The sequence below is a fragment of the Moschus berezovskii genome, chromosome 8, assembly GCF_049115385.1.
Source record: "Moschus berezovskii isolate FMDL1 chromosome 8, NW_MosBer_1.0, whole genome shotgun sequence".
Classification (NCBI taxonomy): domain Eukaryota; kingdom Metazoa; phylum Chordata; class Mammalia; order Artiodactyla; family Moschidae; genus Moschus; species Moschus berezovskii.
The window spans coordinates 106267375-106401994 of NC_142467.1; the positions used below are offsets into that span (position 1 = coordinate 106267375).

The 134620-nt window shown below is 52.5% G+C and overlaps 11 protein-coding genes across 27 annotated transcripts; 5 read left to right on the plus strand and 6 right to left on the minus strand.

The window, feature by feature from the left end:
- Nucleotides 1–2686: 2686 nt before the first annotated feature.
- On the plus strand, nucleotides 2687–8476 carry BABAM1 (BRISC and BRCA1 A complex member 1). 6 transcript variants are annotated; one of them, XM_055430469.2, is made up of 10 exons: nucleotides 2687–2820; nucleotides 3200–3296; nucleotides 3673–4024; nucleotides 4622–4680; nucleotides 5245–5365; nucleotides 5449–5527; nucleotides 5809–5833; nucleotides 6769–6898; nucleotides 7081–7167; nucleotides 8127–8476. In XM_055430469.2, exons 3-10 carry the CDS (start codon nucleotides 3731–3733, stop codon nucleotides 8328–8330), a joined length of 999 nt encoding a protein of 332 aa, XP_055286444.1. In that variant the 5' UTR covers nucleotides 2687–2820; nucleotides 3200–3296; nucleotides 3673–3730; the 3' UTR covers nucleotides 8331–8476. The 6 variants fall into 6 exon arrangements, with proteins under 6 accessions (XP_055286444.1, XP_055286447.1, XP_055286448.1 ...); XM_055430472.2 differs by having other exon boundaries at nucleotides 3718–4024; XM_055430470.2 differs by having other exon boundaries at nucleotides 2723–2820; nucleotides 3206–3296.
- A 176-nt stretch (nucleotides 8477–8652) lies between these two features.
- Nucleotides 8653–15478, plus strand: ANKLE1 (ankyrin repeat and LEM domain containing 1). Of its 2 annotated transcripts, none has more exons than XM_055430467.2 (9): nucleotides 8653–9885; nucleotides 9967–10119; nucleotides 10531–10636; nucleotides 10750–10894; nucleotides 11128–11865; nucleotides 12000–12177; nucleotides 12898–13057; nucleotides 13158–13287; nucleotides 13536–15478. In XM_055430467.2, exons 1-9 carry the CDS (start codon nucleotides 9653–9655, stop codon nucleotides 13694–13696), a joined length of 2004 nt encoding a protein of 667 aa, XP_055286442.2. In that variant the 5' UTR covers nucleotides 8653–9652; the 3' UTR covers nucleotides 13697–15478. The 2 variants fall into 2 exon arrangements, with proteins under 2 accessions (XP_055286442.2, XP_088695284.1); XM_088839158.1 differs by having other exon boundaries at nucleotides 12968–13057; nucleotides 13536–13669.
- Nucleotides 15479–16228: 750 nt separating this feature from the next.
- On the minus strand, nucleotides 16229–23290 carry ABHD8 (abhydrolase domain containing 8). The gene is made up of 5 exons (XM_055430468.2): nucleotides 23076–23290; nucleotides 21123–21870; nucleotides 18781–18951; nucleotides 18420–18636; nucleotides 16229–16920 (listed from the first exon to the last, which is right to left on the minus strand). Exons 2-5 carry the CDS (start codon nucleotides 21860–21862, stop codon nucleotides 16750–16752), a joined length of 1299 nt encoding a protein of 432 aa, XP_055286443.1. The 5' UTR covers nucleotides 21863–21870; nucleotides 23076–23290; the 3' UTR covers nucleotides 16229–16749.
- On the plus strand, nucleotides 23043–26058 carry MRPL34 (mitochondrial ribosomal protein L34). 2 transcript variants are annotated; one of them, XM_088839159.1, is made up of 2 exons: nucleotides 23043–23146; nucleotides 25409–26058. In XM_088839159.1, exons 1-2 carry the CDS (start codon nucleotides 23043–23045, stop codon nucleotides 25623–25625), a joined length of 321 nt encoding a protein of 106 aa, XP_088695285.1. In that variant the 3' UTR covers nucleotides 25626–26058. The 2 variants fall into 2 exon arrangements, with proteins under 2 accessions (XP_088695285.1, XP_055285580.1); XM_055429605.2 differs by lacking the exon at nucleotides 23043–23146 and adding an exon at nucleotides 24961–25169.
- Nucleotides 26059–27254: 1196 nt separating this feature from the next.
- Nucleotides 27255–35070, plus strand: DDA1 (DET1 and DDB1 associated 1). The gene is made up of 5 exons (XM_055429622.2): nucleotides 27255–27406; nucleotides 32208–32288; nucleotides 32519–32570; nucleotides 33335–33396; nucleotides 34371–35070. Exons 1-5 carry the CDS (start codon nucleotides 27404–27406, stop codon nucleotides 34479–34481), a joined length of 309 nt encoding a protein of 102 aa, XP_055285597.1. The 5' UTR covers nucleotides 27255–27403; the 3' UTR covers nucleotides 34482–35070.
- A 2087-nt stretch (nucleotides 35071–37157) lies between these two features.
- On the minus strand, nucleotides 37158–47885 carry ANO8 (anoctamin 8). 5 transcript variants are annotated; one of them, XM_055429617.2, is made up of 19 exons: nucleotides 47580–47885; nucleotides 46702–46812; nucleotides 46465–46597; nucleotides 46158–46296; nucleotides 45981–46077; nucleotides 45218–45334; nucleotides 45002–45129; nucleotides 44743–44904; nucleotides 44135–44287; nucleotides 43904–44030; nucleotides 43725–43780; nucleotides 43392–43466; nucleotides 43060–43191; nucleotides 41847–42662; nucleotides 41199–41390; nucleotides 40959–41090; nucleotides 40764–40874; nucleotides 38542–39301; nucleotides 37158–37709 (listed from the first exon to the last, which is right to left on the minus strand). In XM_055429617.2, the coding sequence occupies exons 1-19, from the start codon at nucleotides 47683–47685 to the stop codon at nucleotides 37330–37332; spliced, it is 3927 nt and encodes a 1308-aa protein (XP_055285592.2). In that variant the 5' UTR covers nucleotides 47686–47885; the 3' UTR covers nucleotides 37158–37329. The 5 variants fall into 5 exon arrangements, with proteins under 5 accessions (XP_055285592.2, XP_055285593.2, XP_055285594.2 ...); XM_055429618.2 differs by having other exon boundaries at nucleotides 38542–39211; nucleotides 47580–47883; XM_055429619.2 differs by lacking the exon at nucleotides 43060–43191 and having other exon boundaries at nucleotides 47580–47883.
- Nucleotides 47886–51300: 3415 nt separating this feature from the next.
- On the plus strand, nucleotides 51301–54716 carry GTPBP3 (GTP binding protein 3, mitochondrial). 2 transcript variants are annotated; one of them, XM_055430879.2, is made up of 9 exons: nucleotides 51301–51487; nucleotides 51789–52042; nucleotides 52153–52239; nucleotides 52328–52530; nucleotides 52704–52776; nucleotides 52870–53013; nucleotides 53215–53380; nucleotides 53607–53885; nucleotides 54062–54716. In XM_055430879.2, exons 1-9 carry the CDS (start codon nucleotides 51435–51437, stop codon nucleotides 54282–54284), a joined length of 1482 nt encoding a protein of 493 aa, XP_055286854.2. In that variant the 5' UTR covers nucleotides 51301–51434; the 3' UTR covers nucleotides 54285–54716. The 2 variants fall into 2 exon arrangements, with proteins under 2 accessions (XP_055286854.2, XP_088695287.1); XM_088839161.1 differs by having other exon boundaries at nucleotides 53607–53833; nucleotides 54062–54237.
- A 5507-nt stretch (nucleotides 54717–60223) lies between these two features.
- PLVAP (plasmalemma vesicle associated protein) lies at nucleotides 60224–76936 on the minus strand. Its single transcript, XM_055430656.2, has 6 exons — nucleotides 76482–76936; nucleotides 68975–69071; nucleotides 68143–68855; nucleotides 66154–66214; nucleotides 65938–66019; nucleotides 60224–60865 (listed from the first exon to the last, which is right to left on the minus strand). Exons 1-6 carry the CDS (start codon nucleotides 76848–76850, stop codon nucleotides 60859–60861), a joined length of 1329 nt encoding a protein of 442 aa, XP_055286631.1. The 5' UTR covers nucleotides 76851–76936; the 3' UTR covers nucleotides 60224–60858.
- A 6271-nt stretch (nucleotides 76937–83207) lies between these two features.
- On the minus strand, nucleotides 83208–87560 carry CCDC194 (coiled-coil domain containing 194). The gene is made up of 4 exons (XM_055430004.2): nucleotides 87174–87560; nucleotides 85596–85692; nucleotides 85097–85229; nucleotides 83208–84656 (listed from the first exon to the last, which is right to left on the minus strand). Exons 1-4 carry the CDS (start codon nucleotides 87501–87503, stop codon nucleotides 84506–84508), a joined length of 711 nt encoding a protein of 236 aa, XP_055285979.1. The 5' UTR covers nucleotides 87504–87560; the 3' UTR covers nucleotides 83208–84505.
- Nucleotides 87561–91260: 3700 nt separating this feature from the next.
- BST2 (bone marrow stromal cell antigen 2) lies at nucleotides 91261–94386 on the minus strand. Of its 4 annotated transcripts, none has more exons than XM_088838410.1 (6): nucleotides 94344–94386; nucleotides 93662–93938; nucleotides 92679–92733; nucleotides 92367–92427; nucleotides 91972–92090; nucleotides 91261–91586 (listed from the first exon to the last, which is right to left on the minus strand). In XM_088838410.1, the coding sequence occupies exons 2-5, from the start codon at nucleotides 93926–93928 to the stop codon at nucleotides 91991–91993; spliced, it is 483 nt and encodes a 160-aa protein (XP_088694536.1). In that variant the 5' UTR covers nucleotides 93929–93938; nucleotides 94344–94386; the 3' UTR covers nucleotides 91261–91586; nucleotides 91972–91990. The 4 variants fall into 4 exon arrangements, with proteins under 4 accessions (XP_088694536.1, XP_055286925.2, XP_055286927.2 ...); XM_055430950.2 differs by having other exon boundaries at nucleotides 94315–94373; XM_055430952.2 differs by lacking the exon at nucleotides 94344–94386 and adding an exon at nucleotides 94067–94121.
- Nucleotides 94387–98923: 4537 nt separating this feature from the next.
- Nucleotides 98924–103454, minus strand: LOC148777181 (bone marrow stromal antigen 2-like). Of its 2 annotated transcripts, XM_088839163.1 has the most exons (5): nucleotides 102524–103454; nucleotides 101726–101780; nucleotides 101397–101448; nucleotides 101021–101136; nucleotides 98924–100791 (listed from the first exon to the last, which is right to left on the minus strand). In XM_088839163.1, the coding sequence occupies exons 1-4, from the start codon at nucleotides 102809–102811 to the stop codon at nucleotides 101040–101042; spliced, it is 492 nt and encodes a 163-aa protein (XP_088695289.1). In that variant the 5' UTR covers nucleotides 102812–103454; the 3' UTR covers nucleotides 98924–100791; nucleotides 101021–101039. The 2 variants fall into 2 exon arrangements, with proteins under 2 accessions (XP_088695289.1, XP_088695288.1); XM_088839162.1 differs by having other exon boundaries at nucleotides 98924–101136; nucleotides 102524–103450.
- Between the last annotated feature and the right edge of the window lie 31166 nt (nucleotides 103455–134620).

A 134620-nucleotide genomic window follows, 5' to 3' on the forward strand; every position in this document is an offset into this window, starting at 1 on the left:
AAATAAATTTTTTTGAAGTATAGCTGATTTACAATGTTGTGTTAGTTTCAGGTATGCAGCAAAGTGTTTTTTATTTTTATTCTTTTCTTTTAGAATATTACAAATTCTTTTTTATTCTTTCTCAGGTTCTTTCCATTGTAGGGTCACAAGACTGAATATCATTCCCTGTGCCTTATGTAGGTCCTCGTTGTTCACTGTATATAGTGTGTACCTGTTAATCTCAAACTCCTAATTTATCTATCCCCCGCTTCCCCTTTGGTAACTACAAATTCTCTTTCTTATGTCTGTGAGTCTATTTCTGTTTTGTAAATAAGACCATTTGTATCATTTTCCCCCAAATTTAACTGCACATCTTGTATTTCATTTTTAAATAATTTTTATTTATTTATTTATGGCTATGCTGGGTCTTCATTGCTGCGTCAACTGTTTCCTCGGGTTGTGGTGAGCGGGGATACTCTCTGTTTGGGGTGCGTGGGCTTCTCATTGCCGAGGCTTCTCTTGTTGCAGAGCAGTTTTGAGGCACACAGGCTTCAGCAGTTGCAGCACATGAGCTCAGTAGATGTGGCTCCTGGGCTCCAGACCACAGGCTCAGTAGCTGTGGAGCATGGGCTCAGTTGCTCCATGGCATGTCGTTCTTCCTGTACCAGAGATCGAACCAATGTCCCCTGCATTGACAGGCAAATTCTTTACCACTGAGCCATGAGGGAAGCCTTGTATCATTTTTTAAGATTCCACATATAAGCGATATCCCTGGAGAAGGACATGGCAACCCACTCCAGTATTCTTGTCTGGAGAATCCCATGGACAGAGGAGCCTGGCAGGCTACAGTCCATGGGGTCACAAAGAGTCAGACACGACTGAGCGACTAAACAGCAGTATAAGTGATATTATATGTTTGTCTCTGTCTGGCTTGCTTCATGTAGTATGATAATCTCTAGGTCCATCTATGCTGCTGCAAATTTCATTCTGTTTTGTGGCTCAGTAATTACATATATGTGCTTAGTCACTCAGTCGTGTCTGACTCTTTGTGACCCCTTGGACTGTAGCCCGGCAGGCTCCTCTGTCCATGGGGATTCTCCAGGCAAGAACACTGGAGTGGGTTGCCATGCCCTCCTCATATACATACATATACACACATGTATATATATATACACACACACCAGAGTCATGGAAATTTTAACAACAAATTTGCATATGGCCAGGCACCATCAGAGAACTGAATCATAAAGCACCCTCCTTGTTCCCTACTGGCTCTCTGACAGCCCCATCTTTGCTTCCTCTGTTTCTCCTCCATAAATGCTGAATTCCTCAGATCCCAGATGATTCCTACATCCTGCTCATTTTTCCTGCATCCACCTCTAAAGGGCCTCTTCCTCATCTCCATCCATAGTCAGAGCTCAAGCCTTTCCTCCCCAAAGTGGATGCCAGCCCAGCTCCCTCCCAGGACTCCCACACCTCCGCTCCCATCCCCACCCAGGACCCAGAGACAGAGATCTCACTGTTCACCTCCCTGGCTCAAACACCCTCCATGGCTCCCCATTGCACTTGGGAAACATTTCCTGCTCTTCAGCCTGGCATTCAAAGTCTTTAATAAAATTATGCCTGCGGGTGGCACCAGTGTGTACTCCCGTCTCGAGCCACAATAACCTCTTCCATGAACAGCTGAAGCTTCTTAATTCCCTCACACCCTGGTGCCTTTGACTATGCCTTAACGTTTGCCTGAAACACGCCTTCCTTCCTCGTGCATTTGATGTAAACTGTGCATAGCCTGGGGTAGTCTGAACGTTTCCGGTTCCTCTGACAGACTCTACGAGGCTGAATCTTCCTGCCTCCGTGCCCCCAAAGGTCGTAGCGAGAGAAATTGGCAATTTTCTGACTTGAGGGTGAACATAATTCTCACTCTTAGCCTCTGCTCCAGTCACAGTAGCCGATGAGACACTTTCACAGCTCCAAAGCTCTTCAAAACCTACAGACCTTTGCCCAGGCGGCTCCTTCTGCCTGGAATGACCTTACCACTCTTGTTTTTTCAGCAAATTCTCCATCCTTCAGGGTTCATTTTACATAGCCCCTTCGGGCTCGCTTTGAACCGGAGCTTACTTGATGTGGGCAGGCTTAACAGATTTTAACTAGAAACTGAAGCTCAGTTCTTAGGTGGTTATAGAGCTGAGGGGAGAAGTGTGCATGAAGAAAGGAAGGATGGCTTGAAATAGTTCTGGCTTGGTATTTTTTAAATTTATGCAAGTATCTGTAAAATAAGGAGCTGATTTAAATAATTGGGCGGGGCCTTGGGTTCTGGACCACGCCCACCTAGCCACAAAATCCCCTCACTGAGGTTCGGTCAAGTCCATCAATCACCAATCAGCCCCTCCTCTTCTAAATCCCGCCCAATTCAGCTCCAGTTTGCTTAATCACACGGTAAACTAGGTCTTCTCCATTTTTCTGAGCCGTTCCCATTGTAAGTCCTACTCCACTCCGCCTCGATTCAGCCTATCACGTTAGAAGGGCTGACCACCGTAATCCGAATCGGCCAGAAACATAAAAGCTCCGCCTTGTCTCACTTTAGCCAATCGCATTTCAGATCCCGCCCCACTCGACTCCCACTCCAGCCTATCACCATCCAAACCCCGCCTTCCAGCACAGTCTCAGCCTATCAGCTTCCAAGGGTCTCCAGCCTCGTCCCATTCATCTCTCCGCTCGGCTTTCGGCCGCTGAACTACAGTTCCCAGTAGGTGTGGCGGCCGCGCTGCACTACTTCCGGCTGCTAAAGATGGCGGCTTCCGAGCGGGTCAGCGGATGAGTAGGAAGGAGGCTCAGGCAACGGTGAGCAGGAGTTGGGTGGTGAAAGCGTGCGGGGTCCGTCCTTAGAGGCCCAACTTCCTTAGCTCCAGAAATTCAGCCCCTCACTTGCTCTGCGGCTTCGGCCTTCATCTCTAGTTTCTCCTGCAGTCTAGCCTCCATCGCTCTTGCTGCAGCTGTGCTTTCCTTAGAGATTATGGGGGCTGCAAGGCGCGCAGAGATCATCCCCGGCAGCCCTCACCCATTGCCCAGACAGCCAAGCTGTTCCACTGGCGCCCCGCTTTTCCGCAAAGGAATTGTAACACCCAGATCTCCTCTCCAGTGTGCAGACACCGCCTAAGCAGTCACTACGGAGGGGAGAACCCTAGAAGTTTGTATCCTTTATTCACCAAGACATTTTCAGTTTCAGGTGACAGAACCCCCAGCTCAGTCTGGCTTAAGCAAGAAAGGGAATTTAGGCATAGCTGGATCCGGGCGCTGAGAAGTCTTTCATTTTCTGGGTGAGCATCACTTCAGGCAAGCTCTCTTTCCCCTCTTGGAAGCAAGAGAGGCTCCTAGCAGCTTTGGACTTGTAACCTCCCAGTACTGCAATTCAGAACTGCCCCTCCCTGGCGTGTTCTGGGTCATGTCCTCATCTCTGAGCCATTCACAGTGGCCAGATGAGCACCCTAGCCAAAAGGGGCAGAGAAGGGGTTAGCTCTACGAAAAAAAAAAAAAAAGAGGAGACTATTATCTCAAGTCAGAGTGGATTCTGGGTTGATAAGTGTAAAAGGCACCCATCCTACAGAAGGAAACTGAATCCCTGAGCAGAGTGACTCTTATTGTCAGTAAGCGACTTATGACCTGTTCTGCCCAGTAACCAAATGCTTTTAAAAGCACTAAGGAAAGGATCCTGGCTTCCCTCATCCCTGCTGCATCCAGCCACTCCGGAGCCATGGAGGTGGCGGAGCCCAGCTGTCCCACGGAAGAGGAGGAAGAAGAGGAGGAGGAAGAGGAGCAGTCCACTGAGCCCAGGCCCCGCACTCGCTCCAACCCTGAGGGGGCTGAGGACCGGGCGCTGGGGGCCCAGACCAGTGTGGGCAGCCGCAGTGAGGGTGAGGGCGAGGCGGCCAGTGCTGACGACGGGACCGCCAACCCTCCAGGAGCCGGTCCCAAGCCGTGGCAGGTGCCTCCACCAGCCCCAGAGGTCCAGGTGCGGACCCCAAGGGTCAACTGTCCAGAGAAAGTGGTAAGTGAGAGGCACGGCCTGTGGCTTTGAGATGTTAGGGAACCTTGGGTTAAATGTCATTCTTTAGGATTCACTCTGGAAAACAGTCCCTTTCTATTAGTGTCCTAGGGAAGCTGGGCTTCCCAAGAGGCTCAGTGGTAAAGAACCCCCTGCCAGTGCAGGAGACGCTGGTTCAATCCATGGGTCAGGAAGATCCCCTGGAGAAGGGCATGGCAACTCACTCCAGTGTTCTTACATGGAGAATCCGATGGACAGAGGAGCCTGGAGGGCTACAGTCCATGGAGTCGTAAAGAGCTGGACACAACTGAAGTGGATTCAGTAGCCCTGTGGCATGTGGGATCTTAGTTCCTTGACCAGGGGTCAGACCTTTGTCTGCTGCATTGGAAGGCAGATTCTTAACCACTGGACCCCCAGGGAAGTCCCTCAGCTGCTTCCTAGAGTGGATGGCTTGGCTGGGAACGGGGGGGGGTCATCATATAGCCTTCTGCTGTAGGGCTGCTTGAAGTGGGCCAGCAGAGTGGCATGCGGGCCTGCAGTGACATCTAGCTGCCAGGTACTGCTGGTCACAGCTCTCACTAGCCTCCAAATTTGTTGCAGATCATCTGCCTGGACCTGTCAGAGGAAATGGCGCTGTCAAAGCTTGAGTCATTCAATGGGTGAGAGGGGTTATTTGGGGGCTGGAGTTTGCCACCATGGCTGGGAGGAGCCCAGCCCCCAAAATGCAGGGTTGTCTCTCTGAGACTAACTCCTGGGTCCTGCAGGGATTGAAGAGTAGCTGTGATAACTGGTAATGTTACAGCTGCAGCCCATTGGGATTCTGTTCTCAGCAATTGAGAGCTGTCACACTCCACCCATGTCACAGCCATGACTCGGAAACTCCGAGAAGCAAAGTGAATTGCCCAAGGCCTCCTGGCAAATGGGCAGAGCCAGATTCAGAGTGAGGCCTGGCTGACTCCAAAGTCCTGGCCTTTGAGCAGCTGAGTCTCGTTGGGGTCAGGCAGCAGGGCCTGAGCACAAGTCTTCCTCCCCTCCCCTGGCATTCCTGATGACCCATGACTGAGCCAAGGTGGGGTGCCTCCTCTGGATCAGGCTGACCAGAGGGACCCATTCAGTGAGGGCAAGAGCTGGAGAGCGTCAGCTGGGCTGGGTTTGCGGCTGGGCTCTACCGCCTGCCCGGCTGCATGACCTGAATCTCAATCACCGCCTCGCTCTCACCCCAGCTCCAAAACCAACGCCCTCAATGTCTCCCAGAAAATGATCGAGATGTTCGTGCGGACAAAACACAAAATTGACAAGAGCCACGAATTTGCACTGGTGGTGGTGAATGATGACACTGCCTGGGTGAGGCTGGGGGGCAAGACTGGTTCCGCTGGGGTCCCCCAGGGGTGAGCGAGCACCTCGCTGAGTTTCAGTCTTCCCTGCAGCTGTCTGGCCTGACCTCGGACCCCCGTGAACTCTGCAGCTGCCTCTACGACCTGGAAACAGCTTCCTGTTCCACCTTCAGTATCCTTTCCATGCAGGGAGGAGAATGGCCCCAGTCCTGAGGGAAAGGGGGGCTTTGAGTCACTAAGGGCCTTCAGGTCATCTGATGCCAGCCCCCTAGTTTATGATTTGTGCTGAGGGAGAACAAGCTCAGAGAGGGCACGCGACTGGAACAGGGTCACACAGCGTGTCTCCTGGCAACAGGCTCAGAGGCACCTGTACTCTCCCAGCCTGTGGAGGAGGGAAACCACCGACCTCTGTCTACCCATGCACTGCTCTGCTCTCCTTAGCATTCCCACCAGATCTGGAAGGCCTCTTCAGCCTCATGTAAGTCCCCCAAGGGGAAATTATTACTCACCTTTGAAGAGAAGAACCCCTTCTGGGTAAAAGCTCCAAACAGCCCAGAAATAGTCCTTTCGGGAGGCCGAAAGGCTTCCTTTCTCACCCTTTCCCCCGGAACAATTCCTCACTTACCTGTCTGAGAGCATTTTTGCAAAAGAGGTTCTTTTTCACATCTTGCCCTCTGTGTTACTTTCTTGTTTTCTTCCTTCAAGTTTATTTATTTATGTCTTCATTTTTGGCTGTGCTGGGTCTTGGCTTTCTCGAGCTGCAGTGAGCGGGCTTCTCATTGCGGTGGCTTCTCTTGTTCCAAAGCACAGGCCCCAGGTGCACGGTCTTTGGTAGTTGCAACACGTGGGCACAGTAGTTGCAACCTGTGGGCTCTGGAACACGGGCTCTGTAGTTGGGGCACTTGAGTATAGTTGCTCTGTGGCAAGTGGGATCTTCCTGGACCAGGGATCCAGCCAGTGTCCCTTGTAATGCAAGGCAGATTCTTAACATCTAGACCACCAAGGAAGTTCCTCTGGGTTATATTCTGACAGCCCAGTGGTCCGCCACTACTTTGTTTTAACTGCAGGGCAGCAAACTTTTTCTTTAAAGGGCCAGATAGGAAACATTTTTGGCTTTGTGGGCCACATGGTCACTGCTGTGGTGATCAGACTCTGCCGTTGTAATCCGAGCAAGCTCTGGCTTTGGGGGTCAGCAAAACCTCTGATGGAGCAGGAGAGGTCAGGCAGAAAGGGGAAGCTGGGGAGGTGCCGGGGCAGAGGGAGCAGCATGGGGAAAGGCTGAGAGGCAACAGTGAACTTGGGGGGGGCCAGGTGGGACCTCACATACCCAGTGAGGAGCTGGACTCTCCTGGGGGGACGAGAAGGGTGGGCCACCAGGGCGTGCTCTGACCATCCCCGCTTCCTGCTGCACAGCCAGCAGAAGACTGAGCTGCCAGTCACGGAGAACGTGCAGACGATCCCGCCACCGTATGTGGTCCGAACCATCCTGGTCTATAGCCGTCCACCCTGCCAGCCCCAGTTCTCCCTGACAGAGCCCATGAAGGTGAGTGAGACCCGGGAGAAGGAAGGATGCCTGCAGCCAGCACAATGGTGGTTAGATCCTAGGAGGGACTTCCTGACCACAGGTGCTGGGGTACCTAGAATCAAGTTCCCAGAATCTAGAGATCTGTGGTCATGGGACCATGGGGTGACCCTAGTCCCAAAGGCTACCTTTTTTCCCTGCAGAAAATGTTTCAGTGCCCGTATTTCTTCTTTGATGTTGTTTACATCCATAACGGCGCTGACGAGAAGGAGGAGGAAATGAGCTGGAAGGTGAGTGTGGCAGCCACCGTGAGTGTGGGTGGCAGGTGGATGTACATGGGAGGTCTCCGAACCCACCTGCCGCAGTCCTAAGGGAAAGGAGGCCCTTTGCACTAAGGGCCTTCAGGGCATCTGCTGCTAACCCCCTAGATTATGATTTGTGCTGAGGAAAAGCAGGCTCAGAGAGGGCAAGAAACCAGGCCAGGGTCACACAGCATGTCTCAGGCACAGTGGTACCTGGCAATAGGCTCAGAGGCACCTGTACTCTTATGGGGTCGGGAGGAGGGAAGCCACCTGCCCCTGCCCACTCATGCACTGCTCTGCCATTAGCCTTCTCCTTACCATTTCTGGCCCTTCTAGATCATGGTCAGTCAGATTCCAACATTTCCCACTTGTCTGCAGTGAACTAATGGGGCTGTTGGGACAGTGGCCCAGGAGCATGTAGGGTCCTATCCACCTCATCCCCAACATCCCCTGCTTCTCTCTCTTCCTGGTTTTTCTGTCTCTTTGCCCTCTGCCTGGAGCATGCTTCCCTCCCTGCCTCGCCAGGCTCTGATGGTCCTTTACATTCCAGCCCTGAACTAGCTGTGACATCTCCAGTTGGCCGCTTATCTCTATGAGCCTCACTTGACACAACCGTGAGCAGAGGGGGTTGAGCCCAGCTCCTACTTATATGTCAGTACCCAAACTGGAAGACCCTACTCTGAGAAGCCTTCCCTGCTCCTCTGGGTAGATCAGTGTCAGGGGGCTGGGTGTCATGTGCTTCTCCAGACTAGGGGCTCCAGCTCTGAGACCTCTTGAGGTGGGTGGGTGGCAGGACATGTTTGCTGAATGTGGGAATAGTTTCTGCCTGGAAAACTCCTCTTTACCCTTCAGAACCCATCCCTGCGGCCCCTCCTGGGAGGCCCTCCAAGACAGGGAGGGCTTGTCAGCAGAACATCTGCATGAACAGCCCTTCCTTGGCCCCACAGGACATGTTTGCCTTCATGGGAAGCCTGGATACCAAGGGTACCAGTTATAAGTACGAAGTGGCGCTGGCTGGGCCAGCCCTTGAGCTTCACAACTGTATGGCGAAGCTGCTGGCTCATCCACTGCAGCGGCCTTGCCAAAGCCATGCCTCATACAGCCTGCTGGAGGAGGACGATGAAGCCACTGAGGCTGAGGCCACTGTCTGAACCATCCCTGTACATCCAACCTTCTTGTACAATGAAACCCTTGGCATTGAACACTAGTTCTCAGACTGGGCTCCTTGGGACCCCCAGAGGGGGTTCTTGGAAGTATCTGAGGCACCTGGGCAGCCCTGAAGGAACCCTAAGATTCCAGGAAGCATCCCAGGGACTCTAGACACCCAGTCCCCGTGTTCCCCAGCCCACGTCCCACTCCCAAGTTTTCAGTTGTAATTTTTGTTGTGCTTTGTGTGTTTTGTCATCAGAATAAAAATCTGAGACTCCCTAACCCAAGTCCACCGTTCATTGAAATCTTTTCGGTTGCAGGTGACAGAAAACCCACCCACTGAACTGAAAGGAGCGTGGCTAGCTTCTTGTAGATGAGAAGCTAAGATGCAGCTTCAGGCTTGGCTGTATCCAGGTGCTCTGACCTTGCTTTGGGGAGAGCTGAAACACCCTGCATGGTTGGTTTTCAGTGTGCCGTGCTTTCCTCCCAACCTGTAGAAAGGGGTAATATGGCTGACCACTCTGCAAATCCCAACCCAGGTGAAGTGAGGGCTCTCACGGCACCCGCTATGACAGGTCTTGCTTGGTCAGTCATGGACCAGACCTGTGGAATGCTCTCATTGGCCAGGCCTCGCTCAAGCCTCTCTGGGAAGAGAGGTTTATAGTTCCATCAGGAAATAGTGTGGGTGCTCCCCAGAGGAAGGGAAACAGATACAACACGTCCATCAACTTTATCTTCCTGGATAGTGAGCAGTTGTGAAAAAAAAAAAAAATCTTACCAGCTAGATTTTATCAGTTTCATATAAAACGAAAATAGCTTTATCAAGAAGCAGCTTTATTTTCCCGGGAGCATTTACTGGGCACCTGTGTGCCAGGCCCCTCTTTCAACTTAACACCAGCCTGGAAGGGATTATTCTCCCATTCTGCATATAGGAAAGCTAACACCCTAAGAAGCCCAGGGCTCCAAAGTAGTGGACTTCAGACTCCACAGGGCTGAAAACGGGCGACGCAGAGCCTCCGCAGGCGGTAGCTATTAATTGAAACCTTACATACTGTCAGGGCTGCATGCGCCTCGGCAGAGGGTTCCGGAAGACTCAGTGCCCTGTGGGCACCACCGGGTCCCGGGGATCGTAGCTCCACCCCCTTCAACAGGGTGTTTTCTTGTTTACACCCTTTTGAGAGATAAGGGCACACATGGCGACCTCCACCCTCCCGGGCCCTTATCAGAGGCCCCAAACATTATTTGGCCCTGAGCAAACATCACTTGGCCCTGGGCACTACTTGGTGTCGCGGGCTCGGACCAGCACTAAAGCTCCCGACCCTCGATGTGGGCGACAATGCGGCGCCGGTCAGCCTGGCTGGGGTCGCTGCACTGCACCAAGGCGCGGAGAAGGGAGCCGAGGGGCGGAGCGGCGCGTGCGCACAAGGGCGCCGCGGGAAGTTGGAAACCCACAGGCGGCGCGACCAGGTGGCTGCCCCAAGGGGACAGCCGGGGCATGGGCCCGACTGTAGGTTTGGCGTGGCGGCTGCGGACGGCGCTGCAGGAGGAGGAGTTGCGGTGAGGGCAGGGCCTGGGGTGGGGGGGCAGGGGTGGGGTAGGGGGCGAGTGCCACGGTCCACTCTGACCCTCTATCCCTAGGACTGTGGAGGAGTTGCTGCGCCGTGGTGCCGACCCCAATCTGGTACTCGAGGATGGCGCGGCGGCCATGCACCTGGCGGCCAGAGCCCAGCACCTGCGGAGTCTGTGTTGCCTCGAGGCCCTGCTGCGCCGAGGCGGGGACCCCAACGCTCGGTGAGGCCGGGTGTGGGCTCAGAGCAGGTCTTCCGTGAACGAGAGCTGTCTCCCGAGTACGAGGACCAGACCTGGGAGTCCTGAAGAGGGCGTCCAAGGATGCGGACTCAATCCCCGGGGGCGGAGCTTAGGGGATCTGGGGAGGGATCTTGAGGGTCCAAGGGCAGAGGCAGGGTACCAGACCCAGGGTAGCGGATGAGATTGCGCCGGGATCAAAATGGGAATCATAGTTTCAGATCCGGCGGTAAAAGCTCTAGAGTCAGAGAGCAGAGGTTTGGGTCCCAGCCCGAGGGCGCAGGTTCGAAGGGTGGCATCTCAGGCTGGAGGGCGGAGATGGAGGCCTGATAGCCAGGGCTCCCGGACCCGGAGATGGAGATGCTTCACTGACCCCCTCCTCCGCTCATGCCCTAGATCGGCCGAGGCATTGACACCACTGCATGTGGCCGCTGCTTGGGGCTGTCGCCGGGGCCTGGAGCTGCTGCTGAGCCAGGGAGCGGACCCGGCGCTCCGCGACCAGGTGGGGGGCCCCACTGCAGTCGGTAGCAAGGCAAACCCGGAGGGAGGGAAAGAGGAAGGAAGGAGGAAGAGCGGGAGGGAAGAGGGCGCCCCCTACTGACTGCACCCCTGCAGGACGGATTCCTGCCTCTGGACCTGGCGGAGCAGCAGGGGCACCAGAACTGTGCCCGTGTGCTTCGGGAGCTGGAGACTCGGACCAGGACCCCAACCCGGACCTGGAAAAGCTCCCGGAATCCAGAACCCGAGCCAGAGCCTGGAGGTGAGTGGTATCTGGGCGGCTGGGAGTGGTTAGCCTCTGACATAACTTTGCAGATCTCTGTGTCTAATGCCCAGGGTTTCACCACCAGGGTCTCTGGTTCGTCTCTCTGCCTCTGACTCGCTCCTTCCTCTTTGTGATTGCAGCCGCCTGTTTCTGTCCGATCTGACGTTGATCTTTGTCTCTCACTTCCTCCTCCCCTCCTTTCTGACTCTCCCTCTTACCCCCTGCTCCAGGCCCAGGCCCTTGTGAAGAGGGGCTGGATACCAGCCCCTCCGGTCCTCCTAATGTGATGCTGAACTCTACAACACTGGGCACAGGTGACGGCAAGGACGTGAACCTGGAGGCTGGCCCTGGACCCCCCGGCCTGCTTGCCCACCCTGAGACTGTTGATACAGATGGGGGATTGGAGATCCCCCTGGGGCGCTGGGACTGCAGCTCGGTGACCTCCTTTGTCACCGCTGTTGAGGCCTCAGTAGCTGAGGACCTAACCGGCCACACCTCCCCCTGGGCTGGTGTCCGACTCTCCCAGAGGGTGCCAAGATCTTTGGGTACCCTACAGCTGGCGCATCAACCCCTCATGGAGGACAGGGAGGCAGAACTAAATGCCCATCTGCAGGCCCTGACTCTGACCTTGCCGGATGATTCCCCCTCCCCCAAGTTCTTCCCAGACAGGAGCCCAACCCACAGTCCCCCTTGGGAACAGCTGCCTGGACCTTCTGACACCCACATCCCAAGAGAGGACCAGCTATCACCCGACAGTGATTTGGCTGTCCTCTGGCTGACAGAGGATGAGGCAAGCGCCACAGGGGGCAGGGACCCCAGCGCCTCTGCTCAGTGTCCACCGGACTCTACCATGTCTGACCTGGAGCTGCTGCAAGGGCTCCGGGCACTTGGCAAGAGCCCAGGTCCCATCACATCCTTCACCCGGCCACACTACCTCCGACGGCTGAAAGAAGCCCAGGCTGATCTTAGTGAGTATCCAGAGTTCAAGGAGTCTCTGGGAATCTTCCAAGATCCCTTGGCTCTGAGTGCAGAGCCTGCTTCTCCCTTCGTCTCTGGGAACCACCCTTTCCTTTGTCTTTCTTGACCCAGTTTCCTTTCCCAGGCCCAGACTTTTCAGGGCGCAGCCCAGAGCTGGCCGAAGCCCTGCGGACAGGCCGTATTCCAGATGCTCAAGCCGATGAAGATGCACTTGCCCAGCAGTTCGAGCGGCCAGACCCCACCAGACGGTGGCGGGAGGGGGTCGTGAAGTCCAGCTTCACATATCTGCTCCTGGACCCCAGGTACTTGGAGCAGGAATGACTCAGAAGTGGGAGCTGGAAAATTCTGAGATTGGGTCTTACCGGCTCTGTGTCTTTTTTTTTTTTTTTTTTAATTTATTTTTGGCTACACTGGGTCTTCTTTGCTGCAGGCGGGCTTTCTCTAGTTGTGACAAGCCAGGGCTACTCTCCATTGCAGCGTGCGGGCCTTTCATGGCAGTGGATTCTCTTCTTGTAGAGCACAGGCTCTAGGCACAAGGGCTTCAGTAGTTGAAGCGTGCAGGCTCAATAGTTGGGGCGTGTGGGCTCTAGGGCATGCAGCTTCAGTAGTTGGGGCACACAAGCTCAGTAATTGTGGCTCACAGGCCCTAGAGCTTGTAGGCTTCAGTAGCTGTGGTCCCCAGGATTAGTTGCTCTGCAGCATGTGGAATCTTCCCAGACCAGGAATCAAACCCGTGTCCACGTCCCCTGCACTGGCAGGTAGATTCTTATCTGCTGTATTACCAGGGAAGTCCTGCTGTGTGTCTTTAGGAAGGGAACTGGCCCTCTATGGTCATCAGGTTCTTTATCAATAAAAAGCAATTGGATCCACTTCAAGCTGCTGAGTGTCCTTGGGGATCAGCTACCCACCCTGCCTTTTATGAAACGGGTCACTGGACATGGGTTCAGTTTGCTCTGCCTTAAGGACTATCTCTGGGGCAACACTCGTCACTTTTCCCTCTCTGAGCCATCTACTTCATCTAGGAAGACTCAGGACCTGCCAGCCCGAGCCTTCTCACTGACCCTGGCTGAATGCCTTCGGATTTTTGTCCAGGCCATCTTCTACGTGGGCAAGGGAACACGGGCCCGGCCGGACGTTCACCTCTGGGAGGCCCTTAACCACCGAAGACGGCCAGGAAAACAGGTATGAGGATGAGTAGCAGGTCTGTGGCAGCGGTGGCCCAGCTAGGGGCAGGCAGAGGGAACTGTGGGCAAACCTCTGACCCTGCCCTGGCTCCCTGCAGGCCTGTCCCAAGGTACACCGGATCTTGGACATTTGGGCCACTGGTCGTGGCATTGTTTCCCTGCATTGCTTCCAGCATGTGGTCCCTGCAGAGGCTTACACTCGAGAAGCATGTCTTGTGGATGCTCTAGGTAGGTGCCTGGCTTGTGGGGTAGGGATGGGGTCACATGAAGGGCACTTGATCTACTGATTCCCTCACCCCTTCCCCATCACAGCTGTCCATTCAGCCAATGAGCAATTATTGAGCACCAACTATATACCTGCATGTACACATATTTTACTCCATTGGTTTATCCCTGCTTGAGGGCAATACCCAGTGGGTTCCCTGGCACAAACTTCTGCCAGCGGTTCCCGGAGGCTGCCTTCTTAATCTCCCCAGGAATCCAGATGCTGACTAACCAGAAGCAAGGACACTACTATGGAGTGGTGGCTGACTGGCCCCCCACCCGGCGCCGCCGCTTGGGGGTACATCTGCTGCACCGTGCCCTCCTTGTCTTCCTGGCTGAGGGTGAACGAGAGCTACGGCCCCAGGACATCTAGGCTTGTGCCTGAGCACTAGGGAATTGGCCATTTAACCTAAGTAGAGATCAGAGTGTTTGAATGTTTCAGCTGCCCCTGCATTGAGAGCAGCCCCCCTCCCGCCCCCTGCCATCTCCAGCTCCAGAAGGCTGATAAGGGAGCAGCAAGACAGATCTTTCTTACAGATGGAACTGCTGGATAGGTAGTGAGCTCCCTGTTATGGGAGGAGAATAAGGGGATGTAGGAGGAGAATGAGTAGACCAGAAGGTTCTTTGGAACATGGTGCTTTGAAACATGTCAGTGCTTTGGCAGTTTGGTCCTATCTGAGTAAACAAGTGACCATTTTTATCTCCCTGATACAGAGGACCTACAGTATAGGTTGTGCTGGGGGTTTCTGAGCTACATGCAGGGAATCTGCCCAGCTCAAGAGTCAAGTTTTACTGCTTCCCAGCTGTGGGACCTCAGACCAGTAATTTCTCTGAGCTTCAATTTCCTAAGTTGTACACAATGAGGAAAGTGCAAAATTCTACCTCAGGGGGTCATTGAGGGAATCAGATTAAACCGTCATGGGGTAAAGTGTTTGGCTCTGAGCCCTACTGACCCAGAGATGACCTTGCAGCCCAGGTGGAAAGTTTCTGGTGGAACGGCGTTGAGGGGGCAAGGAGGATATTCCTAAGGGGTGTGTTGTGTGTTGAGGGGTGGGTAGAGCTGGAGATTCATTGGAAGGACTGATGTTGAAGCTGAAACTCCAATACTTTGGCCACCTGATGCAAAGAACTGACTCATCGGAAAAGACCCTGATATTGGGAAAGATTGAGGGCAGGAGGAGAAGGAGACGACAGAGGATGAGATGGTTGGATGGCATCACTGACTCTATGGACTTGAGTTTGAGCAAGCTTCTGGGAGTTGGTGATAGACAGGGAAGCCTGGCGTGCTGCAGTCCATGGGGTCACAAAGAGCTGGACACGACTGAGTGACTGAACTGAACTGAACTGAGAACTGGAGACGTCGTCGCGGTGTGGGTGTGAGACACCAGCCCTCCTTGGGATCGCTGTGTGACTGGAACCTCCTGGCGTTGCTTCTCTGAACCTGCGTCTTCCATTATAAAATGAGATTAACCTCCACTTTACACAAAGAGCTTCAGTAAATGCAAAGCTCCTATCCTTGGGAGGTGTTGGCCAGATCATTTAAATTTTCCAGAAGTGATCCGCTGCCTCACTGGGTTCATCACCTGCCTGTCATTGTGGCTCTGCCAACCAGGCCCTGCAGGGGGGCGGGGTAAGCATCTATCTGCCTCCTGGCCTCCACTGCTGAACCCATGGCTACTCTGGCTGTTGTAATAATTGAGTCCCTTCCTCTGGCATGAGCCTGGGCTCTACTTTTTCAACTGAGCTGATGACATCTCTCTCTGAGTGCCCCTTTCCTCATGTGTAATAATTAAAACAGCATGTCATGTCCCAAGAAAACACAGAAAGAATCCAAAGACATCCCTCCCCACCCTTCCCCCAAAAAAAGTTCCAGAAGAGATGGAATTTGTCTAACACAGTGTATCCCGACCTTGGCCCTACTGACTTTGAGGCCAAGTTTCTCCTTGCACTGGGGGCTGTCCTGTGTTCTGTAGGGTGTCAGGCAGCGTTTCTGGGATCAACACACAAGATGCCAGGAACATCTCCCCCCAAGTTGTGGTCATCAGACACGTCTCCAGAATTTACCAACTGACAACAGTGCCCCTGTAAAGACTCCAGTTTAAACTAAAGGTGAGCTTGCAAACCAGGGGGGAAAGGATCAAAGGTGCAGCGACTGAGGTGACAAATCTCTACTCCCACCACCCACACAAATGACAGGTGAGCCTAGATATACATACATTATTAGAATAAAATACAGGGATTTCCCTGGTGGTCCAGTGGCTAAGACTGCACCCTCCCAATGCAGGGGGCCTGGGTTCCATCCCTGGTCAAGGAACTAGATCCCACATGCCTCAACTCAGACCCAGTGTAGCCAAATAAATAAATCAATTTAAAAAAATAAAATATAGATGGCCATGGAGCAGAGAAATCTGGATTTAAAAAATAGATTCAAAATAAAAATCATCTTTGTGACAAAAGCAACCCCAAACCAAGTTATAAGATGAAATGGGACAGTAAAGAAGTACTAACTTGCTGTGTGGTGTGGGGTCAAGAGGATGCAATGAACCCAGGGGTATCAGGCACTCAGTACAGTGCTTTGCATACAGCTGACACTCCGTTATGGCTACACTAATCAGATGCAATGGCCGCTGAGCCTTATCTAAACTTTAGCATCAACCTCAGTTGGTTCTCCTTCTCCTCTCCAGGGACGGGGAGCTCACCGCTTACCGTCTTCTGCTCCGGGAATGCTGCCCAAGCAGGCTATGTGTTTTGAGAAGGGAGGTAAACTCGGAAAACAAGCCTGGACCACCTCCACCCTCAAGTCTTTGTGGGTCAGCCCTGAAGGGGAGGTACCTGAGTCAATTCAGTCTACACTTGGGGAAACTGAGGCTCAGGGTGGCCCTATGCTGTGGTCTGGAGGCTCAGATTGTCACTTCTTTTTATTGAGTTACAATAAGAGATGTGCAGGTTCGGTGGCTCCAGCCCCCTACCAAGCCCTCCCCACTTGGGCAACAATAGCTCCCAGCGCCAAGGAATGGGGGGTCAGGGGGTCTCGGGCATGGTGGCGGGGATCCCGAGAGTCCCCGTGAGGCTCATGGGTCCTAGGATCAAGCACGGCGGACACGGAAGACAGCGGGGTGGCGGCCTGCCTCGGCCCTGGCATTGTGGGGGAGGGGGCTTCTGTACAAGGTCACCCTCCGCGGGGGTCGCTGCTGTGGCCCCGAAACACCGATGGGCCCCACAGGACTAGCAGAGAGCGGTGTGTCCACTAGGCTCCCACGAATGCCGTGTCTCAGACCCAGCCGGCCAGGGGGCGTCTCCCTGACCTGACCCCGCCCACTGGAGCGAATGGCCCGCCCACCTGGTCCGCGCTGCAGACCCCAAGCCGGTTCGGGACTCTTCCTCCCGCTCTTCGGCTCACTAAGCGATACCCGGCCAGCTCAGTGGCTACTTCTTTTCCTCTGGGGACGCAGGCAGGGGCTCGGGCAGGGCCTTGGGCGAGGGCTCGGGCTCCCAGAGCAGGAATTCGTGGAGCAGCGTGTTGACGGTCTCCGGACACTCCAGCATCACCATGTGACTGCCTTCATCGATGAGCTTCAGGAAGGCCAGGAGCAGGATCTGCAGAAGAGGCGGGCTCAGAGAGGCTAGAGCCAGGACCCGGGAGCTCAGGGCCACTCAACCCCTATGTATGTATGGCCTGCAGCATCAGGAAGTCCTTCTCGGCAATCTACCCTGTATTCCTTCATTTCCATACAAGGGGGAGCTAGAGCATGGCTTGTCACCCTCCACTTGTGTTAAGTTGCTTCAGTCTTGTCTGACTCTTTGCTACTCTATGGCCTATAGCCCACCAGGCTCCTCTGTTCATGGGATTCTCCAGGCAAGAACACTGAAACAGGTTGCCATATCCTCCTCCAAGGGATCTTCCTGACCCAGGGATCCAACTGGTGTCTCTTAAGTCTCATGGCAGGCAAGTTCTTTACCACTCGTACCGCCTATAAAGCTTGGCCTGTCACCCTGCTGGGGCCTAATTCGGTATACATTCATTCTGCCTTTCTTAAGTGCCTACAATATGTCCAGAGCAGGGTTTTTCAACTTGAGCACGCATGGCATTTGGGGCGGGATCATTCTCTGGGATGGGGACTATAGGATGTTGAACAGCATCCCTGGCTTCAGTCCACTAGATGCCAGTGGTAGCATCCCACTCCCCCACCACAGTGTGACAAAAATCTCTTCAGGGAATTCCCTGGTGGTCCAGTGGTTAGGACTCTGCATTCTCACTACTGAGGGCTCAGGTTCAGTCCCTGATTGGGGAACTAATATCCCACAAGTTGCACAGCACGGTCAAAAATAAAATTTAAAATAATAATAAAATTAAAATAAAATCAGACATTGCAAAATATCTCTAGGGAGCAAAGTCTCCTCAGTGAGAAATCACTGAGAGTGACAGATGGACAGAGTCTCTCATGCTAAGGTCGGGCTTCTCAATCTCCACAGGACAGACACTTGGCGTTGGGTCATCTTCTATAGTGGGGCTGTCTTGCTCACTGGAGGTAATTGAACAGCATCCCCGGCCTCCACCCACCAGGTTCCAGAAGCACCTCCCTCGCCAACAGTCATGACATGTCTGCAGACATTTTCAAATGTCCCCTGTGGGGCAGAATCATCCCTGGTTAAGAACCGATGGTGCAGCGCTATTCTAAGCACTAACGATCCCAAGACCCTTTCTGGGGAATCTAAAGACCCCCACTCGCCCTCTTGCAGGATTATGTTGCCCATCACAAATCCCAACTGTGAAGAGTGTCTTTTTTTTTGGGGGGGGCCATACCACATGGCATGTGGGATTCTAGTTCCCCAGTGAAGGATCGAACCCGTGCTCCCTGCAGTGGAAGGGTGATGTGCTAACCACTGGACCATCAGGGAGGTCTGGCGAAGAGTGCCTTTTAGCGGGCAGAGGGGACAGCACATAATCCGACCCCCTGTCCCAGGCAGCCCCACTTTCTGGATTCCACCTTTGACCCTCAATCTAAGCTCTGACGTCCCTGGGGCTGGAGCACAAGGCAGAGTCCCCCTGGGCTGTGCAGGGGGGTTTGAGGGGTGTGGCGACTGGGATGCCATACCTCAGCCATGCGCTGGTCTTCCTCCACTGGCACAAACTTGTCGTGCATGCCGTGGACGAGCAGAACCGGCACGGTGAGCTCAGCGTGGTAGACCTCGTCGCCCTCGGGCCAGTACTGGCCGCTCATCATGGCCCGAAGCACAAAGGAAGACACGTTGAACGCGTTGCCCTCCTTCAGCAGCTGCTTTTCTTTGGCCCCTTGGCGGGCAAAGCCGGCCCTGGGGGTGGGGGTGGGTGGGGAGCACCGCTGGAGCCCTCAGGCCATCGCAGCCACCAGCGGTGCTCCCCATGCCAGCCCCAGCTATATAGCCTCCCCCCCCATCCAACTCGGGGAGATGTCGGGGCAGGGCCGGGTCACTCACTTGAGGAAACTCCAAGCCAGACAGGGTGACAGACAGTGCAGAACGCACGTGGGCATGTTGAAGATGGAGCAGAAGCTGGGCTCCAGGGCCGTGGGCCCTCCGCCGTTGATCATGATCACCTTGTGCACCAGGTCTGGGTACTCGTGCGCCAGGAACGTGCAGAAGGAGACACTGCCCGCCGGCGGATGGTGGGGAGGGTCAAAAGGCAATGGTCAGCAGGACACAAGCAGTGAGAGGGTGAATGCCCTCCCCTCACCCAGAGGCGGGTCCTTGAAGACCAAGATTCTTCCCGTGGAGTCCATGAGCACCAAATGGGGGTGAGGGATGGGAGGGGCAACCCAAATGCCCTGAAATTGTGAGATTCTGTGTGTGTGTTGAAGGCGGATTTTTTTTTCTTTTGGAGAAAGGATCCAAATACAGAACTTTTATCAGATCCTCAAAGTCATCATAACCCCCAAAGAGGTAAGAATTACTTATTGTCAAGTGCTGGGAAAGCTATTTGATTAAACAAAACCTTTGGCTTCTCAGAGAACGTCACTGTTTCCAGTGTATCTCTTCCCTTTAAATCTGTCTGCAATGCAGGAGACCCCGGTTTAATTCCTGGGTCAGAAAGATCGGCTGGAGAAGGGATAGGCTACCCACTCTAGTACTCTTGGGCTTCCCTTGTGGCTCAGCTGGTAAAGAATCCGCCTGCAATGCAGGAGACCTGGGTGCGATCCCTGAGTTGGGAAGATCCCCTGGAGAAGGGAAAGGCTACCCACTCCAGTGTTATGAACTGGAGAATTCCATGGACTGGATAGTCCATTGGATCACTAAAAGTCGGACACAACTGAATGACTTTCATTTTCACTTCACCTTCTCTTTAAGGATCTCCTCTTACTGGCCTCTGGGTTTGTCACATCTGCCTGCTTTATGCAAGGTGGAAGGGTACCAGTACCACTCCTCATTACCCCGAAAGCAGGGTTTAGGCAAATGACGGCCTGAGGACTAGCTACTTGTTTCCCTTATTAAACTTCACTTTAAAATTCTGAAAATGCATAAAATAGCTTATAAATAAAGATTTATCGGAGCAAAGCCACACCCAAACAATTGTAAGTTTGTTTACAATTATGTCTGCTTTCCTTCTACAACAGTAGGCTTGTGAAGTTTCAACAGAGACCAACCATAAGGCCTGCAAACCTAAAGTATTTACTCTTCGGCCCTTTGAGAAAAAGGTTTCCAACTCCTGCTAAAAAGAGGAACAGGACACAAGCAGGAGTCAATGGACCTGACTGTGCCAGTGACTCGCTGTGTGTCCTTGGGCAAACTCCTTAACCCCTCTGAGACATCATCTCCACATCTGTGACACAGAAACTGTGCTGACCTCATAGGATTGTTATGGGGTCACAAGAGTTTCCACACATGGGTGCTCATTTAATGGAGCAATCATTATTGTAAGCACCCACTTTGGGGTATGTTTTCATATAAACAAATAGGAGCTATGCTACTTCCTAGTCTGGCTTTCCTTTCTTTTAGGTGACATTTCTTTTTCTTGTCTAATTGCATGTGCTACAACTGCGAAAGCAATGGCTCTCAGCCTGGCTGGCTGATCAAACCCTGCCTTTCATCCTGGGTAAAGGACAGCATGGCACCACTTGGCAGTGACCAAGACCCAGAGTCTTCCATGGCGTGGGCTCTCAGCTAAATGCCAAGGTGCTGTTATCCATCACCCCTTTAAGGAAGAGTACATGCATGTTAAGTCATGTCTGATTCTTTGCACCCCTGTGGACTGTAGCCCTCCAGGCTCCTCTGTCTAGGAGGATTCTCCAGGCAAGAATACTGGAGTGGGTTGCCATGCCCTCATCCAGGGGATCTTCCCAAGCCTGGGATTGAACCTGAGTCTCTTACATCTCTTGCATTGGCAGCCAGGTTCTTTACCACTAGTGCCACCTGGGAAGCCCTTAAGGGAGAGTGAATTAAAGTAAACTGTACCCTTGTAAGCAAAAATTATGAGATTCCACTTCGTCTTTGCTTAGAGCCCTTGGGGTCTCCAGAGCAACCAATTCTTGAATTTAATAGAAGACAGTGGTTTTCAGCTAGGGGTGATTCTGCCCACCCGAGGACCTTGGCACTATCTACAGGCATTTTTAATTGTCACAATCATCACTAGACCATCGTGCTAGTTCAGGGATTGAGACACTGCTTTACAACAATGTGAAACAACAGTATTGGTGGCAGGAGTCCATGTGTTGTTGTAGACGTTTGTGGGATTTTTCAAAAAGGGAAATCAATATTTTGTGAGTGGGTGTGGTTCCTGCCAATCCCCACCCCTCACCCTCATCCCCACAGCAGCATTGGCTCACCCATAGGAATGCCCAATGAGCACGTTGCGCTTCTTGGCATAGCGCTTGAAGATGGCACGCATGTCCTCCGCCAGTGCATAGAAGGTGTAGGCGGCGGCCACTTGGGGCGCTGAACTGGCCCCGTGGCCGGCCAGGTCAGGCGCCACCACCTCGTACCCCAGGCGCACAAAGAAGTCCAGCTGTTCCTTCCAGATGGCCAGGGAACCGCCGACACCGTGGATGAAAAAGAGCACCACATCAGCCTGGGCGCCCTTACAGCTGGTGATGCGCTTCTCACAGTCAATGTGGATGGTCCGCTTGGGGCGTCGGGCTCGCCGCCGCCGTCCACCACTGCCGCTCCCAGCACTGCCTGGGACCGAACGGCCATCGCTGCCTGCTGGGTCCGCCAGCTCTACCTCAAGCGCGGCTGGTGGCTCCCCGGAGCCATTCTGCCCGTGCAGGAGGTCAGCTCGTGGTGCCCGGCCCAGGTTCTCCACCAGTAACCGCCCATTGCGGTACACGGTGATTCTGCGCTGGCAACGGACCAAGCCGGACTGGTCCCCCTGGGCGGCGTCCGACAGTGGTGGAGGTGGGGTCGGGGCCCGAGCGGGTCCCGCATGCTTCACCCGCAGCACGCGGCCAGGTTTGACCTCCACAAATGTGTAGCCATCGCTGGACTCCACGCTCTCCAGTGGCCCTACTGCATTGGGTGGCGCGCCCAGCAGGCAGCAAAAGATCCCATCGGTCACGCCGGTCAGCATGGTGTGTCCTGTGAGTGGCGGTGACAGCCAGGTCAGAGGCTGTCTGAATAGGAAGCCCTTCATGCCCACACTACCCACTCTACACCTGCGGTGGGTGAGCTGCACTGGGAGGGGTGGTCAGAACCAGGCACGGACTGAGATGTTTTGTCTGGTCAGTGCCTGTGTGGTGGTCAGCCAGCCCCGTGGGTCAGCCTAGTCTACCTCAAACAGAAAGCTGTGGCTATGGCTGATGCCAAAAGGCATCCATGGGGAAGGTGGTAGAATTGGGGGTTGGGGGGCTTCCTGGAGGAGGGGACATTGTGCCAATGTGACCCATCCCTGAGGACCCTCCAGCTCAGGTTTATAACTTACGCCTTCCTAAATCTGTTCATTTGTCCTTCATTCACTCATGCACTCTTTTGTTAACTCACTTTCACTAAACCAGCATAACCTGAAGGCTCCAGAGATATCTTAAAAATATGCAGATCCAAACAATGAGCCCCATCCCAGGCCTCTAAACAGTGGTTTCTGAAAGTTGAGGTCCTGGGAGAGGAGTTTCAGGACTGAGCTCCAGAAGGCCTTACCCAGCTCCCCAAGATCATGGGTGCAAAGGGTCCGTTTCACAGACCATCAAGCCGAGGCCCAGACACTCTGGGAAGAAGCTGCTCTGGCCCCACTGGTCGGTACCCTGGGTTCTAGGGACCGTGATACACAGCCTCCAGTGGTGGAGGTGAGGATGGAGCCCTGGCTGGGGGCCTCCATGCCTCCATCCCCGCTCCCTGGGCCACCACCCCCCCCGCCGTGGCCATGGCAACTGCAGGCAGTTACATAACTCGAGGGGGATACCCGTGCAGCGCACCCCCATTGTTTAGGCCCTGGTGATGGGACCAACCACTCCCCGTCTCTATCCCGGGCTCTGCGGAGATAATGAACACCGAAAATCCAGCCTGCGATAGCCCATACTTGCTGGTAGAGGGGGAGTAGGCCGCGCCCCCCGCCTCTGACGGGGTTCCAGCCCAGGATTGCGGAGGGGGGCGCAAATGCGCCATGCCAGCCCCCCTCCACAGAGCCAGGCCCTCAGCCCCTGGGTGCCGGTCAGCCCTGTGGCGGGATCGAGGCCGCTGGGGCACCGCGGCTTTCTAAGAGCCCGAGGGCGGGCTTTGTGGACACCCCCTCCAAAGTGAAAGATCCAGGGACCTCAATGTCCCTTTCCCACGGCCCTCTCCCTGCTCACCTCATCGAGGGCCCTGGGACCCGGGGCAGGGCAGAGGGGTCCCGGGCAGAGAAGTCAGCGTCCACCTGCAGGCGCCGTTTACATGGTGGCGCGGGGTCTGGCCGGGCACGTCTAAGCGGGCAGGCACGGGCCCAGGGCGGTCAGCGCGGGGACATCCCGCTACCTCCGAGCAAGCCGGCCCTTTAAGCGTCTCCCCGGGCGGGACCGTGAGCCGACTGACTGGAGTCTCAGCCAATCGCAGTTGCGTAGTGACCTGGCCTAGTTAGACTACCAATCAGACTCGGAAACTCCGGGATTAGGGCGGGCTCTTGGGGCAACGGCCCCGCCCCCCTTAGGGGGTTTACAGAGGTGGAAGGAGAGATTGGGCCTCTTCCAAGACCGAGAATGGGTCAGAACCTGAGGACTTCCGGGGCCCTGGGTGGTAGCAACCGGAGCCCTCCTCGCTGCAAAGAGAATTTCCTCGGCTATCCTCAGCCTCCGTACTGGCCTGTCTCCTCTAACCGTCGTCCCAATGCCCCTTTCTCTGAGCTCACCTTTCTTTTCTACAATCTCGCAGATCTTTGCAATTTGCAAAGGAAATTGAAAAGGCGAGGAAACAGGCTCATAAAGGGCACAAAGTCACAAAGTAAGCTGGGGGAGCAGAGATGGGACTTGGAACTACGGCTGTGTAACTCCAAGTCCTGCAAATAGTTATTCTTTAAACCATTAAACAGGTATCTTGGAGCTATTAGGAACTGGTTTCACAGATAGGCCATTTTAACTGTTTGGTCAATTTAACTGGTGACTCTGGTCCCAGCTGGAGCCAGAGAGCCCACAATTCAAATCCAGCTTCTGCCGTTTGCTGATATATGACCTTGGGCAAATCCCTTCCCTGAGACTCCATTTATTTCTTTATGAAATTAATTCCCTCTCCCGTATGAGTTTGCTAGGCAGGTGAAACAGCGAGGAAAGTGCTCCATACATTATTGATGTTATTATTGTACTGCTGTCGTACTGTAATGGTTTGCTAAATGATGGTGCAGGTAGGATGGGCTTCAGATGACAAGGGGTTAACCACCTCCTTGGAACCCACTCCTATCCCCTGGAATTTGCTGCCAGAGCTGGATTAGGTCCTGCCACCCACTCTTGCCTACTCAGGGTGCTTCTGGGAGACTACAGTTTTATTCATTCGGAAAAAAAATTGCCCGCCCCCTCCCCAAGGTGGGTGATACTACGGGGCAGGGCGGAGCGTTGGACCAGAGGGAGGGACTGGAGTCGGGGAAAGGAGAGTATCTGAAGAGGATTTTTAAAAGATGAGCAGGAGAGCACAGAGCAAAGGAGGGAGGGTGTGTGTGTATGTCGAAGGCAGGCTTCAAATGCTTGCCAAATATTTTCCCTGGGGTAATGGAGCGCCATAGAGGGTACGTAAGAAGGGAAAGAGCTCAGGTACGAATATTAGAAAAATAGAGACTGAACGGGGGTACCACCAAGGGCAAGCCAGGAATCCTTGAGTTCTGCAGACTGAGAAATTGAATGACCATCCCAAGGACATCCGGCCAGCTCCAACTCAGACCTCCTGGGCTCGCCGCCAAGGGGCGGAGACTTGGCTGAGGCTAAAGGAAAGCTGCCAGCCAGCTGTGCGCCATCTGCCTTGCTCCGGCTGGGGGTGGGAGATTGAACCAGCCGTTTCCTGAAGCTGCCACCAGCTGCGCCACCGTCGCCCCCGGGCACCCTCTGCAGGTCTACAAGAGAAGGAACTACAACTCCCAGCAGACCCAGGGAAATAATATTTTGTAGGCACGCGCATGCGGAGAAGGCGCCGTTCCGCCTGCCGCCTGCTGGTCCAGAGGAAGAACTACACTCTCCCGCGGGCACGGACGCTCACGCCAGAGGTGCGGTGCGTCTACGGAGAACTACAATGCCCAAGGAAATGTGGGCTCCTCTGTAGAAGAAACTACATTTCCCAGAAGCCCTCGTTCCGCAGCGGCGGAGCCTATAGGCTGCGGAATAGCTGGAAACTGACGGCGTGCGGCGGCTGAACATGGCTTTCTCGGTCGGATCGCTGGGTTGCCTGTTGGGCCCCGTCAGTAGGTCAGCAGGGCTGCTGGGTGGCAGGTGAGTCTTCATGGGGACAGCTTCTCAAATCTGGGAGTAAGAGCGGCGTCTAGGGCTGCCTCCAGGTGTTTACCAATCGGATGACCTTCCAGTGCCTTGCGAACTCCTCGAGTACCTACCTTTTCCTTCCAGGCTCCCTCCAGGCATTGATCTGGAAGCCGAAGCTTGGAAAGGTTGAGCTCCACGCGGAAGTCACACAGCGCCCTCTCTGACCTTTCTCTCCGTGTCTGCTCCCGCAGGTGGCTCCAGGGTCCCCGGGCCTGGCTGGGGCTCCCCGACACCTGGAGACTCCCCGCCATGCAGCAGACCAGGGGCAGGACGCGTGGGAACGAGTATCAGCCAAGTAACATCAAACGCAAGAATAAGCATGGTTGGGTCCGGCGCTTGAGCACGCCAAACGGCGTCCAGGTCATTCTTCGCCGCATGCACAAGGGTCGAAAATCGTTGAGCCATTGAGGAGCGCGACATGGCGGCTGTATCTCCCCATTAAAGCATTTCCCTCGCTTAGCCTGCGGCTGTTTTTGTGGAGAGCTGAGGAGCAAAGAGTCGGACACGACAGAGCGGCTGAACTGAACTGGGGAGCAGGGACTACTGGGACGGACATGAATCCTCTAGGTTTCTGGAAGAGGGAATGGGAAGTCAGACTTTGCCAGAGTGCCTTTTTACGCTGTTGAATTAGGAAGACTTTGGAGCAATAGTCCACAGATGGTACAGTGACCACTTTTGTAACCCAGTACACAGCTGGATTCACAACTCTCCTGTGAGGCAGATCTAAATATTACAGAATGCACCTCTAAAATAAGGTTCCGTTAATATATATTAACAAAACTTTTCACAGCTTTTTTTAAAAAGTCAACAATTCCAACTCCAATAAATATTCAAATTTTCACTTGTCTTATGTCATAATTCTCACAAGTTCTAGGAAGGCTTGTGAGCGGTGGAAGGGATTTGAACCCTCCACCTGCCCCTTGGGGATGGGCGCTGTGATCTGGAGCAAGACCTTATTTCTCTGACGTTCTTTTGGTTCCTGTAAAAAGGGACTTCCCTGGCAGTCCGAGTGGTTAAGATTCTCCACTTTTCCAACTGCACGGGGCAGGTTCAATCCTGTATGCTGCGTGGCGCGGCCAAAAATAAAGTAGATTCATCCTTAAAATGAGGCTCATTTCTCCTTTGCTGTGTTGTCGGTGGTGGTTTAGTCGCTAAGTCATGTCTGACTCTTTGCAATCCCATGGACTATAGCCTGCCAGCTCCTCTGTCCATGGGATTTTCCAGGCAAGAATACTGGAGTGGGTTGTCATTTCCTTCTCCGTGTTATTGGAGTAATAATATTCCGTAACTTATTGAGTACTTCCTCAAAAAGCCCTTGTATCCAGGCTGTCAGGCTGGGGGTGGGGTTTTGTGGGGCTTATTCATACCCAGGCGATTTGGACCCAGTGCACAGCGGAGTCAGGGCTGGGGGGACGATCGTGAGGATTGTAGGAGCCCAGAGGCGGCACTGGACTTTGCCTTGGGAAGAAGGCAGTAAGACAAGGCTTCTTCGAGAAGGTGGTCCTAAAGGAGAGATTGGACGAGTCAGGATAAAAGGTGGACGAAGAGGCCCAGAATTTCGGAGCAAGGAGGCGGGACTAGATCTTTGGGCTACTGGGGAGCCACGGGAAATGTTTCAGAGAGAGTCTATTCCGTCAGTTCAAAGATAGTCAAACGACTAGTGTGGGGGAAGTTTAGATATGCTAAAACCATAAAGGTTGGAACCCTGGGGAGGAGGCTGGGAGTGTTACGGCGGGTGCCCATCCTTCCAGGGCTGCTGTGAAAACCCCATGAACCACCATATGAAAAAGCGTAGCAAATGTTAGCGGCGGGACCTCCGGGTGTTGCGGACTACAAATCCCAAGGGGCTTTGGGGACCCGGCCTCCACCCATTTCCGATTTCACCGCTCACAGCTTGCAAGTCTCGGGCGGGGTTTTGCTCTCTCAACGTAACTTGACCACGAAAGAGGAGGCGTGACGACCAATGGGCGCGTGGTTTAGCCGGATCTGGCCAATGGGGATGCTCAAAGACCGCGCAGCTTGGAGGCGGAGCCAGAGGGCAGACCAATGACGGAAGGGCGGTCGCACCATCAGATTAGGCTGCGCAGTGGCTGGAAGTTACTGTGCGGCGGCGGCTAAGAAGGCGGCTGTGGTGGCGGTGGCGGCGGCAGAGGCGGTGGCTGAGGCGGTGACGGAGGAAACAGAAGATGGTGAGAGTGGCCGGCAGGGCCGTATTCCCCCTCCGTTCGACAAAATGGCGCCGCGGGCCCACCCACTTCCAGTAATCCCCGAGGCCCCTCACCGCCCTACCCGGCCCCCTCGGGCTGGGCCCCGCCCCTCCAGCTGACCTGTGACTTTCGATCCCCCCGCGGACCCTGCTGTGAGCTTCCTGCTGACCCCACCCTGGCTCCATCTTCGACCCCTGACTTTTTTAGGCTTCCAGGCCCTGACAACTCATTCATTTCCGGGTCGCGGGTCCCCCGGAAATCGCCTGGTGGATGGGGATGGGGTCCCCCAGACCCCCGAACTCAGGCCTAGTACTCCGCGCCCCGGGCCTGGGCCTTTTCAGTTCTGGAGGGTTTGGGAGGCCGGCCTGAGCGTCGGGGCGGGGAGGGGGCTCGACCTAGTGACATGCGGGACTTTGTCGCCGAAGCAAGTGCGACATCGCGAACTGCCCTGGCCCCTCAGAGCCCTAACCCCACCTCCGACATTCCGGCCCCGACCAGCTGGAAGAGGGAGCAACTTTATCTCTCCAATCACCAGGCCCTTTCCCTGCTCAATGGGGGTAGCAATAGTCCAGACCTCATCGGGTTGTGATAATTTAGGGAACTGACGTCTTAAAGGGCTTGGGATAGTAAACGCTCAGCAGATAAGCTGGGTGACTCGGGGATGGTGACTTTCTCTCCCAGCTGTCTCCTCATCTTGAAGTGGGGATGATGCCAGCGTGTTGTTGGGAGGTCAAAATCCCCCTTGGGCCACTCAGTCACCCTGGAGTTTGTGTCTGGTGGATCTGTGGGGTTCAGTCTTTTCACCTGTGAAGTGGGACCCAGCCTTAGAGTTAGGCTGAAGTCCCCTCCATTCCCCCCACTATTTGGCATCCCCAGGGCTGACAGAGGTGGTGGAAGCTTTTGTCAGGGCAAATCAAATAGCACTGTCCCTGGACTCAGAGTCCCAGCCCACAAGGTGTAGTCCTTAGGATGTCGTGGGGGATGGGCAAAAAAAGACTTCTTGTCAGGAAGAGTATGCAAAAGTGGTAAGTTGGTTCCTAGCAGGTGGGTCCCCAGTCCTGGGCGTTGTCTTTGATTGCTCGCTGCATCCTTATTGCCTGTGTTCCGTCCCTAGGAGGGTTCTGTTGGCTCAGCCTCCAGAACGAATTCTGAATCTGTCCGTTGCTCCCCACCCTGGTCCAGGCATTGCCACCTCCCGCCTGGACACCTGCTCCAGCCTCCTACCTGGTCTCCTTGCCTCCATCCTGCCCCATTGGCAGTCTGTAATGCACCAAGAACCAGAGGGCACTTTTAAAGATGTCAATCAGATAATGCCACCATCTCGCTTAGAAAACATTCCGGGGGCTTCCTGTTGTCACCCCAATGAAACCCACCTCCCTCCTCAGCCTCCAAAGTACCCCCTGCCTGTCTCTGTGACCTCATCTGTACCCACTTCACTCCTCTCCCCGTGAGCTCCAGCCACTGTGGCCTTGTTTTCACATCTTCACGTTCCAAGTCCCTGCCACCCCAGGGGCTTTGAACCTGTTACTCCTTCTGCCTGGAATGTTCTTCCTCCAGGGAATATCATCTGCCAGAGGGCCCCTTCCTGCCTGCAGGAGACCCCCATGTCTCTCTTTTCTGCATACCATTTCTTTTCCTCATCTTGCTTTGGTTGGGCAGGCTGCCCATACAGGGACTGGCACACAGATACTCAGTGAGTGTTTGCTGAAGCAGTGGACAGCTTCTGGGCCCAGCTGTAGCTGGGACTTGTCTGGCCGAGGTGGGGCTTTCTCCCTGTGTCTGAGGCTTCATCTTCCTGCTCAGCTAACAGGAGACGCAGGCCAGGCCCTGTCTGCATTAACTTATTCAGCCCAGACGCACTGCTGCTCATAATGGTCAGTTGACGCCGCCACCTCAGGGCCGTTCTGGGTGAAGCTATTTCTCCATGTTGTCTTACTGGAGCTGAGAAGAACCCTGGTTCACAGCAGGGACAGCCAGGCTGGGAGTTCACCCACCCCAGGTTACACAGCCAGGGAGAGGCCCGTCCAGCATTCAATGCAGGCCTGGGGCTCCAGAGCCTCTCACCACTCTGCCACCCGGCCCCATGTGAGCCCTGTCAGGGGCCACCCTGCCCTCTGCCTCAGGGAGGGGACAGTCCGTGAAGGAGCTGGCTGTGTAAACAGATGGTCTCGTTGGGGTGGGTGTAAGCATGGCTCCCAAGGTGTGGGGAGAGGAAGAGGGAGGGGTTTGGAGCTGGCTGGAGAGGTTGGTGGGTGTGTCACATGTGGAGAACGGAGGGGCATTGTTGGAGGGTGCCTGAGGCTGGGGAGGGGTGTGGCAGCAGGCTGGCATGGGCCAAGGCCCGCCATCGTTGTGGAGGGGGACCCGCCTGCATCACTGAGTCTGGGCTGTCCCTCCCCCGACCAGCTGGCCTCCCCACCCCTCCTGCTCTCGGGGCCTCATGTGGCACCTCATGGCGCCCTGTCTTCGTGCCCACTCGGCTTTCACCACACGCTCTTTGATCCACACCCGTGTCCCCACGGGCTGGTGCTCCCCGGGGCCGGGGGTAGGACTGCTGTGGCTCTCTGCAGTGCCCTAGTGCCTGGCGTGGGCCCTACCACGTGGCTGGGTCCTGAGAAAAGCCTGCCAGATGGATAAAGCAGATCCCATGGTCTGGAACTGAGCTGAGGCAGGGGTCCTGGGACAGGGGAGGCAGGGGTGAGGGGCTCTGCGCCGACTTCTGGGAGTAGGTCACTCCGATATGAGGGCCGCCTCCTGGGTGGGAGCGGGAGGCCCATCCTGCTGCCATCTTGCCTAGGCCCAGCAGAGGGAGAGATTGGTCCCAGGAGGTGAAAACCCCTGTTCCTGCCTGCCCCACAGTGGGGTGGGGGATCCCCCGAACAGCGGCTTCCCCAAGGGCGCAGCCCCCAGGGGTCAGGCGTGGCAGTGGAGTACCCAAGGGAAGGTTCACATGGCCTGCAGACCCTGAGCCTCGGCTTTTAGGCGGGGAAGTGGGGGCACTGGCGTCATGGGAGCAGGAGCTTTAGCTCCAAGACTGGACAAACCTGGATTCAGCCAGCTTCCTGTTTCCCTTTGGGGCTGGGGGACCTCTGACGAGTGTCACATGAGCTTTCTGCCTCAGTTTCCTTAACTGTACTGGGGGTGCCTCCAGCCTGGGGGGCCCTGGTCCTCCCCTGCGGTGCCCCTCCAGGCCTGATGGCAGTGTTGCTCTCCTGCTCTGCTGGGACGTCAGTTGCTGCCCCAGGCTCTCAGCTGTCCATTCCTCCTCACGGCTCTTGTGCCTCAGTTTTCTGAGGCGGACACAGCTCCCGTTGGCCTTTGTTCCTCACATCTTGTGGCCAGAGACCTGACCCCCACCCAGAGTCAGGGTCTCCCCCTTCCAGAGCACCCAGCTGGTGCCAGCATGCCAGGGAAAAGGACTTTCCATGAGTCAGGGCCATGGATGAATGCTGTTGCTGGCTCCCTGGCACCTTGCAGACCTAAAGCTTCTGGCGCCTGAGCCCCTGCCCCAGGCAGTGGGGTGTGAGGGGGCAGGGGTGGTCAACCTGCTCCCTTTAGGCTTCTGCCCACCCTCCTACCCACCCCCCCAGGCATTCTCTCCTCACAAAGCAGCCTTTGGATGTGGGGACCCCACGAGCAGCCCCCAAACTGACCCTCGTCCCCACAGTGTTTGACAAAGAGCTCAGCCAGGTTTAAACTGAAACTTAGGTTTCTGAGTTTTCACAAGACTTGGAAGCTTGGTTGACCCTGGGCTCTGTCCGGGTCCTGTGTGCAGGCAGCCCCTGAGTCCCAGCTGCCCTTTCCCCTTCACCCAGGCTCCTGCTCCCCCACCCCCATGCATTGTCACGGGGTGTCTCAGGCCGGACAGGTCTCTCTCCATCCCAGGACTCTATCAGAGATGCCTAAATGGAGATGAGACCAGGAGTTTTATCTTCAACAAGCACAGAAGGCAGGTCTGCAGTCGGATGGCCTGGGACCAGTTCCCCACCCCACTGCTTACTCCTGACTTGACATAAGTGTCTGTTCCTTTTTGAGCCTCAATTTCCCTGCACCTCTTGGGCTTCCCTGGTATCTCAGTTGATAAAGAATCCACCTGCAATGCAGGAGACCCTAGTTCGATTCCTCAGTCAAGAAGATCTGCTGGAGAAGGGATAGGCTACCCACTCCAGTACTCTTGGGCTTCCCTTGTGGTTCAGATGGTAAAGAATCCGCCTGCAATGCAAGAGACCTGGGTTTGATCCCTGAGTTGGGAAGACTCCCTGGAGAAGGGAAAGACTACCCACTCCAGTATTCTGGCCTGGAGAATTCTGTGGACTGTATAGTCCATGGGGTCGCAAAGTGACAGGGTATTGTGAGGACTGGGCATTCCTAGTAGCTCAGATGGTAAAGAATCTGCCTGTAATGCGAGAGACCTGGGTTCAACCCCTGGGCTGGCAATCCCCCAGAGAAGGGAATGGCTACCCACTCCAGTATTCTTGTCTGGAGCATTACATGGACAGAGGAGCCTGGTAGGCTACAGTCCATGAGACACAAAAGAGTCAGCCACGACTGAGCAGCTAACACTTTCACTTTCATGGGAGAATGTGCCCTACCCCCGGGGTTGTTTGCTCCTAAGAGTAGACACATCAGATGGCCAGCCCAAGGGTGAGTTCTAGAAAACTTGACTGATGGGACAGAAAGAAGGAAACCGGAAGTTGTCTGGTAGCCCGTCCTGCCACGGGTGCTCTGGTGGTGGCCCAGCCTGCTACCTGGTTTCTCACTTACCATCTTCCCTGTCTTCCAGGCAGATTTTCTGAAAGGACTGCCTGTCTACAACAAAAGCAATTTTAGTAGATTTCATGCCGACTCTGTGTGCAAAGCCTCGGTGAGTATGTAGGCCTTAAGCTGCCCCAAGGGAAAGGGTCAGGGGTGATGTGCAGCCCGAGGGTCAGAGAGAACAGAGGTCTTGAACAGAGGCCGAGTTTCAAGCCCAGCCCCACTCAAAATCCTTGCATGTCTTTTAATCTGCCTGGGAGTGAGGGTGCCAAGTTGAGGTGTGTGGGGACCGCAGACCCGCCCACTCTCCTAACCCATGCCTTCCCACCCCTCTTGCAGAACCGACGTCCCTCAGTCTACCTGCCCACTAGGGAGTACCCGTCTGAACAGAGTAAGTGGCCGCTGTACTTCTGTGCCATCTCGGCTGGCGAGGGGAAAAGCCGTGGGGTGGTACAAGAAGAGACCTGTGAGAAGCTGGGCCACTCCCAGCCCTTGGGAGCAACCGGAAGCCTGCTTTTCCCTGGGTCCCTCCTGATCTCCCCACTGGCTTCTACAGTCTGCCCCCATCAAGTCAGATGGGCCCCCCTGGCTCCATGACACAGGTCTTGAGACTTGTACCATGGGGTGGGGGACCCATCCCAGCCTGGAGTGGGCAGCCTAGGGAGGGAGTGTCTGGAAGAGGGACCTGCAGGGAGAGGCCTGGAGCCCGCAAAACAGGGGGATCTCACAGTTATTTATTGTGGTCCTGGTGTGTTCTTTTAACTGTGAAAAAGAACCCCGGACCTTTCTCGGCTCGCTCTGCGGTCACTGGGGCACGGTCACGTGAATTTGTGCTCCTGGTCTGTCTGGGAAAATAGGAGCTGGCAGGCTGGGGCTCGTTCCCTGCCTGAGGGTGGAACCCAAGCTCCGCTCAGGACTCGGCCTCCGCCTGGGAAGCCAGGGCCCTGTCGCGGCGGCCGGCTCAGGCCGCTGGTAGTGGCAGTGCTCAGGTCGGGGGTGCTTGGCTGCTAGAAATCTGCTCCTGGGTTGGGGGTGTGACGTGAGTCCCAGAGAGGCCACCCGGAGCAGTGACAGCCCAGAGACCGTGTGAGGGAAGGCGGTGCCGGCCGGGGTGGCCAGCGTCTTGCTGCAACTTTGTCTGTCTTTCCTCCTCAGTCATCGTGACAGAGAAAACAAACATTCTTCTGCGCTACCTTCATCAGCAATGGGACAGGAAGGTAAGGCATGTGGGGTGTGGGTGCCGGCCTCGGGAAGGGACACAGCGCCCAGCAGGGGCTGTGAGCTGGGGAAGAGCATTGGTGGCTGGGAGACTGAGTGTTTGGGTGGGACCTTGAGGGCTAAGTAGGAGTTTGCCAGATGATCCAGGAAAGGGAAGAATGTTCTAGAGGAGAGAAGGGCTGTGCCGAGGCCATGGGGCTCTGGTGCTCAGGGACAGGCAGGGGCTTGGTAAGCTGTGCTGAGAGGCCTGGCTCCCTGGAGGGTGTGGGGAGCACGGCCCCGGTGGCAGGTGGATGCGGGTGCTGTTACTTGGAATCTTCATTCAATGATGAAAGGCTCACGTGAGTAAGAAATTCAGGCCCCACTGGGGTGTGTAGCTGAGGTGAAAAGTCATCTTGCCCACAAGGGGCCATCTTTCTGACAGGACTTTTTGTTTTGCTTTCTTGAAAATCTGCCTGTGTAATTTTGCCACGTGGTCTTATTTCCTCTAATGCTGACCACTGGACAGTGACCTGCTCTGGGCCAGGTTGAAGGAGACCCCATGATGCAGTAACTGCTCGGAACACCCCAGACCCCGGGCTCCACAGCCTTGCTCCCCACCAGTAAGGGAAGGAGCTTTTCCCAAGTCAGCACACTTTTCTTTTCTGTGGCAATTTGGGGGCCTCCCCAGGCGGCTCTTGAGTGCCCTTCGCCCTCCGGCACAGTGGGTGGCGTCTCTGTCTGGGAAATGGGCCACGTGGGGAGTCACTGAGACATCATGGTGACTCCGAGACACGCCTTTCACAGGCTGGGGTCCCCAGTGACTCAGCAGGGCAGGTTCAGGGGACAGAAGGGTCTGCCCAGCCAGGGGCCCTGGATCAGCCCAGGCCCAGCTTGGGGAGGCACTGGAGCCCTGGAGCTGCAGAGGCAGCCTCAGACTTCAGGCGCTCCCCCACGGGGAAGCTCACGGCCACTCTGCTCCCCTGCCCCCCAGAACGCCGCCAAGAAGAGAGACCAGGAGCAAGTGGAGCTAGAGGGTGAGAGCTCGGCGCCGCCCCGCAAGGTCGCGCGGACCGACAGCCCCGACATGCACGAGGACACTTAAGCCTCATATTCCCCTCAGGCGCCTCCCGTTGTCTGCCCCTCGCCCACCTGCCTCGTGTAAGCGACCCCCACCCCGCCCCTCTGCCGGCCCGCCCATACCCCTTCCACACCACTCCCAACCTCATAGGAGCCGATGTATTTATTTTCCTTGAGTTTTTATTTATGCTGTAAAACACACCACGCAATGGTTACAGGGGACGCCAGACCCAGTAGTGTGATGTCGGTAGATGCTTTAAAACAAAAACAAAACCGTTGTTGCTCAGCTCCCCCCGTCCCGTTCCCCTTCCGCCTCTTGCCCCCCAGTTCTCCTCTGGAAAACTGGAGCGTGTCTATGAGGGTCTAGAGCCGGGACCCCGCTGCAGCCGGCCGGCAAGGGTGGGGGCCTTTCTCCCAGTGCCCACCTCCCGGTCCGGGCCTTAAAGACTTTGCCTTGTCTCGAGTTCCACCGGGACCTATTCTGTGCCCAGACCTTGCTCTGAGCTCGAGTAAGGGGGAGAAGTCAGCCCTTCTGGATCTTTCTCTTAAGTCATTTTATCATGGACTAGTGCGTGCTCCGTGTCCACCCCAATAAAAGGATCTTTCCTACCTGACCTTGCGTCTTTGCTCGGCGTACTTCGGCGCCAGAGGATGGAGCCCCTGAGAGTCATCCTGTCATCACCAAGAGGAGCCAAGAAGGGCCTCCAGACACTGGGGCCCCAGAACCAGCTGAATCCTCTGATGGGCCCTCTTGGCCATCTTGCTCAGAGTCAAGACCTGCCTGGACCCTCCCCTCGGTCTCACCTGCATCAAGGTGTCCCCAAGGACCAGGACACCCCCGCCCCCGCTGGAGGAACGGTCCATGCTGCCAAGGATGGAGCTGCGGTGGGCCCCATGCCCAGGACATCAGCAAGCAGGGAGACATGTCCACCCGCCATCGCGGAGACAGGTGGCCTGGCCTCCCGCCTTGGCTCAGGAGGCGGCGTGCAGAGCGCCAAGGAAAGCCTAACCCTAGTGCCCTCGGGCGGCAGGTTCCTTGGCCAGTCCCGGCCACCAGCTGGGCTGGGTTTGGGGCTGACCCCAGGGAGGTAGGGGGCATTCGGGCTCCAGGCAGAAGGTTCAAGGCCCTGAGCACCAGGGCACAGGGCCAGGGGAATGCCACTTCTCCCCCCCACCCACCCATCCTGAGTAGGAGCCAGAGTGTTGGAGTCGATTGCTGGGGTGTTGAGGGTGGTGAGGGGTGGGGCTGTGGAGCGAGGGAGACAGCAGGCGCTGAAGGGGGTGCCCGTCCCGGGGTATCACTGGAGATGCCAGCCTGAGTCAGGCAGGCTTGGGCCTAGGCCACCAGGGGTCTGCTGGGTGGAAGGTTCCAGGCTTAGCTGCCCAGCTGTGGGACCCAGCTCTGGGTGCCTCTGCAGCAGTGTGCAGTTCTTCAGCAGTGGTCATAAAGCAGGTGGTTAGGAAAGGCAGGTTTGACCATGTTCATGCCAGGGAGGGCCAAGTCCCTGGAGGCTCTCAGACTAGCTCGGAATCGCTAGTCCCAGGGGTTGGCCTGGCCCTGGGTAGGCACGTGGTGTCACCAGCTGTTGGTGACTGAGTAGATGGCAGGAGTTCAGCTTTAAAGGCCACGGGGCTGGGCAGGTCTTGTCCTTCAGCCTGTCCTTCCCCGAGGCTCACCCACACCTCCCTGGCCCCAGGGGCCTGGGTGCCATCTCAGTGCTCATGGTGTGGGTGGGGTCCCATGGCCTCTCCATGGTCTCCCCAGCTTAGGCCCCTCAGCTAGCCTCCACCCATTCCTCCTGCCTTTGGGGCCCTCCTTACTCTGCTCCCCGCAAACATCAAACTCTGCCTTCCCACTCCTCTGTGCCTTTGCACAGGCTGCTCTCCTGCCTCCAGTGAACCCTGATGTCTTCCGTGGCCTCCCAAAGTGCCCTGCCTCACGCTGGCTCCCCCAACCCTGGGGCAGGGCCTTTCTGACTCTGAGCCTCTCTGGATGTGGACCCTCTGAGGGTGGGAGAGGCCACGCCCATCCCTGATCACGCAGTGAAGGGTCCCGGCCACTGTGACAGCGGTCTGATAGCGGCCACACAGCAGGGCCATGCCAGCCCTTCCCCGATGCTGCCTCTGAACACACCGTCCCCATAACATCGAGACTCAGGCACCGGGTGCCTTCTGACTCCCTGTAGCCCTTGACTTCTCAGATGTCAGCCTAGGAGGCAGGTCTGCCAGAAAGGGTGGCCTTGCACGACCAAGGCTGACTCAGAACCCACACCTACGACCTGACCTGCTGATTCCTGTCTGCACTTTTTGAGATTTCTTCCTTTGTCTAGGAGGCTGAAGATAGGGCCTGAGGCTCTGCAGCTCCTCCCAGGGGGGGCCCCTAGGCCTGGATTTCTGGAGTTTTCCATATGTTTGGCCTGGAGACCCAGTTCTTAGGCATTCCCCAAGGGTCTCAGGACAGAAGGGGAACCCACTCTGGGCCTGCCAGTCCCCCAAAGAGTTGGCCCCAACCTTGTCATTGGGCCCCAAAAGTCCCCTTTCAGCAGCTCTGCCTTTGGGCACTGTTGAAATATACTTTTTATTGCATTTCTGCCGTTTTACAAAAATATGACAAAATAAATTAAAAACAAATAAATAAACGCCTATTCTGTGTGTGTTTTCTGTTGTTTTTTGGGGGACTCCTATCGTTTCCCCCCCATCCTGGTCGAAAGGAAAACGGCAGATAGAGGGGCCCCAGGCCCCTGGCCCTGCCCCAGGAGGGGGCAGCCAATACTGGGGTACATCGGGCCCGGCCCAAGTGTTTTCTGGGTGGGGCCGCGGCCCCGTCTGTGATCGATATTGCATATGAAAACAGGAAGGCAGGGCGGGCGGAGCTAATGCCAGCCGCTGGGCCAGCACACGGCCTGAGGACTGGGACTGGAGCTGGGGCTGGGTGAGGGCACCGGGGGCTGGGGGGGCTCGGAGGTGGGAGGCAGCGGCGGCGGTGGGAGGCTGTAGAAGCTGGCGTCCCCCGGCAGGGGCTGAGGGGCAGGCGGGGGCCCGGCGAGAGCGCAGGGCGGGCAGTCGGTGGCAGCAGGGGCCTGGCGGGGGGCGGCGCCCTCGCCTCCGCAGCCCCACGGCCCGTCCCACTGCCAGCAGCCCGCGGGGGGCGTTGGGGGCCGCGGCAGCGATGTTGGCGGCGGCGGCGGCGGCACAGGGCTCCGGCTGCGGCGGGTGCGGAGGGCCGGGGCGCCCACGGGGGCCAGCGCTGTCCCTGCGGAGGTGAGAGGGGCCGTTCCGGGGAGATGCCGTCCCCGCCGCTGGGGACCCTGCCCGCGCTCCCTCTGGGCTTTCAGGCACATGGAGGGCCTTATTGCTTCAGATCAGTGACAAGGAGTGGGCTTCTTCGGGTGCATCCCTGGCCTCTGGGCACTGGGCCCCTCCCCTTCACGGAGAGAGGGCAGTCTGAGGAAGTCCCGCTGACTTCCGACTTAAGTCCCTGGTGCTACAGCTGCCGCCTGTTGGGCTCCCTGGGATGGGTCACTGGACCCCGGGCACGGATGAGGTGGGAGGGGGGCAGTGAGGCCTGTGACTCTGCTCTGCGGACACAGGGCTGCAGCCCTGAACTCCCCTAGTGGGCAGCCTGAGCCCCACCTCCAAGGAAGGCCTCCAGGAACAGCTTGGGCTGCAGGATGGGGGCTTGCATAGAGGCCTGGGGGTTCAGGTCCCCCAGAGTGAGCTGGGTGTGGGGTCTCATGGGGGCAGGAAAGGCTAGGCCAGGTGGTGAAGGGGCCTCCCTCATCTCTCCTGGCATCAGAGCATAGCAGGTGGGCACCCTGGGAAGGGCACTGGGGGACAAGGGACTTTGGCATCCCTCCCCCAGGGATGAGGAGGGTCAGGCACAGGGCTCCAGGCTCTCAAGGAGCCAGAAAGACTGAGTAGGCTTTGATCAACAGGCACCATGTACCACACACCCAGGTCCCCAACTGGTACCAGGAGACGGAGCCTCGTCTGTCCCCTTCAGCCCCTCTCCCCACGCCTGGACACCCCACCCCTATCCCCAAAGCCCAGCCCAGAGTCCCCACCCCCGAGTTAAAGCTTGTGACCTGAGCCTTCCTCTTCGGGCCGGGGTGTGTCCGGCTCCTCAGCTGCAGCCTCGTCCGCCAGCCCACTCCGCTGGGCTCGGCAACCGCCACCGCCGAGGGTCCCGTCCTGCCGGGCCTGCCCGCCCGCCCCGTTGGACCCGGCCTCCGCCCGGGCCCCACCGAAGGGGAAAAGCTTGCCGGCGTGGAAGGCCTTGGGTGGAGAGTGGCTACGCTCTGGGTCCCGCCGGGTCTCAGGTGACTTGAGGAATTTGAAGCTAAGGAAGGCTGGCAGGCGGGTGTCACTGCCAGTGGGCGACTGGGCAGGGGTTGGCCGGGTGGTGAGGTTGGCCCCTGTGCTGGCCGGCGAGGAGGACGAGGCTCCGGACGACAAGAACTTGCCCTGCAGCGGGATGATCTGCTTCAGCTTCATGACGTTGTTCGGTGCCAGCAGGGACCCCGGGCGCTTGGGTCGCTCTGGCCCGTGGCCACCTGCCCCACTGCCCTTGGCCTTGGCCGAGGTTTTCTCCGGGGCAGCAGGGTCCAACCCAGAGCCCTCAGCCCGAGCCTCCTCTCGGCCACTGGCGTCTCGCTCCCTCCGGGCATGGTGCTCCGCGTGGCGCTGGCGTTCCTCCTCCTCCCGCCTCCGCCGCTGCTGCTGCTGGTAGCGGTGCTGGGCCTGGCGCTCATGTCTCTGAGGGCAGAATGGAGCCATCATGGGCACTGGGAGGAATGAGTGTGTGAGCAGGCGCTCACCCAGGCCCAGGCCCATGCCAGGGCTCTCCTGCAGAAGTGGGGAGAGAGCCACACACTTCTTGGGTTCCTGCTGCATCCCTGGACCCACCCCGGGGCTCTCTGAGAACTGAGAAGAGAGCAAACATTTTCTGGCCACCAATTCTGTCCCCGATCGCATGCCAGACGCTGTCTTAGAAATTGGGAGACTTAAAACAAATATTGGGCCTCAGCGGCTCCCTGCTTTCTGGAGAACTGGGGAGAGACAGAGTTGTGACTGTCCAGTGGCCAGGAGCCACACACAGCATTGTTAATTAAAAAAATATATATATTATTTTTGGGACCCACCACGTGACTTGCAGGTATCTCAGTTCCCAGACCAGAGACTGAACCCGGGCCATGGCAGTGAAAGCACTGAATCCTAACCGCTAGACCAGTAGGGGACTCCCATGGTTTTGTCACTTTAAATAACTGAAATAAGGTAATTCCCTGGCGCTCCAGTGGTTAGGATTCTGTGCTCTCACCACGGAGGGCCCAGCTTTGATGCCTGGTTGGGGAACTAAGATCCCATAAGCCACAAACCACAGCCAATAAATAAATAAACAACCAGATAACTGAAGTGAAAGCTCGGTTCCTCAGTAGCGCCAGTCCCATTGCAAGCGCTCATCGGCCATCTGCAGTAACGGGCGACATGGGCAACCCAGAATAGAACATTTCCATCACTATTTTTGGGGCTGCCCAGGTGGCGCAGCGGTAAACAATCTGCCTGTCAATGCAGGGGACTCCTCATAAGAGACTTGGGTTTGATCCCTGGGTGGGGAAGATCCCCTGGAGAAGGGAATAGCTACCCACTCTAGTATTCTTGCCTGGAGAATTCCATGAACAGAGGAGCTTTGTGGGCCCCGGTCCATGGGGTCACCAAGAGCTGGACACTGAGCAACCGAACACACACACATCATCATGGAGGCCTCCACTGGTTGATAGCAGTGAGCTCCCTGGCCCTCTCTGCAGCTTTCTGGGGAATGTGGCACAGGCTGGGCTTCTAGGAAGCATCAGCTGTGTCTGACCCCACATAGGACAATGCCCGGCAAGCTGGCAGATGACAGTTCATAAGTGCTGGCCTGGTGCAGGATGCCACCAGGACCCCAGAAGGGACCAGGTCCTTTTGAAATGCTAATTATTACCCCAGGCTTCCCTGGTGACTCAGATGGTGAAGAATCTGCCTGCAATGTGGGAAACCTGGGTTTGATCCCTGGGTCGGGAAGATCCCTGGAGAAGGGTATGGCACCCCACTCCAGTATTCTTGCCTGGAGAATCCCATGGACGGAGGAGTCTGGTGGGCTGCAGCCCATGGGGTCACCAAGAGTCGGATACGACTAAGTGACGAACACTAACACGATCTGCACATCTACCCTTCTAAGGCTGTGACTGCCCAGCCACGTGAGGGGAGATGCGAGGGGAGAGAAGCCCCTCGGAGCAGAGATGTAAAGCATGCCAGGCCCTGGCCCACGTACCTTGAATGCCTCCCGGCGCTGATACTCCAGCTTGGCCATCTCCTCAGCCACCCAGCCCGGGATGTCGGGGATGGCCACATGGATGAGGTACTTGAGGAGCAGAGCGAAGTGCTGAGGCGACAGAGGAGGAGGCTGCAGGCGTGGGGACAACCCCCCGACCACCGCCTGGGTCCCCCACCCGGCCACCGGTCCCACCTCGAGCACCACCACGGACACGATGGCTGCCTCGGGACTGAGCCAGGGGAAGAGGCGCTGCAGCTGCCCGCACTGGCCAATTAGATAGCAATTGACCACGATTGCCAGGACGCCCATGACCTCCATCACCTTCTGTGGGGGTGGGGGGACAAGCGGGACTCAGGTGGGGTCCCGCCAGCCTCCCCAGCACCCGCGCCGCCTCTGGGCATCCTGGCTCAGAGCCCTTGGCCCTTCCCCCACCTGCCACTGGCCAATGCTTTCCACCCGCTGCCCAAAGGGCCGCTGCAGCCCCGTGCACAGCTTGAGGGCGTCACTGCGGATCTCGATGAGGTTGTTGATGAGGGCGCAGAGGGCAGCCAGGGGGAAGGCAGACGAGAAAAGCACGACATAGCCAAACTGCACGAACATCTCCTGGTAGTCCTGGAACGTGTCCTGTGGACAGGCACCCCGGGCGTGGGCCTAGGCTCTCCCCCAACTCAGGACAGCTCCTCCCTCAGCCCACGCTCCTCTCATCGAGCCTGCCTCCCTCAGATTATCCTGCGTGGACCCAAGCTCAGCAAGGTTAGCAAGTTTCTGATCACATAAGGGGGAGTCGCTCAGTTGTGTCCAACTCTTTGCAATCCCGTGGACTGTAGCCATGGGATTCTCTAGGCAAGAAGACTGGAGTGGGTAGCCATTCCCTTCTCCAGGGGATCTCCCCGATCCAGGGATTGAACCCCAGTCTCCTGCATCGCAGGCAGATTCTTTACTGTCTGAGCCACCAGGGAAGCCCTGATCACATAAAGGGTCCCGTCATTCCTTCCTGTCGCTCCCACCCCACCTCCACCCTCAGACTGTATGCCCTGCCCTTCCGACGGCCCTGCCTCCACTGTCAGGTGCCCTCCTCACCTCGTATTTCTTCATGCAGCTCTCGAGCTCCGCCTGGGTGAGTTGAGACGAGTGTTCTTCCTCGGGTGGGTCGATCCAAGATGACCGGTTCTGCCGCCGCTGCTTCCGGGCTGAGTCGCCTGCGCCCGGCTCTGGGTCCGGGCCCCCATCCGGCCCCTGGTCTCGGCCCTCGCCTCCAGCCCGGCGGAGCAGGACAGCCGGGGGAGGCTCCCGTTCGGGGCTGCTGGGAGGCCCCTCAGCCTCATCGTCCTCCTCGGCCAGTGTGAACACGCCAGGTTCCAGCCCCTTCTCCACCATGGTGGGGCTCCCCTCCTCCAGGAGGGCCTCCTGGCTTGGGCCCGGCCGGCGCCGCCCAGCCCCCCGCTCAGCAAAGCTGACCTTCTTCAGTCGGAGCCCGCAGTCCAGGAGGCCGCCCTCCTCGCCTTCGTCATCCTCATCCTCCTCCTCTTCATCGTCCTCCTCCTCCTCTTCGTCCTCCTCCTCTCTGCCCCCCCGGGGCCCATCCCCCTCTCCCCCTTCCCCTGCCGGCCGCCGCTCCACAGCGGCCTCCTCTTCCTCCTCAGGTGCCCCGCAGCCCCCACTGAGACACCTGCGGCCCCCCCCACTGCTGCTGCCACCGCCACCCTCTTCAGCCAGGGGTTCGAGGTGGCGGCGTGCAGGGCGCTGGAGGCTCAGGAGGCCAAGCAGGGCACGGGCCAGCTCCCAGGCCGCCCGCAGGCCAAGCTCTCCTCGGCCCAGCCGCCGATACAGGTGGGGCTGTAGAACCTCTCGAACATTCTGGAGGAACTGGCGGGTGATCAGCAGTGTGGCCAGCATCTGGGGGTAGGAAGGGGGTGGAGAGCGGCCTCGTGGGGGGCAGGCGGGGCCCTGGGCACTAGGACAGGCTGTGGGCACACACCCCCCTAAAGGACACATCCAGTCACAGCCTGAACCCAGTTTGGATGTCCCCGGGCACAGAGGCAACCCCAAACCACAGCTGGGCAGGCCACAGCGCTTCTAGCTGATCATCTGGGCAGGCAATGGCCTCCCATCACGCCGCACCTCCCAGAGCTCGGCTGGTGCCCAGGGCCTCCAGGGGCTCTGGACACCTGCACGCAGTCAGTGGAGCCCCATCCCTTCAGAGCATGCACCTTCGGCCAGGCATGAGGCCCCCGGCACCGCCACACTGCCCACCCTGGCAAGGCCCCAAGGGCTCGCCGCCACCTGCCCATACTTTGGCCCGGGCCTCAAGAAGGAGGCCCTGGAGGGAGAGGAGGAGCAGGCGGAACCGCAGGGCCACGAGCGGGACCAGCACCGCCCAAAGCTGCCGCTCGAGGCTCTGGGACAGGGACAGGACGATCAGGAGCTGTGGAGGGACCGACGGACAGGTGGACAGACAGATGGGGGGGGCATGACAGGCAGAGAGAGGACACACAGACGAATGGACAGAGAGGAGAGAAGGATGGAGGAGGAAGGGAGGAGCTGGAGAGCCCATGGACCCCTTGGGCCAGGTCTGCCCCCACAGCCAGCTGCCTTGGGGGGCACTGCTTTAGGCCAGGGTCTCACCTCTTTCAGGCGTTCCATATCCTTGAGGTAGAAGCCAATGTAGAAGAGGCTCAGGTATGAGTTGACGAACTGGAACTGTGCGAAGCAGGCAGGGGGGTGGTCACCCTGCCATGTCTGTCCCAAGGAACCCCCACATGTCCCCTGTAGAACCCCTGCCTGGGGACTTCCCTGGTGGTCCAGTAGCTAAGACTCCATGCTCCCAATGCGGGGGCCCGAGCTCGATCCCTGGTCAGGGAACTAGATCCCATGTGCCACAAGTAAGACCCGGTGCAGCCAAACAAATAAACATTAAAAAATAAAAGCAGCCCTGCCGGCCGGCCGGCCACCGCTCACCAGGACGACCTTGATGATGAGGTGCTTCTCATAGGCGCTCTCCAGCCGGTAGTTCTCTGGGGGCCAAGCAGACGAGTGAGAGTGTGGCCCAGACCGTCATGGGCAGCAGGGACCCCACAAGGCAGTGGGGCCCTTCCTCCTGGGGGCTGGGCAGTGGGACCTCCCCTCACAGGGCGTACCCATGTCGTTGAGCCAGACAGCCAGCTTCTTATAGCCCTCGGCACTTGCGCTGACCAGCAGGGCCAGCATGACTTTCGGCAGGAAGCGGGCAAGACGGGGCAGCCCCTTCACGCTCAGCACCAGCTCCTGCAGGGACAAAGGGGTTCACAGGTTACCCCGGTCGCTGGGCTCGGCTTGGGGCACACCTGAACAGGCTGGGGCCGAGGCCAGGGCTAGGGACTGGAGGTCACCTGGAGCTGGAAGCAGCCGAGCATGAGCAGGAACACGCAGGCTAGGCAGGTGAGGCACAGGGGGAGACTCACAAGCATCTGGAAGAGCAGCCGCTTCCAGGGCGGGTAGTAGAACTCCTCGGCCTGAGTCACCGGGCTGATGCGCCGCACGCCCTGGCAGAGGGTGGGGGCGCAGCCCGACACAAGGTCAGAGGGGCTGCCTCTGTCCCACCCCTTCCCAACCCTTGAACTCCATGTCTATGATGCTTTGGTATCGTGGTTTGCTGTAGTGCAGTTGCTAAGCCAAGTCTGACTTTGTGACCCCATGGACTGCGGCGCGCCAGGCTTCTCAGTCCTTCACCATCTCCCGGAGTTCGCTCAAACTCATGTCCATTGAGTAGGTGATGCCACCACCATCTCCTCCTTGCTCTCAGGGCATGTCCGCTTCATGCACCCTCCCTGTCTCTCGAATCCAGCTTCCCACAGCTCTCCCTCAGGCATGCAGACCCCTCACTCGGCAAACCTCAGCAGCGCAGCCCTACTTCACCTCCTGCTTTGTTCTTGCTCAGTATGTTTTCTCTTTTTTACCCCGTTCTCGAAGTCCCTGAACTCAGACTGCCCCGACTGACCCTGAACTGGGGTCGTGGCTCCTCCACAGCTTCCCCGGGTGAGTCCAGTGTTCCCCACTTGTAGGCCAGCTCGGCCCCCCTCCGCTTCCACTCCTCCAAGAACAGCGTTGACCAGACCACGTTGAAGAGGGCAAAGACCACGCAGGATACATCCCGGCTTGTCTAGGGGTGACAGAGGAGGGCGGCAACGATGGCTGGCCCAGTCCAGGAAGGAAGCTGTCTCAGGTATTCCACCCCCTATCCAATCCACACCCGGCACCTGATCAGCCTCTGTGAATGTGTACAGGACTGAGCCGAAGACCGCTGGGTACACCATTGCCGATGTGTAGAAACCCAGCCAGGCAAAGTACATGGCAATCTTCACACCAAAGTAGTCGCAGATCTCATCTGCCGGGGATGAGGAGGGGCGGTCCCAGTCAGCCATGCCTGCCTCCTAGGACCCCCATCAACCCCCCCACTCCAGCCAGGACCACACCTAGAGGCTGGTTTTCACACACAGCCTGCACCCATGACTTCATGAGACGGTTCAGGATGCGCTGCTCGTGGACTGGGAACACCTGCTGGATGATCCCGCGGGCTGCCAGTTCAGGGACTGTTGGGGGACAAGAATGGGTGACCCCACACGTCTGCCTGTGCTGGGCCTAGCCAGTCCCCCTCGGCTGAAACCCAAGTTATAACTTTTTGCCTGCTCTTAAACTAGCAGACGCTCTTCCCAGGAGAAGCGTTCTGGGTGAAAGGAACATCATTCCTCAAAATTTGGGAGGTGCAGGGGCAGGTGGGGAAGGGTGTCGAAACCTGGGAGGTGCGATCCCAGTGGGGATACACGTTTTTAAATAGAGCTACTTAGTTTCAGCTCATTCCTCCAAACGTCTGAAGAATGGTGCAAAGCTGGCATTAGAAGGTGAACTTGCAGCGGCTGGTTTCCTGGGGGATACTGAGGCCCAGAGCTCACCACACAATATGTGGAGTGCTGTCCATGGTCCTGCCCCAACCTTATCGCAGACCCAGCAAAGGGTTTCTCCTGGACCTGCCTCCGAGGAGACAAGCCACCCCCCTTGCTAAGGCCACACCCCTTCAGCTGGCCTGGCTGATCTCCAGACCCCGCCCAACTCTTCGGGAGACTCTGATTGGTTTCATCTAAGCCCCGCCTTCCTAACCCTCCTACGTTGACGGCAGTCCTCTAAGATCCCCAGCCAACTCCCCACATATGATTGGAAGCTTGGGACCACCTCACTCACTGATTGGCTGGTCCTCCAGAAAGCGCACATTGTGTAGTGCCTCGCCCTGCTTGGCACGAAGGTTCTGCAGCCAGAAGCGGATGATGCTCTGGCGCTCCTGCAGGGGACAGGGCGTGAGCACAGGGAGCAGCCGCCCACGGGCTAGGAATGTGCGCTGGGGGCCAGAGCCGGCCGCACCTGGGAGGTGAAGAAGCGCAGCTCACTCTCCACATTCTCGTAGATGAAGTCCTCCTCGCAGGAGAAGCCGCGGGTGCCCCCGCCAAACTCGGCCTTCACTGCTTTGCGCAGACCCAGCTCGTCGGCCCCTCTCAGTAGGCTGCGGGAAGGGCAGGGGAGGTGGGATCACGGGGAGACCCTGGCTCACCATCCCGAAACCTGGTGGCTGTCTGGGACAAATGCAGGGTGGCTGGACCTCGCAGCTGGCGCTTGGAAGGGCGGGGAGCAGAGTAGCAGGCTCAGCGAGAGGCCAGGGACAAGGACTCGCCTCTCATATGTGGCGGTGACGAAGAAGGCGTAGGCGCGTGTGTGGCGGTGGTGGCGGACTTGCACGATGAGCTCGGGGATGCCCACGCGGATGTGGTTCAGCAGCCATAGCAGCGTGTGGTCATCGGTCGTATCTGCCAAGGGGCACAGGGACCAATGGCTCTTGCCAGGAGTGACAGGGGAGCCCAGCTCGGGGGAATTCAGTGTAGGCCCTGGGCGGGTGAGCATAGACAGGTACCTGGGAAGGTCATCAATACGTCACAGTTTTCCGTGGGCACCGTCTTCATCCATGCTTTGTGGGACACCAGATACCGACCCACCTGCAGGAGCCGCTTCCCAAAAAGCTTATCTGGGGAGCAGGCAGCGCAGGCTGGGGTCAAGTCATTCTCAGATGGCCTAGCCTCCAGTCTTAGTCCCTCTAACCCTTGCCCCTGATCACACATTCGCCAGGGCTCCTTGGCACTCAGCTTGGCATTCAAGGCCCTATGAGCTCTGGTCTTGGCTTGTTTCCTTCCCTCCACGTCCTTGTACCAGCCGGGCCCTTCTCCAGGAATGCCCTTCCCCCAGGTCCTCCCTTACAAATCTTACTCATTCTTGAGGCCCAGCTCCGCCTCCGAAACCACAATCGATGGGGCGCTCACTAGCAGCTCTGAGCGCCTCACCACATTATGTCAGCGTCTCCTCATAGCTGGGTGCGGCTCTTACCCCCATTTCACAGGCGAGGAAACTGAGGCCCAGAGCATTTAAGTCACGCTCCCAAGGTCACAGAGTCCAGGAGGGATTTGAACCCAGGACTGTATGATTCTGTATCCTCTGTGGAGAGGAGCTCTTAACCGCATCTCTGCTCAGCAGCGATCGAGTAGCCCAAGGGGTCACTGGGCTCAGTCCCGCACCGGAGCTCTAGGAGGGGCGTGTCCATATCTCGGCGCTGGGACCCCACACCCGCTGCACCGTTCCAGCCGCGCTCGCCCGGCCGCAGCCGCAGTGCCGGGAAGAGCCGGTGCCTCGACTGGACTCCAGGCCCGGGACGGCTGACTCCACTATCCCTCCCCGTAGACCTGCCGCGAACACCCCAGGCACCTGCAACCCTGTCAGATCCAGGCGCTGCACACGTACCCAGAACTCCGGACGCCGGGGCTGCAGGCTCGCCCTCCGGCGGGGGCCTCTTGCCGCGCTCGCCCTCCGGGGACGTGCCCCCGGCGCTGGAGGTGGCTTCCGCCATTGCGAGGGCAGGTCAGGTCAGGGGTTGCGGGCGGCCCAGGCGCCGGGGGGCCGCGGGCTCATGGGGCCGGTGCAGCCACCGAGCGCGCCTGAGGAGGAGACAAAGGCCGCGCCCGCCCGCGCCGGCCGCCGTCCCCGCGTGCCCGAGCGCTGCTTCTCGTCCCCGCCCGCGCGGAACCTCGATTCTCCTTCTCGGCCCCGCGCGCGTCGTTCTCTGGTTCTCGACTCCGCCCGTGTTGTTTTCCGAGTTTCGTTCTCGCCCGCCCACCTCGCCCGCTGGTGTTCGTCCCCGCCCGCGCCGAATGTTCATTCTCTTCCCTGTCCCCGCCCGAGTAGGTGCCCGGTCTCGACAACGCCCGCCCTGGGCCGGGATTCTCTGTCTTAAAGCCTTAGTTTCCCCATCGGTTTGGAATCTGAGATGGTCTTGCGCGTAGGCGGTGTGAGTAGGGTTGGGGGAAGCGGGTGGTGAGCCTGTCGCGGGAGATTCCCGGTGGCAATAACTCCAACCACCACAGGGAGAATGAGAATAAGTGTATCATGCTGAATGTGTAACACCATCTTTGTTACCTAGGACACTCTTCAAGCCCTCTTTGTCCAGTGAACTGCTGCACCCTTCGGGATGTAACATTCTCAGAGAGGACCTGATCGAGTTACCAAATTTCAGTTCAGTTCAGTTCAGTCTCTCAATCGTGCCGACTTTGCGACCCCACGGACTGCGGCACGCCAGGCCTCTCTGTCCATCACCAATTCCTGGAGTTTACTCAAACTCATGTCCATTGAGTCGGTGATGCCATCCAACCATCTCATCCTCTGTCGTCCCCTTCTCCTCCTGCCCTCAAACTTTCCCAGCCCCAGGGTCTTTGCAAATGAGTCAGCTCTTCGAATCAGATGGCCAAAGTATTGGAGTTTCAGCTTCAACATCAGTCCTTCCAATGAATATTCAGGACTGATCTCCTTTAGGATGGACTGGTTGGATCTCCTTGCAGTCCAAGGGACTCTCAAGAGTCTTCTCCAGCACCACAGTTCAGAAGCATCAATTCTTCAGCGCTCAGCTTTCTTTATAGTCCAACTCTCACATCCATACATGACTACTGGAAAAACCATAGCCTTGACTAGATGGACCTTTGTTGACAAAGTAATGTCTCTGTTTTTTAATATGCTGTCTATATTTATCATAACTTTCCTTCCAAGGAGTAAGCGTCTTTTAATTTTATGGCTGTAGTCCCCATCTAGAGTAATTTTGGAGCCCAGAAAAATAAAGTCTGCCACTGTTTCCACTGTTTCTACGTCTATTTGCCATGAATTGATGGGACCGGATGCCATGATCTTTGTTTTCTGAATGTTGAGCTTCAAGCCAACTTTTTCACTCTCCTCTTTCACTTTCATCAAGAGGCTTTTGAGTTCCTCTTCACTCTCTGCCATAAGGGTGGTGTCATCTGCATATCTGAGGTTATTGATATTTCTCCCGGCAATCTTGATTCCAGCCTGTGCTTCCTCCAGCCCAGCGTTTCTCATGGTGTACTCTGCATATAAGTTAAATAAGCAGGGTGACAATATAGAGCCTTGACGTACTCCTTCTCCTATTTGGAACCAGTCTGTTGTTCCATGTCCAGTTCTAACTTGCTTCCCGATCTGCATACATATTTCTCAAGAGGCAGGTCAGGTGGTCTGGTATTCCCATCTCTTTCAGAATTTTCCATAGTTTATTGTGATCCACACAGTCAAAGGCTTTGGCATAGTCAATAAAGCAGAAATAGATGTTTTTCTGGAACTCTCTTGCTTTTTTGATGATCCAGCAGATGTTGGCACTTTGATCTCTGGTTCCTCTGCCTTTTCCAAGTTTAGCAAATAAAAATACAGTTCTCCTAGTTAAATGTGAATTTCAGATAAATGAATAAATTTTTAGTATATCCCAAATATTACATGTTTCCCTGGTTGCTCAGTCAGTAAAGAATCTGCCTTCAGTGCAGGAGACTCGGGTTCAATCCCTGGGTCTTGAAGATCCCCTGGAGAAGGGCATGGCAACACACTCCAGTATTCTTGCCTGGAGAATCCCCATGGACAGAGGAGTCTGGAGGGCTACAGTCCATGGAGTTGCAAAGAGTCGGACATGACTGAGCGGCTAACACACATACACACACACATAAATATTGCATGGGTCCTAATTATATTGACAGGATAATCTTTGTTCATCTGAAATTTACATTTAACTGGGGGCCCTGTATTTTCTCTGTTGTCCGACGCCCTGACCATCCTCTGTAGCCTCTTCCATTAGACTGATAGACCAGCGAGGGCAGGGGCCCAGACTGATTCTTCCTGGTTACACGGTAGGCATTTGATGTATACTTTTGACAGATGGAACAACTTGGAGACAGAGAACGTCATCATTCACTCGTCTTCTACAAATGAAAAACAAAAAGGTTTTTTTAACTTTTTATTTTGCAGTGGGGTATAATCAGTTAACAATGTTGTGATAGTTTCAGGTGAACAGCGAAGGGACTCAGCCAAACATATACACGTATCTTTTCTCCCCTTGACTCCCCTCCCATCCAGGGTGCCATACAACATTAAGCAGAGTTCCATGTACTATAGAGTAGGTCCTAGGTGGTTACCCATATTAAATAAAGCAATGTGAACATGTCCATCCCAAAATCCCTAACTGACAAATGAAAAAACTGAACAGAGCGAGGCGGGGCAGTCTTCCCTAAGTATAGTCGCGCCACCCGCCCGCTCCGTCCAAGAACCAGAGAATTTGCCGCGTGACGGTACCCCCGGAGACCCCGCCTATCCAGTGCCTGGAATTCCACCATCAGCGCTTTATTTCGCCGGCCGGCGCTATCCCGGGTTAACCTGAAAATAATCTTCCCTTTCTGGCTTTCGGGGAGCAGAGACAAACGGGACACACAACTCTGCACGAGGAGACCGGGGCCAGAGTAGCCCAGAAAGGAGAGAGGACTGTGCTGGAGACCCTAGGGAGACTTCCTAGCGGAGGGGACCTTGGAGCTAGGCAGTGAGGCTGTTGGTCAAGGGAAGGGTATCTGAGGCAGCGGGAGGGAAAGCTGGGGAGGGGCGAGAAACTGTAGACTTCGGAGAAATGGAGAAGTCTTCCCAGAAACTTGGAATAGATTTCCCCAGGGCCAGGGCGTAGGTTCCCCGAAACTCATCCCTCCCGGACACTGAGATGCTCTTGAAAGTGAAAGGCACTCAGTCGTGTCCGACTCTTTGCGACCCCATGAACTTCAGCCCACCAGGCTCCTCTGTCCTTGGCAAGAATACTGGAGTGGATGGCCACTTCCTTCTCCAGGGGCTCTTCCCGACCCAAGGATCGAAACTGGGTCTCCTGCATTTCAGGTAGATTCTTTACTGTCTGAGCTACCAGGGAAGCCCCCGAGATGCTCTTGCTTCGACTCAAACCCTCGCCTTTCTATCATTTCCATTGCCCTGTGCCACTCCTCATTTCCGGTGTCTAGGAACCTGGCCTCTCTGGGATCCTAAAAGTTCTGTCTAATGTTGCTGGAGGAACACCATTTCACTGCACCGCAGCGTGCGAGCCCTCGGCTTCTTTCCCTGTCATTAGCCAGTAGAAGCGAAGATCTTCAGTGGATGGGCGGTACGTCTTCTAAGGGGCCCAATGATAATCGAGAATTGTTGAGCACTTTACCAGTCACGCCGCGGAGTGGGCGGGACCTCCTGCGAGGACTTGCAGACACCTGCGGCAGGGTGGGCAGGAGGATAACTGCTTGTGAATCCATGTGGCGGGGGCTGTGGACCCTGGTATCCCGGGCTGCACGTGGGCCTCACAGGTGAGGTGAGCTGGCGAAGGGCTGTGACAGCGTAGAGCGTTGCTTGGGCCCCAAACCCTCTCCCTGGGATCTGGTGGGCCCGGTCCCCTGCTGCAGGACCACCCTTCGCCTCCGTCCAAGCCCCACCCCCTGCCTCAGAGCCCACCGCAATCCAGTCTTCTTCTGGCCTCAGAGCCTCCGCTCAGTCCATCCCCTAGCCACAAAACTTCCACTTGGGGGCTCACGCGACCATCGAGCCATCTCTCCACCTGCCACTCTGGCGTCAGAGCTTCTCAGATGCACTGACTCTCCTCCTCTCCAGTCCCAGACCGTGCACGCGCCAGGGCAGTGGTTACCCGGCCCCCGGTTCCGGAGCCACTATCTTCGCTCTGAGCTCTGGCCAAGGCCGCTGCGGCATCGCGGTGATCCGAACCAGCGGCCCTGCCAGCGGCCACGCCCTCCGGAGCCTCACGGCGCCGCGGGACTTACCCCCGGCCCGCAAAGCCTGCCTGCGCCTGCTCAGCGACCCCCGCTCTGGGGAGCCTTTGGACCGCGCGCTGGTGCTTTGGTTTCCAGGTACGGGACTTCAGATCCGGAACCTCAAGTAGCTCCTGTGACCAGACTTCCTCCTTCCAGGCGTTCGCCCAGGCTGTATCCTGCTGACACCCATCTCTTCAACATACTAGGTCCCCAAAGTTTTACGGGTGAGGATTGCGTGGAGTTCCACGTGCATGGAGGGCCGGCCGTTGTCAGTGGTGTCCTGCAGGCCCTGGGTAAGTCTTCAGCTTTGGGTTTGAGGTATTGCTACGCTGGTGACCTGGGTAGGGGCCAGGGGCCTCAGGATCTTGAACCTTCCCGCAGGCAGTGTGCCAGGGCTGAGGCCAGCGGAAGCAGGCGAGTTCACCAGGAGGGCGTTCGCCCACGGGAAGCTGAGCCTGACGGAAGTGGAGGGGCTGGCAGATCTGATCCATGCAGAAACCGAGGCGCAGCGGCGACAGGCCCTGAGGCAGCTCGATGGGGAGCTGGGTGACCTCTGCCGCAGCTGGGCCGAGACCCTCACTAAAGCAAGTACACCATTCACTCATACCTGGCCGCAGAGACAGTACTTAACCTTTTCCTGTGTTAGTGTTCCCTGTCTATGAACCTCCAATCTGGTCCCTTAAGGCCAGGCTGGACGCGGGCACCCACTCGGGGTGAGTTTCTGTATGATCACACTACCCACCTCTCCCTCCCTCAGGCTTTGGCCCATGTAGAGGCCTATATCGATTTTAGTGAGGATGACAACCTGGAGGAAGGCGTCCTGGATCAAGGTGGGTCCCCCGGGGGTGGGAGGTGGAGACATCTGGCATCCTAGGGGGACCCCTAGGTCCTCTTACTCCCTCTCTCCTTTCCTCCATTCACAGCTGATAGTGAGGTGCGGAAGCTGGAGGTGACACTGGGCGTGCATCTTCGAGATGCCAGGCGCGGGCAGAGGCTCCGCTCAGGGGCGCACATAGTGGTTGCGGGACCTCCCAACGCAGGCAAAAGCAGCCTGGTGAACCTGCTCAGTGCGTGGGCAGGGGGCGGGGCTCAGGGCAGGGGGCGGGGCTCAGGGCAGGGGGCGGGGCTGGGAGCTAAGGTACTGAGCTTTCCGGAGTAGGGAAGGGGCCAGGGAGGTTGAAAACTGTCCGTCCTGGGGGTGGAGCCCAAGGGAGGGACTCTCTGGTCTCCACCCCGCCCACTTCCTCTGAGCCCACCCCTACCCCCAGGCCGGAAGCCTGTGTCCATCGTGTCCCCGGAGCCCGGGACCACCCGAGATGTTCTGGAGACCCCCGTGGACCTGGCCGGGTTCCCGGCGCTGCTGAGCGACACTGCGGGGTTGCGGGAAGGCGTGGGGCCTGTGGAGCAGGAGGGTGTGCGGCGCGCCCAAAAAAGGTGGGCAGGAGGGAGGTGGGAGGGGAAACGCGGGCCCTTTACTGTTTGTTCCAGTTGCACTTATCTTTCATTAGTCCTCGATGAGGAAAGGTTACTAAGCCCCGTTAGGAGGGGCCTCAGTTCTTTGGGGAGGGCAGCTTTTTAGGTTTGGCCTTTATCCCCGTCCCTGCCGAATTGTCTTCACTGCGCAGCTCTGGAATCCATGCCCCATTTTCCCGCCTCCCAGGCTGGAGCAGGCTGACCTCATTCTGGCCGTGTTGGATGCTTCTGACCTGGCCTCTCCGGCCAGCTGCAACTTCCTGGACACCGTTGTCATCCCAGCAGGAGCCGGGAACCCCAATGGGAGCCACCAGCGCCTCCTGCTTGTGCTGAATAAATCGGACCTGCTGCCCGCTGGGCGCTCAGACCCCCATCCTGACCTCCCCTCCCACCTGTTGCTGTCTTGCCTGACGGGTGAGGGGCTGGACGGCCTCCTAGAAGCACTGAAGAAGGAGCTGGCTGCACTGTGAGCCCCCTTGCCCTCTGGGCAACCTCGCTCTGTCCAAGTCTGGGGGCTTAGCCACGGGCTTCGGGCACAACTGGCCCTGCCAGCTCAGTTTCTGTATCTAGAAGACGGGTATGATCGTTCCCCTCCCCCTCACTTTGAATGCCGAGAGAGACCTTATCCTTTGTCCTTTCCAGGTGTGGGGACCCGTCCACAGGCCCACTTCTGACACGGTCGAGGCACCAACACCACCTCCGGGGCTGCCTGGACGCTCTTGGTCAGTACAAGCAGGCGAAAGACTTAGCCCTGGCAGCCGAGGCACTTCGGGTAGCCCGAAGGCATCTGAGTCATCTCACTGGTGGAGGGGGCACCGAGGAAATTCTGGATATCATCTTCCGGGACTTCTGCGTGGGCAAGTAAGGGGGCAGCTGAAGCTCAGACCCTGCCTGGAGGAGCACCCAGAAGCTTTGGGGTGTCTGGGAACAGCTTAAGCCAAGTGGGGGAACTTGACCCCAAACCACGAACCCTCTGTTGCTGGTAGTGACTGAGTGGCAGCCAGCTAGATTTCGGGGGTTTGGCCCTGAGTGGGGCTGAAGGGAGGTCCTTTTGGGCACATGATGCTGGGGGAGGAGGAGTGGAGGATCAAGACGGAGGTCGAAAGGTCTCAGAGGTTTTTGTTTTATAGTTTTAAATTTATTTTGCAAACACCAAAGGAAGGTAAAAAATGGGTGATCCAGAAATATTTGAATACCCTCTCCTTGGTTGTTGTATCCTTCTAGAATTTTCTGTGCATGTTTGCATACTTGTGAATGTGCCTATAAAGTATATTTTGTCTTGTATTTTGTACACAAATTGGTGTTTATTGCTCTGCAAACTGTCCTTCCCCAACACCCACCACCACCACCACCCTGCACCACACAGCATGCATTATCTTAATTCCCCAACCAGGACTGAACCAGTGCCCCGCTGCAGTGGAAGCTGGGAATCTTAACCACTGGACTGCCAGGAAAGTCCCAAACTGTCTTTCCTTTTGTGGTATTAATCTTGAAACTTTGCTTCTTTTATCCTCAAAGTGACTTGCAAAATCCCTACTTCCTCTCCAAGCTTAGTCAGTGAATATTTATCAAGTACCTACTATGTGTTGGAGTTGCACCCGTCATTTGATTGCATCTTCATAGCAGCACAATGCAGTGGTGATGTTGTCCTAGTTTTACAGATGAAGAAACTGAGGTTCAGAGAAGTATTTAGTTGCTGAAGGCCCCCAGATCTGGGATTCGCACATAAGGTTAGATTTCAGTTTGAGTTCACTGGGGCCTTCTGGGTGACAGACTGAGTGCAGGGGGCTGGAAACAGAGGGAGTAAGCAGGCATTACTCCTGCTCCTGTTTTGTTTTAATTTTCAGTTGTGCTGGGTCTTCATTGCGTTGCATGGGCTTTCTCTAGTTGTGGAGGATGGGCTCCAGAGTGTGCTGGCTTCAGTAGCTGCGGTGGGCGGGCTTAGTTGTCCCCTGGATGTGGGATCTTAGTGCCTGGACCAGGGATCGAACCTTCATCCCCTGCATTGGAAGGGGGATTCTTAACCACTGGAATGCCAGGAAAGTCCCCACTCCTGCCCTTATTAAAGAAGAGACAGCTCCTTTTGGTGAGGTCGGATGCTTGCTTGCTCAGTCCCTTAGTCGTGTCCAACACTTTGCAACCAATGGACTGTAGCCCTCCAGGCTCCTCTGTCCATGGGATTATCCCAGCAACAATACTGGAGTGGGTTGCCATTGCCTCCATCAGGGGATCTTCCCAACCTAGGGATCAAACCCATGTCTCCTCTGACTCTTGTGTCAGCAGGAGGATTCTTTATCACCAAGTACCTGGGAAACCTGAGTTCTGAAGGCTGCTGGGCAAACTTGCGATGAGGAGACCTGATCTGGTCAGGGGTGGATGTGAGGGTAGACGTGGGATTTACTCTGACATCTGAAAGATGAGAAGATGGAAGAGGCCAGCAAGAACATCCCAGGCAGAGGGCAGGGCATATGCAAAGGCCCTGAGTTGGGAACATCACTGAGTGTTTGAGGGGCAGTGAGGTGGCCAGCGTGGCTGGAAGTAGAATGAGTGAGTGCTATAAGGGAGGAAGAAATCCAGGAGAGGAGAACCTGATAGTGAAGCCTTTGATTATGGAGACTTATGGGGGATCTGGGCTTCCCTGATAGCTCAGTTGATAAAGAATCCGCCTACAATACAGGAGACCCGGGTTCGATCCCTGGGTTGGGAAGATCCCCTGGAGAAAGGAACAGCCACCCACTCCAATATTCTGGCCTGCAGAATTCCATACACTGTAGTCCACGGGGGGCTATAGTCCAAGGCGGAGGGGGTTTGTGGTCGCAAAGAGTGGGACAGGACTAAGCGACTTTCACTTATGGGGGATCTGCTGTTGAGGTGACGAACCAGCAGAGGGCGCTTTGCCCTAACAAAGTGCCTGACACCAGTGATGTTCCGGCCCCCTAAGGTCCCAGGGATCCAGGCTTCCCCGACCCACCTGATGGCATATGAATAGTTAACTTCCCTTTTGCCAGAGGCGGAAATGGAGTCTCAAATAGGGTCAAGCTCTTTTCCAGAATCAGAAAAAAATCTCCACCTCCAAATTCAGGTTTCAAGGGACACAGGAGCAGAGGCTGGGACGTGTCCAGGGCCTATCACGCAACTATAGGGACCCTCTGACTCCATTTCATCATGGTTCCAGTGCAATATGTCACTCTCTGTTGATTTGTTTGCTTGTTTGACAGCTGGGGTCCCCCCCTAAATGGGGGGCTCCTGGAAGGGAAGGGTCACCCCAGTTGAGTCCGTGGATATTACTATTAGGTCCATTTTGCAGAAAGACAAGAAGTAGCAATGTGGGTGTAGAGAGGGTGGGTGCCCAGATGTCCTTTTCGTGGGGAGGGTCTGGAGGGCTTCCAGCAGGGAGGAGTGGGGTCTGGGTAGTGAGGAAGATGCTCTTGGGAAAGGATGCCTCGGCCCCACCCACCTACCCTGTCCCTGGCACATCACGGACTGAGGTCCTTGGCTACAGTCCCTTTTTTCCAAGAAGGGGGAGGCGGTTTGTGGGAAGCAGGCATGGGGGTTATTTATAGAGGTCACAGGAAATCCCCAAAGAGTCAGAACCTCACCCTGTGGCTGGACCACAGGATCAGGGAGGGGGTCTGCCAATTACTCTCTGACTAGGACTCAACCCCCACCTGGCTCTCAGGGCAGGGCGGGGCTGGCATAGGGCCTCAGCCTGGAGAAATCAGAGCTCCAGGATCAGGGCTGGAAAGAGGGAGGGATGGTGTAAGGGAAGTACCCAGAAGGAGCAAGAACTCTGGGGCATCCAGAAGGACTGCCAGGAGGAGTGATCTCTAGGGAGGGGCCTTGGGGAAAGAAGAATTGGCAGGCAAGAACAAAGCATTCTAGTCTGAGGGCACAATACAGATTAAAAGTCACTGAGTCTTCGGTCAAAGAGTCAAAGTCTAGAACAGCTGCATGGGTGTGGGGAGGAAAGGCACAAGAGAGCTGAGGAACTGGGCCTTATTCGCAGGGTTTTAAGGGGCCATGGAAGGTGTGTGAGTGGGAGAGGCACGTGCTCAGATCCCGGGATGAGTGGATCCCTCTGGACCAGCGTGGAGGCTACAAAGGAGGCAGAGGCTGAGGCCCAGGTGTTGCAGGACTGACCTGGGACTGTGCTGTGCTGTGCTGTGCTAAGTCCCTCAGTCGTGTCTGACTCTGCGACCCTCTTCCACCGAGCTGGTTGGAAGATTGATACCCTGGGATGCTCTGAATGGGAGAGACCAACCAAGAGTCAGAGACCTACATCCACAGGCCCAGAGAGTATAGGATGATGATTTTTGTTTTAATTTATTTAATTGGAAGATGATTACAATATTGTGATTTTTTTGCCATGCGTCAACATGAATGGGCCGCAGGTATACATGTGCCCCCCCATCCTGAGTCCCCCTCCCTTGTATTATTATTATTACATTCATTTCCAGGTGAGTAATTGAATGGAGGAATGTCGGGGTTTGGAACCCAAACTCCGGACTGGCTGCTGTCAGCATCATCCCCAGGACTGCTTACTCCTGGCTGCTCAGGCAGTAGGCTCAGGGTCAGGGACGTCCCGGCTTCCTTGGGGCCTCCAGACTGGCCCGTCTGGGCGGCTGGGCCTGGCTGACCCTCCTGCCCTCGCTTGGCGGGGCCCCAGCCGAGTGTTTCCTGCAGCAGCCTGTCTCTCGCCCGGGGTTTCCGTATCCAGGAAATATCGCTCCTTTGTCCCTCCTGACTAGCCTGCCCTAAGCGTGGCATTGCCAGCCCTGGCTCCTCGTGACTCATCTCCTCCCTGTCCAAGGTCCCAGGGGCTTGGCTGGGCTGGGGGGATGGAGGATTGGGGACAGACAATCTGAGACTCTTGATGACAATTTTTAGGCTGTTCTCCCACCGATGACCATCTGCTTTGTTTCCTGGAGTTTCTACTTCTCAGGGACAAAGTGCTAGGAATGGGGTTGCAGAATCAAAGGATTTGTATGTCTTCACTTCCCACCCTCACACACACTCCACAGCTTGTGGGATCTTAGTTCCCCGATTAGGGACTGAACCTGGACTCTTGGCAGTAAAACCAGGGAGTCCTAACCACTGGACTGCCAGGGAATTCCCTGTCTTCACTTTTATTAAATATCATCAAACTTATTTCCAAAAGGGCCAGGATGAGATGGGCATTTCTTCCAGTCCTGTAGGAAAATGCCCTTTTTTCTACATCTTCACAAGCAGTAGGGATTATGGCTTTTTATCCTTTTCCTTCCCCCCAACCCAGTCTAATTGGTACGATGTGATTTCCGAGTCCCTCTAATGTGCAAAATTTCCCTGGCTTCCTACTTATTTAGTGACCAGTAAGTTGAAGTGCTCCCAAACTGGACACTGATGCCGTTTCTAACATCTCCCTTCCCACCAAAACTCCCTGCAAAAAGCAAATGCCTGGGACTTTTGTGAAATTGTTCTGGAATAAGGAGTTCCTGCAAAACAGGCTACGGTTCCTCAGTAATTATCTGTACCTGAGGGAATCTTTGCAAACCTACCAAAAACAAAAGTTACAGGTAGATAATCTGCTTTTTCAGAAACAGATTTGTATTTATTTAAGAAACTGCCTTAACATTTTATTAATTTGTTCATTTACTTCTGACTGCACTGGGTCTTTGTCGCCATGCTCGGGCTTTCTCGAGTCACGCAAGCGGGGGCTCCTCTGTAGTTGCAGCGTGTGCAGTGACTTCTGTTGTTGTGGAGCACGGCTTCAAGGGCACTCAGGCTCAGGAGCTGCGGCGCACAGGCTTAGTTGCTCTACAGCATGTGGGATCTTCCCAGACCAGTGATCGAACATGTGTCCCCTGCCTTGACAGGCAGATTCTTAACCACTGGGCCACCAAGGAAGTCCAAGAAACTGCTTTTTAAATATAGGTATGTTTACATATAGCTGAAATCACTGTGCTGTACACTTGAAACTTTCACAACATTATAAATCAACTCTGTGTGTCGTGTGTTCAGTTGTTCAATCGTGTCCGACTCTTTGCGACCCCATGGATGCAAGGGCTTCTCTGTCCATGAGATTCTGCTGGCAAGAATACCAGAGTGGGTTGCCATTTCCTCCTCCAGAGGATCTTCCCTACCCAGGGATCGAATCCACGTCTTCTGCATTGCAGGCGATTCTTTACTGCTGAGCCACCAGGAGAAGCCCCAGTCAACTATACTACAATAAAAAATGAAAAAGAAAGAAACTGCTTTTTCAATTTCTGCTTAAAAAAAAAAATAGAAAATACCCTGCTATTTTAGAGAAACACTAAATTCATATTATTGCTGTCATAATGTGGGGTTTGTAGGCATTTCATATAACCCTTATTGATTATATGATTTTGCCATTTCTCTTCACATACAGAGATGCCTCGAGCTTCCCTGTTGGCTCAATGGTAAAGAATCTGCCTGCAACACAAGAGCTGCAGGAGATGCGGGTTTGATCCCTATGTCAGGAAGATCCCCTGGAGGAGGGCCTGGCAACCCACTCCAGTATTCTTGCCTGGAGAATCCCAAGGACAGAGGAGGTTGGCGGGCTACAGTCCATGGGGTCGCAAAGAGTCGGACACGACTGAAGTGACTTAGCACGCACATGCGCAGGGAGATGCCTGCATCTTGAGGGAAGCTGGCGTCCACCCATGTTTGTTCCAGGTTGAAGGGTCCTCTGTTCTGGGGATGCTGGGGATGGGGTTTTGCGACTTTCATCTTATTCCTAGTTCTTTGGCCACTCAGAGGCTGTTGGTGCCTTTTCAAAGCAGAAATCATGACTCAGGAGACTTTGAAGGGTTTCGATAACATTTATTTAGGGCTACTAACATTTATACGGGCCACAGGCAGGACTGGGTGTAGGGGAAGAAAGGGTGAAGGGACAGCCCCCTCTCGGGCTCTGAGGGGGCCCCTGGATCAGAGGCATTCCCTCTCCAGGGGGGCCTAGAAACTCTCGGGAGGACGAAGGTGAACGTCTTCCTGTCCTCACTTCCTCAGACCTGGAGCACTGCAATGCTCGAAACAAGTGGGATGCGACGGGTGCCTTGGCCTGGGTGCACGAAGGGGTGAGACTCTGGGCAAGGGCCAGGCAGAAAGTGCGTGTGTGATGTCGCCACGTATCTCTGTGATGCCATCGCCTTGTCTCTGTGTGACGTCACCAAGCTGCCCACGTGGTGTCCGTGCATCTGTGACGTCACGGTGTCTGGGAGCGAGGGACTGTGTGTGTGGGTGTGAGTCTGTGAGAGCATCAGGACGTGCGGGGAGGGTGTGGGCGAGGGTGCGCGGAGGACGCCGGCCCAGGGCGCCCACTCTGGTGTGTTGGGGAGGCCATCTGACGCCACCCTGGTGCGTCCCACGCTGCGGGCGCGCTGCACCTGGTCTCCAGACAGGTGAGTCGGGCCACCCCTCGGTCAGCGGGGCCTGGAGCTTCCTCAGCCACTGGGGCAGGAAGGAGATGAAAACACAATAGTTGGTCAGGCAGACAGCAGGACAAACCTTGCCTGGGCCCGCCTCTTAACCCTGGGCCCCTTCTTGCTCCCAAGAACCCTAGGGGTCTTTCCGGTGTCAATCACAAATTGGCACTTGCCGTGGGCACTGCCATCCACCTCTGCAAGGATTAAATCATGTGCTACTGCAGCTGCTGACCTCCAGCACCCCTCAGAGGAGGAAGCTCAGAGGGGAAAGCAGAAATGAGGCACTCTGTGGCAGGACAGGTCTTTAAGAGTTATATACTCTCAGGAGCTAATTTTATGAGCCCAATTCTTGTATCTCCTCATATCGAGGAAAGCACTAAAATCCTTCATGGTGACAGCTGTTTCTCGTGACTAGCAGAAGTTTTCTACAAAAAAAATACATGCTTGATCTCACGTCCTCCCCTTTGGCCAAAATCACATATATACCGTCTTCTCCCTCTCCCTTTGGAGCCGTTGCTCAGAGTTATCTGAGCTTCTGTCTCCTGGGCTGCAGCCCTCACATGGCCCCAAATAAAACTTAACTTGCATTTAACGTTGTACATTTTTTTTAGTCGACACCAGGATCAACCTCCCCTTAGATTCGTCTTGTTGAACCTCTGTGGGACTGAGGTATGTGCCTGTCCATTATACAGCTGAAGAGACTGAGGTTCAGAGAGGCCACCTCCAGGTTTCTGCTGCAGTCTGTCTGGCTCTCCCCTTTGCTCCCTAAGGCCCTGGGATCCTGGGAGTTTGTCCAAAGCCCCTGCCCCCCCAGTCCCCCCTCCATCCCCCACCCCCAACTCCCCAGGCAGGGCCTTAGTTTCCCTCTTTAATCCATACAGAACTGACCTTAGAAGGTTCTTTAAATGAGCCTGCCCCTTTTCACAGGCTTCCCTGGTTCCTCTGCACCCTCAGGATAAAGACGGCTTTTTTTAAAGTCAAATCTTCTATATTTGGCATTCAAGGCTCCACCCACTCCTCCCCCTGCTCCCAGACCTCCCCACTGGGGAATCAAAACCTGTCCAAGCATCCCCCAAATTCTCAGAGCCATCCCTTCAACTCTGCCCCTCCGCCTTGCCTCAGCAGGAGCTGTCCCACTGTCTGGAATGCCCTTCCCCCTCCTTGGCCTGGCAAAGGTTCTCGTGAGGGGTCAGAGGTTGACGCGGAGGCTGTTTCCTGATGGGGGAGGTGGGGGCCTCAGCCAAGTCCTGCTTCCGCTGGCCCCCTCCCTTCCTTCCCCGGCTCTTCCCTGGGGCCCCCACAGCCTCACGTTCGTAGATTCTGCACCCCCCACCCCCGCCACCCCCACCCCAGTCCCACAACCAGCTCCAGCCTCTGTCCTTCACCAGGATCCGCTGGCTTCCAGCCAGCCCTGATAGAGATCAGACATTGTTTAACCATTGCTGCCCACCAGCCTGCAAGGGAGGGTCGTCCCTGGCCATTTTCTAAGCCCCACTGCTCACCTGGACCAGGGTTGTCGCCCTCACTCTGGTCCCAGGCTCCTGCCTTCACCCCGTAGAACAGCAATCAGAAAGAGCCTGTGAACACCTGAGTCGGGTCATGTCCTCTGCTGTTCACAGCCCCTCGCAGGGCTCCCAAGGTCCTCACTGCTGCCCCAAGGCCCTGCCTGATCTGTCCTGCCTTCACCCTGACCTCACGTCCTCCCACTCCCCCGTCCATCACTCCACTCCAGCCACACCTAACTCCTCACTCAAGCTCACCAGGCATGGATGGTGCTGCCTCAGGACCTTTGCACAGGCTGCCTCACTGCCTGGTGCACCCTCCAGGGAATCCCCTGCTGGCTCCTCCCTCATGTTTAGTTCTCTGCTCATGTATCACTCCTCAGTGACGCCCACCCTGACCCCTGGTGGAAAATTCCAACCTCTTCAAGCCCCCTCATCCCTTTTCTGTCTCCCTCATTACCAAGGGGCCCTGGCACAGCTCATTCATCTGGTTTGTTATCCGTCTCCCCCACTAGACTGGCAGTCATACAGGGGGTGGGAATCTGAATATCCATGCCTTATTCTTCCCTGTGTCCTTGGCACCCAATAGCTGCTCAAGAAATATGGGTTGAACGATAAAACGAATCATCGTAGTGATGGTAGTGAACTTGAATTGACACTTGCTGTCTGCCTGACTCAGAGTCAGGGTGGAAGTTCCATCTTCAACCTTCCACACTGACTTTCTCCGTCTTCAACTACAGAGCCCCTAAACCAACATTTACTTAATATTTGTCTTCATGTCCACTGTGGGTTTTTTTTTTTAATATATAATTGATCTCCAAAGGAAGCTCAGTCTTACTAAGTAGAGGAAAGCTGGAACATTTGGCTTCCCTGGTGGCTCAGACGGTAAAGAATCTGCTTGCAATTCAGGAGAACCAGGTTTGAGCCCTGGGTCAGGAAGATGCCCTAGAGAAGGGAATGGCAACCCACTCCAGTATTCTTACCTGGAGACTTCCATGGACAGAGGAGCCAGGGTGCTCTAGTCCACGCAGTCGCAAAAACAGTCAACGCAACTGAGCAACTAACACTTTCAGCACTTTTTGCCACTGGTAGAAAACCAAGTAACAATGTTCCATTAAAAAGCGTGACCTAGTTCTCAAGCCCAGCCATGGCGGAGGCCTGGATGTTCCCTCCCTCTGTGAGCACAGGCAAGCTGCAAGGATCTGGGATGCATGGGGTTGATTTAGCAACAGCACAGACTTTCTGGAGGCCCAGAAGGAATAAGAGTGGAAAAGCAATCAACAGTCTTGAACACGAGATGGGTGATTTGAAGTCTGCCTCGAATCTACCTCCCTCCTGGGTGCCTGTAAAATTCTGATGCTACAACTCAGTCATTCACAGCTTGTCCAGTGAGTAACTGGACAAACTGGGACTCAAACCCAGAGCTGAAGACCCCAGACTGCCTGTCCCTGGCCCCTCTCTCAGAGGGAGGCAAATCAACCTGGAGCCCATGGGCCAGAGGCTCTTCCTGAGATCCTGCAGAGAGAAGCAGGAGGGGCCAGGCTTAAGCACACATTGTTTCCTCGGAGGGGAGGGGGGTGAGGTGTGTCACTTGGGGTAAACAATGTCAAGAGCTTCCCCATTCTCAGCTGGGACCCAGACACGCTTGGACGGTGAGCCTGGCTCCAACCCTGAGTTGCTGACGCATGACCCCGGGCTGATCACTTCCCTGGGGCCTCAGTTCCCTCCTCTGAGAAATGGGGATAATAATAGAACCTCCTTCCTTGCCATGATGGCTTCAGGCCAAGATGGAGAGAGGAAAGCTCTGTTTGTTCAAAAAGCAGGGTCAAACTCTATTCAAAGAGTGAGGCGACCCGCTCTGCAAGGAGGGTGAGCTCCCCATCGGGGGGGTATGTAAGAAGAGACACAGTGAAGATGGAGCTGGGTGCGGAGAACTCTGGAGAGTTAGTGACAGACTTTTGGAAGTCCTTTGGATCCTATGGGCTTTGTTTAGCCCCCTGGGGCTGAAATAGATCTAGCTTGATGATAGCCGCATGGCCAAACATTGGACAGGACAGGCTTTGGGGTCAGAGGGATCTGAAAAAAATCCCACACACCTCCCTGAACCTCAGGTCATAAACTGCGAATGGGAAGCCAATCCTTGACTCCTAGGTCAGCAGTGTGGTCCTGCAAGGGGGGTGGAGCAGCAACCCTCGTGGGAGCACAGGGTGTTCTAGGGGCCATGGCCTGAGTCACCTTCCCTGTGACGCACAGGCGTTGTCCAGGGGATGACTGGGCCCTGGGAGGAGGTGAGGGGGGCAAAGGCGTGCACCTGACCATGTGCCAGGCACCCTCCATGCTCCCCACTGAGGCTCTGGGTCCCTTGCTCCAGCCAGTTGTGGACAGCGCTTCATAGCTGGCAAAGTATGTCCATGCCCTTAATCTCAGAGTGTGTGTGCCTGCTCACGTCTGACTCTTTGTGACCCCACGAACTACAGCCCGCCAGGCTCCTCTGTCCATGGAATTTTCCAGACAAGAATACTGGAGTGGGTTACCATTTCCTACTCCAGGGGATCTTCCCGACCCAGAGATGTATCTCTTGCATCTCCTGCATTGGCAGGCGGGTTCTTTACCACTGCAACACCCGGGAAGATGATTTCAGAGACCCTCATCCCCCAACATGTTTGTAGAATTAGAAAGCATGGCTCAGAAGGGCGGAGTGAGAGCCCCAAGGTCACCCTCAGACACTGCTCTCCCTCCTGCTCTTCCTTGGCTACGTTCACTTCTGCTACCCTCGTCTGGCCACAGGGCCTTGGCCCCGGCAGTTCTTGCCACCTGCAGGGACAGTTCCCCTTGCCGTCCCCCAGGTCGGCTCCTGTCCGTCTTCCAGCTCAGAAATCCCTTCTTCCCCGAGGCTCTCCCTTGCCTGTCTGGAGTCTGATCGCCTAGGTTCACGTCCCAGCTCTGGCTGTGTGACCTGGGGCATGACACACACCACTCCATGCCTCATCTGCTTCCTCCAGAATGTGGGGGTAACAGTAGCTCACCCCCGGGTTAGGATTCTGAAGCTTAAATCAGTTAAATGGGCAGAGTGCTTAGGACTATGCCAAGATTACAGTAAGCACCCAATCACGGCGGGTTTTTGGTCACTCTTCTTACCCTGCCTCCTCCATTGTCTCTCTGGCCCATTATTCAGAGACTTTCATGAACGAAATTGTGTGTCTTGGTCACAGCTCTGACCCTGGGCCCAGCATGAAGTGTTAGCCTCTTAGTCGTGTCCGACTCTTTGCAACCCCATGAACTGTAGTCCACCAGGGTCCTCTGTTCATGGGATTCTCCAGGCAAGAATACTGGAGTGGGTTGCCATTCCCTTCTCCAGGGATCTTCCCGACCCAGGAACTGAACCTGAGTCTCCCACATCACAGGCAGATTCTTTACCGTCTGAGCCACCAGGGAAGCCAAGTGTGCCAGCACAGGGCCTGGTATACAGCAAGTGCTCAATTAAGGAAACAAAAAGTGTGATATGAGCCCCCCTGCCCCCTCCCCCCAGTCCTGGACCCAGCCTTGCTCACACCCTGAGACTGCACCGTCAGCCTGAGACAGCCCAGAGCCTCACCTGGCTGAGACCAAGATGTTGCTGGTAGGGGCCCGCTGGGAATCCAGGATCCTTCTCTTGAACTCCTCCAGGCTAGCTGGGTCTGCCGAAAGAGGGAGGGGTCAGGCCTAATTGGGTGCCTTAGTAGCCCTTTCTCCAGGGCCAGGGATGGGCTGGCAACCCGGGATACAAGGTGGAATCCGCACCCCCATCTTGGCCCTGCCCTCTGTCACTCACCGATAGGTGGAGGGTTGGGGACAGGGACGGCAGGTCTTGGCCCAGGAATCGTCAACTGTGACTGTGGGAAGAAGAGTGAAGGGAGGCTGGTGGAGGCCAGCGCCCCCAAACACAAGTCCTAGGGAGTCTCCTGCCTTTCTATACCCTTAGAGACCTGAGGTCCTTCCAGGGCAGAGAAACCGACAGAGACCCACGGAAGAAGGACACGTATAATCGCCTGCAGCCGTCTGCCCTGAAGTGACGGGGAGCTCCCAGAGAGCCCGTTCTGCAGGGACCCTGCCTCAGTCTCCACTACAGCCTCAGGGCCACCCTGACTCCAACCCGTGGCCCCAGTTGAGCCTGTCCAGCCAATCCAGCCCTGTTCTAGACTGAAGCTGACCCGTTCTGCAAACCAGCAGGACTCCCATCTTCAGGCCACCCCAAAAACAGCCCTGAAGGAACTCCTCCAAACCTGAGATCCAAACCAGTTCCGAACTCAATTACCTAAAATTGGATCCTAACCTGAAAACAGAACCTCCCTTAGAATCAAATCCAGTCTCAACGACAGATCTGATCTAGTACTTTACATCTAATTCTGACCATAACCCACCCCCTAGCCCCAGCCGCTATGAAAAATCTACTCCACAGCTTCATTCCCTAAGCCCCAGCCCTGTATTCCCCATGACCACCCATAAACACTTTCCCAATACCACACTCGACCCCAACTCAACCTGAGACCTCAGCCTCTACCTGAGTTAGAATTCTAACCAGCCTCAGTCAAGACCAATATCCACCCAGCTTCTAAACTAGACCCAACCCTGACCCTCACTGGAACCCTGGCATATTCCTGCTCTAACTCAGGATCACCTAATCCTTCCCTTCAAATATATCCCAATGCCAACCCAACTCAACCCCAACCAACCACCCTAAACTCAACTTAGTCTCAACTCCTAACCCATGGTCAATTCCAACCTCGATCTTAATGCCCATGAAGTGCTGAATCTACCCTTAGCCCTGAACTTCTAATCATCTCTAGCCCCACCAACCACCTCTGGCAACCTAAGCCTCCACTCCAGCCTGAACTCAGTGCAATTCCCCAACCACTGAAATCCTTGGTTTGCTCTTCACTTGACCTAGACACAGTGACCACTCTGCACGCAACCTCTGACCCAACTTTTAACCTTTCCTCACAATCCACACTCCAAACTCAACCTAATTCTAAGACTAATGAAATTCTACTTGAAACCCTTACCTTAACCGAAATCAACTCTAGACACAGGAGTCACCAATAATTCACGTTGATCCAACTCTAAACACAAGTTTAGCATCCACATCAAGCCTTTCCTGTGACCTGCCTTAACCCTCCTGCTAACCCCAGTGTCACTCCCAATCCTTAATCCAGCACCCTCTGATCCTTCAGCTCAACTCAAACCCATCCCAACCCTGACACCAACAGTGAATGAGTCCCTAACTCTAACCCTGAGCCAATTTTGAGGCCTACCGCCTTCCTAAACTCAACCCCAATCCTTATCTCTTTCTTAATATCATTCCCAATCCAAACTCCACTGCAGTCCTAATGCCAGTAAAATCCTGTGTCAATACATGATCATAATCCTAAAGCCATTCTAGACTCATGGGCACCCATGTTTGATCCCAGCCTCAAGTCTAAATCCACCCTCAGTGTCTCAACTCACCCCAGTCCCAAAGGAATTACAGTTCTAGATTCACCCCTCACTCAACCCTGGACCTGATGGACACCCTACCTCCGACTCCAGTCTTAACCCCATCCCCTTTCTCAGTGCTGATACACTTTCTAAGCTCTGTCTCAATCCTAACATCAGTGAAACTCTCAAGCGAGTCCTAACAAACCCAATCTACACTGGGAAGCCAACCTCAAAAAGAAGTTAAAAAAAAAAAAAGCCAAGTTCAAACCTAAGTTCAACATCACCATCAACTTGGCCTCCAGACCCGTCCCTCCAATGCAACCTGAATCTAGGGCCCCCTACCCACCTTTGCCTTGATGCAGGTGTCCAGGGCTGAGTTGCTGACTGCCAACTGCAACTTGAGGTGCTCAACCTCCCGCTTCTTCTCCTCCAGCTCCTTGACCAGCCTGTCCCGTTCCTTCTGCAGTGCCACCTTCTCCTCCAGGGCCAGCTGGGTCTGGCGGGCACATTCAGCTTGGAGCTTGACAGCCTGGGCCTGCGCCTCCTTCTCCACCTTCTCCTTGGCCTCCTGACTGGCGCGCAGGCTCTGCTCGACCTCCAGTTTCTGGCGCTGGAGTTTCTCGTTCTCGAGGGTCACGCTGTCGATGCCAGCCCGCAAACTCCGGGCCAGCTCTTCCACCTTGGAGGTCATGATGGAGGGCAGGCTGTCGCAGGCTCTCTGGATGGAAGACAGGTCCGTGCCAAGGGGATGGTACAAGTTGAAGCTCAGGGTACTGAGGGTGCGCGGGATGATGGAGTCCCTCCAGAGGTTTCGCAGATCCGTCTCAAACTTGTTCTTGTCCAGGGGGAGGCAGAAGGCCTGCACCTTCCGCAGCCGGTCCTCAGCCAGCTGCCGTTCCTGCTGTTGCTGGTCTCGGCTTTTGCCACACTCAGCCAGCTGCTCCTCTGCCACTCGCTTGCCCACTGTCAGACTGTCCTTGTCTTTGGTACACACCAGCTTCTCCTTTGCCAGCTCCACCTCCAGTGTCTTGGCTTTCTGGGTCAGCGTGAGGGCCAAAGCTAGGGGTATAGGACCAGAAGAGCCAGGAAGGTTGGGAGTTGCCAAGAGACTGGGCAGGGAATCTTGCCACCTTGCTCTCCACAGCCCAGAACCCCGACTCCAACCCTCACCCACTCACCATCGCAGCTCTTGTTAGCTTCCTTGAGTTGTTCTTGGCACTGTTTCTCACTCAAGATGATGGCAGCCATGTATCGCTCGTTGTTCATGTAAATCACCTGCCGGAATGGGACGCAAGACAGAGCTCGGTGTCCAGCACCTGTGGGGCCCCTGCCCCCAGGTCCGCCCAGACCCCTGGGACGGGGGACCCAGATCCGTCAACCAGGTGGTCTGTGTTGGCACAGCTCACAAGGACAATAGCTTCTTCACAGGGGATGCTGGCCTGAGCTTCAAAAATGGTTACAATTATAGACAACGGAATACTACTCAGTCATAAAAAAGGATGAAATTTTGCCATAAGTACCAACACAGATGGACTTGAAGGGCATCTGACAAAGACCAACACTGTCTGGTATCACTGATAGGCAGAATCTAAAAAATACGACAAGCTAGTGAATATAGCAAAACAAAAGCAGACTCACAGTTACAGACAGCAAGCCAGTGGCTACAGGAGAAGGAAGAGGGAAGGGCCAATATAGGAGCTGGAAATTTTTTTTTAATGGGTTATTACGGGATTATATGAAATCACGTGTGTGAAACTTTTGAAAATTGTAAAGCATTTTAGAATTTAAGGAACCTCTCATTCAAAAAAAAAAAAAGCTTAAAAAAAATCCCACCCTTTCCCCTACGCATTCTAGTCAACTAGTGGGGAAAAGTTTTATGATTAATACTATTTGGCAATTAAAAGGAATATTTTATACACTGATGCATTTTATAACCTGGAAGAATCTTGAAAACATTTACAGCCAATCAAAAATAGATGTTTAAGGGCTCAGTGGTAAAGAATTTGGCTGCCAATGCAGGGGAGATGGGTTCAATCCCTGGAAGATCCCAAATGCCAAGGGACAACTAAGCCTGCGTGCCACACCACAGAAGCCTGCATGCCCAGAGCCTGCACTCTGCAACGAGGGAAAGCTCTGCAATGAGAAGCCCCTGCACTGCCACCAGAGAATGCCTGCATGCAGCACCAAAACCCAGCACAGCCATAAAATAAATAAATGAATATCTTTTTTTAAAAAAAATTCAACATGGATGCTAGTATGGGCTGGATTGTGTCCCCTACCCCAGATTTCCATATCAAAGTCGTAATCCTCAGGACCTCAGAATGTAAATTATTCTGCAGACAGGATCTTTAAAGAGGTGGTTAAATTAAGACAGGTCATTGGGTGGGCCTTAATCCACAATGACTGCAGTTCCTATAAGAGGAAATCTGGACATCCAGACATGCACAGACGTGACGTGAAGACACAGGGAGATGGCAGCCATCTGCAAGCCGGGGAGAGAGGCATGCAACGGTTCCTTCCCTGATGGTCCTGTGTGTTAGTCACTTTAGTTGTGTCCAACTGTTTGTGACCCTATGACCTGTAGCCCACCAGGCTCCTCTGTCCGTGGAATTCTCCAGGCAAGAATACTGGAGTGGGTTGCCATGCCCTTCTCCAGGGGATCTTCCCAATCCAGGTGTTGAACCTAGGTCTCCCGCATTGCAGGCAGATTCTTTACCTTCTTTGAGCTACTTGGGAAGTCCTAGAAGGAAACAATTCTGCCAACATCTTGATCCTGTGCTTTGTGAAAATAAATTTCTGTTATTTAAGCCACTTGATTTGTGGTACTTTGTTAAGACAGTCCTAGCAAACTAACACAGGTGACAAGATTATTTCACGGGAAAGATGATTCTTTTCAACAAATGGTGTTGGCACAACTGGTCAGTCACGAACTAAGGAATAAATTTGGACCCCTAACTCACACCACATACAAAAATAGCTCAAAACGCTCCGAAGACCTAAATGTAAGGGCATAAACTAACAAATTCCATAGGAGAAAACTTAGGTGTTAGCTCTGCACGAGTTTGACTTGGCAGTGCCTGCTTTCCTTTTCTTTTTAAAAAATGCTTATTCATTTGGCTGTGCCGGGTCTTAGTTGCATCAGTTGGATCTAGTTTCCTTACTAGGGATTGAACCCAGGCCCCCTGCATTGGGAGCTCGAAGTCTTAGCCACTGGACCACCGGGGAAGTCCCAGCAATGTTTTCTTAGGTATGATACTAAAAGCAAAAGCATCCAAAGAGAAAACAGCTAAATAGGACTTCACCAAGATTAAAAACTTTCGTGCCTCAGGGGACAACATCAAGAAAGGGGAAAAGAAACTCATAGATGGGAAAAATACTTGCAAATCATGTGTCTGATGATGAGACTAGTAACCAGAATATATAAAAGCAAACTCTTTAGAAATTAATAATAAAAAGCAAGCCAATTGCAAAACAGACCAAGCATCTGAATAGACATTGTTCCAGAAAAGACATACGAAATGTCAACCAACACATCAACAAATATTCACCATCTTTAGACATCAGGAAATGCAAATAAAAACCATGATAAGATTCACCTCAGAATGATATAGAATGGCCATAAATAAAACCAAAAAGAAGGGACAAATGTTGGTGCGCATGTGGAGATACAGAATTCTCAGGCGGTATTGGTGGAACTGTAAAAATAGTGGAGCCACAGTGGAAAATAGCCTGGCAGCTTTACAAAAAGCTAAATCATAGAATTTCACTGCTGTTGTTCAGTCACTCAGCTGTGTCTGACTCTGCGACCCATGGACCGCAGCACGCTCAGGCTTCCCTGTCCTTCACCGTCTCCCGGAGTGTGCTCACACTCACGTCCGTTGAGTTGGTGATGCTGTCCAACCATCTTGTCCTCTGTCGTCCCCTTCTCCTCCTGCCCTCAACCTTTCCCAGCATCAGGGTCTTTTCCAATGAATTGGCTCTTTGCATCAGGTGGCCAAAGTGTTGAGGCTTCAGCTTCAGCATCAGTTCATCTAGTGAATAATCAGGGTTGATTTCCTTTAGGATTGACTGGTTGAATCTCCTTGCAGTCCAAGGGACTCTCAAGAGTCTTCTCCAAAACCCCAATTCAAAAGCATCAGTTCTTCGGTGCTCAGCCTTCTTTATGGTCCAATGCTCACATCTGTACATGACTACTGGAAAAACCATAGCTTTGACTATACAGATATTTGTTGGCAAAGTAATATCTCTGCCTTTTAATACTCAGTCTAGGTTTGTCATAGCTTTTCCTCCAAGAAGCAAGCATCTTTTAATTTCATGGCTGCTGTCACCATCTGCAGTGATTTTGGAGCCCAAGAAAATAAAGTCTGTCACTGTTTCCCCATCTATTTCCATAGAATCATACTGTGACCCAGCAATTCCATGTCTAGGTTTATTCACCTGAGAGCAATGGAGGTCTATGTTCACTCAGAAACTTGTACACAAATATTCACAGCAGCAGTGGACACAGTATCCATAAGGTAGAAAGAACCCAAGTGTTTCATCAGCAGATGCGTGGATAAAATGTGATCCAGCCACCCAGTGGAATGTTATTCTGCCACAAAAAAGAAATGGAGCACTGACACACATGGTAACGCGGATGAACTTGAAAACATCATGCTGAGTGTGAGAAGTCAGACACAAAAGGTTAGATAGTGCCCGATTCTGTATAAATGAAATATCCGGAATGAGTGAATCCAAAGAGACGGAAAGCAGATTTGTAGCTGCTGGGGGCGGGGGAGGGCAGTGACTGCTGATACACTTTCTTTTGGGGGTCTAAATCAAACTGTGCTGATGGTTCCCCAACTCTGTGAGTGTACTAAGAATCATTGTTATGTACATTTTTTTCTTTCATCTACACTTTTTTTTTGTTATGTACACTTTAAATGGGTCAATAGTATGGCTTGTGCATTGCATTTCAACTTTACAAAGTTTTACAAATAACTTTTCTTTATAAACAAAGGGCGTGCCTTTCAAACTTTGAAACAGAAGCCTCTGTAGAAATATAACAAGGTAGGAGAGGGTGAAGAAGGTTTGCTTTTCTCTCGCTTTTTTGTCCCTCTTCCTTTTGGAAGCTGACCCTGTGCTAACGACCTGGGGATGGGGGAGAACAAAAGTAGCTCTGGGGGTACTGCACTCATGGTCCAGTGGCTAAGATTCTGCCCTCCCAATGCAGGGGGCCAAGGTTTGATCCCTGGTCAGGCAACTAGATCCCACATGCCACAGCTAAAGATCATGCAGGCCACAAGGAAGACAGAAAACGTTATGTGCCACAGCTAAGAGCGCACACAGCCACATTAATTAATTAATTTAAAAAACGAAAAAGATCTCTGGAAGTGCTGTTTTCAAAAGCTTTAACTACAGAAAGGGAAGATCTAAGGGTGTAAGTTGGATCCAAAGATGAAGTGAGAAAGAGGTTTTCTTCTAGTTGAAGGAAGCGGCTCCCCAAAACACAAAAGTTCTGTTTCTATACAGGTTCCCAGATGCCAAGATGATGAGAATAACATGTACTTAGAACTAATGCAATCTGATGGAGAAGGAAACGACAACCCACTCCAGTGCCTTGCCAGGGAAACCTCATGGACAGAGGGGTCTGGCAGGCTACAGTCCACGGGGTTGCAAAGAGTCGGGCTTGACTAAGTAACTAAACAACAAAAGCAAACACAATCTGACAACACAAAAATGTACCTTCTCTTGCTAGGGAGAGTTCAAACACATCTTCCTGAAGCAACTCAGGAGTCCCTCCCTCACTTTCTAGCAGCCGTGGCTGCCCTGAACTAAGAGGAAAAGAACTCACTGAATAGTAAACAAGTATAAACGTCCTGAAGCGTTTTCTGGAATATTTGTTAGAACATAAAGCCAGGAAGCTCTTAAAGACTATTGGAGTTACGTCAAAAGACATAGGAACCAGAATGCAGGATGCCTAGTGGTTTGTTTCAGAAAAATTTGACCATCAAAAATATTATTACATACTGTATAGCACCGGGAGCTATATTTAATATGCTATAATAAACTACAATGGAAAAAACAGGAAAAAGAATACATTAATACATACATATGTGTAATCAAATCACTTTGCTGTACAACAGATATTAACACAACATGTAAATGAACTATACTTCAATAAAATAAAATGTTTAAAAGATATTATTACAAATCCTAAATACAGAAAATTCTGGGACTTTTCTGGTGGTCCAGTGGCTAAGACTCACTACCATCAGACACATGGGGCTGCCGTGGCAAGGGTGGGGGCTCTTCCCCAGCATTAGCACTGACTTTCTGGGGATCCTTGGAGAAAATCCTGAGGGGTTCCAGGCCAGAAGAATTTGTCAATTAAAGGGAAAAAAAAGCTATGATTTTCAAATTCAAAGTTGTGAAGATGCAGATTCTTAGATTTCCAATATTCTATGATGGGGGCGTCTGAGATTCAAAGATGTGTAAGTCTATAATTTTATGATAAAAAAATAAGCCAACAAAAAAAGGAACTTCCCTGGTGGCCCAGTGGCTAAGACTCCACACTTCCACTGCAAGGGGTGCAGACCCCTGGGCTTGTGCTCAGTTGTTTCCGACTCTCTGTGACCCCATGGACTGTAGCCGCCCAGGCTCCTCTGTCCATGGGATTCGCCAGGCAAGAATACTGCAGTGGGTTGCCATGCTCTCCTCCAGGGGATCTTCTCCACCCGGGGATCAAACCTGCATTTCTTGCATTGCAGGTGGATTCTTTATCACTGAGCCACCTGGGAAGCCCCAAGATCCCTGGGCAGTGGAACCAAAACAAAAAAAGGAAAACAGAAAAAGAAAAAACAAAACTATAAAACTTTATGATCCTGCAATTCCTAACAGTTCCTGGACCGGAAGGCCATCTGTGTCCTGAAAGATCCAAATGAGCCAATTCCCTGAATTGAGAAGACTGCCCTGAACTGAGGGGGCTGCCCTGGCCTGGGGGGCTCTTGGGCGGGTACATGGTCCTGCCCTGAGGTCTGAGGAGGGCCTTGCCTCATGATGGGTTCTGAGGGGGGACTCACCCCATTCTGGGGGTCTGAGGGGGATCTGCCCTGCCCCGGGGTATGAGAGGGGGAGACACCGCCTTGACTGGGCAGTTTCATGGGGGTGGGGCATGCACATCCTTCCTGCCCATGGGCAGGGACTGGGTAGTTTGAAGCCCCAGAAAAGACGTTTTCTTCCATTTGGGGCTGTCCCCTGCCCCAAACAGCCCAGAGACCTCCTGTGGGGAAAAGCGAGGCTGTCCCCTCATCCCCCAGCAAATTTCCCTTCCCCTGCTCACCCCAGCTCTCACCCCGTTCCAGCCAAAGGCTGAGGAAGCATCCTTATTCTCAGTGTCTCCCAGGAGCTGGACCTCCCCAGAGGAACTGCGTGTGAGAGACACCCCAGGGTATCTTGTTGAGTGAGTTTGACAGGAACTGAGGGTGTGAAGTGGGTGACAGAATCCACAAGACCCAGGGGTAACTGTTTCTGCTCACTTGCCTTTCCCTTCGCCAGGGGATCTTCCCAACCCAGGGATCGAACCCAAGTCTCCCTCATTGCAGGCAGATTCTTACCGGCTGAGCCACAAAGAAAGCACCGTTTCTGCTCCCCTGCCTCCCAAAAACCACTTCCTCTCTTCCGTTCAGTTCAGTCCAGTCGCTCAGTCGTGTCCGACTCTTTGCAACACCATGGACGCAGCACGTCAGGCTTCCCTGTCCATCACCAACTCCCCGAGCTTAATCAAACTCATGTCCACTGAGTGGGTGATGCCATCCAACCGTCTCATCCTCTGTCGTCCCCTTCTCCTGCCTTCAATCTTTCCCAGCATCAGGGTCTTTTCCAGTGAGTCAGCTCTTCACATCGGGTGGCCATTTCCCCTCTGCAAAAGGGTTTTAAAGCTTCTCCCTACCTCCTGGCATTCAGTGACAAAATAACATTTCCAAAGGAGATGTCCAGCCTCAGGCAGGCCTGGGCCATTCATACTAATTATGAAGAACTCAACTCTCTGTGTGGTTTATTAAGTCAGCTCTTATTGGCAGCTAGTGTATGCTGGCACCTTCTGGGTATGTATATATATATATGTATATAGCGTCTATGTCTGGTGACAGACTGGATGCCCAGTTCAGCTTGAATTCCAGATAGACCACAAATCATTTTTTTCAGTCTAAGTAGGTCTCAAATACTCTGCAAGAAGATCAAACCAGTCAATCCTAAAGGAAATCAGCTCTGAGTATTCATTGGAAAGATTGATGCTGAAGCTCCAATACTTTGGCCACTTGATGCCAAGAGTCACCTCACTGGAAAAGACCCCGATGCTGGGAAAAATTGACGGGAAAAGGAGAAGGGGGCCGCAGAGGATGAGATGGTTAGATAACGTCACCGACTCAAGGGACATGAGTTTGAGGAAACTCCAGGAGACAGTGAAGGACAGAAGAGCCTGTGTGCTGCAGTCTATAGGGCTGCAGAGTCAGACATGACTTAGTGACTGAACAACAGCAAAGTCGCAAATATCGCATGAGACGTAGGAACAAAATACGCATCGCTTCTCTACATGGGCTTGTCATGCAAAATGCCCCCGTCCTCATGGCTGAGGAAAGCCAAGCTCAGAGAGGTGAGGGGACCAGCCGGGGGTCCCCAGGGTGAGTGTCTAGCCTGCAGTCTTACCCGATCGGCCTGGCACTGGCGGAAGCTGGCATTGATTCGGTCCAAGTCTCGGCGGGCGTTCAGCATCATCTGACTGATTGCATCCCTGGCGCGGGCGGTGAGGTTGAGCTCCTTGGACAGGTTGGCCTGGGAAGCCGTGAGCCCCACCACCTGGCCGTACAGGCCGTCGGCCCGGCGCTCGGTGGCCTGCAGGTTGGACTCAGTACTCACGTGCACGTTGCCGTAGACCATGAAGAGGACAAGGCCAAGGATGATGAGGAATTGGATGAGTGAGACGAAGAGGAAAAAATAGCGCAGATAGTACCAGCAGCCCCTGGAGCTGCTCCCGGCCCGTGAGTAGGGGCTCCCGTGCTCCATCGCCAAGCCCATCTCCTCCCCGGTCTGCCCCGCACACCAGCACTGCTCGGCTGGCTGGCCTCAGGGTGGCGGCCGCTGCCCCTTCTAGACCTCGCCACGGCGGGGGGGAGGGGGAAGTGTTTATATTACTCCTCTTAATACTTCCTCTGCCTGGCTCCTTCCTGGCCAGGAGGAAATGGGGGCTGTGGGTTATCACAACACTCCCACCCTGGGCTGTGAAGGGAAGGGGGGAGGGCACCAAGGCACGTCTGGCCTCTCTGATTAACTATGGGTGGGGCACTGGCTGGAGTGGCCAGGCATCCTTGGTCTTACTGAGCCTCAGTTTCCCCTTCTGCCCTTGCTCTGTGCCCAGAGCTGTTCTCAGCTGCGTATGACGTCTTTTCAACATGCCCCTTGTGTGGAAGACACAGAGATGCAGGAAGGAGAAAGGAGTGTTTTGGGGGGCGGGCGTCGGGTCTCACTCTGGTCATTCACACAGCTGGCCTTGGAGAGGGCTGGCTGCAGATGTGTGCCCACCTCAAGGGACAGTGCTGTTACAGGAGCTAAACAGTGCAGAGCGCATTGCCGGGGGCCAGGCACACACAGCACTCAGTAACTGGCACAGATCACTGAAGGCTGATCCACGGATGGCGGTGGCGTGGGCTCCGCAGGCTGTCATCCCACCCAGTGCCTGGCTCATGTAGGCACTTAGTAAGTGCAAGCAGCAGTGAGCTCGGGGCCAGTGTGAGTTCCCATGACAGGCTTCTCACGTCTGAGGCTCAGTTTCCCCTTCTGTGAGATGAGCCGTGCACGGTGCCAGGTCCCACGGTGGGGGAGGGGGCTGGGAGAAACGATTTGCCAGTTGCTATTATTATTACCACTTTCTGTTTGAAACCTCATTTTCAAGCTCTGTGAAATGGTGAATTGGAAGCAAAAGATAGTGGGGGGTCAAAATTCACTGTGGGAAGGGATTTAGGGACCAAGGAGCAAAGGATTCTGGGTATGCCCTCCTGCCCAACCCCTGCCCCCGAAACAGGCACTCTAGGTAAACCGTTGAGAGGTCCTCAGTCTTGAGAAGACAGAGCAGGACACAGACCCTAGCCCCATGGGGTCAAGGCTGATAGGAGGGAGGGGCAGGGGCCAAAGGGAATGAGGCAAGGAGATGGAAAGGGGGCTGGAACATGGGTGGGTGTCAATAACACAGTTGCTGTCCGCTGCCTGTGTGGGGGCATAGCAGGGCGAACGTGGTGGCATGGGGAACATGCCCCTGTTAGCCAGGGTAATGGGGTGGGAGAGCTGTTGAGGGGGAGGGGCCCTCCAAGGTGATGTTCATCAAGGAGGCAGGAGTTGGGTGGGGAAGGAAGAAGTCCCAGCGGTGGGCAGGAAACCCCTGTCTGACCTTTGGCCTTTGCAGCTACCCATTGATTCCTGATTCCGGACCCTTCTCAGCCGCTACTGGGAGGGAGGAGAGTTGGGGGCTGCAAGTGATGCCCAACCAGCTATTTCTCTCGGTTGGACAGGCCCACCCAGAGTCCCCTGGAGCTGGGTGGGAGGAGGAGATCATCCCTCTTCATTAATGGGGGGCCATGCGGACACAGTGAATACATGGTCTCACTGTAGGCCTCCGGAGTTACGTTCTGGCTGTGCCACCTACTGCTGCGTGACCTGGGACAAGTGACTTCTCCCCCTGCGAGCCTCAGTCTTCTCCTGTCTAACAGTCAGTAGTGAAACACCTGTCTCAGTGCCTGGCACACAGTCAGCCTTAATAAACGGTGGTGCTTTTTAGAGGCGGGGCTGGATCGTGTGCAGCCTCCGATGTTGGGCTGAGGAGCTGAGACACAGCGGGGACAGTGAATCCAGGAGCTGTTGCCCTGGTCCGGTGGGGTCACCAGGGGCGAGGGGGCATGACGGGGAAAGCCTGAGTGACAAGGGTCCAGCTGAAAGCTCAGGCATGGGGACAGTGCCTGGAGGTGTTACAGTCTTGGTATGAACTTAAGACCCTGGCTATTCTTCATCTTATGTTGAAGATGCTGCACGTAAGTATGTATGAATATGGTATCTGTTGTCACGAGAAAAGATGAGCAACCATCAACTCCCAGAAAACTGAAAAGCCACTCTAGAACTGACAGTACCGATGTGCTACAATTTTGAGCAACTGTCACAGTCTAAGAACAAGAGTTTGAAATCTATACATAAATGTCTTTTGGGTCAAGCTCAAAAATAACACTCTTTCTGACAATTTGGTCTCACAACTTAGATTTGTAATGTTTCTTTTTCAGTAAGTTTTTTTCTCCAATAACTTGTTTTTTAAAAAGTTGGATTTTTTTTTTTAATGGAAACGGTAACGATGAAACTTCTTTTTGCTAAATATTATGACTTTGAGACTGCTGATTCCTTTGACCACTGTTTAGGTTTTCAGCATATATTTTATTATCATAATAATTATCAAGGGGCACTTAGAATGTTTCTAATTTTTTTTGTTTCAATGAACAGAATAAGATTTGAAATCAAATCTCCACCAGTGAAACTGCTGGGTGCTGAAGCAATAACATTTTATATTTTGACAGCTGTTATCAATTTGTCCTCCAAAAAAGGTTGTTTCCATTGACACCCTTGCCAGCAGTGTCTAAAATTTCTAAAATCAGACTCTTTTGAACACTTTTGCCTGCATTCCTAGCCAGAAAATTCCAGAGGGGGGAGGTGAGTAACTGGTCCTTGAATTCACATGAGGTCAAATGCATCAAATGATGGGAGAATTTGGTTTTTTCCTGAAAACCATTTGTCAAAATCACAGGAAATTTTGTGTATGAATCTCTCTGAATTCCCTTGAGGGGTCATCATAAAACCCAACAACAACTTAAATTTTTTTTCTAAATCAAAAACAATCCATTTGGTTTCATTTGATTGTTTGGTCAGAGGTGGGAAAACTGTCATGAGGAAGTCAATTCCGTGTCACTCTGAAGACTGAACACTGAAGTTCTCAAGGAGACACAAGGTTTTTTAAAAACTCTCATGGAACTTCAGGAAGGTTCAGGAGGAAGTGATACTTCTGGTGAAGAAAAATTTCAGTCAAGTTCAGAAAACCCTCCACGTTTTTGCCAATGTCTTCAGGTTTTGGTTAATTGCAAAGGAAATGAAGTTTGCGACTTTGGGCGCTGACAGAGGAGGCAAAGAGAGCCCTTTGGAGGGGAAGAGCCTGTCCTCTTTGGGCCTTCTGGTTGAACGACTGGGACTGGGGACCAACAAGATTAAGTTGCTGCTGTCCCCAGTGCCTCCACCCTGGTTTTCCCTTTTCACCCTCGCCCCCACCCCTCAGCCCGCCCCACTGACTCCTGTTTCTGCAGCCAGGGAGGGATCCCAGGGGTCACCATTAACAGGGAGGCCAGGGGACAAGGTGGAGACACAGAGAAAAGACTCAGAGACAGAGAGATGGAGACTCTGAGTGGTAATTAGACATGTGGAGACAGGGGCAAAGAACAGAGCAAGGGCAGCCTGGGGGCGCTGGCCCTGTGGAGTGGGAGGGGAGTGAGGTCTGGGAGGCAGGGCAGCTGGGGGATTCTTAGTCCTGGCTGAGGATTGGGGTCTGATCTCTCCCAGCTGTCCCCAGTCCTCATCCACTCCCTGTCCTTTGGCCTCCCCAGGGGATCCACAGCTTCCAGCCTCCCACCTCCCTCTTTTCTCCCAACTCTGATACCAGATCGGATGGTTCCCTTTCTGCTCACACACATCCCACGGCTCCCCGTTTCCCTGGAGTTGATTTTCAGCGATCTGGCAGTTACGACCAAGGTGGTTAGCAGAATAAGTGAATAATAATGATAATATTTTAGGTTCTGTATACAGCGCTGAGTCCAACCCTTCGCGTGTATCAGCCCTGAACCCCACAGCTGCACAGTGAAGGGTCTTAAATCCCTGGGGTCGCAGACAAGGCGAGGCCAGTGTCAAGACCTAGCTGACTCCAGGAGGAGAAGCTGTTTCCTGCTCATTTCTGGATTTAAGCCAGAGTTGGAGGGAGGGCAGGGGGCGGAGGCAGAGGGTGGGGTGACGGGGAGCGTGTCTCAGACCCATCCTTCCAGCTTCACAAGTTCTGGGCCCTCAGCCAGCAACAGCTAGGTCTGAAAGCTGGGGCGACCCCTGGTGGTCGGTAGCGGAACAAAACTGTTAAGACTCTCATGCCTCTCCTCCACCTCACCTCTTCCTTTGGCGCGAGGGGTGGGGTCCAATTCTCCCTCTAGGTGGACCCTCTCCCAGTAAAGGACCTTAAAGCCACCTCCAAGGTGGGCTAGAGTGGGAGATTATCAGCAGAACTGCCTGAGCGGGGGATCAGAGTTTCAAGGGCTTCTTACACCAGCCTCTTAAATTTTTCAAGACGAGTTTTAATTATTTTAAAGGCAACACATGAAAATGCGTCTTAAAACGCAAACTTTACAAAAAGAAAGGGACAACAGAGGATGAGATGGTTGGATGGCATCACCGACTCGATGGACTTGAGTTTGAGCAAGCTCCGGGAGTTGGTGATGGACAGGGAAGCCTGGCGTGCTGCAGCCCATAGGGTCACAAAGAGTCGGACACGACTGAGCGACTAAACTAATACAAAGGAATATGAGACTTCCTCCCCGCACTGATCCCTAGATCCCTGATTCCTTTTCCAGGGGCCACCGCCGTGACTAGGGTTTCCTTCAGAGATAAGTGGATGAAAGCTTCCCCCAGTCCCTATTTTTAAAAGATGTACACAGACTATAACTCTTCTGCTTGTTACATTACTGTGTCTCAGCGAAGGTCAGTTTTGGCCTTTTTAATAGTTGTACAGTGGGAATTCCCTGGCGGTCCAGTGGTTAGAACTCTGTGCGTCACTGCTGAGGGCTTGGGTTCAATTCCTGATGGGGGAACTAAGATCTGCAAGTAGGGCAGCTTGGCCCAAAACAAAACAATCCCCACCTCCCGCTGCCCCAGTGCATACAAACCAACTGAACAACATTCCGTGGTGTGGATGTATGCACACTCATTTAAACAGACTCCAGCTGGTGGACACTGAGGTTGTTTCCAATTTTTTGCAATTACCAAGAATTTGGTAATAATGTCTTCATTTCTCCTCTCTTCCACCCTTATCTTTAAAAAAGTAAACTATTTGTAATGTTTTAAATTTACAGAAAATTTGCAGAGATAATACAGACTCTCTGAATAGCCCTCATACAGCTTCTTCTATCATTAGCATGTTATATACCATAGTTCATTTGTCAAAATTAAGAAATTAATCTTAGTGTATTACAATGAACTGAACTCTAAACTTTATTTGGTTTCCTCACTAAGTGTTTTTCTGTTCCAATATCCAAACCCAGGATTCTCCACTGCATTCAGTCCATTATTTTGTATGTGTTTAAATATAGTTGTTGGGAATTTCCTGGCAGTCCAGTGGTTTGGACTCCAGACTTTTACTTCTGAGGGCCTGGGTTCAATCCCTGGTCAGGGAAATAGGATTCTTCAGGCTGTGTGGCCAAAAAAAGTGAAAAGTGAATAAAGTACTCTGCTGGGTTTTTAGTATCCAAGACTATAATTAAAAAATGACTGTAGATTAAAATTTTCTTTAAAAATATGGCTGCAGGAAAACTGCTTGAAGAAGAATTGATGGGTCAAACACTCTTTTAATTTTGAGAGACTCTAGAAAATGGCCCTCCCAAGTAATCGTACCAACAAGCCATTTCACCAGTACTGGGCATATTCACAAACTTTTATCCTTGTTTTTATCCTTGCCAAACCAGTGGGCAGAAAGTGGTATCATGTTGTTTCAGTTTGCATTTCTTCTCTAGGAGTGAGATGGGCACCTTTTTCTGCATACTTCTATGAACTGGTTGCCCATATTCTTTGCCTGTTTTCTATTGAGTTATTTTTTAAAATTTATTTGGCTGCGCCAGGCCTGTCACAGCATGCAGGATCTTCATTGTGGCACAGGAACTCTTAGTTGATATTTGTGGGATATAGCTTCCCAGCCAGGGATCAAACCCAGGCTCCCCCCATTGGGAGCCCCGAGTCTTAGCCATTGGATCACTAGGGAAGTCCCTCTACTGACTTATTTTTTGAAAAATTATTTTAGAAGAGATTCTTACATAATAAGGAAAGTAGTTTATTCCTGGGTATGAAAAACCATGTGAAATGGATCTTTCTTTTCTTCCAAACGATTTTCTACCTCGTTGTTTTTGATATAGGATAGTTTCCGTTAATTCTCTTGGGTTTTCTATATATAGTCATGCCACCAGAAGATAATATTAAGTTGAATTGTTTTTGAGGCATTCCTGCCAAAAATGTCAACCTCAAATTAATCATGAGGAAACCACAAAAACCCAAACGCAGACACCACAGAATGACTGGCCTGGGGCTTTAAAAAAAATGCCAAAGTCATGAAAGGCAAAGACAGATTGAGAAATGTTCCAGATTAATACTATGTATAAACCAGGATAATCTTCTGTTATAGAGGACATTATCAAAATAGTTGGCAAAATCTGATTACAGTCTTGACATTAGAACCTAAGTGTCCATTGACAGATGAATAGATAAAGAAGATGTTTTATATATATATATATATACACACACACACACAATGTATGTATACAGACAATGGAATATTACTTATAATAGTCTCATAAAAAAGAAATCTTGCCATTTGCAACAACATGGATCTAGAGGGTGTTATGTTAACTGAAGTAAGTCAGAGAAAGACAAATACTGTATAATCTCACATGAAATTGTTGCTATTTTGATGACCTTTTCAGAATGCTTTTCATTTGATCCATTAGCATGGCAAATTTTATTAACAGACTTCCCAATATTGAATCATCGTTGCATCTCAGGCCTATGTTCCTTTGTTACGGTGTGTCTTTCAAATGTATTACTTGGTTCTCTTCTAAAATTTCATTTGGGAGCTTTGTACCCTCATAGGGAGAGAGGTCTGGAGTTCTCCTATTGTGCCATTTCTGTCAGGTTTTGGGGTCAAGGATATGCTGGCTCTCACCATTCCAATCACTCATTTTACAGACAAGGTAAACTGGGGACCAGAGAGGAGACGCGACCCCTTCAGGTCACTTCCAGATCAGGGCTGGACCCTAAGCCCTCACTCCGAGGGATGAGGGCAACACCGGCCTTGTCCGTAGAGTGGACTTAGGTCCCGGCTCTGCAGTGTCTCACCTCGTGGCCCGATGGGCCTCAGTGTTCCCGTCTGCAGATAGGCGCTGCTGCTGCTGCTGCTGCTGCTAAGTCACTTCAGTCGTGTCCGACTCTGTGTGACCCCATAGACGGAAGCCCACCAGGGTCCCCCGTCCCTGGGATTCTCCAGGCAAGAACACTGGAGTGGGTTGCCATTTCCTTCTCCAATGTGTGAAAGTGAAAAGTGTAAGTGAAGTCGCTCAGTCGTGTCCGACCCTTAGCGACCCCACGGACTGCAGCCCACCAGGCTCCTCCATCCATGGGGTTTTCTAGGCAAGAGTACTGGAGTGGCTTGCCATTGCCTCGCTAGAGGGTCAGAAAGACAAGGTCGCGTCTTCTTTCAGCAGTTTCAGGGTTGCTGCTGGATCGAAAGCTGAGCGTGGATGGGTGTCGACTGAGCATCTCATCCAGCTTAGGCACCTCTCTGAGTGTCCCTGCAGGGCTCCCAGGGTCTGTCCTCCTGGTCTCGAGCCCCCATCCAGCTGCGGGCTGACTCACCCTCGTGCGCGCCGCGTAGGTCGCCTACAGCCCCCGGAAGTTCCTGGGCGAGAGCGCGAGCGGGGGCTGGGCCGGGGTCGGGACCCGGAGCGGGTCCGGGGGCGTGAAACTCTGCGCTGGGGGCTCGTCTGGGCTTCCAGGGCTTTACTGCGGGGAGAGGGGGAGAGGGGCAGTCGGCACGAGGACCCCCATCCCCAGAGACCCTCCGGCATTCATCTCCTCTTCCTGGTATCCCACGCCCCAAAGATTCCAGGCTTCAGGATCCCCCATTCCTTCTCCCCTGGTCTTTTCCAGGACCGCTCCTCCGGGACTCCCAGTCTTTTCCACGGAAGCTCCGCCTCCAGGCCCCCGATCCCTCCCTTGATACTTTTCATTGCAACGTTCACCTCCACTCCCCGCTCCCCTCGGATCCCCCGTATGCGCCCGACCCCAGGGACCCATGCCTCAAGAGTGCCAACCCCAATGTGGGCCCGCCGCTAGGCTCTGGCGCTGAGACCTTCATCGGGATCCTCTCCCAGGGCCCCGCCCACCTGACCAGCCCCGCCCCTCCCCGAGCCCTGGACCCTTCCCTCCCACCCTCCACTCACACGTGCTCGCGCAGCGCCGCCTCCCGGGCTGCGCAGGCTTCGCCCTCCGCCTCGGCCGTTCGTGCGCGCCGCTGCGCCTCGTCCAGTTGCTGCGCAGATTTAGCGGCCGCCGCCTCCCAGCGCGCCAGGGCTTCTGCGGACGCAAGGCGCGAGATCAGGATGGAGCCCGGGCTCCTACTCCGCATACACTAACTCCGAGTTTATAGTCTGCATACTGTTTATGTGATTTGTTGTATTGGAATTAAATTTGTGTGCTCTTTGCATGATCTTTACGTGTTATTTGCATAGCTTTTCAGAGGTTTACATGTGTGCATATTTTGTTGCGTTTGCATTGTTCTGTGACATTTGCCTGACCTTTGCATATTATGTGCATTTCTTTCACAAGTTTTCACGTTGCTTTGCTTTACGTTTACACCCGTCTGTGTGTTATATGCCTAGCTAGGAACTGTCGAGGCTCTTCCCACCTCTAGTATGCCCACCCCTTTGCACCCCAACACACCTGTGAGCGCCCCATTCTCAGCCCCTATCTGGGTCCCCTGTGCCTTGGCTTCTTCCATCTCAGTCTTCAGTGTCATCATTTGGGTCTGAAGCCGACTCTGCGGAGTGGAGTAGAAATGACAGGGGAAGGGAGAGAAAGTGAATAGGCCCGGCCCTTTCTGGGAAGACGAGAACACCCTGGTTTTCCTTGCGCTTTATTTGGAATGTCGTTTGGGGTCCTGTAGTTGTAAAACACAGAAGTGGCCTCTGAAGTCTAGGGTGAAAGGTGCCTGCCTGCAAGGAGATCTTTGCCAAGCTCCACCGACCCCTGGGGCGTCCCAGGTGGCTCAGTAATAAAAGAATCTGCCTGCAGTGTAGGAGACTCAGAACACGCAAGTTCGATCCCTGGGTGGGGAAGATCCCCTGGAGGAGCAAATGGCAAGCCACTCCAGTATTCTTGCCTGAAAAATCCATAGAGGAGCCTGGTGGGCTACAGTCCATGGGGTCACAAAGAGTCGGACACAACTGAGGGACTGAGCACACTGACCCCTGCTCCAGGCCAGCTGGATATAGAAAGGTTTAGTTCTGCCAACCAGCTCCGGTTCCCATCCCAACTACATCTAGATTCCTGGGACTGGGGTTTCAGACCAGCACAAGCCAATATGGTGGTTGATGATTGAGTTTCTAGGGTATTGGTCACCTCTGTAGGACATTCTGCAAAGCAATTGGCTTGGTCTCCTCTGAGAATCTTTCATGGGGGCTGGGGGAGAACCATAATTTGAACCCAGGGTAGGCTGCTCTTAACTTCAGCAGCCCCAGGCCCTTCACTTAGGCAGGCTGGAAAGGCATAGGGATGAATTTTCAAAAGGCATGAATTTTCCAGAATTCATATGCTGCCCTACCTCTGCTGGGCACAGTACACAGGGGTCCACAGTAGTTACTCAGTAAACGTGAGTGGTTGGGACTTTGAGGATGGTTCTTCTGCGAGGCCCAAGGTTGAGAAAGAGTTAAGAAAGGGTTAAGAAAGAGTTCGAAGGGGGTGGCAAGAGGAGAAGGGAGGACCTGGCTGGTACCTCCTCCAAGAGGCCAACTTTAGCTTCCTAATTACAGGTGACATGAATGTCCCTCTCTCAAAATAGGGCTGCTGGACACTGACTGGGGGTGGTTGGTGAGCGGGTACGTAGCGGGAGAGTTAGCACAAGGCCTCCCCAGGGGGGCGCAGGGGTCTAAGATAGCCCCCACTGGTGATGGGGCAAATAGCAGAGGACAGTGGAGCCTTCTTTTTATTTTTTTAAAGTTCATTTGTGTCATATTTTATTTTTTTTTAATTGGACTATAATCGCCTTACAACGTTGCTAGTTTCTGCTGTATAACAAAGTAAATGAGCTATGTTAGTGGAACCTTCTTGGTCAGAAGGTAGACACAAGAGTGAATTGGCCCCGTAGGAGTTGGAAGGAATGGTACTGTTCTCATTTTCCTCGCTCAGCTTAAGAACGGCAACCAGCAAAAACCAGCGCACCGAGGGGGAACGCTGGGGGTATGTGTGCACCCTCTCCCCCTCATTTTCGGGGCTCCCCAGCCCTCCAGCCTGCCCACCTACCTGGCGGCCCTCACAGGCCCTTAGGGCCTCCTCCAGCTCCCGGCGGACACGCTCGGCCTGCTTCAGCCGCTTCGTCAGGGCCTCCTCGAGCCGGGCAGCCTCTGCCAGTCGGCGCCGAAGTTCCTCGACTTCGGGTTCGGGGTCTCCAGGCGGCGCCGTGGTGTTGGCGGCCGGCTCCGGGCAGCGGGGCCGCCGGGAGGCCGAGGAGGCCAGATTCCAGGCCAGAAGAGCTGCTCCGGCAGCGACCGCTGCCAGGAATACGGCGGCCCCGCACAGGGCGAACACCCGCCAGGCGCGCCCCGGCTCGGGCTCCGGCCCGGGCTCGGCCATGCCGCTGTCCACAGCTCTGGCCCCAGACGGCCACGAGCATTTAATTGGCACCTTGGGGAGCCAGGGACACCCACGGTTCCGCCCCTCCCGGCGGTGGTTTCGAGTTTATTGGGAGGGGCTGGACCCACGCCAAGGGTCAGCCCAAGCTACCAGAGCCCAGGACAGGGCTGGGGATCCCGGGTTCCAGTCTTGTTTCTGCATCCCACGTGACCCTCTAAGCCTCAGTTTCCTCCTCTGTAAACTGGGGATGACAGTAGCTCCTGCCCTGTAGGTCTCTGTAGGAATCACCTGAGCATATCTGCGCAAAGCCCCCCTTTGCACCAGGGGCCCTTGGCAAGGGTCTGGGGGTATACTGTCCCCCATTCTGTTCATGGAGAGACCAAACCTAGAAGACGGGAGGCTCCTCGAAACAACTGAGGTCGGCCTGGCTGGGGCGGCCGCACTTTTTTGAGACTAGCTGTGCGGGCCAGAGTGCAGACCCAAGGGTAGATGCGTCCCATCTGCCCGCCCTTTCTCCACTAAACCACCAGGGGGAGACCTTACAACGTGAATCAGATCCAGACGCGTCTACACCGCTCCCCTGACTTTCCGGAGTCAAATCCTCCTCCTCCCTCTCTGCCCTCTTTCATTTCCATTTTCCCTTCCTCCACCCTACTCCCCGCTTTTTGTCCTCCTCCTCTCTCCTTCCCCTCGGCGAGGCCACCAGCAGGTCTTCAATGTCATTTCCTGCCCCCTCCAGCCCCGCTCAGGGCTCTTCAGACCAGCGCATTCCTATCCCAGGGTTGCCTGACAGACCTTTCCTCCCTCTTTGCCCAACTAACTTCCTTACCAGTTACTTCCCTGTCCACCAGTGTGTCTCTTCCTCTCCCTTCCCCACTAATTCTGACCCCTTTTGATCTCTCAGCTCTGCTGTCATATTATGTGTGTTTGATTCCTGACTGCCTCTTCCATCAGACTGGTGTGTGTGTGTGTGTGTGTGTGTGTGTGTGTTGTATCTGACTCTGCGACCCCCATGGACTGTAGCCCACCAGGCTCCTCTGTCCATGGGATTCGCCAGGCAAGAATCCTGGAGTGGGTTGCCATGCCCTCCTCCAGGGGATCTGCCCGACCCAGGGATCGAACCCGCATCTCATGTATGGCAGGTGGCAGGTACATTCTTTACCACTGAGCCACTGGGGCATCAGACTGGGCGAGCCCCAAAAAAGTAAAGCATTCACCTGCCTTGTTTCCACTGCCACCGCGTGGGCCTGGCCCACAGTAGCTGTGCAGTGAATGCGAGCTGAGTGAACACTACGAACAAGAATCTGTTCCTTCCTGACAGCCCCCCCACCCCCCATTCCACAGGAAGAAAACAGCCCAGAGAGGCCAAGTCTCAGGCCAGGGACACAGAGCAGCTACAAGTCACTCCCAGATTCCTGCTGGAGCTGGAACCCCTCCCCATTCCCCAGGCCCTGCAGCACCCCTCAGGCCTGGTTTCCAACTCCTGGCTGGGTCACAGTCAGCCAGGGAAGAGGGACATTTTCAGGAAAGAGAGAAGTTTCTACCCTGGCCATTGGGTGGGAGTTTGGGGGAGGAAATTGAGCAGGTCAAACCCATGATATCAGGCAAAACTGCCTCCTCCATCACATAGGGTACACATAGGGGAGGGGGAGGGGAAGTGCTGTTTTGGGACGTTCCAGTAGCCCAAGCTGGGAGTGGGGGTGGCGGATGCTGGGTGGAAGTGGGAAAGGGCTGAAGTCATGTGAGAAGGGCTTCCTGGCAATCAGGAGAACCTGCTAGAAGCAGACAGCCCTGATGCTGGGAAAGATTGAGGGCAAGAGGAGAAGGGAGTGATAGAGGATGAGATGGTTGGATGGCATCACCGATTCAATGGACATGAGTTTGAGCAGACTCTGAGAGATGGTGAAGGACCGGGAAGTCTGGCGTGCTGCAGTCCTCGGGGTTGCAAAGAGTCAGACACGACTGAACGACTGAACAGCAACCACTGCCTGAGCGGCTGAGAAACCCTGAGCAAGTCCGGTTACTTCTCTGGACATCAGTTTCCTCCTCTGTTAGATGGGGTTGCTGACGGGGGGTGAAATGCCTCAGTCACTGGAAGCGGACTCCACGGGAGCTTCTACTGAGCCCTCCTGTGAGCTGGGGGCACAGAAGTGATGGAGACCTGAGCCTCACCTTCTAGAGCTGGGATTCTCACTAATATTGAACCTGTGCCCCCAGGGGAAATTTGGTAATGTCTAGAGGCATTTTGTTGTTGTCAGAACCCGGCGGTAAGGTGCTGTGGGCATCTGGTAGCAAAGGATGGCACTCAGCATCGTACAGTGCACGGGGCTGCCCCACCACAGAGAATGGTCCAGTCCAGATGTTGAGAGTTCAGAGGCCGAGAAACCCTGCTCTAGAACTTCAGGGTGAGGAGCAGGAGCTCCGAGCAGAGGGCAGAGACTGGCCAAGGCTGTGAGGCAGGAAGGAACTTGACACATCAATATATAGAGAAATGGTCATGGTGGGTGGAACAGGAGGAAGTTAGGGGGTGGGGGGTGTTGTCAGGGGGGCCTGTGGCAGGGATGGGGTTTGGGGACACCTGGGAAGACAGTGGGAACCGTGGAAGGGGAGTCTAAGACCATCTGGGTTGGGGCCCATGGGACTAGAGGGCAATGCAGAATCCTGGGCAAACACAGGGGGCCTGCCCCTAGTGTTATGCACAAAACGTTGCCTGGACAATAGTCGGCATTCCAGGAGAACTTGGAGGAAGGAAGATAACAGGGGAGGAAGGAAATAGGGGCCATGAGAGGGTAAAGGAAGTGGGTTAGATGGTCTATCAGACAGAGGCCTTCAACTTTGAGCCCCTCCCAAGTTTTTTTTCTTTCTTTCTCTTTTGGTCACGACATGTGATTTGCAGGATCTCAGTCCTCCAATCAGGGATTGAATCCGGGCCACGGCAGTGAAATCCTGGAATCCTAACTACTAGGCTACCAGAGAACTCCCCACACCTAACCTTCAATTTTGAGAAGCAGAGAGGCTCTCTGGGGGAAGGGTGCCCAGATCTGGGTACTGCAGGATGAATAAGAGTTTGGGGACGGAGGTGGCGGGGCAATGTGACACAGGTCTGTCCTATGTCTGCACATCTAGGTTTAAGTCCCAGCCCTGCACTTTCTGCTGGAAGGGATTGGGAATCAGGGCAAAGTGTTCCTCATCACAGCCACAGTTTCCTTATGGAACCACTGGATCAGAAGATCCAGCCAGGAGATGAGAGCAGAAAACTGCAGGCAGGGAGCATTGATGAGGAGGTAGGTCCTTGATGGCTCAGTTGGTAAAGAATTCGCCTGCAATGCAGGAGACCCTGGTTCGATCCCTGGGTCGGGAAGATCCCCTGGAGAAGAGATAGGCTACCCACTCCAGTATTCTTGGGCTTCCCTTGTGACTCAGGTGGTAAAGAATCCGCCTGCAATGCAGGAGACCTGGTTTGGAACCCTGGGTTTGGAAGATCTTCTGGAGAAGGGAAACACTACCCACTCCAGTATTCTGGAGAATTCCATGGACTATAGAGGTCACAAAGAGTCAGACATGACTGAGCAACTTTCTCACTTTCAGAGGAGAAGAGGGCTGGGAGAGGGGCAGTGGGGTGATGCCTGCCAGCACCCCAGAAATCCCAAGGAACATTCTAGAGCACGGAGTCTGAGTTTGGATGTCAATGGGCGTCCACCCTTGCCCACAGTATGGCCCCAGGTGCTTGGGGGTGACACGATAACACTCCAAAAACTTGAGAGTACAATTTCCCCCCCAAAGCGGTGTTTACTTTTTGGAGCCAAGTGACGCCAGAAGAAAGAGACTTTCTAGAAACCGTGGCAGCAAGAAGCAGGTGCCCCACTCCTCACCCCCGAGCCCTCCCCAGCTCTAGGACAGACCTGGGCCAATTCCCCTACTTCTCCACGCAAGACATCCTTCCAGAGCTGGCCCATCTTGGACCCCTTATGTTACCCCATCCCCCCAACCCCCACAACCATGTTGCCATGTGGTCCCCTCAGAAGGCCGAGTCAGGAAGCCTCACACAGGGAAGCAGGGAGCCAGACCAGTCCAGGCTGTAGCCTAAAAAACATCAAAATAGGGACTCAGGTACTTCCCTGGCTGGTAAAGCCTTTGCATTTCCAATGCAGGGATTGAGGGTTCGATCCCTGGTCTGGGAATTAAGATCCCGCATGTCACGCAGCGGCACCAAAAAGCAAAAATTAAATAAAAATTTTTAAAAAAGGAAAACAACAAAATACGGGCTCAGAGGCGGCAGAATACAAGCCCCGCCCCAAGCCCCGCCCCCCGCAAGACCTCCCTACTCACTGAGTGCTCCCTCCCTTTCCAAGATCCTTCTCCGTGACCAGCCCTCCGCCCCACAGACAGGCCGCCTCCCCAGACCCTGACGCAGCCCAGCTCCCGGCCCCTCCGAGCTTTCTTCTCCCAGGAGCTGCCCAATCCTTACCGGCCAGCTTTCTGGGCTCTCATGTCAGCAGAGCGTTGAGGACCAAGAACGCGATCACAACGAATAGGAAGCTCGAGTAGCTGGACGCGTTGTTTTTGGAGGAGGTCTCACTCTGACTTCTGCAGTAGAGATCAGGGCCACTCGGGCAGCTGCCGGGCCGCTTGGGCCGCTCTAGGCTTCTCCCCTGAGAATCTGCACTCCTCCCCTCCAAATCGCTGGGGAGGAGAGTGAGCAGCAGCCCCCCACCCACCCACCCCCTCCCCGCCCATGGCTGTGTGACAGATGGGACGATGCTGGGACTTAAACTTGGTCGCCTGAGCATCGAGGTTTTTTTTCCGAGCTCAGGGGGTCGGGAGTCGGGTGAAAGGGGTGTGCCCCGGGGGATCCTCTCAGACCTTAGTCGCTCCACCTCGGCCAACGCGTCCTTCAGATTTTGGTTCAATATCCTCAACTCTCCTGGTTGGGGGGTGGGGTACAGAATCAGGGGCAGGTCTACACGGTGACCACACCCACTCACCTGCCCCCACCCAGGACATGACTCTTCAGGCCCTCATCGAGCCCCTGCTGGGAAACCTGGAGTCCCCCCTCTCCCCAACTCCACCCCTCCCTGTCTCCGGACCCCAGCCCTGGGACCCTCCCTCCCTACTTCTTTTCAACACCTGACCCCCACCGGCCCCCACCGCGGAAGCTGGCTGTGTTTTTCTCACCCTGAAACTCTGCCACCTGGGCCTGCTCCTTCTTCAGAGACTCCCTCAGGGTCACCTGCATCAGAAGGGAGAGTCAGAACATGGACTCCTGTCCCTGGGCGCGGGACCCCTCCCTAGGCCCTGGGATCAGAAGAGCTCAGATCCACACCCCCTTCATTTCCCCTCCAACCCTCTCCCTCCACCTCAGTCTCCCCCCTTGAAGAAAGGGCACAACCTCCCACCCTACCCGGGCCACCCATAAGAGTGCGATCCTCAAAGTGGGAGTTTTGGGGCCCCCCAAGAAAATTTAGAGGTTTCCTATGCCCTAGAAGAAGTTTTCAGATCCACTAGGGTCTTGCACAAAATTTGTTTTTTTAATATTTATTTGAAAAAAAATTTTATTTGGTTGGGCTGGGTATTAGTTGCAACATGCTAGATCTTTAATTGCTGCAAGGGATCTAGTTCCATGACCAGGGATCAAACCCATGTCCCATGCATTGGGAGTACAAAGTCTTAGTCACTGGATCACCAGGGAAGTTGCTAAAGAACATTAAGAGGTCCTCCTAAAACCAGAAAATGGGGTGGGGAGCGGGTAGGGGAAGATTTCAGAGCCCAAGTTAGATGTCCCTGAGAGTTTCAAGGTCCTCCATGTTAGACAGAAGTGAAAATTTCAAAGGCTTTCAGGATGCAGTGGAAGGAGCTGGGGAGGTCTTCTTCCCAGCCCCTAGAGGTGATTTCTGCTCTCCAAGATTGACCCAAGGGGAGTTTCTAGGTCCCCCCATTCAAGCGCCAGAGTTTAGAGAGCCTTCATACCCTACAGGGATACTGACACCCATTATGGGAGTTTTAAGGCTCCCCACATCAGCACCCCAGGGAGAGTCAGAGGTCCCCAAAGCCTGGTGGAGACATCCAGGGGGCAATCTCAAGGTCCCTCTGGATCTCCACAAAGACCCTGGGAGAGCCTCCCAAGTATCCGGGCCTGTCTAGGGGGTGCAGTGGCTTACCACAGTACTGTTGCAGGTGGCAGCTTCGGTTTCCTTCTCATGTGAGATTTCCTGGGCCTGGTTTAGCTGGCGCTGCAGGTGTTGGTTGACCTCCTGACATTCCTTCTGTGCTTGGAGGCCATCCACGCAGCCCTTACTGTTGACCCTGACAGCGAAGTAGATCAGGGGCACAAGCAGACCCACCACCACCGGGAACAGCAGGAACAACACCAGCCACAGCGGCAGCTTGCGGCGGGTCAGCATGGATCCTTCCAAGTCGTCCACCATGGGTACTGGGCTGTTGTGATAAAAAGAGGGTGCCATAAGGGAACTGCCCTTAGGGGAGTTCCAACACGAGTTATAGGAGGTCGCTGGGATCCCTATGGGCTAGGACTGCCCCCTGATTAGCATAATGCCGGTGCTGACCAATGAGAAGCTCCAGGAGGATTCTCTGACTTGGAGACTCCTGAATGGAGCCTGTGCAGGCAGAGGGCAGCCAGGCGTTCGGTTTAGGTTTCAGTTTCCTTTTTCCTTTTCCCCGGAAAAAACGGTGGGTTGCTTTTGCCAACTCTGGCCATGGGGCTTTCTGGGTTGGAGGCTGGCCAGTGAGATCTTGTGAGAGGGGAGCGGGGCTCCCTGGGACACCCCATGTCAAGTCCTTGCCCTTCTCCTACCTGATTCTGAGGGTGACAATGGCACTTACTGAGCACCCAGTGCATGCCAGCTCTGTGTGCGTCTGTACCACAAACGGAAGAGGCAGAGGGCGCTTTTTTGGCCGCAAGTCCCCAACTGGGAGAAATGAAGGCTGAGACGTGAGTGGTGACTGGGGGCGGGGTGTGTCTGACTGAGGAGACTGGGTTTTGAATTCAGGGATCTCCTGGTGACCTTGAGGGGTTGACTTAGCGGCGTCTCTGCCCCCTGCCGAGCGGAACATTAGGAGCCATGGAGGGTGTCAGAGGTCGGACCAGAGCCTGCAGGGAGAGGGGAGAAGAGCTGGACCGCAAACACTACTCAGACTGCAGTTGTCCACATGGCCACCAGGGGACGCACCAGACAACAAACAACCACCCAGGCCCTGTCCTGGCTCCAGGCGGGAACTTGCTCTGTCATCTGCCCTCTACCACTAGGGGACTCCACATAAACCCTCTGAACTGTAAACGAATATTGCCCTAAGGTACCTTCCCAGGGCGACTCCTCCCCTATATCTTGTTTTAGTTCCTTCATGAAGTAGGGAGATAATAGTATCTAATACACGTTCCTGAGTTGTTTTTACAGGTGTGAAAATGCCAACCCTCTTCCTCCTACCCCAGCCACACACACCAAATGGAAGATGTTAACTGCGTGAGGATCATGAGCATGTAGCCTCCAGACCTACTGGTGGAAAAGGATTGATAATGTTAACCCCTGTGGCCTCACCATCAGTCACTCAGAGAATTGTCCCATACCCTGGGTCAACTCACCCCTCACCTGAGCCTTGAAAACCCTTTTCAGAAAACTCTGGAGGGTTCAGGATTCTTTGGGGGCATAAGCTACCTGCCTCCTTGCAGGGCCCTGCAATAAAACTTTCTCTGCTACAAACTCCATGATTTCTGTATGTTTGTCCTCACTGTGTGTCAGGCACATGGACTTCAGTTAATGGAACCTCAGTTTCCTCATCTGTAGAGTGGGGCAATTACAGGAGTGGCCTCATCAGGAGGGGCCAATGAGGAGTTTTGAGTAAAGAGCTTTGGCATCCAGTAGGCACTCATTGGAGGTGTGGCTGGACATGTGACTCAGGGCAGGAGGACTGGTGGGAAACGTGGAAATAAGACCCAGGAGTGAGGAGTACATTTTGAGGAAAGTCAGATCCTTTGGGATATTCTGAACCCAAAAGACCTGGGCGGGTGGTGTCTAGGGAGAGACCTCCAAAGGGGGTGGGACTGGAGTGACATTCCAGGGAACTCAGGCCGCACTGATCTCCCTTCCATATGACCAAGGGAACCAGAACTTCTTGCTGGAGACCGGCCTGATTACATACTTCCTGTTGCAGGAAGTGACTTCTGGAGGGCAGCTGTGCACTTGTCCAGTGGCTTCTTTAACCACAGCCCGACCACTACCCAGATTCTGTTGGCTTAGCCATTTGCAGGGTTTGCGGTCAGCTGGATCAGACGACACGTGGGCCAAAGCCAAGGATCCTGGTCCTCCAATTGACACCCTTCTGCCTAGTTACGCTGCTTACAGCAAAGACCTGCTTCCAACAACTCAGGAGATGACTCTGCACGTGGACATCACCAGATAGTCTATCTGAAATCAGATTATGTTCTTTGCCCTCAAAGATGGAGACGCTCTATACAGTGAGCAAAAATAAGACCTGGAGTCAGTGACCAAAATTGTTCCAAAGCCAAAAATTGCTCGAAGGCAAAGTGGCTGGCTGTGCTTAGTGCCTCGGTCCTGTCTGACTCTTTGTGACCCCATGGACTCTAGCCCGCCAGGCTCCTCTGTCCATGGGAATGCTCCAGGCAAGAATACTGGAGTGGGTTGCCATGCCCTCCTTCAGGGCATCACTAAAACCCAGGGATAAAACCCAGGGCTCCTGCATTGCAGGCAGATTCGTTACTGTCTGAGCCACCAAGGTTGTTTGAGGAAGCCTCACAAATAGTTGAGGAAAGGAGAAAAGTGAAAGGCAAGGGAGGAGGGAAAGATAAATCCAACTGAATGCAGAGTTTCAGAGAACAGCAAGGAGGCATAAGAAGGCCTTTTTCATGGAACAATGCAAAGAAATAGAGAAAAACAGTAGAATGGGAAAGACTAGAGAATTCTTCTAAAAATTGGAACATTTCATGAAAAGATGGGCTCAATGAAGGACAGAAACAGCAAGGAGCTAACAGAAACAGAAATGATTAAGAAAAGGTGGCAAGAATACACAGAAAAACTATATAAGACGGGTCTTTGTGACCTAGATAACCATGATGCCGATGTCATTCACCTAGAGCTGAACATCCTGGAGTGTGAAGTTAAGTGGGCCTTAGGAAGCATTGCGATAAACAAAGCTAGTGGAGGTGATGGAGTTCCAGCTGAGCTATTTCAAATCCTAAAAGATGATGCTGTTAAATGCTGCTCTCAATATGGCAGCAGATTTGGAAAACTCAGATCTGGAAGGGGTCAGTTTTCATTTCAATCTAAAAGAAAGGCAATGCCAAAGAATGTTCAAACTACCGTACAATTGTGCTCATTTCACATGCTAGCAAGGTTTTGCTCAAAATCCTTCAAGCTAGGCTTTAGCAGTACATGAACCAAGAACATCCACTGTATGATATGAGGTGGGTTTCAAAAAGGCAAAGGAACCAGAGGTCAAACTGCCAACATTCTTTGGATTGTGGAGAAAGCAAGGGAGTTCCAGAAAAAAATCTACTCTTGCTTCATCGACTATGCTAAAGTCTTTGACTGTGGATCACAGCAAAGAGTGGAAAATTCTGAAAGAGATGAGAGTACCCGACCACCTTACCTGTCTCCTGAGAAACCTATATGCAGGTCACAGAGGAAACTTAGAAATGGACCTGGAACCACAGACTCGCTCAAAATTGAGAAAGGAGTGAGACATGGCTTTGTATTGTCACCCTGCTGATTTAACGTTATGCAGAGTACAACATGTAAAATGCTGGCCTGGATGAATGGCAAGCTGAATCAAGATTAGCAGGAGAAATATCAGCAACTTCAGACATGCAGAGGACACCACTCTAAGGCAGAAAGGGGAGATGAACTAAGGAGCCTCTTGATGAAGATGAAAGAGGAGAGTGAAAAAGCTGGCTCGAAATGCAACATTCAGAAAACTAAGATCAAGGCATCTGGTCCCATCACTTCATGGAAAATAAAATCAAAAAAGCAGAACCTGTGACAGATTTTATTTTCTTGGGTTCCAAAATCACTGAGGATGGGTACTACAGCCGTGAGATTAAAAGACACTTGTTCCTTGGAAGAAAAGCCCTGACAAACCTAGGCTGGATATTAAAAAGCAGACACATCATGTTTTCAACAGAATCCCATATCTTTACAGCTATGGTCTTTTCAGTAGTCATGTGTGGATGGGAGAGTTGGACCATAAAGAAGGCTGAGTGCTGAAGAATTGATGCTTTCAAATTGAGGTGCTGGAGAAGATTCTTGAGAGATCCTTGGACAGCAAGGAGATCAAACCAGTCAATCCTAGAGGAAACCAACCCTGAATATTCATTGGAAGGACTGATGGTGAAGCTCCAATACATTGGCCACCTGATTGGAAGAGCCAACTTGGAAAAGACCCTGATGCTGAGAATGACTGAAGGCCAGAGAAGGCGGCAGCAGAGGATGAGTTGGTTACATAGCATCACCGACTCAGTGGACATGAATTTGAGCACACTCTGGGAGACAGTGGAAGGCAGAGGAGCCTGGCAAGCTGCAGTCCATGGGGTTGCAAAGCGAGAGACACCACCTAGAGACTGAACAACAACAATTTCTTAACCCCACCACCCAACTCCATTAAAGCCACTCAGCAGCCAAATGACCCAGGGATCAGGGATGGACTTGCTGTGGAGGCTGACATGGAGCCTGTGAATCCCCTGAGTAGGGCCTCCCTCCCAGGCTAGGACTCCAGGTGCAAAGACAGGGCCTTTGGCAAAACCAATATCAGAGCTCCACTGCATTGACTTTTGAACTTTGGGGTCAGCTTAGGACCATGATTTCAGATAAGGGTCAAAATTGTGTGTGCTGAGCCCTGCCTCCCGGCCAGACCTGGGCAAGAGATTTCATCCTAGCCTTAGTTTCCGTAGCTGTAAAATGGGGATGAACATAATAAAACTTTTCTGTCCCCCCGCCCCACATTTTGCAACCAAAGCAAGGGCTGTATTCACTTCATTCTAGTCTCAGCCCTGGAAACAGAAAGTTTGTGAGTTTTCCCTCTAAGATTTCGATTGGAAAAAGTGATGCATATTCTTCCGAATTTATGCTTTAAAAATATATATGTATATTTATTGGCTGTGCCAGGTCTTATTCGTGGCATGATGAATCTCTGTTGCGACACATGGAATCTTATCTGTTGCCCGTGGGATCTAGTTCCCTGATAAGGGCTGCATTGGGAGAGTGCAGTCTTACCCACTGGATCACTAGGAACGTCCTAACCTATCTTTTTCTTTTTTCTATTTTTTGACTGTGACTTGCAGAATGTGGGATCTTAGTTCCCTGACAACAGATCTAACCCATGACCCCTGCAGTGGAAGTGAGGTGCCCTAACCACCAGACCACCAGGGGAGTCCCAAACTTTGTTGTGTTTTAAAGACTCATTTTATTTTCATTTGCACATTTCCAGCAAAAAGAGTCCAGAAACATTCCATAGACCCCACACCCCATTGCCCCTACTTCGTCATCTTTCATCTATAAGGTACGTGTGTTGCAATGTATGAACCAATGCTGATAACAGTATTAACTGAAGTCCATGCATTATTCCCATCTCCTCAGTTTTCCCCTAATGTCCTTTTTCTGCCCCTGGATCCTCACAGGACACTTGGTCCTGTTGCCTTTTTAGGCTCCCCTGAGTCAGGCAGATTCTCAGGCTTTCTTGGTCTTTTTTACCTTGAGAGTTCAGAGTCAGGAGTTCTGTAGGGTGGTCCTCGGTTGGGATTTGCCTGGTGTTTTTCTCATGGTTGGACTGGGCTTTGGCGAGAAGGACCGCAGAGGGCAAGTGCCTTTCTCATCACACACATGTGTCCAGGGCACAGGCTATCAGCCTGACTTACCCTGTGATGTTGATCATGGTCCCCTAGCTGAGGTGATGTCTGTCAGGTGTCTCCACCATAAAGCTACCTCCTTCCTCCCTTCCACCTGTGCCTTCTGGAAATAGGTGACGATTTATAGCCCACACCAAAGCCATGGGAAGCCACACATCACCCTCTTGAGGGCGAGATATTTGTGTGTATTATTTGATATTCTTCCACCTGGGAGATTTTTCTCTTCTCTTTCCTGTATTGTTTCAGGCAGTCATGTGTTTATATTCCTGTAAACTCACGGATGTGAAATGTGATGATATTTATTTTGTAGCTCAAAAGTGTTCCAACTTTGGCTCTTTGTTATTTTTGACATGCTTCATTCCACTAAAGCATTCTGGAACCTTCTTTGTAGTTACGTAGAAATCATATGCTTATAACGGGCTCAGTTAACGAAGGCCACCATCACACACCATTTTAGGAGCAGGGAGCACACGCAGGGAGAGCTTTCTTTCCTTTTTATTGGTCATGTCTCCCAGCTTATGGGATATTAGTTCCTAGACCAGGGACCGGACCCAGGCCACAGGAGCCTGGAATCCTAACCACTAAGTCATCAGAGAACTCCTCGAGGCCTTCATTTGGAGAAGCAGAGAAGTCTCTGGGGGAGGGCCTCCCAGAGCTGGGTACTGTAGGCTGAATAAGAGCTTGGGGGATGGAGGCACAGGACAGGGTGACACAGATCTATCCCGAGTCTGCACATCCAAGTTTGAGTCCCAGCCCCGCACTTCCTGCCAGAAGGGATTGGGAGCCAGGACAAAGTGTCCCTCGTCACAGCCTCGGTTTCCTCATGGAACCAGTGTCATCAGACGATGAGACGGTAATGAGATGAGAGAAGAAAACTGCAGGCAGGAAGCTCTGATGAGGGTCCTTCAAGACACTGCCAGCAGAGAAGAGGGCTGGGGATGCAGTGGGATGGTGCCTGCTGGAACCCCAGAGATCTTGAGGCACATTCTAGAGCAGGGAAGGCTGGTTGTGGATGTCAACGGATGTCCACCTTTGTCTTCAGGGCAGGCCTCAGATGCTTTGGGAGGTCACACAGTAACGCTCCAAACACTTGAGAGTCCAGTTTTCCCCCCAAAGGGGATGTTTACATTTCGAGTCCAAAGACCCAAGAGAAAAGTGACTTTCTAAGAGCAGTGTCAACAAGATGGAGGTGCTGCAACCTGACTTGTGTGCCATCCCTAGCGCTAGGTGGCCTTGGGCCAGCTCTGCTACTTTCCCACTCTCAACGCATCCTTTCAGGACTGCCCTGTCTTGGGCCCCTTAGGCTACCCCATCCTCCTTACAACCGTGTTGCCATGTGGTCGTGTCAGGGCTGGCCATGTCCGGAACCCTCAAACCGGGGATCCGAACTGGAGTGGGCCCAGCCCTGGCTGTGGCCTAAAAGACATCGGAATAGGGAGTCAGAGGCAGACGGATTCCGGGCTTCGCTCCCAGCCCCACCAAACTCTTTGTCCTCCCAGTTCACTGGCCCTCCCTCTGTCTCCAGATTCCACTCCCCGGTGCCCAGCCCTCTGCCCCGCAGGCAGGCCACCTCCCCAGACCCTGACCCAACCCCAGCTCCCGGCCCCTCGGAGCTTTCTTCTCCCTCGGGACGCCCCCTTCGTACCGGCCGTCTTTCTAGGACCTCATTTCTTCAGACACTTGCAGGTCATGACCACACCCGCAAGCAACAGGAGGAACAACATTACGGAGGAGCTGGAGGCGTTGTCCTCCCTCTGTCTTCTGGAATAGAAATCGGAAAATTCAGGCGGCGGCCCCCTGGGCTCCAGGGCATCTGCGCTTTGCCGTTAAGAATCTCGACTCCTCCCCCACCAAGTCTCTGGGCAGGAGAGTGAGCAGCGGGCACCCCAGGGTTGTGTGACAGATAGGACGAGGCTGGGACTTAAACTTAGTCCCCTGAGCATCGGGGTTTTTTCTGAGCCGAAGGGACTCAGGAGTCTGGGGTGGAGTGAAAGGGGCGTGGCCGGGGCGTGGTCTCGTACCTTAATTTCTCCCGAAGGTCATGCAGTTGTTGGTTCAAGGTCGCCAACTCTCCTGTTTGTGGGATAGGGTACAGTTTCAGGGGCCTCGTGGACACAGTGACCTCGCTAAGCCACCTGACACCGAGCCGGGACATCACGTGACTTAGTGCGGTGTTCATCCCCAGCTTGGAAACCCGGCTCCTGGCTCCCAAACCCCAAATGGAATCTGGTCCCCCTTCCTTTCGCCTGATGACAATCCTGGGACCCTCCCTCCGGACTCCCTTTCAACACCTGGCCTGTCGCTGCCCCTTAGCCCACTCCGCGGAACCCTGGTCATCTGCTTTTCTCACCCTGAAGCTCCTCCACTCGTGCCTGCTCCTCCTTCAGATAATTCCTCAGGGTCACCTGTGTCAGAGGGGAGGGTCAGAATCTGAACTCTTGTGCCTGGGTGCTGAACCCCTCCCTGAGCCCTGGGATCAGAGGCGCTCAGAGGCACACACCCTTCATTTCCCTTCCAACCCTCCCCCTGCCCCTCATTCTTCTACCTTGAAGAATGGGCACAACCTCCCACCTTCCTCGGGCTACCCATAAGAGTGTGAGCCTCAAAATGGGAGTTTTGAAGGCCCCCCCAGAAGAGAATTTAGAGAGTCCCCATGCGCAGACTCTAGAAGTTTCCAGATCCCCTGGGCTATAGCGCAATAAGATTAAGAGTTCCTTCTATAACCAGAAACAAGGGGCTGGGGGTGGGAAGTGGGAGTGATGATTTCAAAGCCCAAGTTAGAGGTCCACGAGAGTTTCAAGGTCTCCATGTTAGAACAGAAGTGAAAATTTCAAAGGCTCTCAGGATGCAGCGGAAGGTGCTGGGGAGGTCCTCTTCCCAGCCCCTAGAGGGGATTTCTGCTCCCCAAGATTGGCCCAAGGGGAGTTTCTAGCTACCCCATTCAAGCGCCATAGAGATACTGATGCCCATAATTGTGAGTTTTAAGGCTCCCCCACAACATACACCAGCACCCCAGAGAGAGTTTGGAGGTTCCCAAACCCCCGTGGTGACAAAAAGGACACAGTTTCAAGGTCTATCTAGATCTTCACAAAGACCCTGGGAGAGACTTCCAAGTATGGGGCCCTGTTGAGGGGGTGCAGTGGCTTACCACAGTCTGTTTGCAGGTGGCAGCTGCGGCTTCCTTCTCATGGGAGACTTCCTGGGCCTGCTTAAGCTGGCGCTGCAGGTGTTGGTTGACCTCCAGACACTCCTTCTGTGCTTGGAGGCCATCCAGGCAGGTCTTGCTGTTGGCCCTGACAGCGAAGTAGACCAGGGGCGCAAGCAGACCCACCGCCGCCAGGAGCAGCAGGAACCCCAGCCACAGCGGCAGCTTGCGGTCACACAGCGCTGACTCACTCATGTCCTTTTCTTTGTTGGGCATCACGGACTCACTCATGTCTTCTCGGTGTCCGTGGGCACTGGTCTGCAGTGAATAGAAGTAGTGCCATCCTGAACTGCTGGAAACCCAGTGGGCTAGGACTGCCCCCTGATTAGCATAATGCCGGTGCTGACCAATGAGAAGCTCCAGGAGGATTCTCTGACTCGAATGGAGCCTGTGCAGGCAGAGGGCAGCCAGGCGTTCGGTTTAGGTTTCAGTTTCCTTTTCCTTTTCCCCGGAAAAAACGGTGGGTTGCTTTTGCCAATTCTGGCCATGGGGCTTTCTGGGTTGGAGGCTGGCCAGTGAGATCTTGTGAGAGGGGAGCGGGGCTCCCTGGGACACCCCATGTCAAGTCCTTGCCCTTCTCCTACCTGATTCTGAGGGTGACAATGGCACTTACTGAGCACCCAGTGCATGCCAGCTCTGTGTGCGTCTGTACCACAAACGGAAGAGGCAGAGGGCGCTTTTTTGGCCGCAAGTCCCCAACTGGGAGAAATGAAGGCTGAGACGTGAGTGGTGACTGGGGGCGGGGTGTGTCTGACTGAGGAGACTGGGTTTTGAATTCAGGGATCTCCTGGTGACCTTGCGGGGGTTCACTTCGCGTCTCTGTCCCCCGCCGAGAGGACCATCAGGAGCCATGGAGGGTGTCAGAGGCCCGACCAGAGCCTGCAGGGAGAGGGGAGAAGAGCTGGACCTCCCAACTCTACTCAGACTGCAGTTGTCCACATGGCCACCAGGGGGCGCACCAGACAGCAAACAACCTCCCAGGCCCTTGTCCTGGCTCCAGGCAGGAACCTGCTCTCAGCGTCAGCATGTGCCCTTACCACTCGGGGACTCCACGTAAACCCTCCGAACTGCAACTGAACAGGACCCCAGGCGGCATTCCCAGGGCGACTCCTCCCCCATATCTTCTGTTTCAGCTCCTTTATGAAGTATGGAGATAATAGTATCTAATACACTTTCCTGAGTTGTTTTTTACAGATGAAAATGCCCATACCCTATGGGGTGTCCCAGGGAGCCCCACTCACCTCTCACAGGATCTTACTGGCCAGCATCCAACCCAGAAATGTCTAAGGCCAGAATCTGGCCAAAGCAGTCCACCGTTTTTTCCGGGAAAAGGATAAAGGAAACTGAAACCAAAACCTAAACCAAAAGCCTGGGCTGTCACCTGCCTGCACAGGCTCCAAATGAAAAAGCTGCTGCTGCAGTCCTTTCCGACTCTGTGTGACCCCACAGACCGTATAACCCACCAGGCTCCTCTGTCCCTGGGATTCTCCAGGCAAGAACACTGGAGTGGGTTGCCATGTCCTTCTCCTAATGAAAAAACCCACCCAACCAAATGGAAGACGTTAAGTACTTAGGACCTTTAGCGTTTACTCCCCAGACGTGCTGGTGGGAAAGGATGGATGATGTTAATCCCTGTGACAAGCACCCTGTGACCTCCTCATCAGTCACTCAGAAAACTGTGCAGGAGCTGATCCCATAAACTGTGCCCAACGTCCCCTCACCTGGCCTTGAAAAACGCTTTGTGGAAACACTTCCGGGAGTTCAGGAGTTTTTTGTGGGTCCTGAGCCACCAGCTTCCTTGGATGACCCTGCAATAAAACTTTCCCTCTTCCAAATTCCAAAGTTTCCATGTGATTGGTCTCACTGTGCATTGAGCACATGGACCTGTGCTAAGGGAACCTGTTTTTTCATGTGTAGAGAGGGGCCACAACAAGAGCAGCCTCGTCAGGAGGGGCCAGTGAGGAGCTCTGAGCAGACTGCTTTGGCCTCCAGATGTTGTTCAGTCTCTCAGCTGTGTCCAACTCTTTGTGACCCCGTTGTCAGCTACAAATTGGCACTTACCAAAGGCACTGTCAACTACTGAGCTGCAAAGGCATTTGCCACCCGCCTCTACAGAGATGGAACCCCGTGCTGCTCTAGCTGTTGACCTTCAGCAACCCCTGAGGGAGTTCAGGGTGGAGTGAGGCCCTCTATGCTCAGGGAATCTGGTGGGACAGGTCTTCAGATAGTTGGATGTTTTTAGGAACAGATTTTATGATCTCAATCCTTTCATCTCCTCATATCTAGAGAAGCACTAAATCCCTTCATGGTGACATCAGATCCTCATGACTAACAAAAACCTTTTGTAAAATGAGTGCTTCATGGGGTTGAATGCCCCCTTCACCAAAACCTTATATATTGACTTTCCCTCACTGCCACTTTGGAGCAGTCTCTCAGAACTGTCTGAGATGCTGTCTCCCAGGCTGCAGTCCTCATTGTGCCCCCAATAAAGCTCTCTCTCACAACTCTCAAGAGTTATACATCTTTTTTTTTTTTTTTTAGTCAATAACCTGCATACAGGTTTTTCAGGAGGCAGGTAAGGTGGTCTGGTATTCCCATCTCTTTAAGAATTTTCCACAGTTTGTTGTAATCCACACAATCAAGGGCTTTAGCGTAGTCAATGAAGCAGAAGCAGACGTTTTTCTGGAATTCTCTCCCTTTTTCTATGATCCAACGGATGTTGGCGATTTGATCTTTGGTTCCTGTGCCTTTTCTAAATCCAACCTAAACAACTGGAAGTTCTTGGTTCATGTACCATTGAAGCCTGGCTTGGAGAATTTTGAGCATTGCTTTACTAACATGTGAAATGAGTGCACTTGTGTGGGAGTTTGAGCATTCTTTGGCATTGACTTTCTTTGGGATTGGAATGAAAACTGACCTTTTCCAGTCCTGTGGCCATGCTGAATTTTCCATATTTACTGGCATATTGAGTGCAGCACTTTCACAGCATCATCTTTCAGGATTTGAAATAGCTCAGCTGGAAATCCATCACCTCCATAGCTTTGTTCATAGTGATGGTTTCTAAGACCCACTTGACTTCACATTCCAGGATGTCTGGCTCTAGGAGAGTGATCACACCATCGTGGTTATCTGGGTCATTAAGATCTTTTTTGTACAGTTCTTCTGTGTGTTCTTGCCACCTCTTCTTAATATCTTCTGCTTCTGTTAGGTCCAGACCATTTCTGTCCTTTATTGTGCCCATCTTTGATTCAGTAGGTATGGAGAATCCCATGGACAAAGGAGCCTGGTGGGCTGCAGTCCTCAGGGTTGCAAAAGAGTGGGAAATGACTTAGCCACTAAACAACAGCAGCAACAGCAAAGGCGTTCAGTGGATATGAGGGCTGGCATGTGGCTCAAGGAAAGAGAGGTGGGTAACATGGAAACATGGCCCCAGAGTAAGGAGTACATTTTGAGGAAAGATGATCAGGTCCAATTTGGACACTCTGAACCCAAAGGGCCTGGGTGGGGGGCATCTGGGAGAGACTTCCAAAGGGGGCTGGACCCTGGAGTGACGTTCCAGGAAACTCAGGCTGCACTGATCTCTCTTCCATATGACCAAGGAACCAGAACTTCCTGTTGGAGATTGGCCTGATTACAGACTTCCTGTTGCCAGAAGACAACAGACTTCCTGTCGCTGGAAGACAACTGTGGGCTTTCCTGTGGCTTCTCCAGGCGTAGCCTGACCACCACCCAGATTCTGCTGCAACAGCCACTTGCAGTATTTGTAGTCAGTTGGGTCAGATGGTGCGTGGGCCCAAGGCCAAGGGTCGAGGTCTCCAGTTGGACATTCCTCTGCCTAGAAGCCCCTTCATTAAAGCCATTTAGCAGCCAAATGACAAGGGATCAGGGACTGTCTTGCTGAGGAGGCCCAGGGGGAGCTTGTGTGTCATCAGCAGGGCCTCCCTCCAGGGCTAGGACTCCAGGTGCAAAGACAGAAACCTTGGCAAAGCTAACATTGTGTCCCACTGTGGTGACCTTAAAACTTGGGGTTGGAAGGGTCAGCTTGTGACCATGATTTCAGGTAGAGGCCAAGACTGTATGTATGCAGCCCCGCCTCCATGTGGGACTCTGGGCAAAAGGAAATAATTATTCCAGCGTTATACCTGTTTTATTTTTTGAAGATTCATTTCACTTTTGTTTGCAGAAATACAGCAAAGATAGTACAAAACCATTCTGTAAACCCCACAGTCCATTTCCCTGCTTTATCTTACATCCGTATGTTACATATGTCACAGTTAAGGAAGCAGTAGTGATTGATAATGGTTTTATTTAAAATTTTTTTAAAATTTATTTACTTTTTAATTGAAGGATAATTGCTTTACAGAATTTTGTTGCTTTCTGTCAAACCTCAACATGAATCAGCCATAGGAAAAAAAACTTTTTTTATATAGACCTTTTTAAAAGCCTTGTTGAATTTGATATATTATTGCTTCTGGTCTCTTTTTGGTTTTTTGGCCACTAGGCCTTTGGGAGTTTAGCTCCCCAGTCAGGGATCAAACCCATATCCCCTGCGTTGGAAGACAAAGTCTTAATTGCTGGACTGCCAGGGAAGTCCTGATAACAGTATTATGAACGGAAATCCGTGGATTATTCGTGTCTTCTCAGTCTTTCCCTGATGTCCTTTTCCTGCCCCAGGAGCCCCACATGACATTTTATCCTCGTGTCTCTTTAGGCTCCTCTGGGCTCAGACAGTTTCTAAGACCTTTTTCTTATAATTAAAAAATTTATTTATTATAAATCGAAGGATAATTGCTTTATAATATTGTGATGGTTTCTGCCATATGTCAACCTGAATCAGCCACAGGTATACATATGTCCCCTCCCTCTTGAACCTCCCTCCCACCTCCCTCCTCATCCCATGCTTCTAGGTTGTCAGAGAGCACTGGTTTGAGCTCCCTGAGTCATATAGCAAATTCCCACTGGCTGTCTATTTTACATATGGTAGTGCATGGTGGGCTTCCGTCTATGGGGTCACACAGAGTCGGACACGACTGAAGTGACTTAGCAGCAGCAGCAGCAGCAGTGCATGTATTTCCCTGCTGCTCTGCTATTCACCCCCACCCTCTCCTTCCCGCCGACCCCCGTCCTGGTGTCCACAAGCCTATTCTCTATGCCTGTGCTCAGGCTTTCTTGGTTTTGATGACTTTGACAGCTTGGAGTCAGGTGTTCTGTAGAGTCACCTTCACTTGGGATTTTTCTGGTGTTTTTCTCATGGTTGGGCTAGGCTTTGGAGAGAAGGATCATAGCGGATAAGAGTCTTTCTCATCACGCGTGTGTCCGGGGCAAGTGCTGTCGGTGTGGGCTGTCACTGTGGTGTTGACCTTGGTCACCCAGGTGTCAGTCAGGGGTCTCCACCATAAAGTTTCCTTCTTCTTCCCTTTCTGTGCTGTGCCCTCTGGAAGGAAGTCACTATTTGCAGCCCACACCTAAGGGCTCCTCAGGTGGTGCTAGTGGTCAAGAATCCACCTGCCAATGCAGGAGACACAAGATGAAAGAGTAAACAGAACAGGTTCCGTCTTGAAAGCAGGACTCCATCTTGGGCCGGACTGTGGACTTTGAGCTATATGCCCAATATCTATGGAAACAAAATACCAACTAGAAAACCAGACCCCTGCATGGAAGAGCCCCAAGGCTCGTACCTAGACTCTCCATTGCCTAAAAGAATGCCCTAATTATCTGTGTAACCGAATAGAATCATACATTCTATTATGCTTATTGGGGTATGACCACAGGCCTATTGATAATTGTCCACTGTTAACTACCTAGGTTTAAGGCATACGGAATCACGGGTTAACTTTGATTGTATCTTTCTTTTCAGAGAATTTGTGGGGGTGGGTTTAAAGCACGTACATTTAGGGTATATAAGGTTTTCACAAAAACTGGTCGGGGTCCTTGGCTAAAAGGAGACTCTGCCTTGGGCCTGCTGGTGTAATAAACTCCACTCCACTATCTGCATTGTCCTTCTGAGTGAGTTTGTTTCCCGGAACTCGAGGCTACAACATAGAGATATGGGTTTGATCCCTGGGTTGGAAAGATCCCCTGGAAGAGGACACGGAAACCCACTCCTGTATTCTTGCCTGGAGAATCCCATGGACAGAGGAGCCTGGCGGGTTGCAGTCCATGGGTCACAAAGAGTCGAACACAACTGAAGCGATTTAGCACACAACTAACGCATGGGAGTCAAATTCCACTTCCTCGAGGGTGGATCATTTGTGTCAATTGTTTGGGATTCTTCTGCTTGGGGATTTGTCTCTTCTCCTTCATTTATTTATTTATGAATCACATGTTTATATTAGTTCCCAGACCAGGAACTGAACCTGGGCTATCAGCAGTGAAAGTGCGGAGTCCTAATGACTGGAGTGCTGGGAAATCTCTGTGGGTGATTTTTCTTTTTGTGGTTAATATTAGGAGGATAATCTAAGACACTAAAGAAATGCCATAAAGGACAGGAAGGTCATCCACAATCCTGCTTTCTTCTCTTAACTGCTTTGTTTCTGTTTATGAAACTGTTGTAGCCACTCATTCTGGGAAACAAACTCATTCACAAGGACAATGCAGACAGAGGAGTGGAGTTTATTACACCAGCGGGCCCAAGGCAGAGTCTCCTCTTAGCCAAGGATCCCGACCAGTTTTTGTGAAAACCTTATATACCCTGTACAGTCCATGGGGTCGCAAAGAGTTGGACATGACTGAGCTACTTCACTTTATATAACCTAAGTGTATAAGGTTCCCTGAAACTAGTCTGAACAAAGGAAAAGAAAGATACAAAGTTAACCCGTGATTCGTATGCCTTAAGCCTGGGTAGTTAACAGTGGACAATTATCAACAGGCCTGTGGTCATACCCCAATAAGCATAATAGAATGTATGATTCTATTTGGTTACACAGATAATTAGGGTATTCTTTTAGGCGATGGAGAGCCCTGGGGCTCTTCCTTCTGGGGGCCTGGTTTTCCAGTTGGTGTGTTGTTTCCATATATATATAGACATACAGCTCAAGGTCCACAGTCCGGCCCAAGATGGAGTCCTGCTTTCAAGATAGAGCCTGTTCTGTTTTCTCCTTCAAAACTACACAGGTATTTCACTGCATTGACAAGACACCTTTCTTTGGGACACTGAGGTATTTTCAGTTACGAATGGCCATGTGTGGGTGGCAGAAGACATCGCCATGCTTGTAGGAAGGTGCTGGCTCAGGGGCGATTCTACTCCCATTTGCAATGGCTGGAAAAGGTTTTGGTTGTCATGATGAGTGGGTAATGGGCAGGAAGGCCAGAGGTCCCCAAGCGGCGGGAGGAATTAAAATGCAAGTGACAGACATCCTGCCTTGAGCTAACCAATGTGTTTTTCTTATGGAAATGTTTTTCTTAAGCTATGTTAATCAAAGTAGGTATTTGCTTTAGAATTTGCCTTTCTTCAAAATGGTTCCACCTAAGACTAATTTTTTTCTTTTCTCAAACCTTGGGCTGATAATGGCTCAACAAACCAGTATTCCTGTCAATTGTTTTACGACTGGGGCATGACACACCTTGTGCCACCCTATCTGTTGTGGGAAAGGGGCCTGGTGAAACTTCCTCAGCCTTGAGGTGTCTCTTATCTGACTCAGTTCAGTTCAGTTGCTCAGTCGTGTCTGATTCTTTGTGACCCCATGAACCGCAGCACACCAGGCCTCCCTGTCTATCACCAACTCCCGGAGTCCACCCAAACCCATGTCCATTGAGTTGGTGATGCCATCCAACCATCTCATCCTCTGTCATCCCCTTCTCCTCCTGCCCTCAATCTTTCCCAGCATCAGGGCCTTTGCAAATGAGTCAGCTCTTCGTATCAGGTGGCCAAAGTATTGGAGTTTCAGCTTCAACATCAGTCTTTCCAATGAATACCCAGGACTGATCTCCTTTAGGATGGACTGGTTGGATCTCCTTGCAGTCCAAGGGACTCTCAAGAGTCTTCTCCAACACCACAGTTCAAAAGCATCAACTCTTTGGTGCTCAGCTTTCTTTATAGTCCAACTCTCACATCCATACAAGACCACTGGAAAAACCATAGCTTTGACTAGACGGACCTTTGTTGACAGAGTAATGTCTCTACTTTTTGATATGCTATCTAGGTTGGTCATAGCTTTCCTAATTAAAAGGAGTAAGCATCTTTTAATTTCCTGGCTTCAATCACCATCTGCGATGATTTTGGAACCCAGAAAATAAAGTCAACCACTGTTTCCCCATCTGTTTGGCATGAAGTGATGGGACCAGATGCCATGATCTTAGTTTTCTGAATGTTGAGCTTTAAGCCAACTCTTTCACTCTCCTCTTTCACTTTCATCAAGAGGCTCTTTAGTTCTTCTTCACTTTCACCCTAATAGCTTTCTAACAGACATGAAACACCTTGCTAAAAACTAGCAAGGTGTTTCTGTCCCCTTCTGATGTATGGTCAGAAGCTTTCTACACATATGAAACTTTGCTACACAAAAAGCTCCAAGTATCAAGCCTCGTCCCTGGTCCTGAAGCTAAATCTTCTCCTTTGATCATGAATCCGACACTGTTCACCCTAAGCTATCAACAAGTAGGAAAGGAAATGCACTAGCATCTAGCAAGTGGAGGCCAAGGCTGATGTTCAACATCCTGTAATATATAGGACGTCAGCCCCACCACCACAGCGGGTGCTGGGTCTGAACAGTGCTGAGGGTGAGAAGCACTGCCCTGGAAGGTCTTAGGTGCTGCTTAGGAGTCAGTTGTTGTTTAGTTGCTAAGTCGTGTTGTTGTAGCCAGGCATGCCGGGAAACAAACTCACCCAGAAGGACAATGCAGATAGTGGAGTGCAGTTTATTACACTGGTGGGCCCAAGGCAGAGTCTCCTCTTAGCGAAGGACCCCACCAGTTTTTGAGAAAACCTTATATACCCTAAGTGTACATACTCCAACCCACCTCCTCAAATTCCCTGAAACTAATCTGAACAAATGAAAAGAAAGATACAAAGTTAACCCGTGATCCATATGCATTAAGCCTAGGTAGTTAACAGTGGACAGTTATCAATAGGCCTGTGGTCATACCCCAATAAGCATAATAGAATGTATGATTCTATTCGGTTACACAGATAATTAGATTATTCTTTTAGGCGTGGAGAGTCTAGGTATGAGCCCTGGGGCTCTTCATTCCGGGGGCCTGGTTTTCCAGTTGGGATTTCATTTCCATAGATACTGCGCATATAGCTCAAGGTCCACAGTCCGGCCCAAGACGGAGTCTCACTTTCAAGACAGAGTCTGTTCTGTTTCCTCCCTCAGTGTCTGACTCTTTTGTGACCCCACGGACTATAGCTGGCCAGGTTCCTCTGTCCATGGAATTTCCCAGGCAAAAATACTGGAGTGGGTTGCCATTTACTTCTCCAGGGGATCTTTCAGACCCAGGGATCGAATCCCCGTCTCCTGCATTGGCAGGCAGCTTCTTTGCCACTGAGCCATGAGGGAAGCCCTTAGTAGTCAGACCTGACCTTAAATTCTGTCTTGGCTCTGGACCAGCTACTTCATCTTGCTGAGATTGTGCTTTCTTATAGAATGGCTGTGATATCAACTCCATCCCAAGTCATTATGAGAATGAAATAAATCAATATATCAAAACTGTTTAGCTCAGGGGCTTCCCTGGTAGTTATGTATTCACCTTGCAATGCAAGGGACGTGAGTTCGATCCCTGGTCAGGGAACTAAAGTCCCACATATGTGGGAGCAACTAAACCCACGCACCATGACTCGTGAGCCCTCGTGCCATGACTAAGACAAGTAAAATATATATTTTTAAAGTGTTTAGTTCAGTGTCCGGTGCCTTCTGACTACCCTGTGAGAGTTCACCTTTGCCATCGTTTGATGATAAGTTTTGGATTCAGTTAATTCTCTCCTTTGATTCAGTTCCCAGAAATGGGGTCACTGGGTCCCACAGGATGTGTGTCTGCTTGGCTCTTGCTTTCTCTAGATAGGAATCCAGAATTTAATCTGTTGCCTGCCTCTGAGAGGATTCTTGTCCTTCTGAGCGTGTCACAGTCGTTCCTGCTTTCCCTCCTGCTCTTTCCAGCTCCTTCCCTGGTTCCCTCTTCCATCAGGTCACCCCTCTTCTAGAAGGCACACCAACTCCAGAGTGTCCTCCGCCCACTGTGGACATTTTCCTGAGTCCACAGTTAAATCGGGACCCTTTTCTCTGGCCCAGGGCTGAGTGTGGGTGTTGAAACCACGTTTCTTGTTGCAAGGGGTCACTGAAAGGATGTGACCACAGGTTGGCCTGCGAGCTGGACCAGGGCAATTGGAGGCTCCACGTCCCTTCCTTTATCCTTAGAATGTATATCCTGCACACTTCTTCTTTTTTAAAACATTGATTATTGTTTGCTGCACTGGGTCTTTGTTGCTTAGTGTGGGCTTTTCTCTAGTTGTGGCAAGGGGGCCCTACACAGGCTTCTCCTTGAGGTAGCTCCTCTTCTTGCAGAGCACAGGTTCTAGGCACGTGGGCCTCAGTAGTTGCGGCAGGTGGGCCCTAGAGCGAGGGTTCAGCAGTTGCGGCGCAGAGGTTTACTTGCTCTGGGGCATGGGGGATCTTCCCAGACCAGGGATCGAAACCATGTCCCCAGCATTAGTAAGAGGATTCCCACCCACAGTGCCACCAGGGAAGCCTCTGCCTGCTTTTCTTACTTCAAGTCACTTCTAGACACAACCTTGAGAGAGTAATGAATTTTTGAGACCCTTTGGATGATATATTTGACTATACCCCATTAAGGCCTCTGTATAAAATCCATGGACAGAGGAACCTGGTGGGCTGCAGTCCATGGGGTCACAAAGAGCCGGTCACAAGTGAGTAACTGAACACACTCACACACATACACTGTAAGATTCTGGTGGGTGGCTGCAGAGATTAGATTAGATTACATCTCTGCAGCCACCCCTGATAAGTTCATATGTAAGTTCCCTTGCTTATCAAGCCTGCCACCTATCCATCTGGAATGGTCTACCTCTTCCTCCCATCTCTCCTAACCCTCCATCTTCAAGGACTGGTTTCAGATTTCACTCGAGGAATTCCAGAGGTTAGAAAACAACAGTTGGCAAGCCAGCCAGGAGACTGAAGAAATGGGCCTTAGGAAAGAGGCATCTTCCAGGAAATTCCAGATTGGCTGTTTACCTCTTGGTGGGGAGGAGTGGCCCGTATGTTAGATGCTTATGGACCTCTTTGTGAATACAGAGATGTCCTGAAAACACCATCTGGTGTAATATGTTTGAGGAACCAAAAGAAGGGAGATGAATGGCTGCCCCTGGGGGTTGGCCACTGAGGCCCAACTAGATGCTGAAACTTGAGTCAGAAGTTGGAGGAAGAGATGAGGTTAGAGATGGATGTGAGGTTGTCCACCACTCTGCTACCTTGGGGCTAATGGACAAGGTGGTAGAGAACAGGATGCTCAGTTGGAGAACTGAGAATTGAGTGTGCTGTTTTGCAAAGCTAGGGGTGTGTAAGCTGCCTCAGATTAAGGTTGGAGCACTTGTGACAAAGCCAAGGTGGGACCCCTGAGAAAGCAGGGAGTGTGAAGGGGAGGCTGTTTTGGTGATTGACAGTGAAACAGATGAAGCGCCCTGTGCTTTTGGACCTCTAAGACCAAGGAAAGCAAAAGCACAGCAACAACAAACCCAGTCAGTGGGGCAGCCCCCAGTTTATGAAGTGTTTACGATGAGACCACACATGCCTGCTGAGTTTACTGATACAGCAGCTGAGAAAACTGATGAATAGAACCTTATTTACAGTGGACATCTGAATGCAGAGTTCCAAAGAATAGCAAGGAGAGATAGGAAAGCCTTCCTCAGCGATCAATGCAAAGAAATAGAGGAAAACAACAGAATAGGAAAAACAAGAGATCTTTTCAAGAAAATTAAAGATATCAAGGGAACATTTCATGCAAAGATGGGCTCGATAAAGGACAGAAATGGTATGGACCTAACAGAAGCAGAAGATATTAAGAAGAGGTGGCAAGAATACACAGAAGAACTGTACAAAAAAGATCTTCACGATGAAGATAACCACGATGGTGTGATCACTCACCTGGAACCAGACATCTTGGAATGTGAAGTCAAGTGGGCCTTAGCATCATGACAAACAAAGCTAGTGGAGGTGATGGAATTCCAATTGAGCTATTTCAAATCCTGAAAGATGATGCTGTGAAAGTGCTGCTGCACTCAATATGCCAGCAAATTTGGAAAACTCAGCAATGGCCACAGGAATGGAAAAGGTCAGTCTTCATTCCAATCCCAAAGAAAGGCAATGCCAAAGAATGCTCAAACTACGGCACAATTGCACTCATCTCACATGCTAGTAAAGTCATGCTCAAAATTCTCCAAGCTAGGCTTCAGCAATATGTGAATTGTGAACTTCCAGATGTTCAAGCAGGTTTTAGAAAAGGCAGAGGAACCAGAGATCAAATTGCCAACATATGCTGGATCATGGAGAAAGCAAGAGAGTTCCAGAAAAACATCTATTTCTGCTTCATTGACTATGCCAAAGCCTTTGACTGTGTGGATCACAATAAACTGTGGAACATTCTGAAAGAGATGGGAATCCCAGATCACCTGACCTGCCTCTTGAGAAACCTGTATGCAGGTCAGAAAGCAACAGTTAGAACTGGACATGGAACAACAGACTGGTTCCAAATAGGAAAAGGAGTACGTCAAGGTTGTATATTGTCACCCTGCTTATTTAACTTATATGCAGAGTACATCATGAGGAACGCTGGGCTGGAAGAAGCACAAGCTGGAATCAAGATTGCCGGGAGAAATATCAATAACCTCAGATATGCATATGACACCACCCTTATTGCAGAAAGTGAAGAGGAACTCAAAGGCCTTTTGATGAAAGTGAAAGAGGAGAGTAAAAAGGTTGGATTGAAGCTCAACATTCAGAAAACGAAGATCATGGCATCTGGTCCCATCACTTCATGGGAAATAGATGGAGAAACAGTGGAAACAGTGTCAGACTTTATTTTTTGGGGCTCCAAAATCACTTCGGATGCTGATTGCAGTCATGAAATTAAAAGACGCTTGCTCCTTGGAAGGAAAGTTATGACCAGCCTAGATAGCATATTAAAAAGCAGAGACATTACTTTGCCAACAAAGGTCCGTCTAGTCAAGGCTATGGTTTTTCCCGTGGTCATGTATGGATGTGAGAGTTGGACTGTGAAGAAAGCTGATCGCCGAAGAATTGATGCATTTGAACTGTGGTGCTGGAGAAGACTCTTGAGAATCCCTTGGACTGCAAGGAAATCCAACCAGTCCATTCTAAAAGAGATCAATCCTGGGTGTTCATTGGAAGGACTTATGCTAAAGCTGAAACTCCAATACTTTGGCCACCTCATACGACGAGTTGACTCACTGAAAAAGAGTCTGATGCTAGGAGGGATTGGGGGTAGGAGGAGATGGGGACGGCAGAGAATGAGATGGCTGGATGGCATCACTGACACGATGGACATGAGTTTGAGTGAACTCCGGGAGTTGGTGATGGACAGGGAGGCCTGGCGTGCTGTGATTCATGGGGTCGTGGAGAGTCGGACACGACTGAGCGACTGAACTGAACTGAACTGTGGAGGCTAGAAAGACACACTCTCATGCCTTACCCTCTCAGTGTCAATTCTGCAACAGAAAGAGATGGTACCTCTGCATCTCCAACGGGAAGAAGATTACTACTTTGCTACTCAACAGGAGGAAGGAAGGCTTTCTCCTTGCCTGGCAACAGTCCAGCCAATCAGAGACTGTCACAACTCAGCCAATGATAAACCACTTCACTTTGAAAGCCCAGCTTCCTCCAATGGATTCTTCATTTATAACAGCCCTTCCCAACTCCCCCTTCTCCAGGAAAGAACGTTTCTCTCCTATGTTCTCCAGACTTGCCTGTGGTCCTCCATAGATTGCATGTCCCCAGTTGCAGTTCTTTGCTGTTCCCAAATAAGCCCAGTTTGTCGGTAAAATCACTGGCTGCTTTATTGTTTTAGGTCAGTTATTACTTGTCTGAGAAGTGGAGTCCAGAGGAGACTCCTGATAACTCTGTGGCTGGTGAGCAAACAGGCGCTGGTACCCACAGAGCCCACTGAGCTCCCTGCTTCCTGCCAACCATTGAGGGCAAGTTTTCTCCTGGATTCAAACTCTGGCCTTTTTCATTTTGAAAGTTTCCAGGGTTTCCAGGCTTTATTTGAGTTTTTTTTTTTTTTTTTTGAAGGCTTCATCTTTTCTGTTTAAGGCTTTGTCTTTTCTGTGAGTACTCATTTGGCTTGACTTTTTTCTCCTGGAACTATAGTAGTTCTCAGTCTAATTCCTTTTGGAACCTGGCTGTTCCTTTGAAACTGTGCTGTTTAGGAATTTTTCCTTTTGTTCTAGAGAAAAAACTCTAAGAAATGGGATTCCAGTCATCTAAATGTTTTAAGGGTGCCCCCACCCTCCTTCAGGGACCCCCTCCCTAGTCAGCTGTATGTTTAAAAACCACAGTCCCTCTTCATGCTCATTTCTAACTAAATAGACTGACTTAACGAAAAGTAATTCAGAACACTGGTGGCCATTATGGGAAACTTTTGAATTCCTCAGACTTATTTTCTCGAAAGTAAATTGGACAGCCAAGGCTGTAAAACTGTCCAACCTGAATAGGATGCCTATTTTCATTGGTATTTTTGAGGCTTCCAAATGTTATCAGGAGTCTAAAACAGCTTCTGTGCAATATACAATTTTTAAATTAGTGGAGGCAAACAAATAATTAAAAAGAAAAACTGAAGATGCTCTTCCCCCTCCCTCATTTTCTTTGGTTCCAGATGCCCAGTCGCCATCTTGTGCTCAGGCCCCGCCTCTGGTGCCATCTTCCTTTTTTTCCCTTGAAACTATTTCTGTCTTCTCTACACCCATTCTTCCTATTTTTGGGCTTCCCTGGTGGCTCAGCTGGTTGAAAAATCCGCCTGCAATGTGGGAGATCTGGTTTTGATTCCTGGGTTGGGAAGATCCCGTGAAGAAAGCATAGGCTACCCACTCCAGTATTCTGGCCTCAAGAATTCCATGGACTGTATATTACATGGGGTCGCAAAGAGCTGGACATGACTGAGTGACTTTCACTTTCTTTCTATACCCATTGCTTCCCCATCCTAATTCTGTCACTAAGCTTCCCTTTCCCCTTAAATCTATCCCCCTCCCACTCCCCACCATCAGAATCCACCCCTTTAAAAAAAAGGAAAAGGAAAAAGAATCTGCCCCTTTAAAGCAAAGTCTTCTGAGGATCCAAACAACCCACAGGTTTTTTTCTGTTCCCTGGACTAAGACTGAACTACAAGCCATCGTTCTCTATGAATTACAAGATCTTCCTAAAGCAACTATGGACACCTGTAGGTTCCTGAAGAGTTTAACCTAGACAGTGTATTAAAAAGCAGAGATATCACTTTGCCAAGTGATGACCTATACCGAAAGGTCCGTATAGTCCAAGCTAGGTTTTTCCAGTGGTCATTTATGGATGTAAGAGTTGGACCATAAAGAAGGCTGAAAGCCGAAGAATTGATGCTTTCAAATTGTGGTTTTGGAGAAGACTCTTGAGAATCCCCTGGACTGCAAGGAGATCAAACCAGTTAATCCTAAAGGATATCAACCCTGAATATTTACTGGAAGGACCGATGCTGAAGCTGAAACTCCATTACTTTTGGCCACCTGATTTGAAGAGCTGACTCATTGGAAAAGACCCTGATGCTGGGAAAGACTGAAGGCCAGAGGAGAAGGGGAGACAGAGGATGAGGTGGTTGGATGATATCACTGACTCAGTGGACATGAATCTGAGCAAACTCTGGGAGACAGTGAAGGACAGGGAAGCCTGGAGTTTTGCAGTCCATGGGGTTGCAAAGAATTGGACACAACTTAGCGAACATAGCCACACTCAGAAGTTTTCAGCCCCACCCTTGGTACCCTTGATACCCTTGATATTTACAGAGGGCAATGTCTTTGGTTAGGAAAGTCCCTTTGACAATATAAATTGGGTGTCTCCTTGCTGAGGATACAAGGTTTTTATCTCTCCAATACCAGAGAACATATTGGGGATTGACATCCTATATGTTCAAAGTCTACATACCCCTACCTGTGAATTCCACCTTGGGGCTAGAGTAATCAAAGCAATGCTGAGGGGAAACGCCAACTAGAAACCAGTAAGTCTACCTACTTCCTCAAAGACTGGTAACTGTCCAATGATGTAAATTGCTTGGCAGACATAATGAAATAGGAGAAACTATCCCCAAACTGCCCTGAGCGGGTACACTCTACCCAGAGTGTTTCCAACAGACTGGTGTGGCAGGTGAAAAAGCCAGATGGCTCATGGCGAGTGACCCTGGGCTACTGAGAACTGAGCAAGGTAGTGTCCCCCACCCGTGCAATTGTGCCCCAAATTGCCACCGTCTTAGATACCTTGGCTGCAGTCCTAGGAGTATACCATGCTATGCTGGACTTAGCAAATGCTTTTTTTCAATCTCCCCCTGGCCACTGAGTCACAGGATCAATTTGTCTCCATGTGGGAGGGGCAACAGGGGGGCTTTCAGGCACTTCCCCAAGACTACCTGCACCCCTCACCTATGTCATAGGATGGGAGCCTCAGACCAGTTCCTATTCTCCTTCCCCGCATCACTAAAGTGAGCCCATTACATTGATAATATGCTAATAATGTTGTTTTGTAAAGACTTGCCTGTGCTGCAGGGCACTCTGCAGATTTTACTGGAACATCTGTGAGGGAAACAACAATGTGGGTGAACCCACAGGAAAACCCTAGTCCCGTCACCATCTGGGAGTTGTTTGGTTGGGTGAGGGGCACATGGAGCCATGATTGTTAAGGGGCAAGCCTGTCCAACCCCTAATTATGTGAAAGCAGTGCAAGCTTTCAGGTTTTGGAGGTTTACTCCCCACCTGGTGCAATGCCTCCATTCTTTTGAAGATTTTTTTTAATTGAAATATAGTTGATTTCAGTTCAGTTCAGTCGCTCAGTCATGTCCAATTCTTTGCGACCCCATGAATCACAGCACGCCAGGCCTCCCTGTCCATCACCAACTCCCGGAATTCACTCAACTCATGTCCATCGAGTCGGTGATGCCATCCAGCCATCTCATTCTCTGTCGTCCCCTTCTCCTCCCTGCCCCCAATCCCTCCCAGCATCAGAGTCTTTTCCAATGAGTCAACTCTGCGCATGAGGTGGCCAAAGTATTGGAGTTTCAGCTTTAGCATCAGTCCTTCCAACGAACACCCAGGACTGATCTCCCTTATTAATGGACTGGTTGGATCTCCTTGCAGTCCAAGGGACTCTCAAGAGTCTTCTCCAGCACCACAGTTCAAAAGCATCAATTCTTTGGCGATCAGCTTTCTTCACAGTCCAACTCTCACATCCATACATGACCACGGGAAAAACCATAGCTTTGACTACATGAACTTTTGTTGGCAAAGTAATGTCTCTGCTCTTTAATATACTATCTAGGTTGGTCATAACTTTCCTCCCAAGGAGTAAGTGTCTTTTAATTTCATGGCTGCAATCAGCATCCACAGTAATTTTGGAGCCCCCAAAAATAAAGTCTGACACTGTTTCCACTATTTCTCCATCTATTTCCCATGAAGTGATGGGACCACATGCCATGATCTTAGTTTCCTGAATGTTGAGCTTTCAACCAACTTTTTCACTCTCCTCTTTCACTTTCATTGTTGTAGCCACTCGTTCCAGGAAACAAACTCACTCAGAAGGACAATGCAGATAGTGGAGTGCAGTTTATTACACTGGCAGGCCCAAGGCAGAGTCTCCTCTTAGCCAAGGACCCCGACAATCATTTGTGAAAATCTTTTATACCCTATGTGTACATTGAACCCAGCAGCCCAATTTCCTTGAGACTTACATAGAACAAAGGAAGGGTAAATACAATCACAATAACCCCATCATTCATGTGTTAGGTGTTCAAACAGTTAATAATCAATAAGCTTGTGATTACATTCCGATAGACAAGGAAAGAGTTTATGACCTGTCCGGAGGCAGGGGTGATTAGAGTATGTTTTCTCTTAGGTGATGAGTAACCTGGATGTGATCTTCAAGATTCCCCTGTCTAGAGGGGGTCTTATCTTTCTATTGTAGTTTCCATAGGCACTAAGCACAGAGTTCAGAGTCCATTGGAGAGGTGGCCGAACATGATCAGCATGAACAGGCCTAAGATCGAGTCCAGGCCCTATGAATTCTCTCTTCATCATCAAGAGGCTCTTTAGTTCCTCTTCACTTTCTGCCATAAGGGTGGTGTCATCTGCATATTTGAGGTTATTGATATTTCTCCTGGCAATCTTGATTCCAGCTTGTGCTTCTTCCAGCCCAGCGTTCCTCATGATGTACTCTGCATATAAGTTAAATAAGCAGGGTGACAATATACAGCCTTGACGTACTCCTTTTCCTATTTGGAACCAGTCTTTTGTTCCATGTCCAGTTCTAACTGTTGCTTCCTGACCTGCATACAGGTTTCTCAAGAGGCAGGTCAGGTGGTTTGGTATTCCCATCTCTTTCAGAATTTTCCACAGTTTATTGTGATCCACACAGTCAAAGGCTTTGGCATAGTCAATGAAGAGGAAATAGATGTCTTTCTGGAACTCTCTTGCTTTTTTGATGATCCAGAGGATGTTGACAATTTGATCTCTGTTTCCTCTGCCTTTTCTAAAACCAGCTCGAACATCTGGAAGTTCATGGTTCACGTATTGCTGAAGCCTGGCTTGGAGAATTTTGAGCATGACTTTACTAGAGTGTGAGATGAGTGCACAATATGTTAATTTCTGTTTTTATATAATTTTATTTATCTTTGATTGTACTGGATCTTTGTTGCTTTGTGCAGGCTTTCTCTAGTTGCAGCGAGCGAGGGCTACTCTACACTGTGATGCTCAGGCTTCTCATTGCGGTGGCTTCTCTTGCTGGGGAGCAGAGGCTCTAGGTGTGTGGGCTTCAGTGGTTGCAGCACGCAGGCCCAGTAGTTGCAGCTTGCAGGCTCTTGAGCACAGGCCCAGTACTTGTGATGTGTGTGCTCCACGGCATGTGGAATCTTCCCACATCAGGGATTGAACCCGTGTCTCCTGCATTGGCAAATGGATTCTTACCCACTGTACCACCAGGGAAGTCCTCAGTGTGTTAATTTCTGCTGTACAGCAAAGTGACTCAGTTATACACATATATATATTCTTTTTTCATATTCTTGAACATTATGATTTATCACAGGTTAGTGAATATATTTCCTTGTGCGGTGCAGTAAGACCTTGTTTATTCATCCTATATAATAATGCCTCCATCCTTTATAGCCGCTTTAAAATAAAAAGAGGGCATATGGGGATTGAATTAGAGCAACAAGCTGCCTTTGAAAAAGGCAAAAATGCTGGTGAAGCAGATTAAAGCTCTGGGCATCTCCTAAGCAGGGCTGCCATTTGAGTTAGATGTATCTGTGACTCTGAAAAAGTGTGGGCTGTGCACCCTGGGAGAGACAGCAAGAGAGATACCCCTAGGATTTTGGTTCAAGATCTGGAAGGGGGCGAAAACCCAATACATCTCCAGAAAGCAATAGCTCCTGGCAGTGTACATCACCCTCCTCCTAGTAGAGTCTCTCATGAAAAACCACATATCATGGTTTAACTTACTCTCAAGGGGTGTGTTGAGAATATGTTTCATCCACCCACTTCTGCCATGGCTGACTCCCATGGTGACTGAGAGTGACATAGCTTTGTGCAGCAGAAAACCACCCTGTCAGCCAGCCCACCATCCCTGGAAATGGGGGTCCTACCAGGCTTTGTAGAGTATGTAGATCCTCTGAATAAATACCCCCGCCTCTATTCCTGTGGTAGCCCCTATATGCTCCGTATAGGAATATATACTTAGCATATTCCTAGGTATATATGCCGGCCATATGTAGGGGTCTGTTTTGTCCGGCTACGGCGGCAGGGATTGCAGTGGCTATTTAGTCCAACACTGCCACCGTGTGGATGGCAGACAATCTGCAGTACTCAGGAGCCCAGGCTGTTTGCTAACCTCAGGCAGGGAAGCCTGGCCTGCTGCAGTCCGGGCGGTCGCAGTCGGACACGACTGGACCAGCTGAACTGAACTGAACTGCACTGACAGTTGGGCTGTTCTGACGAGATTAGCACTGTGGCTTGGACAATGGGAAGCCAAGCGGTGGGTGATCGTGAATAAGCCCTTGTGGGGCGAGGACATTTGGAAAGACGTTTGGGTTTGCTTCCAAGAGCCTGTGGCATTTCTCACTGTTTTCCATGCCCCTGGCTCTATTAGGCACTGACAACCACTGGCAATTGGAGAGCTGATGTCCTGGCCCAGGATGAGCCCTAGTGGACCCCTCAGTAGTGGACCCGTCTCAGCGGCTTGGACGCATAGGAAGAGCAGCCACCATAGTGCCTGAATGGGCTGACGTATTGCCAAGGATGCTGTATTACCTTGAAATACAGTGACTTGGTTAATACCGACCGTAACAGCATGTCCTGCGTGTTCTAAATAACTCCCCCCACCCCCCCACCCTCCCCAGGCAGTGGCCAGCGGAATCTGGGACCATTCACTGGAGTTCCCAGTGAGGGACTGGCATGCCAAACTGATTACATTGGCCCCCTCCCTCCAAGTGAGGGTTCCAAACATCTTGGTTGATGTGGACACAGCCTCTAGGCTAACCCAAGCTCTCCCTTGTGGCTGCCCAAACCAGGCTGCCACCATTAGAGGATTAGAGAAAGAGTAAAGAAATACCCTCTTCAAATAGACAGTGACCGGGGGTTACATTTTAAAGGCCATATTGTGCAAGATTGGGCAAAAACACATGACATGGAACAGAGGTTCCCTTTCTCTGAGAAGCCACAGGCAGCAAGCTTGGTGGAAAGGAAGGATGGACTTTTAAGACAGCATATTAAACAACTAACAGGTGAAACCACCTTGTACTATCCTAGGCTTCATTTCTGTTATTATTATTATTTTTATTTTAATTTATTTATTTGGCTGCGCCAGGTAGTTCCTCGGCCAGGGATCGAACTCGAACCCCCTGCATTGGGAGCATGGAGTCTTAGCCGCTAGACCACTAGGGAAGTCCCTCCCAGACTTTAATACATTTAAATGATCGACCGATAGGGTCTGTTGCCCCATGTGTCAGACTGGGAAACCCTGATGAGACACCTAACACTGTAAAGGTATGGAAGTAAGGAGAGACTGCTACAGCCCTGACTCTCACCATGGATGACCAAGCTGTGCTGCTGAGATTACCCAGCCCCGTGATCTACTGGACTTTGCAATGGGACATCCCACTGTGGTGCTGGAGAAGACTCTTGAGGGTCCCTTGGACAGCAAGGAGATCAAATCAGTCAGTCCTAAAGGAAATCAGTCCTGAATATTCATTGGAAGGACTGATGCTGAAACTGCAACTCCAATTCTTTGGCTGCTTGATTCAAAGAGTCAACTCATCAGAAAAGACCCAACTCATCAGAAAAGACCCTGAGAAAGATTGAGGGCAGGAGGAGAAGGGGATGACAGAAGACGAGATGGTTGGATAGCATCAGTGGTTCAATGGATGTGAGCTCTGAGAGACAGTGAAGGACAGGGAATCTGGCATGCTGAAGTTCATGGGATGGCAAAGAGTCAGAAATGACTGAGCCACTGAACAACAACAACAAATCCCAACAGCATGTGTGAGTTGCTTCGCATCTCTATGTGAAGTGGGGTTACGTAATCTCCACTGGGATCCCGTTGTCCTGCTATTAAATACAAGCTGTGTCCATGGAAACACCCTGTCCCTGCCTTGGAACAAGCACCATTGAGAGGAAGGAGGAGATACGGATCCTGATCTGGCACATTCTGCCCCTAGTCCGTCTCCTCACACCTGACTGTGTGCCTCTCCCAGCCAACATGTATGATTTGTACAACCAGGTCAAGTTCCTAAAGCTGCAGCTACATCAAATATCTAAGGATCAGGTCACAAATGTAATTCTTTTAGAAAAAAAGACTTCCCCATGCAAAGTCCTAATAAATAATCTGTTTTGTTTCTCTGTTTTTTGGCTGTGTCACTCAGCCTGTGGGATTTTAGTTCCCTGACTGGGGATTAAACCTGCGCCCTCCTATATTAGAAGTGTGGAGTCTTAACCACTGGGCCACCAGGGAACTCCCAAATAATCTGTCTTCTTGACTTTAAACTTCTGCTGCTCCTATGGTGTCCAGTCATAAAATGGGGACCTGGTGGAAATAACTTCCAATGGTGAGCCCACCCATATGCCCAGCAGAGGAATCAATCCAACGGTTGGGTGTGTGGGCAGTTGCCCCTCTACTTCACTGGGATTGCCATGCTGGGTACCAACACTCCTGTGCAAGAACGAATGAGTGAAGGCACTAGAGCAGTACATGCCATTACAAAAAACAAACTAAGATGAATGCTCTTAATTCATTTGATATTATCAATATTGACCCAGAAGCTTGGCCTGGGGCACAGACCATCAGTAACAAGGGACAGGAGTGTTTTTCTTCTACCAGTAAACAAAGGCAGTTCAGCAAACTGCTGACCAGAAGGGTCCTAAAAATACCACCATCAGGACTTTCCTGGTAGTCCAGTGGCTAAGACTCCATGCTCCCAATGGAGGGGGGCTGGGTTTGATCCCTGGTCGGGAAACTTGAGCTCACATGCCACAACTAAAGACCCTACATACCACAACAAAGACTGAAGATCTCACATATCAGCTAAGACCCGGTGCAGTCAGATAAGTAAGAAAATACGACCATCAGAGCACCTGTGACTATGCCCAGCTCTATGACGGAGTCACGTGCCTTATTCTGTGTTATGGATATTTGAACACCCAGGCACCCCTATGCTGGAAACAGAAAAAATGCTCTCAATGGACCCAAACCAATTGTACCAGGAATACAGGGAGGATATCTTTGGAACTGTGCAGGTCTTCTGTTATACATAGTGAAGGGCAGCAACTGGTCTGGCACTGACTGGTCATGTCACCCACGTGTTTATTGGGTAGTCCTAAATAGGATCAGTGGATGTGTGACAAAATTCTTTGGATGTGACTTTCACCTAGATGGTTGGGCTGCTGCACTCTGGGTAGAGGGGAGGACCCACCCCACTGTCACAAAAGTTCCCAACCTCCCTCCCCCGTCTGCCATCTCCCAGGCAGACGTGTTCTCTTCTCCACTGGTACAATCATTTGGCCGCTGTCTTTATACCCTCTACTGGCCTGGAAGCTGTTATAGCACACATAGAAGCACCTACTCAGTTGACCCAGAAAGCCTTAAATAAGAAAAGCTGTCCTCCAAAATGAGACAGACTTGGACATCACTACTGCTTCCCAAGGAGGCGCCTGGACCATTATCCAAGCAGGATGGTGAGTCTATGAATATAGTGTCTTTATTAAGCACATGAGGACACAAGTCAATGCCCTGAATGATCCCCAGCCTCAGGGACTCAATACAACAGTGGTCCGGATCATGGTGACTTCAGGCACACAGAGGAATGACCAGTAGCTTGAAGTAAGACCTTAGTTCTCTGACTGGGGATGAGCCATAGCTGTGATGGTGAGAGCTCCACGTTCTAACCTCCAGACTAGGAGGGCCCATGGCTGGAGTTTGGGCCCCAGTCTTTGTCTGCCTTGAAAAGAAACAATTCCCCCAAAGACATGGAAGGTAGAGCCGAAAGTAAAGTGTTTATTAGAAAGGCAGAGTACATGTGGACAGATGAATTATGATTGATTTGCCTCAAAGCCATACCCTATATACAACATGATAGCTTTTGGGGGAGCGGGGTGGGAACTGACTTGACTTATTATGGCCTGGTGTCCCCTGCCCTTTGAACCCTGAGAAGCCTTTCCACGCCTGTGCAGTGTCTCTCTTGCCTCAAGGATGGGAAATATGTGATGCCTTGATGTTTATTCAAATAGGGTTGAGCCCCTCTCTGTCCCTGCCAAAACTGTTACCTTAAAGTGTCCACAGGAGACAGAGCTATTTACCCTGTTCCAATTGTTATTTATATATCTCAGTGCAAACAGGAGGCCAGTTATAAGTGTCTCCCTGGAGCCCGCCTGCCTTCCACTTCAGGAAATGTAAACAGGAGGCTAGTTGTAAATGCCTAACCTGGAGCCCATCTTATCTCAGTGGGGCTCTGGGCGGAAAAAATTGTTACTTATTTTGGGAACCATTATCTTAAGCTATGTTTCCTCTCACGTGTGCCTGTGTTGTTGCTGAGCTACCTTCCTCCATGCAACCAGATAGCCATTTGACAAGCCAGCTCCTTGCTAGGGAAATCCCTTGCTGAACCCTTGTTGCAGGCATGAGCCAAACCTGACTCTGTGATGGATCTCTTTCTTTGATTCTCCCTTTGTTTTTCACTGCTTTGGTTATTCAGTTCAGTACAGTTCAGTCGCTCAGTCGTGTCCGACTCTCCACAACCCCATGAGTCACAGCACGCCAGGCCTCCCTGTCCATCACCAACTCCTGGAGTTCACTCAAACTCATGTCCATCGAGGCGGTGATGCCATCCAGCCATCTCATTCTCTGTCGTCCCCTTCTCCTCCCGCCCCCAACCTTTCCCAGCATCAGAGTCTTTTCCAGTGAGTCAACTCGTCCCATGAGGTGGCCAAAGTATTGCAGTTTCAGCTTTAGCATCTGTCCTTCCAATGAACACCCAGGTTATTACAATCATACATAATGATCTGACTCAAGGAACCCTGCCCCTCTGCCTGAAGAGATCAACCATCCCCTCCTTGAGGTTGGCCATTCCAGGAGATGTTTGCAAGATAATGGTCTTTACTTCCTCAATTCTTCCCCTCTCTTTATCCTATAGAAGAACCTGCATGCAGACCCAGTAAGATGGCTATTTTGAGACATTAGTTTGCCATCTTCTTGGTCAGCTGGCTTTCAAACGCCGTATTCCTTGCGTCAACACCTTGTCTCTTGGATACTTGGCCTGTTGTGATATGAGCAGAACGAGCTTGGGCTCAATAACATACTCGGTGAACTTTGTGGAAGAGGGGACTAAGGGAGATGAAAGAGCTGATCATAATGGGTGCTGGAAAAGGCCACTGAGAGGACATGACTGCCAGTTGATCCTCGAGGTGAGCTCAGACCATCAGAGACTCCCTTACTGCTTCCTGACCTTGAGAAGTATGTAATGTTTTTCGGCCATTTTTCTTTGTCATTGGATCAGAGCTATAGGTTGACTAGTCACTTAAAAGTTTTCCCAGTGGGTTCCCAGGTCGGGTGTAGAACCTTAGAGGAAGCACTTGCCATTTGAGCTCAAGCAGTTTGTACCAGATGTCTGCACACTCAAACCAAAGTAACCAAACCAAACCAAACCAGAACTTCACCAGCTGGAAGTCACACTCCAAATCAAACAAATGGCAAAGCGATGCCCAGAAATCAAAAGCCAAATAGCAAGACTGTCCCCAAAAGATGGCAAAGTGATGCTCAGAAATCAAAAACCAAATGGCAAAAATACCCCAAGAAGATGGCAAAGAATTACCCAGAAGTCAAAAGGCAAATATCATAAATGCCCCAAATGTGACTTCCCGGTCCCACTACTCCTGTGACGTGGCAGTCAGTGCTAGCGGCCTTTTTTAGTTCTGATAGAGTTTCAAGCAATGTCTTGTTGGTTTCTTGCAAAGAAGTTACTCTGCCGTTTCCTCTTTTAGAATCTTCTAAATACTACAATAAGCATTCCACTTAGTCTGTTTCATCTTATGACTGGATTTTTTTTTTAAACTGTGCACACAGTTGATATTTTGGAATATCAAAAGAACTCCTAGTCTGGACACTTTAGGTTGAGAGCTCCTTTAGCATAATTTCCCCAATTAAGTAGGTACTTGCTGGTATAAACTTTGTTTGTACACAACCCTGGCAGGAGTGTTAGAGGCTGCTTTCTGATGCCCCTGGTTTCTGTGTTTGAGAGACTCTCTTTCCCATTTTAAGGTGTATTTGTCATGGATAAAATTCACTCTTCACTTCTATCTGGACAAATTCTCCCCTTCTCCCCAGTACCTTTCCACTGTGTGGGTATTCCCCTGGTATCATTGAACCAGGCCCCACCCAGTACCATTCCTCTGGATGGGTATTCTCTTGGTATCTTTAAACCAGCCTCCCCACCCCTGCCCAGTATCTTTCAACTGGGTAGGTATTCCCCTGATATCTTTTAACCAGGCCTACCCCCAGTATCTTTCAACTGGGTGAGTGTTCCTTGGTATCTTTCAAATGAGCCCCATCAAGTTCCTTTCCACTGGGTGGGTATTCCCCAGTGTATGTCAACCAGGCCCCAATATGGGAGATCTGAGAACCAGGAGAGACCTGCCTAAATTTGTCTTTACTCCCTAAGGAGGCAGATCCACTGCTGGCATCAAAGGTACCCAAAGCTCCAGTTCCTCCAAGAGTGCAGGTAAAGGAGGAAAGTCGACTCCAGGTTGCTTCGTTGGTTGTGTTAGGTAGTTAGAATAGGGGAAAGGAGTCCAAAATGGTGGTGGCTAAAAGACAAGGAAGGGAAAAGCCTACGAAAATAGAACAAAGGAAGGTCAAAGAAAGGTCCGAGGACCGGAGTGAGGACTGCAGGTAGAACAGCACTCCTGGCTGAGCCCAATTGCATAGGGCAGGCCCAGGGGGAAGAAAACATGTAGAAGGAGGAGCCGAGCGCTTGCTCTCTCTCCCCCGCGCGCGTGCGCTCTTTCTCTCTCTCTACCCCCCCACCCCCGCCCACCCCCGCGCGCACTGCCGCGCTCCTCCACTCTCCTCTCTTCTTCGAGGATGGATTCTCCTGCTATCTTCAAAATAAAATAGATCTGTAACAGTGATTTGTCTAAGAGCTATGACACAGTTTGTTCAAGACCCGAGAGCTGTGATGCGCCAAGGGCTTTAATGTCCGTCGCCCCAAATAATTGTCGTGACGAGACAAGAACCGAGAAGCGTACACTCGCCTGACTTCTGTGGTGCCGTGACTCGGACTTAACCTTGCTGAAACAACCTCTGCTCGGAAGAAGCCAAGCACAGCAGGAGCCCAACTCGGCGAAAACTCCCGTGGTTGAAGTAGAAGGCGAAGAAAACCCAGCGCAAGGGAACTGACAAGAGGCCCATCGTGCTGGAGACCCGGACAGCGAAAACAGCAGAACGCTCACGTGGCTCAGCCTCAGATTCCAGAAGACCTCCAGTTAAGGTAGGAGGTCCTCGCTCCTATGGCTGGAGGGACATGCCTAACAAAATCTTAATCCCTTTACAATCTCTCATTTCCTTGAACCCCTGGGAACAGGCGGGCGGCAGTGGGCGCGATTGAGGGACACTGGAGAGGCTACTCTTCGGTATGTCCCAAAGGCACTATCTGCTGAGCCCCAGTAGCTGTTACCCAAGCCGGTGGAGGTTCTTCTGTCCTTACTCTTCTCTGTGCCAAGATCAGGCCAATGAAAACTGTGAGCACATGCAAGGTATTTAGCAGATTTTCTGGCAGGCTATGAAGGGGATTCCTTGGCACGTTTTCCCACTGCTTTTTCCTCCTGTCCTTCAGCCCTCTCCCGGGACTCGAGCCCGGCCAAAAAGTAAGAGGTGGATTTGTTAGGATTCAGAGAGAAGCCATGCTTCAGGGTGTGGGCCATGGCCGAGGGCACGGGCTGGGGCCATGGCTGAAGGCAAGGTCTGGCGCCATGGAATGCGGCCTGGCTAGGTTTTGCGAGTGGGGTGAATTCATATGCTAATGAGTGGGAGGATCATCCCAGCCACTGGGGAACCACCTACTCCTCCATCTTTTGACAGTGCCTTGGAGCTGTCCTGCCCCTCTGGGTGTGTCTGTTGGCTTACATACTGGGGACTAAGGTTTACTTGAATTTGACTCATCATCCTGGACCCAACTGATTTTAATCGGTTTACGTTATGCCCTTGTGCTGTGTCATTCTTTCAAAGGTTGTGCTCTGCCCCTTCCCTCTTGTTTCATGATCCTTTCCTGAGCCCCATCCTGGCCCACAATGTTGCCTCTACAATGTTCTGGAGGGACAACCAGAAAACAGCTGGCCTTGGGAGGGAAATACTGTATAATATCCGACTCCTCTAGATATTCAGCCCTTCATCTTCCATGTTTCCTGCAACATGTGCAACACCAGCATCTCTCAGTGAACCTGCTAGGGTGGGCGACAGGCATACAATGCCTGCTAGAAGTCCATCAGTTGGCATCCCTTCAAAGGCAACTGGGCTTCCGGGGATAATGTTTGCCACTTTGGGAGTTAGCCCTGCAGACCGTTTGGGCCCAAACCCTTACCACCCTTCTCCTAAAGTTACAAACATACCCTTGGATCAAATCTCCACTCCATGTTTATGGACTATCTGTTCTGTTGCCTCTAAACAAATTTGTTCTTAAGCCAATTACTAACTCCTACAATCAGGACCCTGCCCCCTTGTAGGCAACGCTGCTCCACCCAGCCTATTATTAAAATACTTTAATGCCCCTAATAGGGTCAGATAACATACTCCTTTGTCACTACTTCTGTTATTACCTAAAGTGAGTCTATGACAATGAAGTGCTTACCAGGGGAGACATCCTAACCTGCTCTTAAGGAGGACTAGAGGAAGAAATCCGTGACTTACAATCCCTTAGAGTAAGAGGACAAGGCTTCACTGTTTCCCAGTCTCAGGGCACAGGTTTGGATTGTTTTACATCGTGATATCTATTCCCATCTGCGGTGAACAAACTAGCAATGAGTTACACCCCCTTAATCCTACCCAGCACTGGTCACGCTGGAGATCTTGGGGACGCCCAACTCCAGTCCGGGGGTCCCAGCAGGTCATCACGCCTTGACCTGCCTAAGGATCTGGTCCTCGAAAGGATGTCACACCTCAACCTGCTTGGGGATCTGCCTGTCTCAGGGGTCCCAGGAGGTCGTCACGCCTCGACCTGCCTGGGGATTCGATCTCTAGGAGGCTGTCATGCCTCATCCTGCCTGGGGATCTGCACCCTGACCCGGGGACGCCTGGTTCTCAGGTTGCAACAGTTCTGGGGAAGATAAGCTTCAGAAAGACTCACCCCTAGGGAAGTCCACCCATGAAAATTGAAGGAGGCCTATTAGTTTTCTTCTTTTCTTTTCCACCCTGTCATGACTGTCTTTCAGATGGGAAATAACCAATCCACTTCCCAGCAGACACCCTTGAGATGCATCCTTGATAACTGGAAGCTGTTTGATCCACGTGTCCGACTCTTTGCAACCTCGTGGACTGTAGCCTACCAGGCTTCTCCGTCCATGGGATTCTCCAGGCAAGAATACTGGAGTGGGTTACCGTTTCCTTCTCCAGGGGATGTTCCCGACGCAGGGATCGAACCCGGGTCTCCCGCATTGGAGGCAGAGGCTTTAACCTCTGAGCCACCAGGGAAGCCCAACTCTGAGGAGGAGTCGCCTAAAATTCTTTTGTGCCACTGCGTGGCCACAATATCCACTGGGAGATGAGGAACACTGGCCTCAGGATGGGAGTTTAAATTACAATACCATCCTGCAACTAGAATTATTCTGCAAAAGACAAGGGAAATGGACAGAGATCCCCTATGTCCAAATTTTCTTCCAACTAAGGGATTTGAAGGAACTCTGTCTTAAGTATGGGATTCTTGTACACCCTAAAAGTGAGCTTACTAGGCAAAAAAGGAACCCCCCTGTAAAGGCTCACCTCCCATACCCCCAAAGAGACTAGAGCCTTCCACAGCTCCTGAGTTGCCTGGTGCTCCTTCCTTGTATCCAAACATGCCCCTATATCCGGGAGCACCCCCTCCACAAAAGCCAGCTCGGCTTTGTCCCTTAGTTGAAACTGGAGGAGAATTCGGACCAACCCGGGTCCATAAGCCCTTCTCCCTCTTAGAACTAAGACAGATCAAACAAGACCTGGGAAGCTATACAGATGACCCAGGCAAATATATAGATACGTTCCAACATATTACCTTGGCCTTTGACTTGATGAGGAAGGACATCATGGTCATATTTAGTCAAACTTTATCTGACCCTGGACATACTAGGGTCTTAAAGGAAGCCCAAAGTTATGCAACAGGGCTTCACATGTCAAGTGACTGATACCCAGTAGGGGAAACTACAGTCCCCTCCTCTGATCCTAATTGGAGTTATAATGACCCTGAGCACATCTGGGAAAGAGATCATTTTCTAATCTGTGTGAAGGCAGGACTGAAAAAAGCCCAACGAAAAGTAATCAGCTATGACCTGGTCTCAGCAATAACGCAGGAGCCCAACGAGAACCCCATTGCCTTTCTGGAAAGGCTAAAAGAGGCCCTCCAAAAGTTTACCAATCTGGACTTAGACTTTTACGAGGGACAGGTGATTTTAAAGGACAAATTCCTGTCCCAGTGTGCATCAGATATCAGAATTAAGTTACAACAGCTACAGCAGCAGGACCCTGCTTCCTCTTTAGATGAGGTGGTCAAGACAGCCGCCAATGCCTTTTATAACAGACAAAAGAAAAGGAGGCCAAGGCCCAGGAGAGGGAGAGAAGGAAAGAGACAAGGCATGCCTAGATGCTGGCCGCCCTCCAGGGAAGCCCTATGGCAAACCCTGAGTCCTTCAAGGACAAGGCACGAAGCAAATGCCTAATCTATAGACAGGCGGGGCATTGGGCCAAAGAGTGTCCAAACCGTCTCAAGTCTCCTAGAATGGCTTGCCACAAATGCCATCAACTGGGACACTGGGCGACACTCTGCTCTTGGGACCCAAGAGCCTCAAGGTCAAGTGCCAAGCCTTCCCTCAGGATGGTTCAAGAGGACTGAAGCGGCCCGCTTCAGCCAGCCTGCCTGTCACAGATAACCATCACGGGGCTGGAGCCAAGGGTGCAACTGGATGTGGCAGGTAGATCTGAGAATTTCCTGGTTGACACGGGGCTACCTACTCTGTCTTGCAAGAGCCTTCTCTCCCCAAACCTATACCATTTGGGGTGCTACAGGAAAAGCAACTACTAAAAGATTCATCCGAGCACTTCTTTGTTGCTGGGATGGACAAATATTTTCTTACCAGTTTCTGGTGGTCCCTGAGTGTCCTACTCCCTTATTGGGAAGAGATATACTCACTAATTGTGATGGGAAGCTTTTCAGCCCCTAGAGCCCTGCCGGAAACAATATCCCCTCAAAAGAGAGGCTCGGAAGGGACTACAGCCTTTAATAAATAAATTCAGTTCACCATGTAACACCCTACTCTTCTCAGTAAAGAAAAAGGATGGAACCTGGCGAATGGTTCAAGATTTCTGGATCATAAATGAAGCTGTAGTCCCTCTCCATCCCACAGTACCCAATCCCTATGTAATCTTGGGAGAAATCCCACCCAGTGCCAAGTGGTTTACAGTTTTGGATCTCAAAGATGCATTTTTTTGCATACCATAAAGCTAAGAGTGAGGGCTTTCAAGAAGATCACATAGGGTGGTTCCAAAAGGAGGGACTCCTTTTTCTGCCTGGGAACCTCCAATGGAAGTTGGTTAACTCCTTACATGCCACCACTCATTTACGGGAAAAGGCCCTCCAAAAATTACGAGAAAGGTCCTTCAGAGGAACAGGCTTCCAAACAACTATAAGACAAGTGGTCTCCTCTTGTCCCACTTGCCAATTAAACAACCCCCAAGGAACTCGAAGACCCCAGCTGGCCCAGCCCATCCAACGACATGGAACCTATCCAGGAGAGGACTGGCAGATGGACTTCACCCAGATGCCAGTTTCACAAGGGTATAAATACCTATTAGTCATGATAGATACATTCACAGGATGGATTGAAAGTTTTCCCACCCGGACTGAGAAGGCTGCTGCTGCTGCTGCTAAGTCGCTTCAGTCGTGTCCGACTCTGTGCGACCCCATAGATGGCAGCCCACAAGGCTCTGCCGTCCCTGGGATTCTCTAGGCAAGAACACTGGAGTGGGTTGCCATTTCCTTCTCCAATGTGTGAAAGTGAAAAGTGAAAGTGAAGTAGCTCAGTTGTGTCCGACTAGTAGCGACCCCATGGACTACAGCCCACCAGGCTCCTCC

Excerpts from the sequence above, each read along its gene's own strand:
- BABAM1 (XM_055430469.2), top strand. The coding sequence starts at position 3,731 with ATGGAGGTGGCGGAGCCCAGCTGTCCCACGGAAGAGGAGGAAGAAGAG. Across the intron at positions 5,834-6,768 it reads GAAGGCCTCTTCAGCCTCAT|CCAGCAGAAGACTGAGCTGC; the intron begins GTAAGTCCCCCA and ends CCTGCTGCACAG. Across the intron at positions 7,168-8,126 it reads AGGAGGAAATGAGCTGGAAG|GACATGTTTGCCTTCATGGG; the intron begins GTGAGTGTGGCA and ends TTGGCCCCACAG.
- ANKLE1 (XM_055430467.2), top strand. The coding sequence starts at position 9,653 with ATGTGGGCGACAATGCGGCGCCGGTCAGCCTGGCTGGGGTCGCTGCAC. Across the intron at positions 10,120-10,530 it reads GGCGGGGACCCCAACGCTCG|ATCGGCCGAGGCATTGACAC; the intron begins GTGAGGCCGGGT and ends CTCATGCCCTAG. Across the intron at positions 13,288-13,535 it reads ATGTCTTGTGGATGCTCTAG|GAATCCAGATGCTGACTAAC; the intron begins GTAGGTGCCTGG and ends TAATCTCCCCAG.
- ABHD8 (XM_055430468.2), bottom strand. The coding sequence starts at position 21,862 with ATGCTGACCGGCGTGACCGATGGGATCTTTTGCTGCCTGCTGGGCGCG. Across the intron at positions 18,952-21,122 it reads CTCATTGGGCATTCCTATGG|TGTCTCCTTCTGCACGTTCC; the intron begins GTGAGCCAATGC and ends GCCGGCGGGCAG. Across the intron at positions 18,637-18,780 it reads CTGGCTTGGAGTTTCCTCAA|GGCCGGCTTTGCCCGCCAAG; the intron begins GTGAGTGACCCG and ends CCCCACCCCCAG.
- MRPL34 (XM_088839159.1), top strand. The coding sequence starts at position 23,043 with ATGTCCCTTTCCCACGGCCCTCTCCCTGCTCACCTCATCGAGGGCCCT. Across the intron at positions 23,147-25,408 it reads AAGTCAGCGTCCACCTGCAG|GTGGCTCCAGGGTCCCCGGG; the intron begins GCGCCGTTTACA and ends CTGCTCCCGCAG.
- DDA1 (XM_055429622.2), top strand. Across the intron at positions 32,289-32,518 it reads ACTCTGTGTGCAAAGCCTCG|AACCGACGTCCCTCAGTCTA; the intron begins GTGAGTATGTAG and ends CCCCTCTTGCAG. Across the intron at positions 33,397-34,370 it reads ATCAGCAATGGGACAGGAAG|AACGCCGCCAAGAAGAGAGA; the intron begins GTAAGGCATGTG and ends CCTGCCCCCCAG.
- ANO8 (XM_055429617.2), bottom strand. The coding sequence starts at position 47,685 with ATGGCGGAAGCCACCTCCAGCGCCGGGGGCACGTCCCCGGAGGGCGAG. Across the intron at positions 44,031-44,134 it reads TCGGCTGCTTCCAGCTCCAG|GAGCTGGTGCTGAGCGTGAA; the intron begins GTGACCTCCAGT and ends TTGTCCCTGCAG. Across the intron at positions 43,192-43,391 it reads ATATGGAACGCCTGAAAGAG|CTCCTGATCGTCCTGTCCCT; the intron begins GTGAGACCCTGG and ends GTCCCTCCACAG.
- GTPBP3 (XM_055430879.2), top strand. The coding sequence starts at position 51,435 with ATGTGGCGGGGGCTGTGGACCCTGGTATCCCGGGCTGCACGTGGGCCT. Across the intron at positions 52,043-52,152 it reads GCTGGTGCTTTGGTTTCCAG|GTCCCCAAAGTTTTACGGGT; the intron begins GTACGGGACTTC and ends TCAACATACTAG. Across the intron at positions 53,014-53,214 it reads CAGCCTGGTGAACCTGCTCA|GCCGGAAGCCTGTGTCCATC; the intron begins GTGCGTGGGCAG and ends CCCTACCCCCAG.
- PLVAP (XM_055430656.2), bottom strand. The coding sequence starts at position 76,850 with ATGGGCTTGGCGATGGAGCACGGGAGCCCCTACTCACGGGCCGGGAGC. Across the intron at positions 69,072-76,481 it reads GCCAGTGCCAGGCCGATCGG|GTGATTTACATGAACAACGA; the intron begins GTAAGACTGCAG and ends CCATTCCGGCAG. Across the intron at positions 68,856-68,974 it reads AGCTAACAAGAGCTGCGATG|CTTTGGCCCTCACGCTGACC; the intron begins GTGAGTGGGTGA and ends CTATACCCCTAG.
- CCDC194 (XM_055430004.2), bottom strand. The coding sequence starts at position 87,503 with ATGGCCGAGCCCGGGCCGGAGCCCGAGCCGGGGCGCGCCTGGCGGGTG. Across the intron at positions 85,693-87,173 it reads GGGCCTGTGAGGGCCGCCAG|AGTCGGCTTCAGACCCAAAT; the intron begins GTAGGTGGGCAG and ends TCCACTCCGCAG. Across the intron at positions 84,657-85,096 it reads GCGGCGCTGCGCGAGCACGT|TAAAGCCCTGGAAGCCCAGA; the intron begins GTGAGTGGAGGG and ends CTCTCCCCGCAG.
- BST2 (XM_055430951.2), bottom strand. The coding sequence starts at position 93,964 with ATGGCACCCTCTTTTTATCACAACAGCCCAGTACCCATGGTGGACGAC. Across the intron at positions 92,734-93,661 it reads CCACCTGCAACAGTACTGTG|GTGACCCTGAGGGAGTCTCT; the intron begins GTAAGCCACTGC and ends CTTCTGATGCAG. Across the intron at positions 92,091-92,366 it reads GCCGAGGTGGAGCGACTAAG|AAGTCAGAGTGAGACCTCCT; the intron begins GTCTGAGAGGAT and ends TCTCTACTGCAG.
- LOC148777181 (XM_088839163.1), bottom strand. The coding sequence starts at position 102,811 with ATGAGTGAGTCCGTGATGCCCAACAAAGAAAAGGACATGAGTGAGTCA. Across the intron at positions 101,781-102,523 it reads CCACCTGCAAACAGACTGTG|GTGACCCTGAGGAATTATCT; the intron begins GTAAGCCACTGC and ends CCTCTGACACAG. Across the intron at positions 101,449-101,725 it reads ACGAGTGGAGGAGCTTCAGG|GAGAGTTGGCGACCTTGAAC; the intron begins GTGAGAAAAGCA and ends TCCCACAAACAG.